General features: G+C 58.0%; 4 protein-coding genes across 10 annotated transcripts; 1 reads left to right on the forward strand and 3 right to left on the reverse strand.

The window, feature by feature from the left end:
* Positions 1 to 1,730: 1,730 nt before the first annotated feature.
* PCBP3 (poly(rC) binding protein 3) lies at positions 1,731 to 45,366 on the reverse strand. 7 transcript variants are annotated; one of them, XM_082284607.1, is made up of 14 exons: positions 45,281 to 45,366; positions 29,041 to 29,184; positions 28,758 to 28,781; positions 27,944 to 27,976; positions 27,277 to 27,393; positions 26,640 to 26,771; positions 26,277 to 26,405; positions 23,907 to 23,981; positions 21,382 to 21,423; positions 17,346 to 17,421; positions 16,640 to 16,699; positions 13,442 to 13,494; positions 10,577 to 10,746; positions 1,731 to 2,030 (listed from the first exon to the last, which is right to left on the reverse strand). In XM_082284607.1, exons 2-14 carry the CDS (start codon positions 29,107 to 29,109, stop codon positions 1,985 to 1,987), a joined length of 1,026 nt encoding a protein of 341 aa, XP_082140733.1. In that variant the 5' UTR covers positions 29,110 to 29,184; positions 45,281 to 45,366; the 3' UTR covers positions 1,731 to 1,984. The 7 variants fall into 7 exon arrangements, with proteins under 7 accessions (XP_082140733.1, XP_082140731.1, XP_082140732.1 ...); XM_082284605.1 differs by having other exon boundaries at positions 17,346 to 17,424; XM_082284606.1 differs by having other exon boundaries at positions 17,346 to 17,424; positions 45,286 to 45,302.
* Positions 45,367 to 57,056: 11,690 nt separating this feature from the next.
* Positions 57,057 to 62,630, forward strand: SLC19A1 (solute carrier family 19 member 1). The gene is made up of 6 exons (XM_082285426.1): positions 57,057 to 57,183; positions 59,442 to 59,743; positions 60,446 to 61,193; positions 61,514 to 61,706; positions 61,790 to 61,931; positions 62,030 to 62,630. The coding sequence occupies exons 2-6, from the start codon at positions 59,528 to 59,530 to the stop codon at positions 62,210 to 62,212; spliced, it is 1,482 nt and encodes a 493-aa protein (XP_082141552.1). The 5' UTR covers positions 57,057 to 57,183; positions 59,442 to 59,527; the 3' UTR covers positions 62,213 to 62,630.
* A 1,023-nt stretch (positions 62,631 to 63,653) lies between these two features.
* COL18A1 (collagen type XVIII alpha 1 chain) lies at positions 63,654 to 98,872 on the reverse strand (the record flags this gene model as incomplete). The annotated part of the gene is made up of 43 exons (XM_082285450.1): positions 98,798 to 98,872; positions 98,259 to 98,326; positions 75,457 to 76,001; positions 72,753 to 72,833; positions 72,603 to 72,662; positions 72,295 to 72,433; positions 72,094 to 72,197; positions 71,981 to 72,007; positions 71,714 to 71,884; positions 71,600 to 71,626; positions 71,449 to 71,511; positions 71,268 to 71,354; positions 71,074 to 71,127; positions 70,845 to 70,994; positions 70,679 to 70,741; positions 70,464 to 70,508; positions 69,423 to 69,563; positions 69,279 to 69,341; positions 69,149 to 69,175; positions 69,011 to 69,055; positions 68,828 to 68,890; positions 68,447 to 68,482; positions 68,287 to 68,376; positions 68,132 to 68,161; positions 67,995 to 68,021; positions 67,772 to 67,834; positions 67,554 to 67,628; positions 67,424 to 67,459; positions 67,255 to 67,308; positions 66,951 to 67,016; positions 66,724 to 66,795; positions 66,498 to 66,531; positions 66,306 to 66,368; positions 66,170 to 66,213; positions 65,953 to 66,075; positions 65,713 to 65,857; positions 65,509 to 65,582; positions 65,302 to 65,430; positions 65,087 to 65,122; positions 64,629 to 64,889; positions 64,348 to 64,545; positions 63,950 to 64,065; positions 63,654 to 63,867 (listed from the first exon to the last, which is right to left on the reverse strand). Exons 1-43 carry the CDS (start codon positions 98,806 to 98,808, stop codon positions 63,654 to 63,656), a joined length of 4,020 nt encoding a protein of 1,339 aa, XP_082141576.1. The 5' UTR covers positions 98,809 to 98,872.
* On the reverse strand, positions 77,965 to 81,512 carry LOC309574882 (uncharacterized protein; the record flags this gene model as incomplete). The annotated part of the gene is made up of 2 exons (XM_082284857.1): positions 79,385 to 81,512; positions 77,965 to 78,131 (listed from the first exon to the last, which is right to left on the reverse strand). The coding sequence occupies exons 1-2, from the start codon at positions 81,495 to 81,497 to the stop codon at positions 77,965 to 77,967; spliced, it is 2,280 nt and encodes a 759-aa protein (XP_082140983.1). The 5' UTR covers positions 81,498 to 81,512.
* Positions 98,873 to 120,741: the final 21,869 nt, after the last annotated feature.

Raw genomic sequence — 120,741 nt, forward strand, 5'->3', positions numbered from 1 at the left:
TTGTAGAGGCACAGCCAAAGGTAAACAGGCTGTTTCAATCTCCACGCACTCACCCTCTCAGCAGGAAGCCATGGAGCTGCAGCCAACACAAAGAGCTGGATGCAGTGGACTGGGGTGGGGGGCCTCTGCAGCCTTAAATGCCTTCAGTGGGGCACAGGAGCTTCCTCTTGCAGCTGATGAGTCCTGCAGAGGTTAAGCAGGTGGTTCACATCCCTCTGCATCACACCTCTCCAGCCTGGGCAGGGATTCAAGCCCTGTGCTGGGGTGGGTGGACACAACAACCTTTGGGGGTGTTTGCACACGCAGCCCCCCTGACTCCTTCCCTGGGGCTGCTCCCACCCGGGGCTGGCTCTGGGAAAGTCTCCCAGCTCAGCAAAGGCCATGGAAGGTGCTTCATGGACGGCCCCGGGCTTGCGAGGAGATGGGAAAGGAGCCCTGAGCTGTGTTTCCCAGAGCATTGCTCTCAGTCAGTGATGCCTCACTTTGGGAGGGTCCCCATGGCACTGCTGCTCTGGGAGCGGGATGGGAACAGCAACAGGGGCTTTTCTCCAAGTGAAAGTGTTCAGCCAATTCCTGGGCAGGAGAAACCCAGAAAACCTGGGTTTTAGTCAAAAGTGGGTGCCAGGCCTGGAGCTGTATGCTGTGGTTGGCTTTGTGGCTTGTCAGGGAGCAGGGCTGGGCACCGCAGCCAAGGGCATGACAGGGGTGGCACAAACAAGGGGAGGACGACTTCCAGGTTCCATAGAGATTTGGGGCTGCTGCTCCCTGGGGAGCAGGTTGAGCAAGGGTGAAGAGAAGGGTGAACTGCCCTGCCTGCCTGCCTTCGCAGGGCCAAACGGGAGCAGGGGTGATGTGCACTTGGCAAATATAATTCCAAATGGAGAAAAAGGTCAATACAGCATTTTTGCCTTTGTTTCCACATAGGGCAGAGGTCTGGGCAGGCAGTGCTGGCCTCTCCTGGATGTGTGTCAAGCCCAGGGCTGGATGGGCTGGAGATGGAGACCCTCACTGCGTGAGGGCAACGTGCAGAGCTGGGGCAGTGCTCTGGCTTCTCTTCTCAAGCAGAAAGGAAGCATCCCAGAGAAAAACCATGCCCCAGTGTGTCCAAAAATAGCACCAGGGCTGCTCCAAGGTCCAGCAGGGCTGGCACGTGATGGGCTGCTGAGAGCTGCCATTGCGTGGGGCTGGATGGGGAGCCTGTATCCCATCCGGATGGCTGGCAGCCCCTGGATTGCCGGGCTGCTCCCTGGGCCCGGCAGTGACTCAGACTTGCTATAAACACGTCTCCCAACGGATAATGAATCCCGGTCGTTGCCGCCTTTCGGGAACACTCTGGATTCTCTTTGCAGTGCTCCCCCTGTCCCGTTCCCCCTCCCTCCTGGCAGCCCCGCTCCCATGTGGGATCATTTCCTGACGCTGAGTGGAGCCAGGGCTTTGAGGCCCGTTTTCCAAGCCATGGATTGCTTCATGGGCTGAGTTTCCCCATTAACCATTCTGGGGGCACCGAGGCTTTTGTGTGACTGGGGCACCCCCAGCACCCCGCCCCTCTCCCTGTGGATGCCCCACTGCCCAAACCACGGCTCCCCAGCCTCATCCCGCTCACCACGGAGGGCACGTCAAGCAACAAAAGCTTTATTGCAATGACACAGATAAGCCACAAAACACATCGCAAAGCGGCAGGGGCGTGAGGGGCGATGAGGAAGCGCAGAGAGGGGCGGTGGGAAGCGCTGGCTCGTAGTGGGTACCGCCGCACGCTGGCTGCAAGCTGCTGTCCTCCTGAGAGCTGCTTCCCCAGCCCCCTGAGCCCGCTGCTGCCCTGTGCCCCGGCTGAGGAGCGGGGTCTGGGCAGCCATGGGCAGGGGGATTCGGGCAGTTGGCCCCAAGGGCGCCATGAAGGAGCGGGAGAAGCTTGTGGGAAGCCGGCAGCATCTTCGGAGGGGGCTCAAGCATCAGCCACTGGCACCACGTTGGCTGCAGCGTCTGGTCAGGCGGTGAAGGTGTTCCTCCCATGGGGGTCAGGGTCTGCAGAGCTGGGGGGCAAGCAAGGGAGATGGTCAGGGCCCAGCCAAGGCTCCAGCACTGGTGCCTCCTGGCCTCTTGGGCTATGCGAACGTGAGGCTGCCACAACATCCCGAGCAATCTCCAGCGCGATACTGAAATCACCCACACCCCAAAAGCCAAGCTGGAGGAGCCATGCCCCCATGCAACTCTGCTACACCACAACAAATCTCCCTTTTTTTCCATGGGAGCTCACACCAAAACACATCCAGCATGAGCTGGGCTGCCAGGTGAGCCTGGGTGGTTGCCCGGTGTGCTGTGTTTGCCTCATGGGCTCTCACCGAGGGCTGAGAGCAGCTTTTTGGCAGCTCCAGAGAAGCCATCTGAGCACACTGAGGCTGTTGCTGGGCTGAGGATCTGCCCTTTCTCTGCCCTACAAACCCATGGTTGCGGGGATGGTGACTGCAGAGAGCTGGTTCTGCTGGACCCCATCAGCAAGATTTGGGGGTGATGGGCAAGGGCACTGCTGTGCTGGGGGTGATGGGCAGCTGAGAGAGGAGCACTGGGGAAGGACACACATCCCCACACAACCGCTGCCCGGTGCTGCACTGCACCACCCTGTGCCTCTGGAAATCACCGCGTTTCAGCCTGAAATATGCAGAGTGGAGATCTACTTGCGGCAAGAATAAATTTTAGTCTGCAACTGAAAATTTGTTTTAAGCACAGAGATGGCGGTTTCTCTGGTGTGTTGGGTTTGCTTTTTCACTGGCTTTTTACTGACAGTGCCTCTGCAGTGCTCCTGTAAGAGATTCGGGAGCACGGCTGCGTGCTTGGTAGCACACAGCATCATCCCTTGGGAAAACCACAGCAGCAGCTGCAGCAGCAGCCTCAGGTTACATCACTGCAACGTCCTCCCACCAAAAAAACCCCCACACCACTAATTGACTGCTTTTGGGTGAGCACATCATGGCCTGCTGCCCTTTGCACTTGGGAAATCCTGTTGGATATCTGTGGTGGTTTGATCCCAAGCTGTGCACGCAGTCCTGAGTTCCGGAGTGATGCTGCCCCATCCCTCTGTGCTCTGTGTGCCTGGCCATGCTGGCTGCTGGCCCATCACCACCGTGCTCGCATTCCACAGAGCATCTCACACCCTGGCCGTGCCCACGCTCCCACGAGGCATCCTGTGCCACGCCGTCCCATCAGACACAACCAAACCCAGAGACACTCCAGAGCCAAGCGCTGCTCATCCCCTGTTTGATCCAGACACAAACGTTCTCAGAGAGGGACAAATAGTGACACTGCCTGCAGGGAACCAGGACACAGCGTTCCATGTGTGCTTCAAATATTCCAGTCCTCGTGCACATCCCGGCCTATCCTTTTGGGATCAAAGCAGTTCCTTCTGGGAACAGCACGTGTGTTTTCAATCAGCTAGAGGCTGCGGTTCAGCGTGGGGCTCAGACCCGAAACCTCCTCCCGCTGCTCCATCCTCGTCCCCATCTCCTGGCTGGTTTTGTTCCCCATGTGCAGGGCGGACTTGATCATCATTTCTGGGAAGAGACATCACTGCGGTTGAACATGAATGTGGGAATCCAGAGCCAGCCTGGCTTTGCACTTGGCTGGATTTGGTCTGTGGGATGCTTTCGGAGCGATCCGGAGTCTCATCTTCCTCTTTGCAGGACAAGGGCGCTGGGGCAGAGTGGGAGGAGGGCCGCACATCTGGAGGGGAGAGAGTTGCACATCTGGTACATTCAGTACTTCCTAAAAGTCACTGCCACGTTCCCCTTTGGCCGGGGGCCTGGGGCTCGCTGCACTGCACAGCGGATCAGGATCAGGATCCGCAGCTGCATTCTTTTTGAAGGGAGAGCAAAAATATCCCTCTCGGCAGAGCCCCGGCTCCCTGTAACATCCAGCATGGGAGCGGGGGCATTGCACGGAGGCCGTGACCTTTCTGCAGTCATTCCGCCAGCTGCAGAGGCTCCTGCTGCCAGCCAAGGCACAGAGCAGCCAGCTTGGGAATGCCTCCCTGGGGACCACAGGGATGGAGACCCCTGGGACCTCTCCAGCAAAACCTTGTCCTTTTGTCAGCCCGATTGGGCTTGGGCCAGCATAAGGGGGTGGCTTGTGTCACCCATGGCCAAGGAGATGCTCGCCACACATCCTTGCCCGTGTGGGCTGGGCTGGCTCCACGCAGGTCCCAGCACTGACGGGACCCTTCCTGCAGAGGGACGCGGTGCTGGATGTCACCCACTCGCTGGATGTCACCGCCCGCCACCAGTGTCAGAGACACGCACACAAAAGCCCAGTCCCTTTCCAGCAGCGCGGGATGTCCTCTGCACGCAGCTGGAGCAGCGGCTGGAACATCCCAGGGCTGCCCGCGTCCCGGCTGGAGCAGGATCCATGAAAAGTTGGGCAATGGGGACATCTAGTGACCAGCCGGAAGCGCCCAGGGCTGGCGAGCGGGTATCCCCCGGGGCTGGGGGCTGCAGGGCTGGGGAGATGCCGTCCATCCCTGTGGCCAAGGAGAAGAGGGGATTAAGCATTCATCCCTGCCACACCACGCCGAGATCCCCCAGAAACTCTACCTCGGCCGGCACCGGAGGCAGGAAATTACCCTTGCTAATGGAGGATAAGCTGGGAATTAGCATAATTAAAAGTGACTAGCGTGGATACATAACAAACCCCGGAACAACAGCTCAAAGAGAGTATGAAATCTAAAGAGCCTCCCCGGTGAAAGTCACTTTCCCTTAGGGGAAATGGTCTATTTTTTTCAGTCTTATTTTGTACTAGATTTGCAAATAGAGTCTAGGGGAAAAAAATACAGAACAATACTCCAAACAATTTTGGGAGCACGACAAGGATATGCAGGGGGAGTGGGGACCTCCAGCTGAGGCCAAGGGACTGAGCACAGACCTCAACTGGCTCCTCTCTGATGGAGACCCCCCACACTCCAGGGGCAGGGGGAGGCATTGGACCAATACTTTCCAGTCAAAGTCAAAATTTTCCCCTAAATAACTCATTCCAGAAATGTTGAATCATTCTGACTGGATAACATGCATTGTTTTGGGAGAGAAAAGCAATGTATTAAAGCTATTCTGTTGATTAACTGGGACGTTCACCTAGTATTGAATATTCACCCCAATATTAGAGATTTTTCCCAGTGGCGTGGCTGTGGATGCATCATCAGAGTATTTTAAGTTCACCCAAAATGGAAACCCAAGACCTATCACAAATCAAAGCAAAACACTGAAGCTCCTTCCAAAGAAAACAGCAAATCTCCTTTTGAGTCATCCCAAAGAAATCAAAGCTGAGTTTGAAACATTCCTTGCGATTTTGTTGTTACCCTTGTTGTCATCAACATGCTCCCAGGGGATGCTGCAATGGTTTCAACACCTCTGTCTCCAAACCTCGCTCAAGCCCAGATGATGGATAAGCTGATTCCCAAATAACACTGCAGTTTCATCCTTTTCTTTTTTTTTAAATTTGCAAAATAACCTTGGCAATGTGACCCCAAAGAAAAGTTGCAAAGTCAAAGGGAATGCCAGAAGGAGGGATGCTTTGGGTTGTCCTGTGCAGGATCAGGAGCTGGACTCGATGATCCTGGTGGATCCCTTCCAGCTGAGGATATTCTGTGATTCTGTGACTGTGCAGAGCTCCTGTGAGGTGACCCAGGTGACTGCTACTGCTTGGACAGTCCCTTGTCCCCCTGTGGCCACATCCAGCATTCCCTGGAGCACTCCCGTGAGCACGGACCCTTGTGGCAGCACAAGCCTTGACACGACGTCTCGGACACCCGCCTGATGCCAGAGCAACGCTCATATCCAGCCTCTTCTCCCTCACCACCGATTCCTGGGGTGCCTTTTCCACAGCCTGGCTGGGTGACGGATGCCTGGGAGCGGGCTGGGATGGGGATGGTAGCCAGAGGGGGGGTGTTACCCGTGGGCTTGCTGGCGTGGGGATGGGTGCAGAGGTATTGCTGCAGTCTGCTCCCCCTCTCCAGCAGCCTCTGAGCTTGGCTGCATCTGGCAGACCCAATCTGGCATTTGCTATTTTGGGCAGCGCTGTCTCAGTGGAGGTGGGGAACAGCACAGGGAGCACACGCAGAGAGCAGAGGAATTCAGGGCAGCCGTGATCTGCAGGCACCGTGCAAAGCCATTTCTGTGTCCCGGACGCCGTCACGCTCCCCGGCCTTCCCCAGGTGTCCGAACCCCACAGCCTTGTCGGCCTGGGATGGATTTCTCAGTCTTGGTCAATGTGATGCTGCTGCTGCTGTGCCTCCAGCACCTCATGAAGAAGGTCTCCTTGTGCTCCAGCTTGTCCGACAGCCCCGTGGAGGAGCTGAGAAGGGCAGGATGGGCTGGCTCCCTCCAGGCACCATCCCTCTCTGAGGGGGCAGCACCCCAGGCTGCCATGGAGGGTGCTGGCAGTGGGATGTGGAGCTTTTGCTGTGGCTCAGCCCCCAGGCCAGCGGGGTGGTTATTTTTGCTGGGTCTCACACTCGGATATTTCATTCTTCCAACAGGAAAAACTCTTGGTCTAAAGCAGAGTGAGGAACAGGAGAAGACGAGGGGTGCCCCTTGCCCACAGCTGACTCGCCACCCTGGCAGGTGGTTCCATGCTTTGCTGGCCAGCCGGTGACTTGGAGGGGGCACCGTTTGGTGCCCACCTCCCTCCATCCTCAGCATCAGCACAGATACATGGGGAGGTGCCAGCAGAGGCTACTGGCCGCACCTGAGCCCCTCAGCACTCCCCACAGCACCTGTGCTCCTCTGGATGGGGAATCAGGGGATGCTCTGGAGCCTGTGGGGCTGCTGGGCCACCCAAAAGGCACAGCTGAACCCAAAGTGCCAGGGAGAGCAGGGCAAGAGGTTGGAGACAGGCAGCAAAGCACCTTATGGAGGATCTGGGAGCACCTTTAACCACAGAGGCTTGGAATGCTCCAGAGAGCTGAGCATGCATAGGTTTTGGGACACCTGGGCAGAGCAAACCCTGACACTCAGCAGCACCACCTTCACCTTTCCAGGCTCCTGGGCTGTGCTCCCATCCCAGCTGGAGCCCATAACCCCCTGCCCATCATCCTTGGCTCCATGGATGCAGTGGCATCACCTGGGATCCCTGACACAGCCAGCCCCTGTGAGTGCTGAGCCAGCAGGGCTGGTGACACAAGGAGAAGTAGCCCAGCATCCCGGCAGGAGAGGGTGGGAAGCTGCCAGCGGTGCCTGCCAGTACCGAGGGTGGAAGAGAGGGAAAGGCCATGAAGTCTTGGGGCTCACCTGGAAAAACAGTGTATTTCCCCTGTGGGACAGAGCAAAAATGTACTGTGTGGCTGCTTCAGCTGTCTGGGGACATGGTGTATCATGGTCCCCTCATTTGCCATCTGGGACAAGGGACAGTCAGGAATTAACAGTCGGAAAACGTACGTTTCCCTGTTGGAGAGGTAGGAGAGAGAAGAAAAGCCTGGAAGGAAAAGGCAGGGCTGAGCAGAGAGGGTCTCGGGGAAGGGTGTGGGGCACAGACATGGCAGATCCGTCCAGACAAGGGGGCAGTGAGAGATGGTGGTTGTCACACCGTAACTTATAAATTAATCTAAGGGAAAACCAAAGGATTCTGCAAGCCAAATACTCTCTCTTCGGGAAAAAAAAAAACCAACCAAAAAAACAACCAAACAGAAAGGATGGAATCACTCACGAAGTGCATCGCTCGTGGGGACCTTCTCTAAAAAAAAAGAAATTAAAAAAAATTATGATGATGGTGATGAAAAATAATAATAGTAATGGTAGTAGTAAAAATAAAAATACAAATAAAAATAAAAAAGAAATAGTAATGAAGAACTCTTGCGTACAACCCCCACCTTCCCTCCAAGCAGCTAAAAAGGTGTGGAAGGATGCAGAGGGAAGGATGGGTCTGGAATTGTCAGGGCTACCCAGGAGAAGAACAGTCGGAGCCCATCGGTACCAGAGCTGCACAGACATTTATTGAACACAAACAACGACAAACACAGCCGGCTCACAGAGCTTCCTGAGCTATCGTCCAAAGGTTTTGCTCATGGGGGATTGCCAAAAGAGTGCTTTCAAAGGCCCCTGGGGGTGTGAATCCCATACAGCTGAGTTCTTCCCACTTCCAGGTGCTCGTTAGTTAAAAAAAATGAGCATTTGTGTGTATGTGTGTGTGTGTGTGAGATTCCCTTAGTTTAGCAGGAAAAAGGGCTTGTCTGGACCATGCCATGTTCCAAGAGAGAAGCCTGCGCTTGGTTTCCGCTTCCCAAATAACACGGGGTGAAAACTACGCCCTTACCCCAAGGGCAGGGGCGTGAGGTGGCAAAGGTGAGCCAGGACAAGCAAGAGGGAGCACCAGAGGAAGGAGGGTGAGAGAAATTAAGTCATCTGAAGCAAGCACAGCTCTGGGTGGCATCACATATGTCCATGGGCTACAGAAAGTACCGCCAATGTCAACTCAAACGTGTAGGTAGCTACGCTAGACTGACACTAGAGACCCCGTCAGCTCCTGGAGACTCGCCAGTGAGAGAAAAAAACCAACACCCCCCCTCCCCCCTCCCTCGTCCCCAAAAAGCAGATGAAGAATTTACACCGTAACGCTGAAAACAAGGACCATAACCAAAGAGTTTGGGAGCAGCCTCGGGAGCACAGAGTAAAGAGCTCATAAAGAATCGTTCCCGTGTGTGCATATGCGCGTGTGTGTTTTTATATATATATATATATATTCGTTAGTAAAGAAAAGAGTATCTGTGGAGGCAAAGGGAAGACGGTAAATGTACAGGCAGTACAGGCTGGGTGGAGTGCCGGTGGCTGGAGAGGGTCGGGTGGTGCGGAGTGGAGGATGGTGGGTGGAAATTAGAGTGCGCCCATTCCAGTGACCTCAGACGTCAGCCTAGAATAGACAGGGGCAGAGAGAGGGGTGGGGGGGAGACAAAAAACAAGCGCTTAATCACCGGAGCAGAAAAGAAAACGAAGACCCTGCGGGGCAGCGCTCCTCTTGCCCACGCCCCGCATAGTCGGGTGGGCAGAGCATCACTGGGTGGCCTGGGGGTCCCCCGTGGAGGGCACGGGGGGCTGCTGGAGCACAGAGCCAGCGTAGTGGCTGGCTGCCTTCCCCTCTCCTCGCTGCGGCCAGGTGCTGGGTGCCCTTTACTGTCACCGTGTCGAGGCAGGGGTGTCACCCACCAGAGGTGCTGGCAGGAGTCATCCCAGAGCACGGCTTCTCTTCCAGCAGCATCCCTCCCACGGGGGACAGGCAGCTGTGCCAGCTCCCCTGGCTGCTTCGTTTTGCTCTGGTTTCGAAACTGTGGGAGAGGCTGAGCCCCATCCTGCCGCCCCAGCAGGTCACCTCCGCACAGGGGCAGCTCAGCCAGCCCTTCCCAGCAACGAAGAGCCGCTTCTTTTTCTTTTCTTTCTCTCTCCTGTCTCAGGAAGTGGGGGGGGGGGGGGGGGGGGGGAGGATTGGCGAGGATCTGCGGGGAAGCGGCTCAGCCATGCCCGCGGGCGGGGGGCTGGCCCCGTCCCTCACCCGAGCGGGGGGAGAGGTGCCACGGGCATGGGCAGCGGGGGAGCGGGGCGGGATGGGATGGCGGGGGTCTACTGCGGGTCGGGGCTCAGGTGGGTTGGGTGCGGGGAGGAGAAAGCACATACAGACCTCACCGGTGCTGCCAGCCCACACCCCAACAAGCGTCAGAGCCGCCGCCAGCAGCCCCCCGTCCTCGGGGCCCTGCCAGCGGCCTCCGTCCTGCGCGCGTCCGGGGCACCAGTCCTGCCCGGGCGGATGGGCCGGTTCGCGTGGCTCTGCCAGGCAGGTGCAAAGCTACCAGAAAGGTCCTGTATCCCCTTAAACTCGCTGTCCACGAGTCCACAGACACAGGCAAACAGGCACGGCTCGCTGCCTGCACGGAGCGGGGGGTCCCCAGCTCAGCGCTCCAGCCTCCCCTGCCCGCTGCCCTCGCAGGCCGCTGCCGGCCCCCGGCCCCCACGGCACGGGCTGCGTCTCCCCCCAGCCGGCGGCAGCGCTGGGAACCCTTGGCCCCCGCGAGGTCCTGCAGTGCCAAGCTTTTCATGATGATAAGGAAGCAGTCAGGCCGTTCCCATGTCTTGCGTTTATTGGACCGATTGTTTTCACTGAATGGAGGAAAGCCTTTGGGAGGCCTGGAAGCGCGTGGAAGAGGCAGTGAGCGATGCTGGGATCCCAGCAAGCAGGTCCCAAGTGATGCCTCCCTGCCACCGGCTCAGCTCCGTTCCTGTCCCCGTCCCCTGCCTCGTCCACAGGCAAAGACGGCGGCCACTCTGCCCACCCGCGAGCAAAATCCTTGAGCGAGGGTGGCGGGAGGGCAGGGCCCGGCGCGACCCGCGGCCTCTCCGCCAGCAGCGCGGCGGCTCCCGCTCCCCAGCCAAAGCGCCAGCTGGGGGGACATGTCCTGCTGGCGACGTCTGGTCCCCGCTCAGAGGTCTCAGCAAGACACCGTCCATCCCAGCCGGCCTCGGGAAGCCCCTGCTGGCCCCCGGGAGCGCGGGCTGCTCCCAGCGCGCCGGCGGGACGCGATGGGCCGTGGCGGAGGTCGGCGGGGGGGTCTCACCTGGCGTTGATGAGGTACTGCGCAAGGCTGATGTTTGCAGGGGTTCCTGTGATGGTAATTTGGCGCTCCGATGACCCTTCCGTGGCGTTGGCGATTTTGATCTGCGCTCCCGACATCTGCCGAATTTCATTGATTTTGGTCCCTTGGCGTCCGATTATGCAGCCTATTAGCTAGGAAAGAAAGCACGGAGGGAACGTCTGAGAAGCGGCAGCTCTGGCAGTCACCGGCGGGACACGAGCACACCTGGGACAAGAGTGACCTTAATGCTCATGAAAATAGGAGAGGGACAGCCCGGGGTGAATCCCACCTGTGCGTGAGCACCGTCCTCCAAGGACACATCCAGAGACCTGCTCTGCTCTGCTCTGCTCCTTGGGGGGGAGAAGAATCTCCATTATCTGCACAGGGTGCCCAGCATCTCAGAGGGCTTCAAGGAGAGCTCGTTTCAGTAATAATAATTTTCATGATTTAATAAATGGTCAGTGCTTTGCAAGTACTCATCCCCTTGGCAGTCACAGCAAACCCAAAGGTGGTTTGGACACGTTACTAGAAGGAAACAAGCCCACTGCCTACCCTGGGGACAGGCCAGCCCCAGGAGCCCCCTCATCAGCTGCTGCAGTGACCCCATCCCATATTTCTTCTATCCCACTGGGACACCCTCAGTGCCTCTGCTACCCCCTCTAGCTCTTTGGTGCAATCCAGAGGCCTGCCCGCGGGCACAGGAGAGCCCCACGCGGCTGTGGCACCCGCAGGAAAGGTGCACCCTACCTAAAAGCACGTCTTTCACACTCTTGTGAAAAAATCAGAGCCAGCTGGAGGCTTGAATTTCCTCAGCTGTTCATCCCTTGAATTTCCTCGATAGTCCTCAGTGGCTTGAACTTCCTCAATGGTCTTTGCTCATTTGTGCATCTCCCTCAAAGCATCTCCAAAGCTTGGTAACACATACAGGGATATCCAGCTTGACCAACACAGGCATGAGGTGCTCTGCACGCCCTTCTTGGCCATCTGAGCTCTTTTCCAAGGGCATTTTACACATGGGATGTTCATCTTGGCAGCTGCTGGATTTCTGCCATGGTATAAGTGGAGACGATTACTCCTCCAAATATTCCCTGATCCTTTAGTCAGACCATGGGGCTGCCACAGTGGTTTATCCCACATGGCCCTGAATATACACTGGAAGGGTATCCATTGTCTCAGGTTCTGTAGGGGGATGTTCAGCCCATCCTGGTCTTCACAGCACAGAAACAACTCCGAGATGCTTCAGCAAATGAAAATCTGCTGGGGAGACCTGAGGAACCAAACTGTTTAGGCAGATGCTCAGCTACACCCAAGCTGAACAGAGTTCAAGTTTCTCCTGACAGTCAGAGGAGCAGCAAGATGGGTATCATCAGATTTCCTTCAGCTGCAGCACACCTGCAAGCTACACCACTAAAACATGCCTGGTGACTCTAAAAGGAACCCAAACCTGTCCTCTGCTTCCCGAGAAGGTGGCAGTGGGTGTTTAAAAGCCTTTGAAACAACAGTGGGGAGAGCTAAGGAGGAGTTTTTCAAGATGCAGGTGATGACCTCTAAAGCCTCCCAGGTCTGGTGAGAGCTGGGTCTCTGGCGAGTGAATGCTCTGAGTGCTCCTCAGTTCTCAGAGGTCTCCTGGCATCCTTTCCTCCCACGTGAGTCCTTTTGCAAGGGGTCTCTTTCTATTTCTGAAGATGCCTTCATTGCTACGGTCCTCCATGCTCAGCAGACGTGGCTGTTGGAACCTCAGGAGCTCCCTGCAGCCTCCTGGAGAGGGATCCTTGCTGGATGAACAGTTGGAGCAGATCTGGAATCAGTCCCCACTGGCTCCTCTGCAGATCCCTCCTGTAGCGATGTGGCCCAGGGCAAAGCATCTCCAAGGCTTTCAGCCAGCAGGTGCTCAGAGGCTCTTGCACTGCCACGTCTCTCGGGTGGAGAGAGGTCTCGGCAGAGGTGCCCGGCAGCTGCAGTTGGGATCGCTGCCCTTCCCTGGCACTGCCGGCTGCTGGTGAACAGCAGGAAGAGGTAGCAAGAGCTGCCAGACCCCATCCAGAGACTGCTGATGAGGATGGGCTGAAGGTGCTTGTCAGTGATGGAGATGGGAACAGAGACTGGATGTCATCCCCCCGCTTGCCCTCATCATGATTTGAGCGCAGAGTGGGTCTTAATCCATTAGAACCAGTCCAGAAGCAAGTGAGGCACGTGGATCCAGGTTCTGGCTGTGTCGTGCTCTCCATCCCACCTCTTCCCCGCTGAGCATCCCTGCCCAGCATGGCTCCAGCCTCCTCCCAGCAAATATTCCAGTCCAACACCCACTTTACCACAAGGCTTCCATCTACCAGACCTCAAAGCTGCCTACCAGCAGCACTGAGACGCACCCTCTTTCAGACGCTCGTGTGACACTTTGTGGCATCAGAAATGTTATTTACTTACCTCCTCTTCCCCACCACCCCCTGCCCAGCCACTGCCCTTGAGCTGGAACATCATCTCAGACCCACCACGGCCTGATTAAGCAGTTAAGAGTTTAATCAGGGCCGGCATGGGAGCTCTCTCCCTTTCCCAGTGCTGTCAGCTGGGCATGTTTCATGAGCACTGCGTTCACTTGGAAAGGGAAATGGAGCATTAAGGATTGTACCTAGGGAAGCCACCAACGGGGTAAAGTCCAACGGGCGCTTTGTGCTGCAGGTTGATCCCCAATGGGCTGCACATGGATGAGGAACACGGGGAAGGGGCATCTCTAAATATGTTTAACAGAGCCAAGTGGCTGCAGCTTATATATAGATATATGTATGTATATATATACATACATGTGTATACACACACGGGCATGCCAAGGAAGCACTTGGATTTACTTACATCATTGGGAATGGTGAGTTCATGAGTACTGGCCGGGGGACTGGCATCCAAACCTGGGCAGACGCAAGGGAACAAGGTTAGAGCTGGCACAGGTGACACGACGGAGCTCCGCTGCTTTCCCGCAACACTGCCAAGGCTGCGTCCTGCTCCGGGCTGGGAGGGGAAGGGGATCACACACTCCGGGACAAGGAGGAGGAAGACGGTCGCTACCTGACTCTGCTGGAGCTGGGTGTCACCTTCCCTGCATCCCACGGGTGCCTCGCTTCCCACCCTCCATCCTCCCACTGGGAATGGCTTCAGAAGAGGGTGCAAGGTTCCAGCATCGCCAAAGAGAGGTGGGTGAAACACCTTCCCACACAGCAGCAGAGAGCATGGGACACCCACCAGCCCTGCAGGAATGCTGTCCATGCACCCTCCAGCCCTCTCTGGATGCAGCAGCACTGAGCTTCTGGGGTGTGACAGCAGCTTGGTGCCCCAAAACCGGTGTCCCCACGGGATCCGGCGGCACAAGTCCTCTGCAAGTTAGAGCCCCACGGACTCTCATGCTGAATTTAAGCCAGACTGCTAAGACATGCAACCTAGCTGGACCCAGGACCAGCTGTCCCTCTTATTCCCAAGGGAAAGCAAGATGAACAGTATGGAGATCCAGATCCTGCTTCCCTCCAAAATTACACAGCGAGGAGCGAAGGCAGCGGCGTGCATCCTCCCAGCCTCTCCTGCATCAGGGAGAGCTCTCTCCTCCATGGTGGGAATGGCTGGAGCCAGCAGGATACCCTGTGTGTGCAGCTCCAGAGGTAAGAGGACACCATGCCGTAGTGCTCCTAGGTCAAAGCCTGCCTCTCCCACGGTTTTCCATATTAAATCACCTCAGTGCTGAAGCAGGGACGTCCTATGTCAAATCTGCAAGAAAGAAGCTGTCTGGTGGCTGACAGGAATTTGCAGTAACTGGAAAAAAAACCCCTTGTCCTTATGATATAAACCACTGATGAAGGCTTGTAGGAGCAGAAGAGACTGCCAGATCTGTGTCCATGGAAAGAGGGTGGTTAAGGAGGTGCGGAATGAAGAAGCACAAGGAGACTGGAAGTGCAGGGCTCCTGCAAAACAAGGCAGCAGCAGCACCCAATTCCTCATGTATTTCCATGGAGGGCCTCAGCACAGAGGGAGAGGAGCTCCGGGTATCTCTGATGTGCTCATGCATGATCTTAGGATGTTAGGAAATGAGGGTGGGGAGGCCCTGGTCCAGAGAAGCTGTGGCTGCCCCATCCCTGGAAATGCTCAGGGCCAGGATAGATGGGATTTAGAGCAACCTGGGATAGTGGAAGGTGGCCCTGCCCATGGCACAGGGTGGAACAAGAAGGGCTTTAAGGGCCCTTCCAAGGGAAACCATTCCATGATTCTGTGACTCTGTGATTCCTGTGCTTGCCTGAATGCAGCTTCCCAGACACACCTCTCTGACACCTGCCTGCAGGAGGTCTCCTCAGTAGATTTTTCACTTGGGAGCCCAGAGAGGAGAGGAAATGCAGCGAATGAGGATGCAGATCCTCCAGTAGGCAGCCCTCTGCTGTCCTTCACCCCTGCCAGGCGTACTAATGCCAAAACCTGCACAAAACAGGTACTACACCACAGGCAATGCTCAATGTTGGCTTTACAGCACACATGCACCTGCCCTGTCCTGTACACTGAGCCTCCTCACAGTCTGGGGCAAGGTGGACTGCACCTATCACAGACACGTCCCTCTGGTGAGGGTGGCCCTGTCCCTTGGCCATGTGTTACAAGGCCCAGCTCAGCAGCAGCCTGGGTATGGCAGAAAATGTCTTCTGAAGGGAGCAGAGCACCAGTGAGGGCTCTGAGCAGTGCTGAGGCATCCAGGGATCTTAGGGAATACAAGCTAAGCTCCTCAGACTCACAGGCAGCACCCTCCATCCCACATTCAGATGACATGGATGCTGCTGAAAGCCCTTGGGGCACCTGGTGCCATGGTACCGCACCATCCCTGCATCACACAGCCTTTGAGGAATGGCCTTCTCCATGACCCGGAGACTGTTTATTTCAGCACTCCGGATCCTCCCTCTCTGATATGCACAAGCAGTCCTTGAGGCTGTAACGAGGGTGTCAGGGAAGGATTAATGCCTTGGGTGACTGCAAAGGGCAAAGGGGGCATGCAGAAAACATGGCTGCACAGGTCGCTGTCATGAAATCTCTAATTCCGTTGTCCTGTGGGGTCTATTGACTTGGGCTATGCTTGCTTTCATAGTTAGGTGATGTCCCCAAACCTTTGAGGCATGCATGGGATGGCTGTGTGCCCCAGGTCTGGTTCATATTGCCTGTGAGCCTCCAGCTCTCGGGAGAACCCCTCTATGCAATGGTAGGAAACAAAAGACAAATCCGTTCCGCACGTACAGGTGAACGTGGGACATCTGACAGCAAAATGTCTCCAAGGCTGCAGCCACGCTTTGGCTCCTCAGGGTCCTGTCCCACTAAAATTGCAACTCACCCTGAAGGGCTCGGAGATGGCTAGAGCTGCATGTCATGGCTGCTCCCACTGGCACTGTTCTGTTGTTTCTGAGTAAAGTTTATGCAAAATTAAATGCAGGAATAAGGGTGATGACTCTGGTATCTTCCCCGTTACGCAGACGGCATTGGGAGACACCTCACCACACCTGGGGGGAAGCACCAATCTCTGCTCTCTGTGCCCAGGGACAGCACCCGAGGGAACAGCAGGAAGCTGTGCCAGGGCAGGGTCAGGCTGGAGATCAGGGAAAGGTTTTTCTCCCAGAGGGTGCTGGGCACTGCCCAGGCTCCCCAGGGAATGGGCACGGCCCCAGGCTGATGGAGCCCAAGGAGTGTTTTGACAACACGCTCAGGGATGCCCAGGGTGGGGTTGTTGGGGTGTCTGTGCAGGGCCAGGGGTTGGACTGGATGATCCTTGTGGGTCCCTTCCAGCTCAGGAGATTCTGTGGTTCTGTGGCAGTTAAACACAAACATCACAAACCCAGGCAATAAAGCCCAGGCACTTTTCCTTTGGCATGCTGCACCAAGGAGAACGGTGGTGCCCGATCTCTGCCTGCCCACCACGAAAACCTGCTGTCTTCTCCATGAATACCACGATTCCTCTTGGAGCACAACAACGGCACAGTCCTATTTACGGAATATATTTCCACCAAAGCCTGCTTACTTCCCTCTAGCTTTGTGTTTTACCTGATGACTGGCCCATCAGATTTTGAGCTTCTTCGGAGGAATGTAAGGGCAGCTTTTCTCCTGAAGAGCAAAGAAGAAACAGGTTTAATGCTTTTGCCTTCGAGGAGATAAGCAATGTCACTTCATCTAGGAAGCTCAAAATATGATGAACATACTGTCAGAAAAGTAACTTCCAAGCGGTACTTTAAGTATCTCCATCCCCTGTGCTCTTTCTGCTTCCCAGGTCACCGGGAACATGCCAGCCTTGAGGACAAGGCTCGGGCCACGCCGGGGCCTGCTGTCCTCCCGTCAGCGCGGCCCCCTCCGGCCACGACTCCTTCCCACTACTGCGGGGGTGCCGTCCTGCCTGCCCAGCACCGCTCCCCGAGGCAGCAGCCCCGGCCGGCCCGAGCCACTCCGGCCGGGAAAGCGCGGATGTCCCGCCGGAATCCGGAGCGGCGCAGGGCGGGGGATGCTGCCTCCTCCGTGGAGGGAGGGAGGGAGGGACTGTGCTCACGGCTTCTGCTGGGAAAGCCCAGGCTGAGAGCTCGCCCTTGAGCACCATGACCCCCAAAACATCTGCCAAGCCTCTCGTTCACCTCTCCCCATGGATACTGGCGACTTTTTACTTGCCCTGCTCATTTCCATTAAACAGCAAGAGTTTAGAAAGAGAGAGAAACTCTACAGGTAAGAGAAGGATATCTTGAAAGGGCATGTGGGTACGTACCAGGGAAAGCGGGGGTGGTCTGTCCAAGGGGAGTAAAGGGGGTTTGCTGCATAGCCAACTGGTGGAGCTTGGTCAACTGCTGAGGGGTAGGAGGGACATTAGAGCTAAGAAGGTTATTGTCATAGAGTACAACAAGTCACACCGAAAAGCAAGAACAAAATTGTAACGGAAGGGGGGGGGGGAAAAAAGGAAAACAAACCGAAAAATAAATTATAAAAAAAAAACCAAAAACAAACCCAAAAAAAACCAAACCAGGAAGCCATGGTGAGACATGGCAAAAAACATTAGCAGAAAGGACTTGGCCTGGGTATAGTGCAATAAAGCCCAAATCTTTGGCAGAAGTGCTTGGTCAGGGTCTGAAGTACAATACCAGCGAGAAGCCCATTCTTAGTGTCAGTTCAACTCCTCTGCCTCGGTGCAGGGCCAGCTGGTGGGTGTCACAACCAGCACCCAGAGACCCTCTTTGTGCCACCAGAGCCGCATTGTCACCGCTTGTCCCCCCAGCACACATTCTTGTGCTGTGCCTCTGACGGGAAGTGCCTCTGGGAGATGGCTAAACTGCGTTTCTAAATGCCAGCTCGTTAGGAATAGGGGGAATTATGGGCTTCAGCCATGACCAGTAGGTATTTCAGATCCTTGTATCCCTTGTTGTGCCAGGCAGGTTTTGCTGCCCGGTCAGGAAGTGGTTTTATAGCGAGGTGTTTGTTTGTTCGTTTGTTTGTTTGGAATACATTTTGTGCTCGGTTTTACTGCTCCAAATTAAAAAAAAAAAAAACAAAACAAACAAACCAAAAAACCAAAAAGACAGGAAAAGAAAAGAAAACAAACTAAACTGGGCTGAAGTCTGGCAGTGAGCAGGAGGGAGGCTCTTTATCACCTCCCACTTTCACAGGTGCTCAGAGAGCTGCCAGCATAGCATCACCCCCCAAACTCAAACTGCTTGTTTTGCCCATCATCCCTGGCAATGGGGAGGCAGGAGTTACAATTTCCATGTTTTGGGGGACAACAAGACTCAAACACCTCCTTGCTGCTGCAGCAGGGCTGGGGAGAGAGTGCAGGGAGGTTTGGCTGGCAGCGGTGAGGGGGAAATGCTGGGAAGAGCTGTCCTGCGGGGCTGTGCACACTGGGGGAGGCTGGAGGGAGGCAGCAGGAAGGGGTGGAACACCTGCAAACCCCTGGACAGGTACCCCTGGGATCCCTGTCCTGCCTGGAGAGGCATGAGGACATCCAGCCTCCGCTGGCTATGGGGAGAGGTCTCACCACTCCACAGAAAGAGGTGCCTGCAAACCTCTGTGCTTATTTTGGCTGCATTTGGCTTATTTTAGCCGAAGGTGTGATACAATGGGTGCCTGCCACAACACAGCTGTCTCCAGATAACACTGGACATGCCACTGCTCCTGCAGGGAGCAGGGATTTCAGCATCCACTGCTTTTTAACTTCAGAACTATCCCGTTTTCTAGAGCTGCACCCCGTTTCTGGAATTCCTCGTGACACCTGGTCCCACTGGCAGGACTCCAGATGAAACCTCTTTGCCCCGCGGGCTCTGACCGTGCCCTGGGACAGAGGTCCTGCTTTGCCAGGTGGGGGAGACACCAAGATCCTTTCTAATACTGATCCAGTGTGGATAGTGGTATTTAGGCAGCCCCTGCAGTTAGAGCAATAAACAAGCCTAGGAGAGGAGAAGATGGCTGCACCCAGGTGTCACAGAAAAAGCTGCTACGTCCATCTCTTCCTGCTCATCTTCCATGGTTGGGGGAGGGGATTGTCCCCCTCTGCTCTGGTGAGACTGTACCTGAGGTACTGCATCCAGCTCTGGGGTCTCCAGCACAGGAAGGACATGGATCTGTTGGAGCGAGTCCAGAGGAGGTCACGGAGATGCTCCAAGAGAGCTGGAGAGGGACTTGGGAAAAGGGCCCGGAGTGACAGGACAAGGGGGAATGGTTTCACAGTGACAGAGGGCAGGGATAGATGGGATTTTGGGGAGAAATTCTTCCCTCTGAGGCCCTGGCACAGGTTGCCCAGAGAATCTGTGGCCGTCCCATGCCTGGAAGTGTCCAAGGCCAGGCTGGACAGAGCTTGGAACAGCCTGGGAGTGAGAGGAGTTTTAAGGGCCCTTCCAACCCAACCCATTCCGTGATTCTATGGTCCCATGGCTTTCGGGAAGGCAGGCAGCTACATGTCACATCCCAAACAGCCTACAAACACCCAGGCACTGCTGAAGCCCCTCATGAGCCAAAGCTTCCCCGTCCTGGGGCATTTTTTCAGGGGAGTAAATCAAGGCAGAAGCACACGCTGGGCATTCTAAAGTCTGCCTGCTTTGCAAAAGGCAGCCACTAAACACAGACACCTAAAATGTGTTTTAAATGCCCCAAAACCACATTCTAGACTGGATTCTGCACTGAACACTGTTTAAAATGACCGGTCACTGAGAGAACACCCTGAGAGTAAGGATGAAGTGATTGGCCCCTGAACCAACAACTTTTCTCAGGAAATCTGCTGGGAGTGGGGCAGAGTGCAGCCAGCAAATATATTTTAATCCTGACAATCAGAGGATTACAGGAACAAGGAAAACACTAAGCTGTTGGCACCATTTGCAAAGAAAAACTGGGATAAAGGCTGCATTGATCTACCCTAAATACACAGGTTATTTAGTTATATTCTGCTTATGGAGCAAAAGCAAGGAGTACATAATTAGGACTATTTCTTATATCAACCATCACAGCAGGCTGTTCAGAGTACACACATACTGGTGTCACATGGGAAGACAAAGCCTGGATTCCTCTAATTCCAGTGAAACCCCTTCTCCTAGAAAATCCAGCCTACAGCTCCCAACTGTTCCCATGTGGAGCAGGCATTTGTGGTGTCAGCCTTGCCACCTTCTCAACCATGGAAAAAGTAATTCCATTCTTTAGTACCCAGTGCACCCACTGGGAAGGGGAATGCTGAGCTGCATCAACCCCTTCCCATGGCTGGGATGGCTGGAGAAGGCTTTCCACCCACTGCCACATCCTCAGCCCCACTGCAGACCCCTGACTCGCAGCAGGAGGGACCCTCCACAATGGGACTCGATGGGTATTTTGTCCCCCTGGAAACACATTTAGAAAGGCCCTGCTTTTTCCAAGAGCCGTGAGCACCTCAGAAGCTGAGCTGCTGGCATCGCAGTGCTTCTCTGCTTTCCGCACAGAAATCCTTTAAACAGGCTGATTTTCTACTTCCCTTGGTAATTTCAGGCGCACACATTCCTGCTGATGATCCCTACACGTCCCTCCTGATCCCCCACAGGCACGGGAGCCCAGGGGATCCCAGTGCCAGCCAACCCCAGCCAGAGCAGCTGAGAGCAGCTCAGAGCAGCTCCTGTCCGCACCAAGGAGCGCGAGGTGAAGTGGGGGCTGTCCCCACGTCCCCGCCATGGGTGACAGCCACCCGCAGCAGTGGGACAGCCACCAAAACCAGGGTGACCGTGTCGGTCAGGGAGCCCTCAGCACGGTGAGATCCAGCAGCACACACCTTCCCCATCCCTCTGGGAGACACGGGATGGGGGGGGTTTGCTCAATTTCCAAGTCACCCAAAAGAGCACCCCCTCAGAAAGGCACATCCCTGCCCAGGCTTCAAGCACAAAACCCCCGGAGCTCTGGCTTCTTCCCACCCCACCAAGGCACTCAGCAGCTAAATATACCCTTGGCTTACCAGCATTTTAAGGACAAGGGGAAAATAGAGGGGAAAGTATTATTTTTTCTTTTTTTTTTTCCTTGTTTTGATCATTTTGAGGCACAAAATGCATAGAGTATGGTTTCTCTCAGAAAAAAGGGATAGCACTGAACAATGCAAACAATTTAGCATCAGGCCAAGTCCTCAGAAGTAATAAAGTTTAGTGCTAACAGGTCAAAAGGCTACTCGAGGTATTACAGATACTACACACGGCCAGTTACTTTGAAAATATGCTATTAATATTATTGGCTAATATTAATATTATGTGAATTAACGGTAGCATGCAGGTGACAGAAAAGGGTATAAGAAAAATTAGGGTAAAACTCACATCCGGGTGTGGAATAGCGTATTGTCCCTGAATTGTATAGGCCTGTAAAGGAAAAACAAAGATGTCACCAGTGCTGGCTGGACATGGGGAGAGGACTCCATCCCTCTGCCAGAACCCCCCTGTGCCACACTAAATTCCCTGGGGCAGCAAATCCTTGGGGCAGGAGGGAGATGTTCCACCTCTCATCCAACCTAGAGCATGCTGAGCTACCTGACTTCAAGGGCTCAGGCTCAGTTTGGCTTTTTCAGAAGGAAAGAAAGAGCTCTTTATAGGTGCCAGCATTGCATGGAGCGGGAATATCAGGCTGTGGCTGGTCTTTCCTGTACAAAAAACAAGGATCAGTGGCAGAAGGGTTGGAAGTGGGTGATCTTTAGTGTCCCTTCCAACCCAAACCCTCCTGTGATCCTCTGATAGCCAGAACTGCCCGTGTGGCAGGTGCACAGTGACATCACCGCTGCCCTTCACACCCAAGCGTGATCCCAAAAAGCCAGCCAGCGCTGTGAGCTGAGGTGCACAACTCCCAGTGGATGCTTTACATCCACCCAGTATGTTCCAGTGCTCTGCTGGGGCATTGGAAAGGCATCGAGGCAAGGGCTGCCTGCACTGCGATGCCTTTCACCAGCTGTATTTGATAAATCCATGCAATATCTGCCAGGCAAATGGGTCTGTGTGTTTTTCCCATCCTTTGTAGCAATCCTTTCTCTTTTTGCTTGTAAATGACCCCAAAATAAGCACCAATGTGGGTGAAGAGCCAGACACTAGAGAGCCCAATATTTAGGACTTAACCAGCTAGCAAAATGTATCTCACTGGTTGACACAGTATTCAGATGATTCTGAAAGAAATGGCAAAAGAGATGGAGAACACTTTGAAAAGGGAGAGTAAAGAATGCCAAGAAAAACGAAAGGAAAAAACCTTGGAACCTCCTGCAAATTTGCCACGTCGTTTGCAAAGAGCAAAGCACTTCGTGTGAACGAAACCCCCGAAATCATGGAGGAGGAAAAGGGAAAATGGCTGTCCCAGTGCCCACCAGCATCCCAGCACAACGGGGACACGACAGAGGCTGAAGAGCTGCCCGTCCTGGTGGTTTAATTTGGCCATTGCTTTTTGATTAGAAAAACTGAATCGAAAAAGGTAATTAAGGGCAGGAAGGTGTCTTGGACAGATGCAACTCAACTCTGACCTTGCCCATGGAGGGCTGGTCCCTTTGGCAGCTGCCACTGGCCGCTACATCCCTCAGCCTGCTGAGCTCCTGGAGGCTCATCCCACCCCAAACACCTGTCACCACTGTCACCAGCTGTCCCCTGCCCACTCGCCCCATGCCACCCCTCGGGCAGAACCAAAGGGCTCCCAGCCTTGGGAAGAGCTCTCCCTTCAGAGACAGTTGCTTCTTCCCGTGACATTACTTCTGTCCAAGACACCAACCATTTGCCAGCAGGAGCATTGCTGCCTCCATCTCACTCTCCCTTTTGAAAAGATCAGTTCACCAGGCAGCTGGACTCAAAGCTCTTTTCCAGAACGGCTGCTCAGATGGAGTGATGGAGTGACACACTCCTGATCCTGGCAATGACTAATTCAGCCTGAAATAGCCTGTGCTCTGGGCTTTGCTCCTGTTCTTAGTTTGTCCTTCTATTTATTATGGTTGGAGAGAAATGAAATAACTCTGGGTGGCATAAGCTGTGGTTCTGTGGTGCTGGCCCTACCTAGCTGCTGGAGCTCCTGGGAAGGTACACCCCCCGTTGGATGTGATGGACATGGTGGCATCTACAGGCAGGTGAAGCCAGGAGATGAGGTGGAGAAACCAACGGTGCAAGTTCCCTCTTTAGAAGCAGCCATGTGTTCAGTTGCTCTTGTTCCTGCTGGTTTTCGTTTGCAGAATAACCTCCAGCTCATCCGTGTGATGGTTATCCCACAAAGGAAAAGCCACCCCAAGGCTCGCTGCTGGAAATAGCACGTGGTGTCTGCAAGGCTGCAGTGTCACTGGGGTGACACAACGCCGGCTCTGCCGCAGGGGCAAGCAGCACCCCAAACCAGCCGAGCACCAGGGATGGGGACACGGCTCTTCCTGGGGGATTCCCTGAGCAGAGGCTCAGCACAGCCCGGGATTAGCTGCGACAAACCCTTCCTACCTCGGATCAATTACAGCTACACAAAGGTACTTTTAATTGGGCTGGAGATGCCAGAGGGCAGTGACAGCCTCTTGTCCAACAGTGCTTTTCTAATCCTCTCCTTCTCACCCACTGACAAATACTGAACTCGGGTCTAATTCCAGCCTCTCCTTTGTGCAACACCCTGACACGGAGCTGACACCCTGTCTGGCCCTTCCCTTCCCCTTCTCCTCATCCTCCAGCATCCATCACAGGAGCTAAGCCAAGAGCTTTCAGCCCAGCTGCCGTGGCACACAGCGGATGGGATGACACCATGCAAGTCAGAAGGCAAGAAACCTGAGTGCACTAACGGGCAGCGGCTGGTGCTGCAGTAAAAGGCTGAGGTTGGCAGTGGAGGCTGCAAGCGGGTCGGCTCTTACCTGACCACCTGCAAAAATGACAGGGGTGGAGGCGGGCTTTGGGCGGTAGGGAATGGTGGCACCTTTTGGTGGGGACTAGGAAAAGGGATAAGGAGAGGGAGAGAGAACATTAGAACAGCTTTCCTGAAACGGCGGCAAAAAGAGCGTTAGAGAGCACCTAACGGAGCACGGCCCCCGGGGCCGCCACCAGCAACACCCGCACCAGGCAACACCGCGTTTCTGGACAGGAGCACACGGGGGAAAGAGGTGTTCCACGGGCAACAGGGTCAACCTGGGGCACGGGAGATCCCCTGCCACGGCACGGGCCCCTCAACGGCTTCCTGGAGCTTCGCTGCCTCCCTCAGCTTCGCTCTGCTCTGTGCAAACCGCATCACCTGGTCTAGGCTCCGGGAACCCTCCTCAGAGCGCCCCGAGGAGAGCCTCAAGCAGCAAGATGGGGGGTACAGCCCATCTGAGCGACCTGGCACCATGCTCAAGCTTTTTGGCTGCCCTCATCTTCCTCACTGCCGGAACAGGGCCACCTTCAGGCCTTGGTGTGGTCCATTGCCGTCCGAGCTGGGACGTGGGTGCTGCGAGGCACCTGTGGTCAGGTGAGAGGTGTCCCTGCACATGGCAGGGCGCTGGAACTAGATGGTCTTTAAGGTCCCTTCTAACCCACACCATTCCGTGGTTCTGTGGCCTCACTCCTCTCTGTCAGGTCCCTGGGAAGGTCTGAGCAGAGCTGCAGTGAGTCAGCCACTGGTGTGATGCACAGGAGCTGCTCACCCAGGTTCTCCCTCCTGGTTTTCTCCTGAACACAACTTGCAGCCCACAGGAAACCACATGGAGGTTTTTAGGGATCATGAGAGATTTCAGCTCTCCTCCTGCTTCTACCCAGAATTAAACAACTCAGTGATGGCTATATAAGGACAGGCAACAGAAATGACACTATCTCATGGAAAATTCTTCTTTTCTTTCCTGTATGTTCTTTAGATGTCTACTTGTAGGCCAGCAGCATTATCTAAATCCTCCTGCTAAGAACCTGTCTGTGGGAAAGCTGATCAAAGCACACCTCCAACATCCCAAATGTACTTGTTCTTTTTATTGCATTACAAATCTTGGAGGGGACGAGCCAGGATTATCTGTTTTAAGACTGAAAGGTGATATGGAACATCTCTGTGAGCCGTTAAAGTCAGGGAACATTCCAAATTTCAGACTGCAAGATGACTCGTGGGTTGGTCTCTTTCCCACTGCTGAGCTGTGCACAGGAGCAGCACATCTTGCTTTCTGAGAAAGACTTCTTAACACACCTGTCAAGCATCCCCTCAGGCTCATCTCTGCTGCAGTCCATGACCTGGGGTCATCGGGTGCCTAAAATTCCTCTGGCAGCAGCGCAGCTGCCTGAGCATCACAGCCAGCAGGGATGGCTAATGTGGCTCCCGGCTATCCCTCCTGAGATGTGCTGCTGCCAAGCTGAACACGCTTTCAATTTGGCTTTGCTTCACCTTCACCAAGCCTTGCCATACCCATCCGAAGCCTTTCCAGTGGGAAACGTGCTCCTCCCTGCCATGAAAGGGCCGTGCAGCCAGGAAGAGGAGCCTGACATCGGTCCCTGCTTTGTCTGTCTCTGGGATGCACCAGCAGTGGAACGTGTCACCATCCTGTGTCCCAGGGGCTTTCCTCCTGAAGCTTCTCCCATCTGAGGTGGCAGGTGTGGATGTGAGGCATGTGGCTGAGGTCATCTCCAGCCATTGGTACAGCAGATCTCTCCATGGTAGAGATCTTCAAGCTCTGCTTGTCAGCATTTGTCCCAGAAAATGGCACCTTGGACACGTATCCATGTGCCCTACAGTCCCTGCCCTCCACCAGCCTTCCTCACTACCATTCCCACTGTGCCTCACTGGAACACAGCTCTGTGCTCCCAGTTCCAGCTCCCCCAGTGCAGGGGATGCTCTGGCCTCCTCCTCCTCCTGGCTGGTGGTCCTCGTGGGGCACTGTGACCCCTCTGCAGAGGAGACCAGGTGCTTGGAGCAGCGGCTGCAGCCCCCATCTCCTTCCCACGGCACCCTGGGTGCTGCTGGGACACCAGGCCAGGCTGTCCCAGCCTGCTGGCACCCCTCTGTCCTGAAGCCACCCCCTGCTCTGACACAAACCACCTCCTTTGGGGCACCCGACCAGACAGGCTTCCAGTGTGGGATTCTAGGAACAACGGACAATGGCGGGGAAAAGACACGGGGTGCGTTTCCAACGGAGGTACCAGGAAATGAGAGTGGTCCGACAACGCGTGGTGAAGGGGACGAGAGAGACACGCTCCACAGCTCCCAGCGCTCTCGTGGGGCCAGCTGGGATTTTTTTCCGTATGTACTTTACCCCCTTTGTTACAGACTGTACCTCCAGCATCACCACACAGATCTGTTTGACACACTGGATAATTGCGTCGGGCGTCCCCGAGATTGTCACCGCCCGCTCCGTGGAGTTGGGCAGCATGTCCCCCGCCACTTGGACCTGAGCACCTGTGGACTGGAGACAGAAAGAGAGAGGAAGGAGAAATCCCACAGCTGAACGCCTTCACCCGGAGCCCGGCACGTGGCATTCCAAGGGATGCTGCTCCCGCGTCAGCCACACCATCCCGGGAAGCAGAGTGGTGCACGGTGCAGCACAGGGGTCCCCTTCTCCAAGGCAGCTCCCCCTTGGGCGCGGATCAGCTGCGAGCAGCTGCGCTGAAGTGCGGTGGTGAAATGAAAGCTGCCTCACCTCTCGGATCTCCTTGATCTTGGAGCCCCCCTTGCCGATCAGGGAGCCGCACTGACTCGCGGGCACCACCAGCCGCAGTGTCACCGGAGGTTTGCTCGTAGCGGTGCTGTTGCTCATGGAGTTGGTTATGTCCTTGGGAAGGGAAAGGGAAGCACATCAGCCCTGGGTGCCTACCCAGAGCCACCCCCAGTCCCCAGGCGCCACATCCACACATGCTGTGGCCAGGTGACTGAAGTGTTCCCTTTGGAACACTTCCAGGCATGCTGACCACCACTGCCCTGGGCAGCCTGTTCCAAGGCCTGACCAAGCTTTCAGTGAAGAAATTTTCCCTAATATCCAACCTAAACCTGAGGTCATTTCCTCTGGTCCTGTCACTTGTTACCTGGGAGAAGAGACTGACCCCTAACTGGCTACACCCTCCTTCCAAGTAGTTGCAGACAGTGAGAAGGTGCCCCCCGAGGCTCCTTTTCTCCAGGCTGAGCCCGCCAGCTCTCTCAGCCGCTCCCCGTCAGACTTGTGCCCCAGACCTGCCCTAGTTAGAGATGTCTGGAAGGTTCTGTGCTGAGGCCATGTCCCAGTTAAGGAAATCCAACCAGGCACTGCTGGCCCCAGCCGTGGGCTGGCTCACATTTCTCACCTCCTCAAATTTGTAGGCGATCATGGCAAAAGCCTTGAAGATGGCATCGGTGGGGCCAGTGATGGTCACAATCCGCTCAGGGCAGTTCCCCTCTGAGATGTTGATCCTTGCCCCACTCTGGAAAGAGAAGAGGAGTCCTGGAATAGCCACAGCCAAGCAACCAGGTCGGGTCCTCTCTCAGCCTGATACCTGTGCCAGCCTCACAGCATTCCATCTAACCTTCCAAACTCCCACCCCTCCTCTGGAGTGACTCCAGCCCTGCCTTATCCCAACCCTCAGAAAGGGTTTCCGATGTTGTACTTCAAAGGAAACCCATGGGATCATGGCAAGACCAGCTCATGGGGTCATTGCATGTGAAAAGAAGAGTTTTCCCCTGACTGCCCTGACAACTCCCTGGGAGCTGCAGGCACAAAGACCCTGGACAAACTGAAAGCATCTTACAGGTGACTTAATTTCAATGTTTCATTAAGAGCAAATGGTTGACTCTGGGAAACGTGACAGAAGTTTGAGTGTGAAGGGAGAAAACTGGTCCATGGAGCTCTGGGGACAGCTGGCTTGCTTGTCCTGACCCTGGGAATTACTGCACATATCACACAGGGCAATGTGCAACTCTGGCCACTCTGCACTCCCTCCCTCCTGCAAATCACCCACAGAGCAGGCTGCTCACCTCCTCACGCATCTTCTTCACCGTCTCTCCTTTCTGAAACAGGAGGGAAAACCAAGCCATTACTGAAAATTCAAGACTTCCACCTTTAAAACAACCCTACCGAACATGTATCTCCCTAATACATGGCAACGTGTAGCCAAAAACATGGGAGCTGTGATGCCTGGCCCTGCATCCCAGTTGAAGAGCTGAGCATGTAAATCATCAAATATTTACATACGAATTCACAACTGTGAATCTTCCCAGAGCTGGACAGGCTGATGGAAAAATAAGGCACAAGCCTACAGGGAAAATGTGTTCATGCTGCAAATCTTTTCCACCATAAACCTTTCTTTTAAAATCACCCACAAAACCCCTAATCCTGTATAGCCAGGACTTTCCAAATCACTGTGGAAACACCAGAGCCCCTCAGGAAGCTTTTCTGTACAAGGCAAATAAATGGAGCCCTCTGGCCTCAGAGACAGGGGCTACAGAATTACTTAAAACATCATTTAAATGGATCTGTGTGACATTTTTACTATCTTTTAATGAAGCTATTTGATTAAAACACCAGAGCAACATGACTGTACACTCCCAGCCATCACCCAGAGAAGCAGCTGGGAACAGTTTGGTGCTTGGTAGGGTTTTTAGGAGAATGGTCTTTGACCCCTTTGTGGGTCTCTCCTAATTTCTGGCTCACAAATGCAGCAATTAGCTCAGTGTCAACACTCAGGCACCCCAAACTTTTCAGGACATCACAGGGAAGAGGTGACTAAGGCATCTACCACACCACAGGTGCAGGCAACAGCATCGAAGGTACATTAAAAGGCATCCTTACCTTCCCAATGATGCTTCCAACTTCCTACACAGAGAAAAAGACAGAAACAGAGAAGCTGACATTAGAAAACATGATGAGAATCCAGCCCAACCGCATAATGAAGTAAAGACCTGATGGACACAGTCCCCAGCAGAAGGACAGAGCTGAGGGGCAGGAACGAGAGGGAGCAGGAGCACCGTGCCACCCTCCCCACGGGCTATTCCTGGGGCTGGGACGCTGTGTGTGGGGCTGGACAGGTCGGAGAGGGGTCTGTGAGGCCAGCCCCTCGGTGGGAGCCCCTTACCTTGCCGTGCATCAGCAGCCGGATGGTGAGGGTGACGTTCAGGCCGCCTTCGGAGACCTTGGACTCCATTTCCTACCGGGGGACGGGAGACGCGCGTTAGCTGGGAGAGCAGCCCCGGCACAGGCAGCACCACGGCCGGATCACCTGGGGACACAGCGGGGAACGTTGGCTCTCAGAACAGGTTCCTCGCGGTGGGACAGACCCTACAGAGCAGCAGGGCACGGCCAAAAAGCAGCTCTGGAGCAGGGCATCGCACGAGCAGCGGGGCCAAGGGCCAGCAGCTGCAGTGGGGCTTTAAAAGACCCACAGCACCTATCTAGCAAACCAAAGTTCACCATTTCCAGCATAAATGGGCACGCAGAAAACCACAAGGCACTTTTTCAGTGACCAGGAATTATCTGTCTGACCCCAGGAGCACTGAATGGGAAGAACACACACATCCTGGTTGCCACACATCCTGACCTGAGAACTCCCCAGCTGGGCAGAGTGAGGACCATGCCACTTCCAGCCATTCATGTCACACATATCTAACAAAACCACGTTGTTTTCTCTTCCCATTCTCTCTCTTTCCTCCTCTGCCCTCTAGAGGGGCCACCGATGTTTTGAAGGCAAGAGAGGGGAAAGAAATAAAAACCACAGAATGGCAACAAATCCTTCATTTTTCATTCCTGATGCCTCCTTAGGAAGGTCTCTGCCCGAGGACGGGGCATATGAAATGTCCCTGCAGCCCAGTGCTTGGGGAGAGCAGCCCCGTCCCAGAGGGAGGTGCCAGCATCCCTCTACGTGCAGCGCTGAGGGACACGCGGCGATCCTCCCGCACGTTATTTAATCCCTCAGCCTGTATCAGACAGGAGATTTTTCATCCTGCTCACAAGCATCTGGCACTTCCCTCTGCTCAGACAGGGACTTACGTGAGCAAAAAAAGCGGGAGATAAACAAGTTCTCAAGTGCTGCTTTAACGCAAGTCGGGATAAATAAACAGCAGCAACGCACAGACCGTGGCTGGGAGATGGGCTTGATGCAAAACCTCTTCCGAGAGGTTATTATGAAACCCAAAATGGATAAACCCACGTGGTTTGCAGGGAGATAGAATTCCCTGAAGGTAAAGGACACTGGCTCACTGGGAATGAGGTTGCTTATGACCGACGTGCAAACGCGGGGCTTGAGGCTGCTGGATGTCACGCATGGAAAAAAAGGATGGAGTCCTCACAAGAAGGATAAGAAATGGAATGTGTTGAACACCAGAACAGGTTCACTGGCACAGGCTGCCCAGAGAGGTTGTGGACTCCCCATCCCTGGCAGTGTCCAAGGCCAGGTTGGACGGGGCTTGGAACAATCTGGGACAGTGGAAGGTGTCCCTGCCCAGGGCAGGGGGTGGAATGGGGTGGGCTTTGCGGTCCCTTCCAGCCAAACCATGCTGTTATTCTCTGGTTCTATGTCAAGCCAAAAGGTGCTTTTAAGGGTGGAGAGGAGGAGAATATTTCTGAGGAAGAAGGCGATGGCATTGGAGACCAAAGTAACAGGAATGAGCTGAGAGACTGTAACAGAACAGGCAAGATCAGGAATTTTCAAGACTGAGCCCACTGTGAACAGTGAAGGAAAAGAGTAACTGGCTGTGCTGGTTAAGCCCAGGCTGACTCCTGTGCATGGAAGGCAATGCCAAAAAAGTTCAACAAGCTGATGGGTGGAGGTCAGCATTTCCAGTGCTCACGATATGCCAGGAGACAAACTGCTGCACCGGAGACATTACAGGATCACGGAATGGTTTGGGTGGGAAGGGAACCTAAGATATCTCATTCCCACCCCTGCCATGGGCGGGGACACCTCCCACTGTCCCAGGCTGCTCCAAGCCTCAATGTCCAACCTGGCCTGGGACACTTCCAGGGATCCAGGCGCAGCCACAGCTGCTCTGGGCACCCTGTGCCAGGGCCTGCCCACCCTCACAGGGGAGAATTTCTTCCTAAAATCTCACCTAATCCTCCCCTCTTTCAGTCTAAAGCCATTCCCCCATGTCCTGTGGCAGGAGCCATCCCCAGCTCCACGTCCCTCGCAGGAGGAACCCTGCATCAGGCCGTTACGTAAATGCTTCCAATTGATTGAAAAAGTGGGTCATGTGTTAGCCAAATGCTCCTGGCTTTAAGATTTATCAGCATTATTAAATTAAACACGCTTCATGCTCCAGTGAGCAGGAAAGCTACATTGGCCTTTTCTTAATCATACTAGTGAAAGGTAAGTGTTTTGTGGGGGCTCAAGAGCTCAGTGGAAGGGATGGCAACAATAGAGCTGAAGCATTTACTCTGGGCACAGGCCTCCTCCCACAGCCCTCATTCTTCATGGACAAAGGGCTGGGAAAAATTATCCCCCAAAACGCCATGTTGAGCATTTCAGAGCATTCCCTGCCTGGAGAGAAGGACCCATCTCGGACCCTTCCTCTCCACCATCGTGTTCTGCCTTGTTCACCGCAGCTTTGAAATGGCCCCTTTGTCCACCCACTCGAAAGCCCTGAGGACACCATTACATCCAGCCCAACAGACAGCGTAGATCCAGAGCCCAGCTCCAGCCCAGTGCGAAGCAGGTGCAGCCCTGGAGAGGTCAAAACACGGAATTAGGAGACAGAAGTGTCAAGCCTGGCCCCAAAAGGGAAGCTGCACACCGAGCCAAGCCAGGCTCTGCCAAGCATCACACCTGGGCAACCACAGGTGGAGGACTGGAGCACCCTCCTTTCACACATGGGGAGCAGCCAGAAGTATTTGCACCACAGTGAGGGGAGATCTGCCCCAAAACTGGACAATGCTTCCACGATAATTAGGCCTTATAACTGCAAGGGTGCCTGGGGGAGACATCACCAGTTCTCAGCGCAATCTGGGAAATTTCCTTGATCTATCACGAATCCCGTGTCTGAAAAAGCAGCTCAGGCACCAGTGACCACGGAATAGGAAGGCAAATGAAAACCCAGAACAGGAGGAAGACAAACGTACACACTCCAATTTTTCTCCTTTCCCATTTTTTAGAGGTTGGAGCAACTGCCTCAGCTGGCGCTCTTGTGTTTATGCTTGCTGATACCTCACAAATACTGACACATCCCTAAAATTCGAGCCATTCCCTTCCAATTAGGGGAAACCTGAACACTGTATATTAAATTAATTTAATAACACGACTGTCTCCCACACAGAAGATGGCACATGAAACAGAACAGGAGGAGGGAACTGGAGCTCTGGGCTGGATGTTGGTCTCCAGCCTAGCTTCCGTGCGGGAGCTGGAAAAGCGGATGCTGGGATCCATGGAATCATGCCTCTGATACCCTATCAAGGATGCTATCCCTGATGGCAGGGGGCTCAGCTGAGCTCAAGCAGAGCCCAAATCCCTGCAGGGGCTGGGGGACATGGCTGGCTCTGTGCTTGGTGAAGCCAGCCCTTGTCCTCCTCCTGCTCCTCCTGCCGTGCACTCCTGGGGCTCACTGGGTGCACGAGCTCCATGTGAGCAAAGCCTTTGCTTCCTAGAGTTATATTTTGGGGGGTGTTGCAATGTTTTGTTCAAGCTGTCCAAAAACAAGCAGAGGGGACAACTCTGTGCAAAAAAGATGCCCCAGCAGCACAACTCACCCCCTCCCTGAAAGGTTTGGGTGGGAAGTTCACAGGCACCACCGAGCAAACGCAAAGGAGAAAGTCTCCATCTCCCCCCTCACCCATCACAGGGCCTCCAGAAAACCCCACTTTCTTGCAGGCGTATCACAGAATCACAAAATTATTTGGGTGGGAAGGGACCTCAAAGCCCATCCAGTGCCACCCCTGCCATGGGCAGGAACACCTCCCACTATCTCAGGCTGCTCCAAGCCCCAATGTCCAACCTGGCCTAGGACACTTCCAGGGATCCAGGAGCAGCCACAGCTTCTCCTGGTCAGTGCAGGCTGATAAAACTCAACACCTCAGAGCCCTGCTGGCCAAGAGCCCTTGATGACCTGTGCAGGTAAAGAGCAGGGTGGGCAGGGCCCTGATCTGTGCAGTCCCTGCTGTGCCACCTTCCCCACGGACCACCCCCAAGACCCCACCCTGGAGCATCTCTGTTGCTCACTGGTAATGCCACCCTGGAAAACACCCACCACACTTCCCAGGCTCCCTGGTGTTCCAGGAACCCCACCACCACAGGTGTTAAAGACAGCCACGAACCCTCAGCATCCTCCAGCACACTGCGACATCCCACAGCCAGGATGTCCAGTGGTGGTGGCAGAATTCAGTGCTGGGAATTAACATCTGGGACAGAACGTCCACCACCCAAGACAGCATTTTCCCCTGAGAGGGAGGAAATGTTTAAACACCTCTGACCTCTCAGTGTCGTCTTCACAAAACTCAAGACCACGGATTTCTGACCCTTGGAAAATGATGAATGTGTTAAAAGAAGAGAAAAGCCAGAGAGGCCAGGAAAGAGGATGTTTTTCTGACATTTTAGGCTTTCTAGCCCGTCTTCTCGAGGAGGGCTGCCCGTCCACCTGCGTAAGCAGGAGCTTTCTCCCCACTCATCTCCTGCTGACTTGATCCTGCCATTAAGACCTAATCCGGCGATTTCCAGTGCGGTGTTTTAGCGGCTGGGAAGCTCGGCAATGCAGCCAGCTCGGGATTAGGACAACGGCACAGTCTGGCCAGGCCAGGACGGGGGTGGAAGGAGGAAAAAACAGGCAGAGCCCCAGAGCCAAGCATTCCCTTAAACAACATGGAAGTGCATGTCTTCGGCTGTTGGGAGATGAAGCTGTGGGAGGGCAGAAGCAGCATCTGCACGAGTGACACCAAATGCCATTTGGGAACAAAGCTGCAATTCCAGCTGCTGCCATTTTCCACAGCTGTAATAATTTTGGTTGACCTTTCCTCCTCTCTACTCTCCAGCTTCAGTGGGAATATTTTAGATATCTCTAACCAAAAATGATGCCCCGTGCCCTCCTGGTATGTCAGGCAGCAGGATATTCCTGCCTCTCCCCTGCCTGTGATCTTTCCAAGTATCACAGGACACAAATGTCCTGCTCTGGTCCTCACAGCAGGCATCTCTGGAGGCTTCTTTCTCAGTCACCTGCTCCCCTTTCCCTGCTCCCCTCCAGCTGAGATCACAGCCTCACAGAATCACTTAGGTTGGAAAAGACCTCTGATATGATCGAGTCCAACTGTTTCCCCAGCACTGTCAAGTCCACCACTAAACCCTGTCCCCAAGTGCCACATCCACGTGCCTTTTGAGCACTTCCAGGGATGGTGACTCCACCACTGCCCTGGGCAGCCTGTGCCAGTGCCTGACCACCCTTTCCATTAAGAAATTTTTCCTAATATCCAATCTGAGCCTCCCCGGCACAACCTGAGGCCATTTCCTCTTGTTCTGAACATCTGCGCTGATACGATGACGCAGAGCTCCAGCACTGTCACACTGCAGTGAGCTCAGCTACATCCCAGCCAAACACCTGCCCTCCCCTCCAGGAAATTCCCAGCTGATTTCCTGGCTTTCTCCTTGATCTGGTGCACCCCACTGATGGGATCAGGCATTATGCTCCACCAAGGCAAGCCCAGCGCGGGGAAAGTGACTCGTTCTGTCACGATGGCAGTGCCACTATCGCAATCTTTTGTGTGAAGATCGGTGGATGAAACTGCAGCTTTTCCCTGCCAGCCTCCCCAGGATGATGGTCTGGAACATCATTTTCCCCCCTGCAACAGGACAGCAGGATGACAGAACCTATCTCTGTGCCCTGATACATTTGTGGGAGACACAGCCTTGAGGTTTGTGTTAATTTCCAGGTTTAGAGGAAATTCAGGTACCTGAGAGATGTATCTGCAGAGATCTACAGGATGCAGAATTCCCATTCATTCACACGAGCTGCTGCAGTGCTGCAAGCAGAGGTCAGACACAGACCAGTGAGGAAAATGCAACATGCTAGCAGCAGGACACAGATGTCCTTAGGAAAGCCAGGAAACCTTGTTTGGGCTGGTTTCAGGGCTCTTTTGATTGTGAGACCCTGAGCAAAAGCAGTGGCTTGAACCTGTTTGACCACCACCTCAACAAGGTTATCAGAATTATTAAGAGTAATTAGAAGAATAATGGGTCCTCATTTAATTTGTTTAATTACAGCTGATTTTGGAAGGTTGGGGTGAACAGGGAGGGGATGGGAACATCGTGCTTTAATTCAACCACTTCCAAATCACCCTGTTAGTTCCTTCTGGAACAACTTGCCAGTGAGAACAGTCTTTTCAGTGAATGTCACACCACGTAAGTGCATCAGAAATTTCCCCCTATGAGGTGACGAAAGCCAAAGCTCTTTGCAGCTGGGTCCACCACGACTCAGCGACCAAGAGCACCCTCAGATGTCCATGAGCCTTTAGCAAGACCCTGAGTGCCAAGGAAACAACATTTCCTGGGACAAGAAACATCACTCTTTCTCCTTTGGTCTGCCAGCAGATAAAAGGATAGATAAAAACAATCCATTACAGATTTTCCTGAAATACTGGCTGTCCCTCCACGCCCAAGCCATTATTTTGGAGAGGTTGGGAGCACCGATGGGAGCTGCTGATGGTCCAGTGAGAACCAAGCACTGGCTGGGTCTTGGCAGATGCCAGGTGCCCCAGGGGGCTGAGGGAGGCAGAGCCAGCAGCACCGCATCGCCCCCCCAGCCCGGACCCGCCGCGGGGCTCGGCACTGCAGAGCGGGGCGGGCTCTGCTGCAGCAGCTGAGCCAGGGGAAAGAATCCCAAACCTCAAACGTCATCGCCTGGCACTGCAGAGAGCAGGAGAGCGAGTGCTTCAGTGCCACACTCCGTGTCCACATCCCTGAACGCGCCGCTGGGACTCGGGAAGCACCACAAGCAGTGTTGCAGAGGGCGGCCGGACCGAGCCCGCCGGAGAGGGGAGTCACTGTGGGGTGTGAAGGGAGCTGGGGTGGGTGAAACCACTGGAAAATGGCTGGGAAATGCTCTAAAACCCCCCAAAACATTGATCAGGGACATTCCTGTTAAAATGCCAGGTGACAACCCACGTGGGAGAAGCTCTTGGAGAGCAGAGCAAGAAGCCAAAATGAGCTTGGCAATGTGACGAAAATAAGATGGAATTCTGCAAGGCAAAGTACTGAACTTAACTGTGTGCAATTAAGTGCACAGGAACAGAGGAAATGCTCCCCATCCACCTCAAAGTGGCTGGGAGTGACAAGCTGAGCTGCAGGATCAGCAGAAGGAAACCAGGAATGGTGAAGTGGCTCTTCACAGGAGATCCAGCCAGCAGAGAGCAACCCCAGAGCCCCGGGGCCAGCAAACATGGCCCCATGGGGAAGGGCTGGAAGAACCAGGGCTCTGCAGCACAGGGGGCAGAGGGACACAGGCTCTGGAGTGAGGGGCTTAAGCTGCACTGAAGAAGATCCAGGAAAAGAGCTTCTCCACAGCCATGCCATGCTGCCAGTTATCCTTGTTCGAATCTTCCAAACGTTCACGTACTGGCAAATAAAGCTCATCTCCGTTCGACAACCACACTTACAGCCTTGACACTGAGCCCAATGCCCCCAGTTCAGGCATTTTCCCCCCAGCCAAAGGCCAAGGAATGGAAGCCAGGAGGTGCCACCTCACAGCAGGAGATGCCTCCACAGATGCCACAGGGATGCTTTGCCCGGGTCCTGCATTAGCCCCAAAGGATCCATATCCTGCCCCAAAGGAGCCAGCACAGTTGGAAACACAACCCAAGGCATGAGACAATCAAATATCAGACCCCTAAGTGCCAGATTTTAGATGCCATTTCTCAGGGGAAGCCAAAGGGCTCCCCAAAAAGATGCTCAGGGCCACAGACCCATGCTGGATGCTCACAGAGAAGGAGAGACCACAGGGAGGTGTGTGGGCCTCCAGGGACAAGCAGCCTGTCCTCCAGCATTCTGGAAATGAGAGGCACAGCACTGAAAAGAGCTCCAGGCACATTCCCAACATCCTTGGCAGCTGGGGGGACAGCTGAGAGGAGAACCCCTCCAGGGACTTGAGAAAGCAGAAAGCGCCCACCTTCCAGTGCATCCTCTGAAACAGATGAGATGCAACCAGGAGCATCCCTCCACAGTGCCCAGCAGCAGTCATCCCACGCCCCTCCCCTCCTCCTCCAGAGCCTGCTGGCTGCCCTGGCTTTAATCCCACAAGCAGCATCATCCCAATAATTTCCCTCCATTTTCAATCTACTTCCCTCCATTTTCAATCCACTGATCTGGGGGCAGTCCACAAATCCCTTCATCCTGAGAGGGAAGCAATCTACTGCTTCATCTCATCCCCATCTCCATTTCTCTAATCCCTGGAAACAGGGATGAGGTTTGGAGCACATGGGCTGCCCTGGAGGGGTCTGTCCAGAAGGATGGGGGGCTGGGGCTGCTCTCATGAATGCCACCCAACTTCTCAAAGCACCTGGGGCAGGTCCTAGCCCCTCCTGATCCAGGGATGGAGGAACAGGTCTTCCCACTTCCCCACAGCTGCCATGCTGGGGACGGAAGGGACAGATTAGGTACAGCACAGAAAACACGTGGGGACCAAGCAAGGGTGACTGGGGGAGTCACAACAACCCTGGTCCCACCAATCCCAGTTGGATCCAGCGCTCTTTGTCCACCAGCCCAAACCCATGGCTTTCACCCTGGTCATAGATGCTCTTTGATGATCAGAGGCATGGGAAAGGAGACTCTAGTCTCTGCCTTCCCTGGAGAAGCATCCTGGCACCCCAAGGGGATCGGTGGGGATGCAGACTGACCCATCCCTCCCTTGCCAAGCACCCCCTGGTGCGGGGCCGGAGGAGGGGGGGGGGGGGATCCCCTGCCGATAGCCACCACGGGGCCGTGTCCCGCCTGGCACCGTCCCCAGCCCAGGAGGATGCCGGGGGTGTGCGGCACGGCTGTGTGGTGGCCGTGCCGGGCTGCACTGTCCCCATCCCGCGCGGTGCTGGCTCTCCCGGCTCCGGTGGCGAGGAGCAGGACGGGGGCCCTGGGCAGCCGGGGGTGGATCGCCGGCACGCTGCGCTCAGACCCTGACAGCAGGCTCCAAAACTGTCACTCCCGATCTGTTTTCACTTCAGCTAAACCTCAGCCCCGATTAGAATCAAGGAGAGCCGCCTCTCCTCTCCCCTTCTCCCCGTGGTAGGTCCTCTGTAACCTCGGGTCTCAACGCTGCGCCAAACCCCAGCCCGGGAATGGGTGAACTGGCTCCCCTGGGAACTGGGGCTGCCGGAGACGGGGTCACAGCTGCCCCTGTCCCCAAACCTGGCCCTGGCAGCGAGGGCACAGCCACCACACTGGTTGCATCCCTGCGGGTCTCTGTCAAAATCCGTGGGGGATGCGCCACCGATATCACAACCTGCCTCTGCCATGGGTGGTATCCAGCTCCAAAGCTGCATCCACGGAGTGGAGGGGGTTTGGTGGCACCCACTGCCCGCTGCCAGCTCACTTAGCAAACCCCAAATTAAATGTATAAATTAAACCAGATCCGTGGGGGTGTGTGCGTGCGATCACAGCACCGGGATGGATGTGTTCAGCGGGAAGCTGGGAAAAAGCTCAGTGGCTGGAGCCAGCCCTCACCGACTGGGGAAGCCTTCAAATTCCCTTCCCAACTCAGCTGGCCAAAAAGCAGCTGCAGAGAACCGGCAGACTCCCGTCACGGGGGCTGTTACCCATCCTCACGCTGCAGGGCTGGAGGGCAGAGGTGTCACCCTGCGGGTTTGGGGACCATCCCCTGCTCTCCAAAGGCACACACAGGCTGGAGCCGGGGCTCCCAGTGCTCCGCCACCACTGGGATCGAGCTCATCCCAGCGTGCCAGGCGTGTGCCCCCCCCGGCATGGGCAGCCACGCCGCCGGCAAGGTGCCCCCTCTGCCTGCTCCACAGCAAACACCCATTTTCCAAGAGGGTGCCTGGAAAAAACAATTGATCCCCTGAGAAAAGCAATCCTGGGACCACCAAAGCAGCATCGCTGGCCGGTACCCAGGGGAGCATCCCTCGAGGTGGGGGGTGAGCAGCTCCCTGTGCCCCCTGGCCCACCCCCAAAAGGGAGATGGCCACCACCGAGGGGGTTTGGTCCATCCACACCGATCCTGACAGCATTCCTCTTCTCTACTGCCATTTTGAAGGCATTAAAATAATGTTGGAAGCACTTATAAAGAGATTTTTCCCTCTGCCTTGAGCCTTTTGTCCCCACCTCAAAATGACCATTTTTCTTTGGAGGAATAAATGTCCTCTTAATTCAGCAAGATTAAAAGAACATTTCCTACAGTTATTTCCCAAGAAGAAAAATTTGCTTTTGTGTCTGAGAACGCTGAAAATATTTATATATAAATGAATCCCTAAAAGAAAGGGGGAAGTCTGAGATTAAGAGCTTTGCAAATATTACTGAGTTATCCTGGAATTCTGTATTAAGAGCAAAACCCCAGCTATTAGGAAAGAATGCCGGGGTTTTTTCTTTAATTCAGGGTTGGGTTTCTGTATCAAAATGCAGCCCAGCATCTGTCCTTGCAGCTGTCAAAACAAAGGTCAATCATTTTACAGAACCTTAAACACAACGTCCTTGAGCCACTGTTTCTGGTTTATTTTTAAGCCAGACATGACTTCCAATTAATAAAATCAGATTGTCTAAGATGGTTCACATTCAAATTACATTATCCCAGAAAACTCAGATTTCGAGAAAAACATATCCAAGAATATTTTCCCTTTATAGGACGGAGATGATATTTTGAGATTCGTTTCAACAGCTTTTAGGTCCTCTACAACCTTGGCCACTAATATTTCACTTCTCTACTTATAAAGTGATGATGAAACCAAGGAAAATGCAACAGAAACATGATGGCATCAGGAAGAATTCCGACACCCTGAAGAAAATGGGTATCTGAGGGCAAGCAGAAAACAAAGCGAGCATCATAATAGAAGGGATTCCTCTCTCCAAATCAAATTTCCCCGGCAAAAGGAAAAAAAATGAAGGCAAATAGGATGGAATTAAATAATAAAAATATTTACAACATTAAAAATTAATGGACGTGGAATGGAATTAGAAATATTTTTTTTTAAGCTACTGGAAATAGAATGGAATTTGAAATAAAAATATTACAAATCTGGAAATACAGTGGAACTAAAAAATACTTAAAAAAACCCAAAACAAAATAACAGAAGGTAAAAATCAGATGAATCAGGGCTGGGGGCTTTATTATGCTGCCACACTAAGACATGACTAACATCCCCGTTATTTTAGTATCCGTTTCTTGAAGGCAATTCCATGTGTGCCATTCCCACCCAAGCGCGCACGCAGCTGACACTGTCCAAAGCCTGAGCTGTAAATCATGGAATTTAGGAATAGCTGCATATTCTGGTTAAGGAAGAGATGGATGCTTCCCTACCCAGGGAGACAATCTTTGGCACTGGCTGGCGGGCAGGGGTAAAATGGAATTTAACTGAAACAAAGCACGCGCTTCGAGAACGCCGATTTTGCAGAACGAATTCGCAGCAAGATTTGTCAAATTTTAACTCGCAAAAAATATTTCGCAAAAAATTAATTTTTTTTTTTTTTTTTGCAAAAACGAACAAACAAAAATTCGGCAAAATAACTTGCCAACAATATTTTGGAAATATCTCCCAGCAGGTACTCGGGGAGCAGCCGCTAACTTAAGGGAATCCCGTTGCTCGCACGCCGATGTCTCCCATAATCCCGCCTCACGCTGCCACAGACTTAAATTTCCTCCACAAGAGATTCCTTTAAAACTGCTCCTAAACATTCAAAGCTCCTCCAACCCACACCGGAGCCCGGGACCTGGCTCAGTGCAGGACTCTTCCCTGACTTACACTGGTGGGAAAAGTTGCCCGCGGCGGGTGGTCTTCCACCAAGACAATCTTTTAAATCTCCTTACCTTTCCCAAAGAGCCGCTTTCGTGCCGCTTTGGCGGGAGGGGGATCCAGACAGATGGCCAGTCTTTTCACGTTTGGAAAGGATGAAAAATGCTACAGGAGGGGAAAAAAAATCCCAGTGATTTTTTTTTCTTATTCCGCCGTTCGGCACAGAAGGGCTCCCAACCTCATTGGCCCTGGGAGATCCACCACGTGGCACGGGATGAAGGGCACGTGACCTATTTCCTCCCAAATCCCTGGGTTTGCTGGAAAGGGGGATGCACCCACTGCTGATGTTCTTGTCATTTCATGGGCTTTGATTTATTTATTTATTTTTATTATTTTTTTTTAAAGGCCACTGAGCAAATCTGGATGCCTCGAGGCGATGAGGGCGAACCAGCCAACGCTTCCAACATGAAGGAGAAAGGATCTCTGCACGAGATGAGCTCCGGTGCGCTGCCCGCGTGCAGGGGGAAATTTGGGCCCGTTTTATAGGGTGCCTGCCCACCCAGTGCAGGGCCAGAGCCTCCAGGAGGGACAGGAGGGCTGTGCTAAACCCTCCATCTCAGAGGCAGCACACGGTGGGAAGGACTAGGCTGAAGCCCTGCCTGCACGTCCCAGAGCTCAGCTGGCTCCCTGGGGAAAGGGGATGTGTTACAAGTGCTCCATCACCCAAACCAGATGATCTTGTGCCCCCATGTTGCTCCTGACCCCTCCTCAGCTGTTTCCATCCTCTGCTGCCCTCCTGGCTGACACACCAAACAACTGCTCCAAGAGATGACGAGTCTCCTCCTTTGGAGGATGCTGCAACAGCTTTCTGGGAAGCTGCACCAAGCGCAGTGCAGGGAGCGTGGCACACTCCGGGTGGGCACCACCTGCTCCCACCAGCCCACGGCCATGCCAGGTGTGGCCCAAAGGGTGTTTCAGTGTCCCCCCACAGACATTCACCCAGCCCAAAATGCAGCACAATTCTGGGGATCCCAAAATGGTCCTTGAGGCCCTGTGGAGCAAGGAAAGCCAAGCCACTGCTCCCAGTATCTGATTTTGACAAGGGGTGTCCCCTTGTCCCAGCTCCGAGCCACCACATCCCAGCTGGCCATGGTCCACAGGACAAGCATCTCCTGTCCTTCCCTCAGCCAGGGCAGGTACCAGCCCATTGGTGTCCAGACATTCAGTTTGGGGAAGGGAAAAGGAATTTTTGGAGCCCCAGACATCCTCACATTTTGTCCATCAAAGCTCAAGCCCCACGGTTGTGCCAGTCGGAAGCTGCATTTTTCTGGCAACCCAAGTCTCCACCTGGCTGTGCCAACCCTTGGCTGTGCCATCTTTCCATGCCGGGGATACACCTGTTCACCTGAAAGCTCCAGCCAAATCTGCCTCAGGCATCTGCCCCTGGATGTCACTTCTGCAGAGCAGCTGTCCCCAGCCACCCCATCGCCCAAGGGCTCAAGCCCTTCTTATCCAGGGGTGGCACCTAAGGCTCCTTGGAGAACCAGCTGAGCTTGATGAAACAGCTGTGGCCACCTCCAGCCCTTCCTGGCATCACCACCATGTCCCAACTGCTGGTTCTTCCCCCTCCATGGCTCTGCATGGGGACTGGAAGCATCAGGAGCACAGCCCCTAATTCCAGGTTCTTCCCGAGGCCAGACTGTCTCACCACACTGTTCCCAAAACCACAAGTAAAGCCATAAAAGGCCCCAAACAGCGTAGAAAAGTGCAGGGCTTCACCCAAATCCTCTCCGGATCAGAGGGTCGTGCTCCTCCAGCTACCAGCCAGACCAGGGGTCACTCAATTCCAACAAATTCACATTGAGGGAGAAACCTTCCACACTCCAATGCAAACTACAGACACAGCCCAAAGCACCCAGCTCGCCGCTTCCCCCTCCCACGTCTTCTGATGGCCACAAGAGAAGAAACCTGAGCACACTGGGATAGTGGAAGGTGTCCCTGCCCGTGGCAGGGGGTTGGGACGAGATGATCTTTAAGGTCCTTTCCAACCCAAGGCATCCCATGATTCTGTGGTTCCACGAACCCCCGCCCCACGTTCCAGCCCCCTCCTCCTTCCCCAGCGAGGCTAAAGCTGGCTCCCCAGTAATCTTCCCAATAATTATATAATAGAGAGGCAGGCGGATAAATCATTTCAGGCTGCTGTGCCAATAGAAAGCAAGCTGGATTAAAAGATCAGAACAAGCAATACTAAGATTAAAATGGTTTGTTATTTTCAGCTGCAGGGAAAAATCTCTGGCTAAAGCACGGAAGACGTGAAGCGAAGGCGCATCATCATCTTTCACCCCAAACCCCGACCTTTTTACTTATTAGCCAAGACAAGTTCTAAGTTTCCAACCTCAGTCCAGGTTTTGCTTCCCAACAGGTAAAAAAATGCACTTTGCCAGGTCATATGACATTTTAGCTAAAGATTAAGAGATGCTTCAAGTTGTATTTTGCCCATGTGAAGACAGCAGAACCCTTAAACCAGGGAAACCAGCGCATGGCTCAGCAGATAACGTCACTGCCTGTGACAAATGTGGCTCCTGGCACGATGGGCACCAACCCCTTTGCCTTGTCCCGTGCCTCCCCGCCCCCCCAAGCCGCTGGCAGGCGGATGCCAGGCTTACCGGCAGCACAGAGGTGGCAGTGGCAGCTGGGAGAAGCCCATCAGACAGCGGGACAGCTCTCTGCAGGGACCTATATGTTGTCCCCCTGGCCCCCAGCAAGGTCGGCGGCTCGGGGTGCTACGCTCTGACTGATGGCTTTGGAAGGGCGTGAAGGGGAGGCAGGAAAAAAAGGGGGAGAGAGGGAGCTGGCACTGGGGGCCGAGCTCTCCGCAGGGCATGGCGCTCATCAGCCCAGCCCGGATCGATGGGCGAGCTCTGCTCGTTCACCTTCAAGTTCAGATTGAGCAGAAGGGTCAAACTGGGAAATGGTTTGGCACTGGCGGGCGCGTCCCCATCCCCACCCTCCAGCCTCATGTCACAGCTGTTTCCCTTGCTGGAATGGAAAATCCCCACCCCACAGCATCTCCAGAACCAGCATTCCCACCTGAGCACATTGCTAACCCCGTAGAATCTCCATCCGTCTTCCAGCATCAGCAGTGACCACGCATCCCATCACCTGGACGGGATTTGGAGCAGCAGCAGTTTTTCCAGTGTAAAGCCCCTCAGAACATCCTGAGTTGGAAGGGATCCACCAGGATCATCGAGTCCAACTCCTGGCCCTACCGCCAGCATCCCACCTTGTGCTCTTCCAGGTGTCTCGCAGTTTTTCTATTAAAAAGTCACAGTGCCACACAACCGGGATCAGCCTTGAGCTCCAAGACACAGCCTTGAGGAGGGCTTGGACAGAGACAGGCACCAGGCTCCTCTCCCTCCTGTGGATGTGGGAGAGGGGCTGGGACACACAGCTGGGAGAAGGGATGGGGTGGTGGACAGGGAGCATGAGAAGGCAGAAAAATTATGTCAGAGACCTTCCTGAAGGGAGGAAGGTGGGACCTGTGGGATGTCATGATGTTCACCCAAATGATGCCTTAACAACCCATTATTGCAGAAAAGCGTCTTCACTAAAGCCAGAGAATAAAACGCCCTTGCTGGACAGGTGATGGCAGAAACCTCGGACCAGACACAACCAGGACCCACCACATCACCAGAGGCCATGGATAAACCTCCTCACAGGTTTTTTTTGCAAGTTCTCCCCTCGCTGCACCTGACTGGGTCACGTGCAGCTCCCCTGGGAAACCTCCATCCCCCTATCCAAAGCACACCCTCATGTCGCGGGCGCAGGCCGTTTGCTCTGGCCGGTGTCTCCCAGCATTTTCCGTGCAGAAAACGGGGATAAGTGACACTTCTAAAAGGAATGGGAGAAAAGAGAAATGGGTTTGTCTGTCGCTACAACATTTCTGCTTTATGGAGCTGTCTTCTCCCTCGGAGACACGTGTCCTCCTCTCCACTAATGGAAAACGTTGCCCCGCCATCCATTCGTGCCAGTCAATGCCTGGGACAACACGATGGCCTGGGGCCACTGTGGATCTATTTTAGTCACAAAAGCAGAGTGGCTGATGAAAATCACCCCGTCTCTGCACTTCCCAGCTCAGCTCTTCCGCTGGTTTTAATGGAATGGCCAGCGTGGCAGAAAGCAGGCGGCGAGGGCAGAGACGGCGGAACAGGGGACCTGCACGGATGCAGGAGAGAGGCCCCAGCACCCTCCCTGCAGGTGTTTTACAGCCTAAGGCACCTGCAAAGACCCCTCCTCCCAGGATTTGCCCAGAGGAGCTCTGGCTGCCCCACCCCTGGAAGTGTTCGAGGCCAGGTTGGATGGGGCCTGTGGAAGGTGTGCCTGTGGAACAAGGTGAGCTTTAAGGTCCCTTCCAATGTGAACCATTATGGGATTGTATGACCTGGAAAGGACCTTACCTTACCCTGCAGGATGGCCTCGAGCTCCAGAGTGATTCCTGGGAGGGTCTGGCTGCACCAGAAAAGGGCATGCTGAGCGTGGCGGGGAACCCAGCAGTCCACGGCACGAGCCTGCAGAGCAGGACATGGCAGAGGTTAAGGCAAGGCACAGAGGAAAGACCAAAGCTGCTGCTTAATGTGAAGCTCAGAGAGAAATAAAACACAGACTGAGGTGGGGGTCAGGGGAAAATGATCAGGAGCATCACCTCCTGGTTGTGTTTGGGGTAGGCAAGCATTACTTATATTTTTTCTCTACGTTGCAAACAGGTTTGGGCAGATCCTCAGCATCCACCAACCACGGGAAATCACCCTGTGGGGAGGGGATCCCTGGGATGGCAGAGAGACCCCCCAGGTGACCACGGCCCAGCAGCCCTCCTCTGTGGTCACCTGCCTGTGGTCCTGCCCAGCTGTGGAGCCAGGGGTTTGCTTCCTGCAGAAATCCAGGGGTGATGGAAAGCACCCAGCACGTTTCAGCGCCATGGGTGCCGGCTGCACTTCTGCTGCTGCTCCCAATCAGTTAACTGGGGCATGCACTACCCGTCAATACAATCAATGGAGCAGCCTCAGCTGCTAATAAACCGAGTGCCAGGGGGCAGGAGAGCCTCTCCACCGCCCAAAACGTTCCCTGGGCAGCAGGGGGGGTGAGTTGCAGACCCCTTGCTTGGAGCTGGTGCTGCTCTTCATGTGCTGGGGCACCTTGTGTGTTAACAGGGAAAACCTTCCTCTTCCCAGTGACTCAGCAGCCTCCATGCTCATCCCCAGTGATCTGGGCACTTCCCTGCTGTGGGAAGGAGCCTGTCAGTGGGAAGGGAGCCCGTGGGACCTCCTGAGGTCAGTCTTCAGTCCTGCTGATGCTCACAGCAGCGTCAGCACTAAGATCAGAGGGGGTTGCCCAGGGCTTTATCCCTTTGGGGGTTGAAAACCTCCAAGGATGGAGCATACACAGCCTCTCTCAGCAACCAGCTGTCCTCAGAATTTAGGTTTCTTCCCTCAATAGGTCTCTCCATGTCCGCCAAGGTAGCGGCTGCAGCCCCAGCTGCTGTCACCTGCAAGTAGCACAGGTCCTGGGATGGACCCTGAGGGACTTCCCTCCTCTCCACTGAGCCTACACAAGCCAGATGAATTTTAGATCCCAGCAACTGCTGCAATGGTGACATCCTGTCCCGTGGGCGCTGGCCAAAACTAAAAAGTTGGAAAGGATGGAAGCCCCAAACTGTGACTCACCGTTGGAGGACCCGCAGGGACAGGTCGGGGATCCTGTGGAGCTGGGGGTCAGCAGTGCAGGAGGCAGGGAAGGATCTGGAATACAGCACATCTCAGCGCCCTGAGGAGCCCAGGCAGCCCCCCCACCCAGAACCCACAAGAGCATCCTCCCACCACTGCTGCCATGGTAAAGGGCAGCACAGGGAACAGGGAAGCACAGGGGCAAATTGGAGGAGTCCTGGGTAATTGCTTTGCTCCAATCAGTACAAACTGCTGGTCACTGATTCCAGGACTGATAAAAAGAAGGGAAAATCCTCATCATGGCACCAGTTTCATCAACATACCCATGAAAAGGGAGCTCAGGCAAGGATTTAGGATACTGGAAGGACAAGGGGTTGCAAAGAAACCCCAATCCTTCTTCCCAGAGCCAGTGTGGGCACAAATCAACAACCCACACCCCACAAATTCACGGGCGAAGAGATTTGTACTCGTCTTCCAGGTCCTAAGTTTGAGTTTATCCCAAGGCAAGGCTTAGCATCCAGCGAATGCAGCATTAAGGAATTTGTTAGCAGTTTTCTTAATCAAAAATGGGTCCATCTCTCAGCAGCTCTGCTCCCTGTTGTGTCCCACCCTTTCCCCCACCAAGCTGCAGGTGAGGTCCCAGCCATGACCCCTGTAACAGGCACCAGTGCACACCCACGAGGTGCTCTCTGCCATCAGGTCACCTCCAGTGAAGTGTCTTAAAGGCATCATGAGATGCACAAGCAACATTTGGGCTGCAGGGGGACTATCACCCTTGCCATCATCTCCCAAATCCTCTCTCCAGCACAGCCAAAGCCCCTGCACCTCGTGGCTGCCCTGACAGTACAAGCAAAAGAGTCAATTACACTTTTTTCCTGCTTGTTCTCTCCAGTGAAGCATGCACTGGTGCCAGGAGAGGCACCAGTAAGCTTCTCCCACCAAAAGCTTTCCACCTCCTGATCCGTGGCAGGGGAGAGCACGGCTCCATCCCTGCGTGGCCAGCTCACCTGCCAGCTCTCACGGACTACGTCCCATCTGGAAATTTGGTCAGGAATGTTCACAAGGATCGGGATGCTGAAGGAGTCATTTCTGAACAGCAGAGTACCCAGATCCCAGCAAAATCCCGCCTACTGCTCCCACATAAAAGCACCTGAGGATGCAAGGAATTCCAACGCACCGATGTGGCCAATCCCAAAAATCAGCCTCTGGAGACTACAGCACTTCACTGCCCTTAACTCAGCCTCTGGAGACTACGGCACTTCACTGCCCTTAACTCATCCCAGTGAGGCCACAGGGATCCAGGGGCTCGGCAGCACCCGCAGCTCGATGGCCACCTGGCGCTGGAGCCCTCGGCCACCTCGTTCCAGGGACTCAGAATTTAGTCTGGGATGGGAATGGAGGAAACACAAAGATATGGACAAAGCTGGTCCAAAGAGGGGCCATCAGCAGGATGCCAAGGGGAAGGAGCTGAGTGTGGCTCCCTGCTCAGGCCCAGCCTCCAAGGGGAGCTGACGGTACTTCCATGTGGGAGCAGGTCCTGTGCCTGGTCCCACAGGGCTGTGAAAACTCCCTGCTTTTGCTCAGGCAGTGTAGGATGCCCTATCCTACCATCCCAAATACCATATCCCCCACTCCATACCACTCCCCTTTCCTGAAAAAAACAAAGCCTGCTTCAATACCCATCCTGCCTCTCCTGCAAACTCAGGACTTCAGCTTCCCCTCACCGGAGAGTCCTTGGCTGTTTGTGCCCATCAGGAACTTTCCTTGGGATGTTTGGGACCGTGGGGAACCTGTGTGAGGTCCAAGCTCTGCAGAGAGCATGGAGAGCTTGGAGAGGTCCTCTGGCTTTGCTGTGACCCTCCAGGGAAAATTCAAGGTCTTTTGGAAGACAGGCTGTGCAGTGGTGAGGAATGGATGGGATGGGAACAGCTGGGATGAGATGGGATGGAATGAGGTGAGGTGAGATGGGAACGGCTGGGATGGGATGAGACAGGATATGATAGGATGGGGCAGGATAGGATGGGATGGAACAAGATGAGATGGGGATGGGGATGGGATGAGGATGTTCTCCCACCACACCACCAAGCCCTGATCCACAGTACACCCCACAGACGGGAGTATCAGTGACATGGCTCCATCTGCATTGTCCCCCCAGGCTGCCAGCCCCCTCTGTGTGGGAGGGAACTCCCCTTCCCCCCAGTGGGGATGCAGCAGCCCCTCCATCTCCATGTTCCGGGGATCTCGGTGCCGCCGCTCCCCGTGCGGGGAGAGAGGGATCCTCCCCTGACCTGTGTTCCCATCATCCGCCTGCCCGGGTGTTCTCTGCAGACAAGGCAACGATTTTAATGTCCCAGTGAACAAGCTGTCGGGATGCATCAGCCTCAAAGGGCAGCCTTCAGAGCTGCCTTCTCCTCCCGGGCGCTGCCTGGGCAAGGAAAACCAATTCCAGCTCCGCGCGCACACGCGCGCCTCACCGGTGCCTGTGATTTTCCAGCCTTTTCACGAAAAATCCTCGCAAACCCCGCTGGTGAGGAGGGGGAGGCAGCGGGCCCGGGCTGGGGGTCGCAGGGGAGGCGCCGTGGGCCGGCAGAGGGGCAGCCCCGCGGGCAGAGCCCGGTGATGTGATGGGACCTGAGCGCTGCGGAGCCGTCAGGAGCCCGGGCAGAGATGAGCTGAGAAAAGCCGTGAGCAGAGCTGACATCTGCCCCCTGGGCGGGTACCTAATGAGCGGAGACATTGTCCATTTGCAGAGACGAGGGAAAGTTAAAAGATTTCCGAGCTGACACCTGGCAACCTCCACCGGCGTTCCCGGGCAAACAGCAAGGGAAGGAGAACGGGAATGGGGGACTGGAACCGGTCGCCCCCGGGCTCGGCAGGGGTGGGTGAGCTGGAGGGTCGCGGCGTTGGCATCTCAGCAGCTCATCCACGCTGCCCGAATCCCCCCTGCTTGTGATTTCCTGCCACGTTAGAAGAGAAGCTGGTGCTTTCTGGGAGCTGGGGGGCCCTGGCAGGGTCCCATGCGGCCCCATACCCTACGAGAAGGCAGCGGCATGGCGAGGAGCACATCCCTGGCTCCAGCAGCACACCAGACCTGCCCTAGGCTGGGATCTGGGCACGGGTAAAGGCTCCTGTGCCCCGTGGCCTCCACATCCCAGGAGCATCCCAGGATGGCACTCAGCCCCCAGCACCACCCAGCAGGCCCCCCCACGCTTCCACAAACCTAGTTCAGTCAGTCCCTATAAATCCAGCCTCCCTAAGCCCACTTGTCACAAGCTCTTCCCCAGCTCACCTCCAGCCTCCTCGCTACCCACCACCTTCCACTGGTGACAAGACAGGAGCGATGGAGCGGCAGAAGGGAGAGCCCTGTGTCACCCCTATCTATCGCCTCCCCGTTTTCCCCTCGGGAAAACCTGGCTCTAAAAGTACCTGTGAGCCAGCAAACACCCCCACTGCCCGCCCCAAATCCCTGGCAGCGTGATGCTCTTCTCCCCACCTGCCTGTCTGCTTTCCCAAAGGCTGAGTGGATTTATGGGGAAATCATCTCCCTGCAACTATCCTGGCTGAAAGGGGAGATCCTGGAGCATCCTCCAGGCTTTCCACCAGCATAAAAAGCAGCTTAAAAGCACTGACGTTACTCCACACGGTTTTCACCAGCTCCACCAACAAACAATCTTGGGTCTAAACCCCATTACAAGCACGACTTTCACCTGCCTAGCTCCAGGGATTTTTGCTCCTTTCCAACAGATATAGCCAGAAACGCCCAAAAGAAGGGTGCAAGCTCTTTCCTGGGATGCCTGGGAGTGCAAACAGCAGCTGGGCTCAGGCTGCTCCTCCCTGGCACCCGCTGACCTGCTGGGCTCGAGCAGATGGAGCAGCCACAAATCCCCCCGTAAGCCAGGGAAGGGACTAATCTCCTAGAGGACAAATCGGTTGGCAAGGGGGGGAAGCTCAACATTCCACCTTTTCCTCCCTCCTCCGACAAACCCAGCAGCATCCAGCATACCCAGAGGGATCCCAGCATCCCCGAGGGTGGAGGAGACACCAGGAGTTCAGGTACCTGGTGGAGACCTGGTCTGGGGACAAGCAGACATTTAGGTCATGGCAAGCTAAGCCTTACATGCCCTGTGCAAGGAGACATAGCAGCTGGTGTCTCTGTGGGGAAAAGCACATCTGGTGAGCCCTTAAAACTTCCAAAGTACTCCCCAGCCATGAAGGGCTGAGGCTTGTTCAAGACTGAGAGGTCCTTGGTGGGCGTAGGAAGCTGGAGGAGCAGCCACTGGGATGAGGTGGAGCACCCACAGTGGAGTCCCTGGTCCTTCCTCACTGTTGGAGGAGGATTAGGTCCACTGGAGTGGGTTAGTCCAGGTCCCAGGATGGGATCTGGAGAGCCAAACACTCTCTCCAAAACACAGACATCCCCAGAAGAATTTGGGAATGACAACGTGCTGATGTCAAAGCACTCATGGGGCTGGCGCCGAGCCCCACAGCAGATCCCACCAGGGACATCACCCCCGGCCACGCTCACCCCGTGTCCCTCAGAAAGGTGTTTCTGCCCAAAGGACCCCAAACCAGAGCCCAAGGACACAGCCTGGTCCTGCTCCCAGGGCCATCCACAAGCAGCCAACCCTCTCCAACTCATTCTCCTCCTGCTCCAGAGCCCACAGAGAGCAAGGAGGTCACCAAATTTTGTGCCACCCTTCATTCTTCTGGGTTGTGTTTCTTTATCCTCTCCTCCTTTCTTTCTTGTGTCCCCTCTTCCCTCACTTCAGGGCTGGAAAACTCCTCCTGTGTGCTCACAAGGGACAAATGTCTCGCCAGATATCGTCAGCCCTGCTCAGAAAACTCCGAGGTGGGTGAGCTGACGAGGACAGGCACGAGAGCACTCAGAAACGCTTGGGAGGAGGAGGCTGCAGCCCAGGGAGAGGATGGGAAGGGCACAGGCTGGGATGCATGGCATCTGGGTTTGGATTGCACCCTGCACCTCGGATGGAGGAGCGTGGATGGCCAGCAGAGCCTGGGGAAGCCCTGACGAGGTGTAACACCCACCAGCGTGGCACAGCATCAGTGCCACCTCTCTGGGGAACCATATCCCACTGCACATCCCAGGGAATGGCCTGGGACAGAGGGTGAGACACTGTGTGTCCCTGGGGACCGTGGCCACTCAAGCTATGCAGTCAGAACAGACAACTTCAGGTCCCTCACTCATCCATCCCCATGCCCCAGAGGGGAGATCTGGGGAAAATCCCAAAATTTTCCAGAGGGAACCCCAGAAAAACCTGTTTTCCAGGCGGGAAAACTGAGTCACAAAGGAAATCACCACAGACAGGCTTGCCTGCCCCATGGAGCCACACTGTCCCAGGGAAGGGCTTCATTTCCCAGATACCCTGGGCTCATGTTATCATGCCCTGCCTTCCTGTTATGAGACCAATAAAAGCCTTTAAATAGGGAATAGTGTCCATATTTTAAGGAAAGCTTAGAGGCACACAGCGAGTGAGCATCTCTGGAGGTCTCTGGTCCAGCTCCCACCCTGAGCAGGGTCACTCCAGAGATGGATTAGGCTGCCTGGCATGAAATAATTCCACCCTGGAACCTCAAAACTCTTTCCAAGCTCTCCATTTTCTGCCTGCACACAAGGAGATGTTCCCTGGATGCCAGCACCAAAAAGCCTCATTTTTAGCCTTTCCAGAGCACAACGGGCAGCAGGGACCTCATCACAGATCAGCACCTGGATAGAAGGGGACAGCTCCATGGTGGTGCCCACAGTGATGATGTCCCCATGCCCATGGTTGTGACCCCATGCCCACAGCAGTGTCCAGCCCAGAATGACCACCAGTCTGTGTGACCTGTGCCAGGGGGGGACATGCCACCATCAGGCCAAGGGTCCCCTGGACAGCCCCAGGCCTGTGGTGGGGCCATTCCCACCTCCTCACCTCTGGAGTGGGTTCCGGGCGCAGCACAACGTGCAGGCACATCTGGCAGCGTGGGGAGGGTGGAGCTGCAGCTGGATGGGCGGCTCTTTCCCTGCAGAATAAAGGGATCAGGGTCAGTTACGGGGCAAAAGCACCTTCCAAGCAAGGTGTCCCCCACAGCAGGTCCCTGTCCTGGGGACACCTGCACACGCGTTTGAAGCCAGGCCAAAGATGCCACCACCCCAATTCCCTCAGGACAAGCAAGTCCCAGAGGAAGCTTGTCCCAACCCAGCTGACCAGAGTCCTCTAAGGCACAACCAGAGCCCTCCAGGGCGCTTGGATTTTCAGGAAATCATCACCTTGTGCTGGGAAAGTAGGGACAAGGGGGTTTGCTCCTTGGTGGCGGGGATGCATGAGTCATCCTCCAGCCTGATGCCCTTGAAACAGAGCCAAAAAAGCTTTTACCCAAAGTAGCCAGCAATAGGATACGGGAGCTGGAGCTCCAGGATTAACCCTTTCCCGGCAGAAGCTGGCTGGCTGCCCTCCCATGCAGATCCTTTCTCCTCCTCTGCTCACTGCTGGGTTTTCCCACTGTGTGCACCCACCAGCTTGGTGGGCACGATGCCAACACTGCCCTGGCAAGGGCAGGGAGAGGGACATGCCATGAGACCCCAGTGATGGGCTGCTGCCGGACCAAATGGGGTTGGAAACGCAGGCCCCCCACGTGGAGAACAGCATTTCTCTCCCACATGTCCCACCACAAAGCCTGCCCAGAAAACAGGACAATGTTTGGGGTCTACCAAAGGGAAAACACAACTCAAAAAGATAAGGTGGGAAATGTAAAGCTCTTTGTTTCGCTCTTTTGGGGGGAAAGCTCTTGATTCCTACTCTCCTGAGTCCTTGTTTCATTTAGGAACCCACCATCCATCCATAGCTCCCATGGGATCCCCACTGATCGGTGTGCCAAGACTTGATGGACTTTCCCCAAAACAGGGGGAACCAGCCTGCTGGAAAATCCCATATTCCCTCCTTGACAGAAAACAGCCCCTTGGGGACAGGTGGGAATTCCTGTGTTAGAAGGAGGTTTTCCTCCCTGCAGGCAGGCAGAGAGGTGCCAGCACCCAGCTTTCCTGCCAACTTGGTGACAACAGCCCCGTTTCTGCAGTGTGGAAAGGCGGGAGCTTCAACCCATGGCCGTGGCAGTGGGGACGAGCATCACTGAGCTGGGACAGGGCAGGAGGATGGAGGATGATGCTCCTTGCCCAGGGCTGGGAGTGAAGCGCCCACCCAGGGGTGGCTGCAGCACCACAGCCTCACTGTGCAAGGCCCCAAAACAAGCCCAGACTCTCCTGGGGCCATCAAAAAGAGAAGGGAAAGGTGCTGGGGGTTATATTGGTGCCCACCAACACCACGGCCCCATGGATCCAAGCATCGCTCAACCCACCCCAGCAGTCTGGCAGCAGTTTTGGCACCGGCACGGACCTGCCCTGCGCATTTGAAGTGAGCTCAGACAGGGATTTCCCTCTCACATCCTCCCACAGGCCGCTATGGAGATGCTCCTTGAAAGCATGGGTTAGGTCACGGAGATTCTGAGTGGCTTCCTCACCTCCCGCAGGGCTCTCCATCCCCAGCTGGCTTCCTTACAGTCAGCACTGGGGGCTGCTAAGCGTCCCCTCCACCCTGGGGGATCCCTGTGCCCCTGCCAGCCCACCCAAGGGTGGGTGCAGTGTCCTGGATCTCCCAGCAGGACCACCCACTCCCTTGTGCTGCATCCCTCAGGATGCACCGGCGCGCTCGGCTCTCCCAAGGATGGGCAGCACGAACTGCCCAGGCCTGGAAAGGCTGGAAATCCCCCACACCCCCAGCACCAGGGGCACCACGGCCCCGAGCTGCCCCCTCTGCCCTTGCTGCCTGCAGGACTGGGGGCAGCTCCTGCAGCAATTCCCGGGGGCCTTGCAGCAGCCTCGTGCGGTGGGGATGCTCTGCGGCGCAGCGCGTGCCGAGGATGCTGCACAGGGCTGGGCTGCTGCACGGAGCCCTCCCCAGGACGGGTCTCACCCACACCCCGGCAGGACTTGCTGAAAGGAGGTGGGCAATAAAACACTGCCCCAGGAGCGAGAGCTGAATAAACTGACCCCTCCTGAGCCCAGGTGATGAGGGGTGCAACCTCAGTAGGGAGCAATCCCAGCGCCGGGCACCCTCTGCTCCCTCGAGGAACTGGAGAACCAGCCCAGTGATCAGGTGGGTGCCAGGGGGTTAAAATTAGATGATCTTTAAGGACCCTTCCAACCCAAATCATTCTGTGATGATTCAGGAAGGACAGAAAAGTCCTGCCTGGGGAAACAGGCTCCCAGGAGACGATTTACCCAGCTACAGGGGAAGTTTGGAGGCCTGGGACCTCTTTTCTCCTCCCCCCAGCACTGATGCTGGGGCTGCATTTGCACTGCTTGGTGACCACCACACCTGGAGCAGGGGCTCATCATGACCACCAGTCTGACACTCGTGGGACCCCATGGGTGCTGGCACCCAAAAACCAGCAGCCAGGGCTCAGAAACACACACTAGACTGACACCGTGGGACCTCTCGGGATGTTCCTACCCAAAGCCATGCAGCATCCCCGCTGTCACCCATCCCCGTGCACGCTTCTCCCTGCAGTGACGAGTGGGGGGGTCGGAAAGCCGCTCCCCTTGGAGACCCCCCCCCTTGTCCCCAGGTGGGGACAGCACTTTGGGCTTGTTTCAGCACAGCCCGGGAGCCTCCCAAGGCTGGGAGCCGGGGACCGAAAACTCCCAGCAGCCTCGCAGAGCCGCCCAGCCGGGAAGGTGGCAGCGCACGGGGACGGGGGGGACACGGGGCCAGGGTCGGTGGGTGCACGCCCTCCGCTCCCTGGAGTGATGCCGCACCGGGAGCCGCCTCGCCCCGACGCTGCCCCACCGCACCCACCCGCGGCCCCGCTCCAGGTGCCGGGGTGCCCCTGCGGGACCGGGAGCTTCGTCCCGGGCCCCCCCCACGCCCAGAACACACTCCCCAGAGAAGGCAAAGCCCTACCTGTGTCCGGACGGACGGCCGGCCGGGCGAGGGAGGGCCGGGGCAGGGCTGACTCAGGGGCGGCGGCAGCCGGAGCCGAGCGGGAGCGCCCAGCCCTGCCCGCCGCCCCCCCGGCTCTGCCCGGCCCCCCGACTTCCTGCCCCGGCCCTTCCCGTCCCAGACACAGTCCCTGCCTCTAAACCCGCTCCTCCCCTGCCTCAACTCCTTCTCTAGCTCCTGCTCCTGCCCCAGCCCCTCCACTGCCCTCTCCCTAAATACAGCCCCTGCCGCAGCCCCTGGACCCGCTCCTCCCCCGCCCCAGCTCCTGCTCACCACCCTACTCAGTCCCTACTCCTGCCCCCGCCCCTTCACTGCCCTCCCCCTGCTCCTGCCCCCAAACCAGCTCTGCCCCTGCCCTGTGGCGGCTGGGGGGAGTCCGCGGTGACACTGCCCAGGGTGACACTGCCCCAAGGTGGTGGCACTGCCCCAGGGTGCTGCCATTGCCCGGGCACCCAGCCTCACCCCGGACCCACACCCTGCGGAGCTCCTGCACCCAGAGCCGGCCGCATTTAAGGAGGGACCTAACCCTGCCACCATCCTGGCCAGCAGGGATGGGCGGACAGGTCCGGTCCCACCTGCCCGCGGGAGGGACAGGGTGGGGACAGGGAGCTGGCGGACACGTCTGCTGTGGTCTGGCCACCCTCCCCAGGACCACCTGGGGGGCTCAGTGGGGCTGGAAGTCTGTATGGGAATACCCAGGCGGTGCCTAGACCCCTTACAGGCTGGCTTGGGGTGACGGTCCCCGGACGTCTGGGATCCTGCTGCCTCGCTTCCAGGCGGGAACATATAAATATTTCAGCGGAATAGCCGAGCCCTGTCAGCTTGCATCTGCTTCTGGCAGGGTGAGCGCTGGGAAAGGGGGAGGAAAAGCGGGGAGAGAAGATGCCCTCGGAAGATGCGTCATCTCCCGGCAGATGGGGCGCCAGCTCCGGGCCCCGATTCTCGGGGGGCTCCACCTCCTCTACGGATGCTCTTCCACCCGGGAGAAGTGCAGGGCTGCGCTTCAGCCCCTCCTGGTCCTGATGGCCGGACTCGCCCCATGAGCAGCTCCCGGGGGCTGCTGCCAGGCTGGGCGGCGGGATGAGGAGACTCGGGAACTCCGCTTGGAGCACAGCGGGCAACTGTTCGGGACCCTCTGCGATGCGGCACAGGCCGGACTGGAACAAATCCGCCCCCAGGAAACAAACGGGCGCAGAAATAAACCCAAGCAGCCATGGGTATGATAAATCGGCGGAGGGAGCCAAGGCGGGGGGCAGCGTCGCCCAGGCCCCGCAGCCCAGAGGCCACGGCAGATGGGCGAGGGACTGACCCCGGCTGAGGGGGGTGGGAAAGGGGGTCCTTGACCCCCGCCGCTGCCTCCGGAGGGGATTTGTCCCCGAACGGGACACACGAGTCCCGGGCAGCTCCTCCCCTTCCTGCCGCCCGCTGCACTCTGGGACTTGTAGTCCCCGCGCCGCCCCACACGTGGGGCGCGACTACATTTCCCGAGGTACTCCCATACCCTCCTCCTCCTCCTGCTCCTGCTCCTCCTGCTCCTCCTGCTGCCGTGCCGCTGTCCGGGATCACCGCGGATCGGGCGAGGCGGCAGCGGGCAGCCCCGGATCCCCGCCTCGCCCTGGCCCATCCATGCCCTCCGCCCACCAGGTACGGGGTGCTGGGTGCGGGTGTCGCCGGGGCCGTGGCGTGCCCGGCGGGGTCCCTGGGATGCCGCCGGTGTTGTTTCCCCCGGGTGCTGGGGATGTGGGGTACCCCCAAACCCCTCCTCTGCCAGGTGCACCCCAAACCGCCCGCAGCGCCCATCCCTTGGTGCCGGGCGGCGGGAGGCAGAGCGGGGCCCGCACGCTGGGCGAGGGTGTGTTTTCAGGAGCTTCCCACCCCTTGTTTTAGGGAAGGTGCCCCGGGGACTCGCGCACTCCCATTCGGCGTGGCAGCTCGCCACAGAACACGTCGTGCCTTGGCAGTGTCCCTTGTGTGTCACCGACACGCGGCTGGGGGTGTCCAGGGCTGTCCCCTCTGGACCGCGGTGGCCGTGGCTCTGCGGGGAGCTGAGCCTGAGCTCGGCCGCCCGTGTCACCTGTGACCCCGGGCTGACAGCGGTGTGTGGCGTGACAGGGATCCATGTCAAGGGCACACCCCGATAACCCGGTGACAAACAGGTTCACGCGGTGATAACGGGCTGGCTCTGCTGCCTCTCCCTCCCTCTCTCTTCTGCCTCTCCCTCGTCCCTCCGCTCCCTGGCTTGTGCTAGGGATGAAGGATGGAGCATTCCCTGGGACTCATGGCCACTCACCTCCAGCAGAGGAGCTCCAGGGATGTTCTGGAGAAGGAGAATTGGGTGCGACCAGATGCGTTCTGGTCTGGAGTCTCTTTGTGGGGGGGGGGGACACATGCTGGGAGTTGGTGCTCCTGGGAATGGAGCAGCTTCGTGGAGCTGCATCCTCCTTTTAGTGTGGGTGGTTTCCTGTGGGCCGGGGATGCATGTGTGTGTCCCTCCCGGATGGAGACGGCAGGAGATGGGGTGCAGAGAGTGGCAAACATCCCATAGGGGTCATGGCGCACATGGCGGCGAGTGGCTGCCGCAGGTGACATCCACAGCCCGCCTTGGGGACAAGAAGGCGATGGGGCAGAGTCCAGGCACTCGCGGCGGCAGTGGCCCTGGCACGGTGCTGGGGTGGGCGCTTGGCGGGGGTTAGCCCTTGCTCCTTGCCCCTTGCCCTTCCTGCCACAGCGGTGGGGCAGTGCTCCGGCCAGTGCCGGACGGGCTCGCTGGCCGGTGAGTGCCCGAGTGCCTGCCTTGGTCCCCAGGGATCTCTTTAGGAGGTGGGGGCTGTTTGCCCAGCCATGAGCTGTGGGACATCGGTGTTTTGGTGATACTCAGGCACCACGGGAATGCTGCTGGAGCAGTGAGTCCTCTCTGGGGCAAATGGGCACTCAGCTTTCTGTAGGTTTTGGTCACCACCAGCTTTCCCCTGCTGGCACTGGTGCTGGCTCATGTCCCCGTTAGCCCTGTGTTATCTGGCAGCAAGGAGGGATTATCCCACAGTTTCACCATGCATGATCCAGTGGGACACAGACTGGAACCATGAACTTACTTGTTAATGACCGTGATTAGCTGTTCTGCAGTTATCAGGGTAATCAGGTTTCTAGACCTTGCTCCCGTGGTGTGGATTGGCATACGTGGAATTTTATGGCATGAAAAGTCACCTCGGTGACTTCTTGTGGGAGTGGGGAGCACTGGGAGGACTCCCAGTCCAGGCCTTCTCCTGTCCCTGCCCTCATCCCATGACTGCTAATCAGGTCTCCTGGCACTGCCAGCTTCCCTGCAGCCAAACCTCAGGATCTGAGCTTTTAATCCCCCTCTGGACCGTGAATCTCGTGGCATTTTGCATTCTCCCCAGGCTGAGCATTGTGTCCCACCAGGAAGAGCCAAGGGGCAGCCGCTTGCCTGCGGCTCAGCTGCAGCCCTGCCAGCTACTGAGTAACACGGGTGGCCCCGTGCCCTGTGTGCACATTAACTCACTTCCACAGCCAGCACATTCCCAGTGCCATCCCTTCCGGAGCATCCCCGGCGCAGGGTGTCTGCATCCCTCTGCCTCTGTAGCTCAGAGGGAAGCGTTGCTCCAGGAAGCGGCAAAACCCCACTGAGTCTCAAAGGGGAGGAAAAGGAGGTGATGGGAGCTGAGGATGCCCCACCGTGGATCCAGATGCTCCGTGCATCCAGGCTCCGGATGCACGTGATGTACGAGTGCAGCCCGAAATGACCCCCCCTGCTTCTGCACAGCGAGACGCACGGCCGCTTTTCTTCTTCCCAGAACACCTCCTGGGGAGAAGGTAGTGGTATTTATTTGCCTTGCGATTCTGGAGGAATTTTGAGCCTCTGCCAAATGCTGCTTTTTCCACAGAAACCGCAGCGCCCTGGTTTTCCATGCGTCCGAGAGTGCCTGTGGACAGAGAGGGGCTGCGTGGTCCGGCAGAGCCTGTGTAGCTGATGGCTCCTGGGATAATGCCGCTGCCCTGTTGCAAAGCCGTGCCCAGGAACAGTGATGGTGCCAAAAAGCTGGCGTCAGACACGGTGCCAGACCAGCGCTGGAAGCTACAAGTCTTCTACCTCTGCTTCTATGGCTTCATGACACAGATCCGGCCCGGGGAGAGCTTCATCACCCCTTATCTGCTGGGGCCCGACAGGAACTTCACAAAGGCAGAGGTGAGCTGTGGGCGCCCGGTCCCCCACCCTGGTGTCCCCCTTTATGGCCATGATCACCATCCTGGTGCTGCCCAGAGCATCCCCCCGTGGCTCTGGGGTGCACAGGGGTGTCATGTCCTGGGCATGGTGGTGTGTGCTGGCTCGTGGTGGTGCTTTCTGGGAGGGGAGGTGGTATGGTGTGCTGTGGGGCCCTGTCTCACTTGGCTGTGAGGTCACCCTGTCCCTGAGTGCCTGACTCAACTTGCCCTGGCATGAAACCTCATGCCCAGGCTGGCAACTCATTTTGGGGGGCACTGTGTGACCCCTGCCCACCTGAGCAGCCTGTGGGATGGTGGGAGGGTGCCGGGCTGGGAGAAGCCACACCCCACCCCACTGGGGAGACCTTTCCATGATGGCACGGTGCACTGCCGGGCCGCTGGCAAGTATGGGGTTAGGCAAGGAGGGGCCACAATGTCATCGTCTCCCCACCAAGGGATGCTGGCCCCGATCCCAGCCGACTGCTGCGTCTGTGGGAACGCTGCGTTCCCGGCACGGGAAGGGGCCGAGGCTCAGCCAGACCCCCAGCCGGGCGCGCTGCTGGTCACATTCCTCCCCAGGAGGTGCTGCCGTGGGGGTCAGCAGGTGGTGCCCACAGAGCCCACAGGTTGGGGGGCGTCCCCAGGGATGTACCCAGCGCTCAGCCCCTCCTTGCCCTCACGGCAGGTGACCAACGTGATCACGCCGGTGCTGTCCTACTCCTACATGGCCGTGCTGGTGCCCATCTTCCTGCTGACAGACTACCTGCGCTACAAGCCCGTGCTGGTGCTGCAGAGCCTGAGCCACATCTCCATCTGGCTGCTGCTGGTGCTGGGCACCTCCGTCCTGGCCATGCAGCTGATGGAGTTCTTCTATGGCATCACCATGGCCGCCCGCATCGCCTACTCCTCCTACATCTTCTCCCTGGTCGCCCCGTCCCGCTACCAGCGCATGGCCAGCTATTCCCGCTCTGCCGTGCTCCTGGGGGTCTTCACCAGCTCCGTGTTGGGACAGCTCTGCGTCACCCTGGGCGGCGTCTCCTTCCTCACCCTCAACTACGTCTCCTTGGGCTTTGTCAGCTTCGGCCTCCTTCTCACCCTCTTCCTCGAGCGGCCCCGGCGCAGCCTCTTCTTCAACCGGCCCGGGAGGGCCGGCGACGCGGCTGCGCCCACTGAGCTGGACAGGATGGCGGGGGGGGACGGCGGCAGGGGCACGCGGGGCTGGCGGGACATGGTGCTCTGCCGTATGCTGCGGGAGCTGGGAGCGCTGGCCAGGCAGCCCCAGCTCCGCCTCTGGTCCCTGTGGTGGGTCCTCAACTCGGCCGGGTACTACCTGATGCTGTACTATGCACACATCCTCTGGAACGAGATCTCTCCCACCGCGGACAACCGCCGGGCGTACAACGGAGGTGTGGATGCTGCCTCCACGCTGCTGGGTAACTCGCCTGGGATGGGGACACTGGGGCTGTGGGGGGACACTCACATCCTGCTGCATCCCCTGGGAATGGCTGGGGTCAGCAAGGAGGTAGCGGGGTGGGGGGGTCACTGCCATCCTGCTGCATCCCCTGGGAATGGCTGGGGTCAGCAGGAACGTGGCAGGATGCTCCATCCCCCTGCAGCCCTTGGGAATGGTGGTCCTTACAGAATTTTTGGTGGTTTGGCATTGGGGACAATGTGATGATCACTGGGCTGGGTGCCAGCCCAGGTAGGGCAGGGGATCCTCGAGGAGCTCACAGCATCCTTCATCCCTCCCCAGGAGCTGTCACCTCCTTCGCTGCTGGCTACGTGAAGATCCGCTGGACACTGTGGTCAGAGCTGGTGATTGGAGTGGTGACAGCATTCCAGGCGGGATTGCTCCTGCTCATGAACTCCACCACCAACATCTGGCTGTGCTACGCTGCCTACATCCTGTTCCGTGGCTCCCACCAGTTCCTGGTGCCCATTGCCATGTGCGTGGTGCTCCTGGGGACCCGCTCCCACCCTGGTGGCCAGATTGATGCCAGGGGTTCACCAGTGCTCCTGTTTTTCCCAGCTTCCAGATTGCTACCTCCCTCTCCAAAGAGCTCTGCGCTCTGGTCTTCGGGGTCAACACCTTCTTTGCCACCGTGCTGAAGACCATCATCACCATCATCGTGGCCGACAAGAGGGGCCTGGGCTTATCCGTGCATCCCCAGGTAGGGGTGGGGGGCACCCGGGATGGAGGTGGTTCCTGAATGGTGCGGGATGAAGGGAGGGGGCTCCAAGTGCTGTTCTCCCCTCTCCTCTCGTGCAGTTCTATGTCTATTTTGGCTTCTTCACGCTGCTGGCTGTGGCCTACCTGCTGGCGGCCATCGGCGTGGGCATCCGGCACAGCCGCCGCAAGCAGCCGGTGGAGCTGGCCCTGGCCAAGGAGCTGTGCCAGCTGCCCGTGGAGATTCCAGCGCAGGAGAAAAGCCCGGGTGCGGGCACTGTGTGAGCCTGAGCGCCGGCACCGCGACGCCATGGCCGGCTCTTGGCTCCCGAGGTCAGCATTGTCATCGTCACCGCGTGCTTGGCATCCCGTGCCACTGCTGGTCCTTGGTGCTGCTCTGCCGAGGATGGAACCCTTGGGACACGTTTTCTGCTCCGTGAGGACAGGGCTGCGCCCCTTCCCCGTCCCCACACGCGGAGCGGGGGCAGGATTCCCATGGTGCCACCGCAGGAGTGTGGATGGGGACCCCATCCCGCTGCGCCCCCATCATGGCACAGAGCCGGGCTACAAGAGGATGTTTCTTTATTCAGTGCCTTTAGAAAATGGTTTATAGGACACAACGGATGACCAAAAAAAAAAAATATAAAGATCCACAGGCTTTAAATTGCATTAATTACACAAAGTACAGTAGACTGTAAGAAATAGAGGCCGTGTGACTCGCACAGCTTTTATGGTAATCATTTCCATACAATAACAAAAAAAGCTAGTTACAAATTTCTCCTTTTTCTCTTCTTTTTTTTTGTTTTGTTTTTTTTTCTTTTAGCACCTTGGATTTGCCCACACCAATTCCAACCAGCTTTGCTGCGCCTTCGCCATTCGAGCCCAGCAAAGGTGGCACGGCGAGGGGGGGTGGCAGTGCCACACGTGCTCAACACGCACACACACACAGAAACACATGCCAAGGGCACAACTGCCCACGCCTCAGGGCAACCCTGTCACCCCAGTACCTGTGCTGGGCTGGCTGTGGCTGTACCTGGGCTGTGGGGGCACAGCCGGCGGTCCCCAGGGTGCATGGAAGGGATGGGGGAGACCGGACCCCCACCAGAGCTCTGCTGGCTGAGGGGTGGAGGTGAGGATGATGATGGGATGAGCCTTACCTGGGGAGGATGGAGACCATCTGGGGGAGCCCCAGCACTGCCAAGAGAAAGTCCCATGGGTGCGGTGCTGGGGTTTTGGCTGGAGAAGACCCCATGGCCTCAGCAGCAGGGATTTGGGTCCAACCCCAAGCTCCTGGTGAGGACAGCGCGGGGCTGGGAGGCTGGCGAGAGAGCCCCCACAGGCTTCTGAGGGGGACAGCCCGCACTGAACTCTCCCTGCCAAGCATCCTCCCACCCAGCCACCCCAAAAAGAGCATCCGAGCAGGGAGGGGAACAAGCCGAAGTGGTTAAATATTAGGAGTTAGAAGAGGAGTGAGAGGAGGAGGAGGAGGAGGAGGAGGAAGGCCGCCAGCCCATGGCTGCCCTGCCCCAGGTGGGACCTGAGCCCCTGCCAACCCAGGGCAGGGGCCATGAAAATACTCTTTGGCTTCAGGTCTGCGGGAGAAGGAAACCCTGCGGGGCGAGAGCAGGCGCGTGGAGGGGGCTGAGGGGCCCAGGGGTGCCGGGGCGCAGGCTGGCCCCACCCTCCCTGGGGACACGGGGGGACTCAGGGGGCGCCAGGGCGCGTGTCACTTTTTGGCGGCGGTCATGAAGCTGTTCTCGATGCAGAGGACAATGAAGGCGTGCTGGCAGCTGCTGGCCGCCTGCTCCAGCAGTTTTCCAGCGGCCAGGGAGGAAGCCTGGCCGGTGACCGCACGCTCCTCAGTCCGCCACGTCTCGCAGTAGCTCTCGGGTAAGCGCCGGCCCTTCGTATCCGAGCCGTGCCAGACGCTCTTCTGCGGCCTGGAAGGGTGAAAGGTGGGTGGCTGCTGCTGCCCTGCCCTGCTCCAAACCCCATTTCCCCCTCGCTCAATCCTGCACTCACCATCCCGCATCCCGCAGGACATCCCGGCCATCGAAGGAGAGGATGCGGGCGCCGGCTCGCAGCGGAGCCCCGCTGCCCGTGAAAAGGGCTTCCCAGTTATTGAAGAGCACTTCATCCTGGTGGGGAGGGTGGGGAAATGGAGGAGGAGGGTGTTTAGCCCTGCCTGCGCTCCAAGGGCATCCCAGAAGCTCCAAGTCCCAGCAGCCTCTGGGAAGGAGATGCTTCATCATGGATGGAGGCTTTGATATGCTCTGCATCCCAGACCTTGGCAGTGCTGGGTTAATGGTTGGACTCTATGATCTTAAAGAGATCTTCTGCAACCACAACGACTCTGTGATCCTATTCTATAATCCCTCTGAGTTTGGAGAGCATCGGGAAGGGGATGGGGACGCACTTACCCGGAGGTTGACGATGGGGACGGCGGCGCGGTCGGCCCTGCGCACGATGCTGTAGAGATCCTGCAGGCGCGAGGAGAGGAAGGCACGGAAGGTGCCGGCCAGCCCCACCTGCCGGGCCTGCTGGAAGCACTGGAAATCGGCGCCCCGGATGCCGCGCATGCCGCCGCTCAGCGGGGTGTTCAGGGCCACCAGGTGAAGCTGCCAAGAGGGGACGACGGGGCTTGAGGGACACGGCTTTGGGCACCACCGTCAGCTCCCCTCGGCCGGCACACGGCACTCACGGCGGGCTGGAAGTCCTGGTGCACGTGGGCGGCCACGGGGGCGGGATCTGGCCGGCGGTGGATGTAGTAACCGTTGATGAGCTCGTGCTGGTGGTGGAGCAGGGGCTGCTCGGGCAGGCGGTGCTGGTTAGCCACCACCTCGTCCCCACGCCAGGGACGGGCGGTGGCCGGAGGGACGTGGTTGCGGAGGGGGTGCAGGGGCCCGCGGGGCTGGGGGCCAGCGTAGTGGAGGGTTGGCGGCTTGTCGTACACCTCATTGTCCTGGGGAGTGGGACATGGGATGAGGGGGGAGCGGTGCCCCAGGTGGGGACGGGGATGGAGAATGTTGGGGATGGATGGAGATGGTTGTGGGTGGATGGAGATGGTTGGGGATGGGATGAAGATGGTTGGGGGTGGGATGAAGATGGATGAGGATGGAAGATAGGGATGAGGATGTGCATGGGGAACAGAGGACTCACCAGAGCTGAGCTGGGGATCACGTTGTGCTCCTCCAGCTGCAAGGGCATGGCACATCAGATCCCAGCTGCCCCCCTCTCCTCTTCCTCGCGCCCGGGTGGGGGGACCCCGAGCAGCACCGGGAGTCACCACCGAGCCCCCGGGGTGGTGCTGTCCGCGCTCCCCTCGAGCCGGGCAGTGCAGCCCTGGCCAGGTGCCCCCCAGCCCCCCCACTCACCAGCACCCTGCGGAAGCCCCCACGCAGGCGGACGTAGAGCTCCTGCCGGTCGGTCAGGAAGACGAGGCTGCCCTCAGGCAGCTCGAGCGCGGCGCTCAGCATCGCCTGGTACGTGGGCACGGCCCGGAGCTGCGGGCACAGCCCGAGCGGGGCTCAGGGATCGGCTGCCTGCGGCACAGGCAGCCCCTGCCCAGAGCCCCGACTCACCCCCAAGGACATCCCGCTGCTGCCTGGAGGTCCGGGGGGTCCTGGTGGTCCCGGGGGTCCAGGGATGCTGACAGCTGTGGGGGAAGGAGGGTGAGATGGAGAGGGCTGCAGCACGGGGAAGAATGCAGAGGTGCAGGGAGGGATACATGGGATGCAAGCAGGAATACAGGGGATGCAGGGAGGGGTGAGACAGCAGGTACTCACCTTGTCTGTGGGGACCTGGGAAGGAGGGTGGCCCAGGGGGGCCAGGGGGGCCAGGAGGGCCCTGACGCCCCTCGTATCCGATACCAGGGGGACCCTGAGGTCCTGGAGGCCCTGGTGGCCCAACGATACTGTCCCCCTTGGGACCCTAGGCAGTGTGAGAGAACATCTGTTGGAGCAAAGCCCGCAGGAATGCCACCCCCACTGTGCCCCCCTTCACTTCCCTCCCCATGGGGTACTCACCGGCAGCCCGGGGTATCCCTGGGGCCCTGGAGGCCCTGGAAGTCCAGAGACTCCAGGACCATAGAGTGGGGTGCTGCCCGGCTCGCCCTTCTCACCCTTGGGACCTGCATCCCCCTTGTCACCCTGCGGGATGGCACAGCCTTAGGGTGAGCAGCTGGGGCACACTGGGTACCCCAAATCATGCTGGGTTCCAGCCACTAGTGTGCAAAGGGCTTACCCGCAGGCTGGCACCGAAGTGACTCGGGTCATAGGGAAAGTGGCCTGTGGAGAGAGAGAGAGGAGGGGAGAGGAGCCGGGATAGGCACGAGCCACCCCCTGCCTGCCACCTCTGCCATCAGGGACCAGTCACCTACCTGGAGGTCCTGGGGGTCCGGTGTCACCTTTCTCTCCCTTTTGTCCTGGGAACTGGTGGAAACCTGTGGGGAGTGGCACAGATGCCATCTCAGAGCTGCAGCTCTAAGGGGAGGAGGGGGTTTCCCCCCAGGCCTGCCTTGCTGAGGTTCCCCAAACTGTCCAGAGGGGCTGGGAGAGGGACACCCCCTTACCGGGGAACGCCGGGTGGCCGGAGTCGCTGAAGGCCTGTGGAGATGCAAAGGAAGTGGCTGCAGAGACCGCAGCATCCTCGGGGACCCCCCCTCATGCTGGTGGCAGTCCCACGTGCCAGCCCCAGCCAGGATGTCACCAGAGCATCCTCAGTGCCCTCCAGGCAGGCAGGGGACACTGGGGGCCCAGTCCCAGCATGTCCAGCATGGTGACTGTGTAGATACTCACATTGCCATTGTTGTAGACTATGCTGCCAGGTGGCCCAGGGGGCCCAGGGGGTCCTGGGGGGCCTGGGGGACCCTGTGGGGGGCAAAAAGGTTTGTCAAGGTCCTGCAAAGTGGACAGTCCCCACCATGGAGGGGGACACTGGCACCAGCCCCTGAGCGAGGGAGACGTGCCCTTTGCCTAAGGGATTGGGGTCCTCGGGCCGGCAGCTGGGGGGTCTCAGTGCTCACCCGCAAGCCCAGCACGTCCACGGGGTCGCCCTTCTCGCCCTTCAGCCCGTTCATGCCGGGACGTCCCTGCGGATGAGCAGCGCAATCAGCCCCGTCCCCGTCCCCCTGCCAGCCCCTGGTGTCACATCCGGTGCTCCGGAGTCAGCTCTGACACCCCGGCATCACCTCCGACACCCCGGCACCGCCCCATCCCTCAGGGACACAGCAGGGTTTGGGGCTCAGCGGGTGCAGGACGTGCAAACGGGGAGGGGGATGCGGTGGAGGCGATGGCCGGGGACGCAAACAAACCGGGAGCAGGTCTTACGGGTCTGCCCGGAAAGCCGATCTCCCCTTTCATCCCTGCTCGTCCCGGGGGACCCTGGAAGGGAGAGAAGACAAGGATGAGGGTGCTCAGTGAGGGGCATGCCCTCTGCCTAGGGACATTCCCATCCCTGCCCTGGGACACTAGGAGGAGGATGGTGACGGTGACTTACCGATGGTCCCATCGGGCCCCGCAGCCCCGGCTCCCCCTGCAAACAGTGGAGAGGGAAAGGGCATCACCACCGGGACCCCCTCGGCACCTGCCCCGTGGGGACGTGCCCCCCACTCCTGCCAGGCACCCACCTTCTCTCCTTTCACCTTGGCGGTGACCACGGTCCCATCAGGGCTGATGGTGACACCGGGCTCCCCCTTCTCCCCCTGGAAGAGAAGAGGTGGTGGGAGGGGACACGGAGGGACCAGGCTCCCTCCTGTGATAGGGCTGGTGACACCTGGTGGCCTGGTAGAATGGGGGACCAGGAGTGTGACCACCCCACGGGCTGCAGGTGGCCTGGAGCAGTTACCTTCAACCCCGGGGCGCCCTGGGGACCAGCTGATCCCTGGTCTCCTTTTGGTCCCACCGGACCCTGCAGGAAGGACACAGAGCCCACGTCATTCCCAACCCACCAAAGGCAGGCCCCACACCCCTCCTCCACCACCACCACTCTACAGCAAAGCACAGCAGGAGCAGCCCCCACAGCTGTCACCAGGGCCACCCCGTGGTCCCCAGATGTGTCACCGACTCACCGGGAAGCCAGCGTGGCCTGGTCTGCCCTGCAGAGAGAAGCAGAGATGCTCCTAAGAGCAAACCCCCTCTTTCCAAAAAACGGGGTGCCCTCCTGGCACTGCTGAGGAGTGGGCACAGGTGGCAGGAGGGCACCTACCACTGGACCAGGAACAGCCACCAAGGATTTCTGCAAAAAGAGACAAAATGAGGTTTTTCCCTCAGTCTTGGCTCTGAAGCTCAGAGCTGCTGGCGAGGTGTCCCTCATGATGGCCGCTGGGAAGATCCCTTCCCCTGCCCTGTGCCACCACTTACATCTTCACTGGACACAGTGATGACCTGTCCAGGGGGACCAGGTGGGCCGGGGGGGCCAGGCAGTCCCACACCATCTTGGCCTCGCTCTCCCTGGAAGACAAAAGCCATCAGCCCAGGGCCACCACTGGCTGGTCCCTGTCCCCAGCCTGGTGGCACCTACCTTCTCACCAGTGCTGCCTTTGTCACCTTTGGGTCCCTGGAAGGAGGAGCAGGAAGGTGTGAGCACCACGTGGAGCTGGGCTCTGGCTCACAGGTGGAGACCCCCTCCCACCTCCAGCTCCAAAAAATCCTTCAGGCAGCCCCACCTCTGCCTCCAGCTCCAGGCAACGAGCCGGGCTGTGATGATTTTGGATGGAGGTGGTTGCCGGTGGGGCAGCAAGGTGGTGGGGACAGGATCCTAAGGAGTGTGGGCACTCCTGGCATGCAGTGAGCCCACAGCCAGGAGGGGGAATTGCGGCTGCTGGGGATGGAGCTGCTGCAACCAGAGGTGCCCTGCCTGGAGTGCAGGGGTTATTCTGGAACTGGGGGCTGAGGCTCCTACCTGTGGCCCAGGGAAGCCCTCCAGGCCAGGGCGGCCGTCCACTCCAGGCATGCCGGCATCTCCCTGCAGTGGGAAGGGGAAAGGGCAGGATGCAGCCCCAGGTCGGGGAGCACAGCGGTCCTGCCCAGTGCCCTGCACTCCCAGGTGCTGGCACAAAGCCATCCCAACATCCCAAGCTCCTACCTTTGGTCCTGGCAAGCCAGGCTGTCCGGGGCTGCCGACCTCTCCCTGCAAGGAAAGAGGTGTCAGAGGCATCCCTACAGGCTACCTGCAGGCTTCCTACATGGATGGAGCCAGGAGGGTGTTGGAAGGGGTCCTCACCTTCATCCCCGGCAGTCCTGGCACACCCTGCAAGCAACAAGGGGACCGTGGGCATCGGGGGATGGCAGGTGACACGGTAGTAGGGAATATCCCAGGATGGGGAGGAGGGAAGGGGCAGGAACGGCCCTACCTGTGGTCCTTCAGGTCCAGGTGGTCCCGGGGCGAATGACAGCCCTGAGCCCTCCATGTCACCCTAAATGCAGGGAGAAGGGGCTGAGCCATGTCTGTCCCCAGCTCCAGCCCAGCCCACCCCATCCCCACAGTGACCACTCACAAATCCAGCCTCGTAGCCTGGCCCCGGTGGGCCCGGGGGGCCGGGGGGCCCAGGCTGCCCTCGGGGTCCGATGGGCCCGGGAAGGCCAGCTAAGCCCATTTCTCCTGGGGGTCCTGCTGGTCCCATCTCCCCTTTGTTGCCCTGTAAAGGGGACAAAGAGGGGACAGATGGAAGGGGGCAGTGGTCGCTGCCTGGAGCCTGCAGGCAGGAGGCAGAGCATCCCCTCCCAAATCCCTCTGGGACAGGACATGGATGCTCTCCCTGCTGCTCCCGTCTTGGGCTCTGTGGGAGGGGGCACTCGGGCACCCTTCATCCCACCAGCTGCCCATGTAATGTCCACACTGGCCACCAGAGGCTCGTCTAAAATCATAAATGGGAATGTTTTTGCACGTGAGGCTGGCTCCGAAGCAGAGCTCAGCGCCAAGAAGGGATGCTGCTGGCAGGCACTCCTGGGATTGCAGTGGGTCTGGAAGAAACAGGGTTGGACCTCACACCCTCTGCCACCCCATCTGCCCTCCGGGTGCTGCAGAAGTGCAGAAGCTTAGAATTAAGGTGAAGAAACCTTAATTTTTGAGGTTTTTGCCCCCAGCTCAGGCTGCAGCAGATGGTCATCCTGAGGGGCAGCATCCCAGCTCTAAGGAGCTCCCAGCAAGCCTTCACTTCCCCCCTTGCAGATGCAGGGTGGAAGGAAGCTGGAGCAAGCAGGCAGGAGAGGGTGATGCAGAGAAGATGGGGTGTTTTCCAGTGGAGTGTGGGCACCTCTCAAGCAAACTCTCTTCTGTGTCTCAGAACATCCCCTTCAGCTTTCCTGCCCACTTCCTGATGTGGCAGTGCCTGGAGCAAAGCCAAGGTAGGGAGGCAGGAGCATCCTTTGTGGGGTAGCAGCTCCATGCACCCTCGAGCTGTGGCACTGATCTGGGAGAAACCCAAACAGCAGCACCCCCCTCCCCCATTCCTGTGCAAGATGCCCTCCCCCCTGGCAACATCCCTGCCTCCAGTCTGCAACGGAGAACCCAAAAAACCCCACCCCAGGCACTGTACCTTGGGTCCAGGCAGGCCAGGGAGGCCAAGGTCACCCACGTCGCCCTGGGAAGGAGAAGGAGGGAGAAGAGGGTGTGAAGAAGCTGCCCAGCCCCAGGCAGGAGCAGAGTGGTGCTCCCCAGCACAGGAACTGGGGCCTCCCAGAGATGTGCCAGGGGTGCCAGCCGCCCCACGGGACAGCGGTGACGCGCTCCTGGGGCACGTGGGACACTCACCCGCTCTCCTTTGGGCCCCGGCTGCCCGGCCTCCCCGTCTCTTCCTGGAGGACCCTGAGGACCCTGTAAGATGCCAGGAGCTGGTTCCAGCACAGGAAAACCCTGAGCCCCCCACCACCACAGGGTGGACCTGGGATAGGTCCCCTTGGCCACCCCATGGACCTACCGCTGGCCCCGGGGTCCCGGGGATCCCGTCCCTGCCCGGCAGCCCCGGTGGTCCCGGCAGGTCTGTGCGGTTCATCCCAAACCGTCCTGGCTCCCCTGGCAAACCGGGCACGCCAGGCGGCCCTGGGGGACCAGGTGGCCCTCGTGGACCCTAGAAGAGACGTGGGGGACCATGGCTGAGGGTGTCCCCCCACTCCCAGCTGGCAGGACAGGCACTCATCCCCACTCACCCGCAGGCTCTCCAGGTCACCGCCGAAGCCAGAGCCCTCCATGTCGATGAAGGTCTGGGGGAGAAGCACGAGGGTGATGTCAGGGCACCCAGTGGCACCGGGGCTGGCCCAGGGGCTGGTGGCAGCACTCTGCACCTCTATGGCTTGATGTACCCTCCCATCCCTCAAACCCCTGTGTTCCAGGGGGCACCCACCAGCTTGTCACTCTTGGAGGAGGGTCCTGGTGGTCCCGGAGGGCCGGGCGGTCCAGGGGGTCCCCTCGGCCCCACGCCTGGGTCACCCTGGCACAGAGGACAGAGTGCGGTTTGGGGGTGCAGCCAAGCTGGGGCTGAGAGGAAGGGGGGGCACGTTCTGCCCCCCAACACCGGCACTCACCTTCTCCCCCTTCTGGCCCGGCTCCCCCGGCATCCCGGGGAACCCTGAGGGCCCCATTTCACCCTGCAGAGGGGAGCAGTGGGGGGTCAGCGGGAGGCAAGGCAAGGGGGTGGCCGTCCCCCCTCACCCCGCCACCCCCCGCCCCACTTACGGGTTTGCCATCCTCGCCAGGATCTCCCTAGGGATGGCAGAGAGGGGACACGTCAGTGTGCGGGTGGGTTGGGTGGGGGGACAGGGGACACCCCCTGGGGAGGAATTGACTCACAGGCTCGCCGTCCCTGCCAGGGGCTCCATCCTTCCCTGGTGGCCCGGGGGGGCCGGTGACCTGCTCCACCACCGAGCCATCAGCGTGCTGAGAGTGGGTCCCAGGTGGTCCAGGGTCACCTGGCTCTCCTTTTTGTCCCTTGGAGCCAGGGTAGCCAAATCCAGCACTGCCCTGCAGAGGGGAGGGAGGCAGGGGTGGCTGGCAGGTCCCTGAGGTGGCAGCCCGGGTAGAGCATGGCTCTGTGCCAGCTCCCTCAGCCATGCTCACCTTGACGCCCAGGTCTCCCTTCTCCCCCTGAGGAGCAGAAACAGAGAGGAGCAGGTATCAAACACAGACGTGTCACTGGCACCCTTGAGCCCCAGGGACTGGCTCTCACCCACCTTTTGACCCTTGACACTGCCTGGCCCCACGATGCCACCGGTCCCTGAGTCCCCCTTCAAGCCGCGTTCACCCTTCTCCCCCTTTTCACCTTTCCGGCCGGTGCCTGTGGGAAAGGAAAGGACCCAGACATGCTTGGGGACGGCCACACCACCACGTCCCCACTTGTGCGCCCCGGGGAAGGGGAAAGCTGCCGGAATTACCTCCCGTGGAGACCCGCAGCGTCTCCTCCGCCCCGGTCCTCTCGGCCTGCTGCAGGGACCCCCCGCCACTCCTCGGGCCGCTGGCCCCCGCCACGGGGGGGGAGGTGACGGGGACAGCGTCCACCAGCCCTGGGACACCCTGCGCCAACAACGAGGGGACACCGTGGCACCGTTCACCTCCCGGCGCCTCCCCGTAAGGGACAGGTGCTGGCACCCCGTAACCTCGGCCGTGCAGGGCACTCAGCTCTCCTCAGCACTAGAATTTCAGGGTGCCACCCTGAGTGCAACACCCGCGGGCAGCAACTCACCTCCACCTTGCCCGAGGGTTGCTGTCCACCTTCCATCCCGCTGCCAAAATCCCCAGAGACCTGTGTGTGCCATGCAGAAGGGGTGAGGGCTGAGCTGGGAGCACGGTGGGGACACCCCCGAGCTGCCCCAGCTGTGCTGCCAGCGCTCACCTCTGTGTCATCCTCCTCTTCCTCGCACTGGCGCTCGGCTGCCCGTGGGTCCCCTCGGAGCTTCAAATCCGCAATCACTCCCTGGAAGGAGACCACAGATGGGTGGGGGACACGAGCAGGCCACCGTGCCACTCGGCCACCACGTCCTCAAGTGGGAGAACAAGGATGAGTGAGATCTGCTGTCAGCACTGCGAGCAGCTGGAAGAGGTCACCGCCCAGCCGGGGGCATTTGCTTGTGAGAGGAGTTGATGTAATTTTTTATAATATATAAACAATATATTTATAATATATTTATTATATAATTTAATCTACTTATAATTCATTTGTGTTATGTCAAAGCCAGCCTGGCTGAACTGCAGCTGCCCCTGATCCTTGTTTTCCTAAGCCCACCACGTTTCCTTGCCCGGATGTGGCGCGCCGCGCTTTCAGGCCAGCCCAAATATTATTCTGGGTGTCTCGCCCAAAGAAGAGACACCAAGGGGGAGGTATCTCCTCTCTCTGAGCTCGCTTCCCAGCGTGGTCCCCTGCTCCTCCCCACTGGGATCAGACAGATGGGCAGCATCCCAGCTCGGCAGACTCCCACCCCAACAGCATCCCTGTGTCCCACCCTGCAGCGGGACCCAGCCTGGGCCCTGGGATGTGCTGGGTGAGCCTGCTTGCAGTGGGAGCCGTGGGGTTCAGGCTGGTACCCACACGCCCTCTCCTGTTGAGGCCGGGATGCTACCGGGGTTTGCCTGGAGGCAGCACCCTTAAGAAGGGATTTGTGGTGGTTTCTTGTATAAACAAGTGGCCTGGATGCACACAGTGCTTGCAAAACACAAATAAATAGTAGGGAAGTGCAGATTATCCCAGGAAATACAACATGTGGGCTGCAGGACCTGCCAGCTGTCCTTGTGTGGGGCAGGGCAGCCAGCTGTGGCCAGGGAGCCCTGGGGAGAGGGGAAACAAGGAGCACAGCCAAAAGATCCCTGTAAAAGCTCTGCTGGGTGTCTGGCCGGGTCCTGGCCGCTACCTCTGCTCAGCCCACATGGTGCCAGCTCTGGCACATGGCTTGTCCGGCTGTGCTGGTGGTGCTGGGCAGAGGCTGCAAGGTTGAAACCTGGGGCTTTCCAGAGGCATTGGGGAACCATGGAGAGCCAGTCCCAAGGCCCGAAGCAAGGCAGTGCCACAAGGGATGGTTATGGGCCCCTCTGCAGCCTCTTTGTGCCGATAAAGAGGGCAGCAGCACCACAGATCTGACAGTGAATCCATAGAATCATGGAATCACTGAGGCTGGAAAAGCCCTTTAGGACCATCGAGTCCAACCATTAACCCAGCACTGCCAGGTCCCCCACCAAGCCAGGTGGTCCCCAGGTGCCACACCCAGCTGCAAACAAACCCTCCTGCCAGGCCCCAGCTGACACCCACTTGCCCCCTTGAGTTGTCCCAGGGGCTCCTGCATCACCCACAGGCTTTGCCCCTCCAGGTGTCCTGCCACGGCCACGGAGGTGACTCAGGAAGGAGCAGAGGTGCCAGGACACCCCTCCAGCTGCCTCCCAGCAAGTTCATCCTGGGGCTTGACCCAGGGCCAGGTTTTAATCCGCTTGCTGCCCCGTTAGTTCCAGATAACGCGAGGCAGGGCTGGACAGTGATGGAAACACCACGAGGCGGTCAGATGCCGCTCCCCTCTCACCCAGCCAAGGCCTCCTTCCCTCCACGGCCACTACTCCCCACGGGAAAACCGGGGGCGGGCAGTGGGATCGCGGCTTGGCAAGCTGGGGAGCATCACCTGCTAGAAGGGTCTGCTCTGCTCCAGGCAGTTGCCGTGCCCTCCATGTGGTGCCAAACCCCTCCAGCTGGGGACAGGAGCTCCTCCACAGCTGTGACCTGGCCCTCCCAGCATGTTCAAGAGCAAAGAAATTGCTCTTCAAGAGCAAAGAGTTTTTCTTCAAGGGACCAAGGCGAATCCCAGTGCAAAGCAGTTTGTAGCCCAGCAATGATTAACCCCTTCCTGGGAGAGCTTTCCCTGCCCAAAGCCATTCCAGTGGGAATGTGGCAGCATGGTCAGGATGATGTTTAAGCTCAGAAACGTGCTCTGCAGAACTCCACGGGAAAAACATCGCTCCCCTCAGCAGAGCCTCTGTTGCTGGGCAAATCCTGCTCAGCCCAGGATAAACCTGAACATTCCTTTCCTCAAGTCCTGCAGGGGATTTCCATGTCAGCTGGGCATTTTCCCCACACTTTCCACAAACCTTATCTGGAACACGAGTCCTGCTCAAAGCACGGGCTGAGCTATCACATCCTTCCTCACCCTCCAAAGTCTTCCTGGAGATAGCGCCCAACATCAGCCAGCAAAGATATGCTCCAGCCCAAGCATTTTTTCCATCTAAGAGAGACATTTTGCCAGCCAAACCAGCTCCTCCACCAAAGGAGCTGGGTATTTTAAGCAATGGGGAGATCTGAAGAGGCTCCGCGTGTTCGCTGGGAAAAGGCAATGGTGGGAGCTGTAGGGCAACCCCACGTTCTCCTGCCAGCCCAGCTTGAGAGCTTTGCCTTGGTGAGCCCCAAGACAATAAATCGGTGGCATCTCAAGCCACCTTCCCCTCCACCTCTGGTGTCCCCTTCCCCAGGGACACACATGGAGCTGGTTGTCTTCTGGGCATGGGCGGTGTGACATCTCTCCAGGCTTCGGGGAGACACTCCTCGGGGTGACCCAAGCTCTTACCTGGTATTTATCTGGGTCAGCCCCTCCAGCCTGAGCGACAAAGAGCCCGGAGCCCTCTTCCAGCTCCATCTCATCCGGGGAGCGCTCGAAGTGGACGTGCTCGTGCTCCTCGCAGTCCAGGTACAGGACGACCTCCTCCTCCTCCACGCTGATGGCGAAGCGCGTCCACTGGTTGAGCAGGGTGGGCACGGTGAAGGTGGCGGCCGGGTAGGAGCTGGGCGAGCCCGGCTCTGTGTAGTAGAAGATGATCTGCTGCTGGCCCGCCCGCAGCTCCGAGAGCTTGACGCCCACGTAGATGATGCTCTGCGAGGAGTCCGTGACGGCAAAGAGCACGCCGGCCCGGGGCGTGGTGGGCTGGATGTGGAACAGCAGCGAGAAGTCCCGGTAGAAAGGGCTCGGCAGGTGGTACCGGGCCACCTGGCCCGTGTTGGCGTTGGGACCGAAGACGTAGCCAGGGTTGTTGTCGGGGCCGTAAATTCTGTGGATCTCCTCCGTCGGCGGGTCCCCGATCAGCTCCAGCAGGCTGACCTCGGCATTCAGGCTCTCTGCAGGGACGAAGGACAGGGGATGGTCTCAGCCAGCCAGGCAAGGATGGTCACTCAGCAAGGACACCCCTGCCCGTGCCTCCCAAACACCCCACCCTTCAGTGGCTCCCTTTGCTCACCCTCCCCAGCGTTTGTGCATTGGCCAAGGCAGAAACCTTGAGCTGCTCCCAGCACACCTTTCGGATGAGTCTCCCAAAATGCCCCCCATTCCCAGCTGCTGGGCCTCCATCACAGAATCACAGCATGACTTGGGTGGGAAGGGACCTTAGAGATCATCTCATTCCAATCCCCCTGCCATGGGCAAGGACACAATGCACTAGACCAGGCTGCTCAGATTCCCTGGGATGGGAGAACACCAAAGGGGTCTTGTCCTTGGTAGGGGGATGCTGCTGGAACACCAGGATGCTGAACCACCATGGAGCCCCAGGGAAGCGTGTTGCATCCACACTCATTCTGGGATCACGGTGACCCCTCGCGTCATCCCAGGACAAGATCCTACGGTCACCCCAGCTGGGAATAAATCAGAGCCATCCCCTCGCAACACCCTGGGAACGCGGCTCAAGCCAGCTCAGCTTCCCAGATGCTCTCAATTTGGAGGTCGCCTCCTTTCCCAACTCCTGTTGAGAATTAGGGAATTAGGGAAGTTCTGCTGGAGACCGTCCCTCTACCCGGCGCAGCTGAACATCTGGTCGGGGTGAGCCGGCGCTGTGTCCGCCAGCTCCCGTTGTTCTGGCAGCCAGCACATCCTCATCGCCCACACACCGGGCGCTGGATTCCTCCTCTCCTATGTCAACCGCGCGGGGCCGGTGCCAGCTCCATGGGAGTGAGCACGCCCGGTGCTTTTTAACCTCTCCTTTCCTGGGAGGGAGGAAACCCAACCACCCTGGCTCCGAAACTGCTGAGGGATCTGCACTGGGAACACATGCTCAGTGCTAATTTTTGTCCCAATCCCGAGTCAGGAGCAGCAGCTGACACAATTCAGTGTCCCCAGTTCCATCCCTGGTTTTCATGTGAGCAATGGGGAGTGGGGGGAATCAGAGGTGTATCCTGAGGTATCCTGGGCTGATCCTGGAGGAGGATCAGCCAGGAACCTCCACCCAGCTCTGCAGCCCGGCATTGTCCTCCAGAGCTCTTAAAAAAAAAAACGGAAAAGAGAAAGAAGGAATGGGCCCAGCCTTGCCCAGCCCGAAAGGAAAACACGTCTCTTGGGATGGTGATGAAAACCTGGGTGCTTCTTCCAAAGCCTGGGGGACATGGAGCATTCCCAGGCTGCCTCCGCTGCCAAGCCCCAGTGCCAGCGCCAGCCCCATGACAGGGACCCAGCAGTGGGGACATTAGAAGTGCCACCAACTAAAGGTGGGGGCAAATTTTCACTCTGCCAGAGCCAGACCCACTGATCCTCTGAAACTCTGGCTCTGAAACTGCTCTGTGTCCACCCTGCTCCCCAAGCCCTCAGTCCCCCCCAAGTTTGGCACCCCAAAATTGAGCACCTGGCTGGAAGAAAATCTCCCTCCGGGTCTTCCACCAGTTCTAGCCCCTTCATCTGCCCTGCACTGGGGTCAGGCTTCCCCACAGGGCATCCCCAGTCTGCTCAGAGGAGAACTTGTGGACCCTGGAGCCCAGCACCCTTTCACTCCCAGTTGTGCACAGTCCTACACCAAAAAGGATGGGGTGAGCGAGCAGGGCTTCCCCAGACTCTCAGCCTGTCACCCACCCTTGAGTCACACCACACTCAGCACCTCATGAGCTCGCTCCAACTGCAAATGCCAGGATGCAGGCATTGCACTTATCTGCGCTTGGAGGAAGCCAAATTCGCAGCAGCTTTAAGGGAAAAGGAAACCAGAGCTTCCTCCCGGGGGTCTACAGGGGTGTAATAGCCAGTGCTGCAATTCCTGCAGCCAGACTAGTCATTGTGTCCCCCCCGGGGCTCAGGGTGATGGGGACACACTGAAAGAGGCTTTTGTTAGCAGGGCAATTTCCAACCATTCTCCCCTTGGAGCTGCAGCCGGCTCTGGGAGTCGCCCTCCTCCTCAAACACGCCACTCGCCCCCAGTCTGGGGTGGGAGCTGGGTACCAGCACTTCCCAAAGCAAATGGACTTTTCTCCTGCGTGACAGAGGCTGGATGGGGACTGGGGAGCAGAGCGATAAGGGGAGACCCCTTCAAGTGCCTGCTCCCCTACAAAAGCCAAGTGCCCCTTCTCATCCCCAAACCTTTCAGGCCACGCCTGCCTTTTCCAAAGGGCATCCAGAGCCCGAATATCGCAGCCCATCATCCGCGTGGCAAACTGGCAGCACCCATCGTGGAGCACGGAGGGATGAGGGGGCCCGCAGTGGGCTTGGTGCTGGCACGGGACGGCTGTGGGGATGTCTCTGGACGCAGCGATTCCACCGTCTGAAACGTCCCCAGGACGCCCCAAGCCACCTTCCCGCTCTGCCATGCCCTTCCTGGCTGACCTGAGCCCAGTGTGGGGTTCAGGGGACCCCCAGCACTCCCCACCCATTCCCGACCCCGCCCATGCGAGCAGTCCCAGATGGGATCGCGCCTCCTCTCCGAGCACTGCCGTGATGCCAGTGCATCCCCCCGCGAACAGAGCCTCTTTGACACCGAGGGGACCCTGTAGGCGACCTCGGATTGCCAGCCCCCAGTCTCGGCATTCCTCCTTGGCATCTCCCGGCCACCCCCCGAGGGCACAGGGGTCGGCACGGGAACACAGCCTCATTCAGAGGCTTTGGCGGGCGGGGTGGGGGGAGCTCCAGCTTTCATCCCAACTGCATTTCTCCAAGCATCAGTCACCCCCCGCTCCCGTCCTTCACCCCCCTGCCCTGTCTGGCTCCCTGGCTGACACACAGGAAGGTCACAGCTACCGAAGGAAGAAGCTGCAGGCGAAGTAACTCTCCCCCTTTTCCAAGCAGCGGGATCAAACATTAGCCGCCATCGGGTGAATCATTAACCCCAAAGGGCTGCTCCGGGGGAGGGAAGCATGTGGGCACGGCCAGGGGTCACCTTGAAACCTCCTCACCACCACGGTGCTGTGGCTGGGTGCTCACGGGGTCCGGGTCCTTGCCCTGTTCCTGCTCCAAGTGTCCCAACCCCAAGATGGACACCCCAAAGCCCCGTGGCACAGGGAAGCCAGCCCTGAATGCCAGCACGATGTGCTGGGGGAGCATCCCCTGTGCTGGCCACTGTGATTCACCAGGAGTGATGCTCAGCCTCGCGGAGGGAGCCCAAACCCGCTGGTTCTGTTTGGAAAAGCCAGGGCTGGATGGAAAGTGATTTTGGACTCAGCACCTTCCCATGGGCACCAGGCAGAAGCATCCCCCAGCACCTGGGGGAGCTGGGGGAGGGGACACACAACACAGGGACGTCCCTCAGCCACGTTACCTGCAGAAGCATTAATAAAGACACAAGAAAACCCTTCATCCTCCTCAGGGAGAGCATTGCAAGGCAGAGGCAGGCGCCCACCGGCCAAGTGAGTCCAACACAGGTCTCTGACGGCCTCGCAGAAGCCCTGGCATGGCGGGGGGGTTACGGGGACCGAGGGGCTACAGCCGGGGAGCAGCAGCAAGCAGAGGAACCACTCCAGGTAGCGATGGCACCGCGACTCAAGCAGCCCCTCCCACTCATGCAAAGCCGCCCGAATTTCCTCCTCGCTGCCGTGACGGAGGTAATTTGGCAATCGGACATGGCTGGTGCCCAGCACGCTGCAGAAGGGCAGGTGGGTCGGGACGGGCTGGCAGCGGCCGGCCACTGGCATCAGTCCTGGAAAGAAGGATGCGAGCCCCGCGCCGCCGCTCCCGTAGAGCTGCATGGTGGCCGTTAGTAAATCGAACTCCAGAGGGACGGAGTTATCAGCCACAGGAGGATCCACACCCTTATCCACCCTCTGGTCAGGCCAAGGGGGGCTCTGGCTCCCGTTCCTGCTGGCCAGAGCCAGCCCCCGGTGGCCGGTGCCGTGCCACAGGTTCGGTGATGCTCCGTGGAGGTGATGGGGAGGTTGTGCTGAGGGGTCCTGGAACGGCACCGCCCGCTCACGGGGACTGTCACCTGGTGAGAAAGGAAAGGGGGCACTACCTGGCTGGGGACCCGCTGGTCTCTGCAAGGACACCTGTGTCTCCACTGCTGCGGGAGTCCCTGTCCCCAGGAGCTCTGGGTTCTCGGTGGTCACTGTCCTCAGGAGCTGCGGGTCCTTGGTGCTCCTCATCGCCAGGAGCCGCAGATTCTCACTGGTCAGCATCCCCAGGAGCTGTGGGTCCTCAGTGGTCATTGTCCTCAGGAGCTGTGGGTCCTCAGTGTTCCCTGGGAGCTGTGGGTTGTCAGTGGTCACTGTCCTCAGGAGCTGTGGGTCCTCAGTGGTCAGCGTCCTCAGGAGCTGTGGGTCCTCAGTGTTCCCTGGGAGCTGTGGGTCCTCAGTGGTCAGCGTCCTCAGGAGCTCTGGGTCCTCAGTGTTCCCTGGGAGCTGTGGGTTGTCAGTGGTCAGCATCTTCAGGAGCTGTGAGTTCTCAGTGGTCAGCACCCTCAGGAGCTCTGGGTCCTCAGTGGTCACTGTCCCCAGGAGCTCTGAGCTCTCAGTGGTCAGCACCTGCAGGAGCTGTGGGTCCTCAGTGGCCACTGTCCTCAGGAGCTCTGGGTCCTCCGTGTTCCTCATTGCCAGGAGCTGCAGATTCTCAGTGGTTCCTGTCCCCAGGAGCTGCAGGTCCTCAGTGGTCCATGCCCCCAAGAGCTGTGAGTCCTTGGTGCTCCCCGTCACCAGGAGCTGCAGGTCCGTGGTACTCGTCCCCAGGAGCTGTGGGTCCTCAGTGGTGCCCAGCCCCAGCAGCTGCAGGTCCTCAGTGGCCCCTGACCCCAGGAGCTGGGGGTCCTCGGTGGTCCCCATCCTCAGGACCTGCAGATCCTCAGTGGTCCCTGAGCGCAGGAGCTGTGGATCCTTGGGGGTTGCTGACCCCAGGAACTGGGAGTCTTTGGTGGTCCTCATCCTCAGGAGCTGCAGGTGCTCAGTGATCCCTGTCCCCAGGAGCTGCGGGTCCTCGCTGGTCCCTGACCCCAGGAGCTGCAGCTCCTCAGTGGCCCCTGTCCCCTGAAGCTGGGGGTCCTCGGTGGGGCTGCTGGCCGCCTGCTGTCCCGGGGCAGGTGACGTGCTGTGGGGAGGAGCAATGCTTGGCTGTGCCGTGCTCTCCAGCAGCCCTGTGGCATTCCTGTCCCACTGTCCCGTGCCTTTGGCTGCGGTTCCCTCACCCACAGGCGCTGCTGGACCTGCCTCCTGCCGCTGTGGGGTGGTGACACTCCCCACCACCTCGCCACCCCACGTCCCTGGGGACGGGCTGGGAGCCGGAGCTGCCGCTGAGGTTGGCGGCTCTGACGCCAGGATTCCCTCGCCGGCAGCTGCTGGGCTTCCCGTGGTCTTCGTGCTGTCCCAAACCCAGTCCAGGAGCTGTGCTTCGGAGCAGGAGAAGCAGCCAGCCAGGAGGAGCAGAAACCCCAGGCGAGGTGGGGCCATGGGGAAGGGGAAACGGGCTCCGTTGCTCCCGAGAGCGGAGCGGAGAGGCTGGAGGAAGGAAAGGAGGGAAGAGGCAGGAGCTTTGCCCTGGCCAGGCTCTCGGAGCAGTCACATCGCTCTCTCCTCCCCGGCTCCGGCGCTCGACCCTTCAAACCGGAGCGGAGCAGGGGGCGGGGTGGCCAAGCCCTCCTCTCCCCAGCGCCAGCCTCCCGCTGCCGGCACGGCCCCTCGGGGACCCCGCCGCCCGCCCGGGGACCCACCTGAGCCCCCCAAAACCTCCGCGAGCCCAGCCAGCCTTCAGACGCACCCTACTGCCTGTCCCAGCAGCTGCTGCCAGATGTTTAACTCCTTCCTGCCCAGAAAAAATCCTACGTCGTCTCTCCCTGCTCGGCGGCTCCGGTTAAATCACCGGCCTCGAGAGCTGTACGTGGTGGGGTCGTGCATGGACGTGGTCCTCAAGGATAGCCAGCTTTGGTGGGACACCCCACTGCAGGCCGCAGGAAAAGGTTATCATCTCAGAGCAAAACCAAACGAGGAGGGAAACAAATCCCAGAAAACATTTCCAATATTTCCACCGGCCGGAAACCCAACAAGTCCCCAAAGCCAAGTCTTTAAAGCCGCTTTCCCGGCTCGGTTACAGGGCCAGGACCCCCCAGGTGCTGTCACAGGACGGCCAGGGGGGCACTTGCAGCTTCGCCGCCCCCCCCCAAGCATCACGCGCCAGCAACGCCTCGAAGCCAGGTCTGAGCAATCACAAGTTTCCCAATCACAAGTTTTCCTGGAGCCCGGGTTGAAAATCTCCCCTGGGCAGTGCTGGCGTTCTCCCACACCCCAAGCTGAGGTGGTGCTCACCTCAGCTTAAAAAAGCTGCCCCCAAATCCACTTATCCAGCCTGTTTTTCCCACATCTGCTCCGGTGATGATGCCCCCTGCTCCTGAGGATCTCGGAGCCCCTGTCCCCTGCAGGGATGGAGCACTCCCAGGGCCTGCACTGCCATGGTGACACCAGGCAAGTCACCTCCATGGCTCAAGAAGTGTCCCTGAGACAGGGTTTTGATGGGGAGGTGACAATTTGGGCTCCCCTTGGCTGTGTGACCAGGAAAGTCACAGTGTGCCGTAACACGGTCCTACGGAGTGGAGCTCTCCGCACGCTGGAGCTGGTGCTCCAGTTTAAAAATATTCAGGAAAATCACCGAGACAAACGCTCAGATGTCCATTTTGCTTTATGCAACACTTCCCACGCTACTTTTGAAGCGAAACGGGCGCATTTTCCCCTGAAAATGGGAGCAGGCTGCTGCTGCCAGCAGCTCTCCCCATGACCGATGCTGTTAGGGGCGCCTGCTGCGGAACAGCCACCGCCAGTGCACACGGGACACGGCTTTGTGCGGATGGCAGAGGTTCCATATGGCCCCTCCCGGAGCTCCCGTACTCCCATCAGCCCGGGGAAGGAGCCAGGTGCCTGCCAACCCTCTCTGGCGTGCCCTGACGGGACCCACACGCCCGGCTCGGCTGCCCTGGGGCCAGGGTGCGGTGGCACCGTGCAGTGCGGGACCCCTCCCCACCCCCGCTGTGTCCTTGGCACATCCGAGACGGGAAGGAGTGACTGCTGCTTCCATTCCCATCGGAGGGATGGAAAACCTTGGTGTTCCTGCAGCCTCCCCGCCCAGAGCGGAGTGGGGAGCATCACATGCCCCCATGAGCTGCCTCGTCTCTGCCAGGAGGATTTGGGCAGCAGCACCCTGCTGGGGTACCCCGAGCGTGTGCAGACAGGATGCCCAGCCAGAGAAATTCCCGCCTCTCCCTTCTGCTGGGATTAGGCAGCTCATGACAGCGGAGTGGAGCAGCAGTCCCGAGGGATGCCCGCGTTAAGTCGATGACCTTCGTTTCACTGCACACCTCCCCGGGAAGGAGCCAGGGCTGAGGCATCCCCCAAAAAAGGGATCTCCAAAATTGGTGCCCTGAGGGTGGGCTGGTGGCACAGGTGGCACTAGAGCATCTTGGCCCAGTGCAACCAGCTCTGCCACTGAGCAAGCAGCTGGGCAGGGACCGGGAATGCACCAGCTGGTGAAATATTTTGGAGAAGTATTCCCCCAGGAAGAAGCCATGGCAGCTGGCTTGCTGGCAGAGCAGGGAAAACCCCTTGTTTTAGCCTCCTCCGGGCTAAAGGCTCCCAAAGAGGACTTTGCACACTCCATGAGATCCTGCTGCCAGCTCGTCGTAACCTTGGGCTTCTTGAAAAGCAAATGTGGACCCTCACACTGGTCCCAGTTCCCTCCCAAACAGGCTGGCTGCATCTTCCCAAAACTGTCCAGCATCTGGTGCTGCAGCATGGTTCCTCAGGAAAAGGGGGATTAGGCTGCCCTAAGAAGCCACTGAGGGCTCAGTCCTGGGCCAGAAGAATAGAGAGGAGGAAAAAGAGGGGAAAAAGGGAAAAGAGAGGGAAAACTAGAGGTGGGGGAGAAGAGTGGAGATGGGAAGAAAAAGATTGGGGGAAGAGGGTGGGGGCAAAGAGAGTGGGGAGAAGAGAAGGGGAAAATGAGAGGGGAGGAAGAGAGTTGGGGGAAAGGAGAAAAGAGAAGAAAAGAGATTGGGGAAGTCAAGGAAAGAGTGGGAAGTGGAGGAAAGTGTGGGGGGGAAAAGAAGTGGAAAATGAGAGTAGGAAAGGAGAGAGAGGAGAAAGAAAAGAGGGGAGAAAGGATAAAAGAGAGGAAAAAAGAGGAGGGGGGAAAAGGGGCAAAAAGGGGGGAAAGAGGAGAAAACAGAAAGAGGAGGGGGAAGAGAAGGAGGAAAAGAGAGGGGGACAAGGCAAGAAGGGGGAAGGGGGGGGAAGAGAAAGGGAAAAGAGATGGAAGAAAAAAGACAAAAGAGAGGAAAAAGGAAGAGAAGAAAGGAAACTGAAAAGAGAAAATGGGGGTAACAAAATAGATAAAAAGTAGGAAAAAAAAGCCTGTCACTCAGACCTGCAGCCTTTCATCCGTGGTCAAAGCACACCGATGTTTCTCTCTGGGGTTGCTCTCCCTGCAGAATTTTGGGAGAGGACAGGGAGCCTGCTCCAGCCCAGCTCAGCAATTCCTCCTGCACAGCCCAAGGACTCCCCAGCGAGAGCCGGGCAGATGGACGGACAGGCGGAGGGACGGACGGACAGCAGAGGGAGCCTCAGGCTGAGCAGAGCGCGGACGCTTCCTCGGGAGACCCCACTTTGCCGGCCCCATCCCGGCGGCCATCCCAGAGCTCCGGGCAGGGACTGGGAGGGAGCACGGGCGGGCTGCAGCCTCCTTCCTCCTGCGGCTCACACCTCCAGGGATGGGGATCACAAACCGCTGGAATGCCAGGAGATCGAGCCAGCGAGGCAAGCACCCCCACAGGGCACAGCCCTCCTGGAACCAGGGGGGAGGAAAGGAGGAAGGGGGAAAGGGGGAAAGCGGAAAAAGAGGAAAGAAAAGAAAGAAAGGGGGAAGGGGGGAAGGGGGAAGGGGGGAAAGGGAGAAAGGGGGAGGGGAGGAAAGGGAGAAAGGGGAAAGGGAGAAAGGGGGAAGGGAGGAAAGGGAGAAAGGGAAAAGGAACCCTAACAGCAGCACACACAAGAAAGCTGGAGGCGGGAGCACTCTCGCACTGAGCAGACAAATTCAGGGACTGTCAGCAGCCAATGGTATCTGTAAATCCTATTGACATTTGGGATTCTAATCCCATCTAGAAGCCCAAACAGCAGTCAAAAAGGCCCTCACGCACGCCGAGGATGGTGCCACATCCCCACATCCCGAGCTGCTGACCTCCCGTGCCGGGACAGCCCCTGGAGAGAGGCAGCGGCACCCAGCCCGTGGGTGGGCACTCAGCTGGGGATGGGGATGGGGATGGGCAGGCAGGAGACAAGGATGCACAGGGGCCGAGCTGGCAGGAGTGACAGCAGCCAGCACAGCCCCAGAAATGACACAGGTGCCACCCTGCCAGGCTCTGCCTCCGGGACAGTGTTTCCTCCCTGCCTCTGGCTGTGCAACACCACAGAGCCCCCGGGACTACAGCGTTCCTAAACATTTACTCGTGGAGAGCCAGAAACATCCTCCCGCCAAATTCCTCGATAAGATAAACCGTGAAAATGTCATGACTGCCTGGGGGAGCCATCAAAGAGCCCCGGGAAGGGAGGGAGGGCAGCTGCGTCCAGACCCCTGTCACTACCTGCATCCTCCTCCTGCTCCTGAACTGAGCAGGGCTGGACAGGGCACAGCCAAGAGGTGCTGGTGTCCCACTCTGCCCTATCCACGTGGACAAGGCAGCAGAGAATTGGGGCTGGAGTGACTTTGGCCGCCCTGTGAGGTTTCCTGGGCAGAATGGATGGTGGAGAGGGACCATCAATGTGTGGGGGCACGGCCAAACCCAAGGGAGGTCTTTGGAACACAAGGTGAGCTTGGGGTGAGCTGTAGCCCCCAGTCCTCCCCATCCTGCCTCCTCTGGGGCCATGCCTCTGCTTCCCATCACTCACCTCCCTCCGGGGCCAACCGACAGGCCGGAGATAAGGCAGGGAAGGCGAGGGAAGGAATGCGACCCCCTGGATCATCCTCCTCCGCGTTAATAAATCACCTTGCAGACGAATTGCTCGCTGGGCAGCGGAAGACTCGCCCCACTCCTCACCCCCCACCAAGGTCCTGGCTCAGCCGGGGAGCCCCAAATTTCAATCGAGTTCCTGGCATTCCTGCCTCTGCACGAAGCCGAGGGGGCTCTGGCAGCACCGTGACCACCCTAGGGACAGGCAGCTGGTGGGGGGGAGGGTTGGCTGCTGTCTCCCTGAGGGACAGGGAGGAAGTGCATTCCCATTCCCAGGCACTTATTTGCCCGGGGATACGGGAGATCAATGCGGCCGGCATCCCGGCTCTGGGCAGATGCTGTGTAGCAGGATGAGGGGAGATAAGGGATGGGATGGGAGGTTTATGACCCAATTCAATGCCATCCCAACCTGAAAATCGGACGAGGACAAGGCACCCAGGTGGGGTACATGTCCCCAGAGCTCAAACAAATCTTTCCAAGCCAGTGATGCCCCTCAGCCATGCCAGGATTTTAACCCAGCACCAGCTTCGAAGCCTACACAACAAAAACTGTGAGTTGCCCATTCCCAGCTGCTTTCCAGGACTTCAGAAGCACAGAAAATACCAACACAGCTTAAAAAGCCCAATTCACCGAACAAAACACAGAAGAGCTGCCGAGCGATGCCGTACCTGGAGCTACGACGGAGCATCACAGCCTCCATCCCGTGGAACAGCGTCCGTCCTGCGCCTGCCCCAGCCAGGGATGCTGCAGTGGTGGCCCGTGCTGCTGCAGGAGGCAACTGCCCCAGCTCGGGGATGCTTTGCAGAGCCTCGCCATGGATTTTCAGGGAGGAGAACCACCCGGCAGGTCATTAACCTCACCCTCAGCGCAGCGTGCGGCAAACAGGATCCAAGCTCGCGCGCTTGCTGCGGGGCCAGGTGGCGAGGAACGCTATTTTCTTAGGGAATGGACAGGGAAAGGGGGATCCGGGAGGGGGGTTTGTTTTGGGATTTCAGCTGCAATCTCCAGCTCATCCAACCAGCCTGGGTCTTGTCAGCGCTGCTCTCCTGCAGCGCTGGGGACTTTGTTTGGCTTGGAAGCCCCCGGCTGTGCTCGTAATAAGACTCCGTGTCCGCTCCGTGGTCCTTCCACCTCTTTGCACTCCTCAGACAATAGTTTGCCTGTGCTGCTGACTTTGGCAGCATTTCCAAAGTTTTGGCTCCTTCCAAAGTTTCCTCTGCACCAGGCAGCCGACCTTGGCCATCCTGCTTGGTTGTCACATCCCATCGCGTCCCATCCCGGGCTGTCCGCGGGGCACCGCTCCATGCCGGACCTTTTGGGCCCCTGAACTGGGGACGTGGTGGGGAGAGGTGCCCGGCAGGCCCTTTGGGGGTGGATGCTGGGGTCATGAACAGCCTGGATGAGGGGCCACTGGAACAGGGAAAGCGTCACCCAGGCCCTGAACCCGCCCGGCTGCGCACGTCCCAACGCCACAGTGAGAGATAAATTAATCGAACGCCTTGAAATTAAGGTGAGCGATGACAACCTGACGTCAGCCAAGGCTGAAATCCCCCTCTCCCTACCATGTCTCCACAAGCACTGAAGCAGGAAAGCTTAGATCTTTTGAGGAAGTCCCAACACCCTTGGAGATGGATAGTAAAGGGGTCAAACAGGCCGGTGATCCTTTGCTGCTCCACGCAAGCACTGGGGAAAGCCAGCAGGAGCTGGATGAGGCCAGAACACAGCCAGAACACACATCATCCCTTTCCAACCAACAACCAGAGCCAGCATTTGACCAACCATTACCTTTCTCTACAAGTCACTCGGTTTTAAAGCAAGATATGTCAACAAATAGCTTTAGCCCACTCAAGTTCAGCACCTGTAACAGGATGCCAAGAACAAGGAGGGGTGTAAATTGTGCTCCAGCTTGCATGAAGATGGAGATTCCAGATCAGGTTTGCCCCCTCCTGAGTGCAGGGATGAAGCCACAGCCGGGCACCACCCCAGGCATCGGCATCCCAAAGCAAAGCTGCCCAGCCCACGGGCACAATGCCACAGGCCAAGGACATCCCCTCAGCCCAGTGCCTCAGACATGGGTACCCACAAGCTGTTCCCCGGGATGACAAGGGGTTAAAAAAAAAACCCCAAACCACACAAAAAAGCCCAGCAGGCATGCCTGAAGGGGAGGATTAGAGAGAATAGGGCCATTTCTCAGCAAAGACTATGGCAACGTAAATAGAAAAGTAACATTACGCTCAAGACAGGGGCCCTTTCCCTTTGCTCCTGCCCTACAATGCCACTATTGTTTTGCTGACAACTGGTAATTATCCCAAGCTGCACACACTGGTATTCCCACCCTTTAACCGGGAGGGATTTTGCAGCCGCCGACCCTCTGACACCAGCAAAAATTCACATACCAGAGGGTTCAAAGGGGGGGGCGGGCTGGGAAGGCTGGGCGAGCCTCGCGGGGGACGTCACTCACAGCATCCCGGAGCGCTGGGGCTGCGAAGGGACCTCTGGAGATCAGCAAATCCAACCCCTGCTGAAGCAGGTTCACTACAGCAGGACCGTGCCCGGGTGGGGTTTGAGTCCTGTCAGAGGAGGAGAGCTCAGAGCCCCTTGCAGGGCCTAAAGGGGCTCCAGGAGAGCTGCAGAGGGACTGGGGACAAGGCATGGAGGGACAGGACACAGGGAATGGCTTCCCAGTGCCAGAGGGCAGGGATGGATGGGAGATTGGGAAGGAATTGTTCCCTGTGAGGGTGGGCAGGCCCTGGCACAGGGTGCCCAGAGCAGCTGGGGCTGCCCCTGGATCCCTGGCAGTGTCCAAGGCCAGGCTGGACATTGGGGCTTGGAGCAGCCTGGGACAGTGGGAGGTGTCCCTGCCTGTGGCAGGGCTGGCACTGGATGGGATTTAAGGTCCCTCCCAAACCAAACCATCCTGGGATTCTGTGATTTGGGATGGTTTTGTTCCTGATGGCCACGCTTGGGGTTCAAGGTGCCCCAAAAAGCAGGGGATTTTTCCCCCACCGCCATCCCAGATTAAAAAATATTCCAAATATCCAAGTCTAAGCAGTGAATCCTTTCTGGAAACAAAGAAAGAAACAAACAAACAAAAAAAAACAACAACAAAAAATAATCCTATGGAGGCAGAGTTTCCCTTCCTGCCTTAAAAGTTCTGGGGAGCCGGGCCCCCAGGACGAGACCCTGCAGGCTGCTGTTGTCCCACTGCAAGAGGATGGGAATGAGTCAAATCCATAATTTTTCATTTATGGGATGGAGGAGTCACAGTCCCAACATTCCCTGCCTAACAGGAGTTCAGCCTGGTGCCAGCCCCAGCCCAGATAAGGTGATAAAAAACTCTGGAAACTGCCTCAAGATGGATTAAAACATTCCCATGGTCAAAATGTAGATATTTTTTTTTTTTTTTTTCTGCTTTCGCAGGCTGGTGCAGGAGCCAGAAAGCCTAGAAAAAGGAAAAAAAAAAACCTTTTTTTCCCCCTGCCACAGGCTGCAAGCAGCACAGCCAAGGTCAGAGCAAGGCAGAGGACACACACAGCCTCCAAAGGACCCAGCTAAGAGCACCACAACCAGCTCCTCTGGCATCTACTCACATATTGCTATTTTATTTTCTTCTGCATTTTAATTACATGATCACAGAAGTTTCTTCCTAATGGGAAGGCTGGAAACCAGTTTTTCCTGCAGCAAAGCCAATTCCACAAATGCTAGCAGTGACCTGTAAAGTTGGGGGGAAAAAAAGAAGCAAAAAAAAAATCCCCATAAATCAGCAGAGCAAACTCTCCTCTTCCTCTCAGCAGCAGCGTCACTCGCCGGGCTGGGATTTTATTTATTGTTGTTTTAAGCACCCAGGAGAAAAGAAAACGCTTCTAAAACCCCACTTAACCCGCTCCAGCTGCAGGAAAAAAAAAAAAAAAAAAAACCCCACGTAGGCAGGAGCTGCGCTCCGGGACTCCGGGCAGGCTGCAGCCTGTCTGCGGAGCGCCCAGCTGGGGTTTGAGGCAGCCAACCCCCCTGTCCCGGGCCTGCAGCCCCAGCAGAGCGTGCAGCCGCTTGCACGGAGCGAAGCCGGAGCGCCGAGGCTCCGGCAGCTCCGGGGAGAGCCCTGCCCTGAGCCCAGCACCCCGCTTGGAAGGATGCTGGAGCCTGCAGGAGCTCCTGGGGTTGCCCTGGGAGCCAGCTCCCGGCTCCTCTCCATCGCAGCAGCAAAGATTTAACTCAGGCTTTGCTCTTCGAACCCCTTTCGGCTCCTTTGCGCCCCGCACTTGGGGATATCAGAGCCCAGCGGGATGGGAGGAATAGCAAGGACGGGATGAAAGCTTGCACAGCTCGTGGGAGAAACGCTGGATGGCCACTCTGCAAGGAAAAGAAGGCAGGAGAAAGCCCGGAAAGGGGCCGCTGGGAAGGCAGAGGAAAGGCTTACAAAGATTAAAACGGGACAATGTTATCAGGCAGCTGTGCCATGGGTGCGGGGGGCTCCGGATGCACGGCACCCGCTGGGAACTGCCCGTCGGATGTTTGGGTGTTGAGCTCTGGCACCAGCTGCAGCCCTGAGCCCAGACACGGGCAGGGAGGCTCCGCCAGCAACACCTGGAGGCAAACTGGGCCATCAGGTGACTGAGCAGCAGCAGCGAGATAAAAAGATTAAGCAGCTGAATGAAGGAAATTGGAAATATTTTTGCTCCCGACCCAAACAGACACATTTTTACCGGCGTTGCTGCCACCGTGGCCGACCCCGAGGCCACAGGGATGTCAGGGGTTAACAGTTACCTCTGCACAGCTGGAACGGGAGGGAGGGACGTCCTGGGAGACCCAGGTGGTGGGATACAGGGGATGTACTGGGAGACCAAAGCACTGGGAGGCAAGGGATGTTCTGGGAGGGAGACCAGAGCATTGGGATGCAGGGGATGCACTGGGAGACCCATTTCCACTGCGGGAGTCAGATTTACAGAGACACAGCCTGTCCCAAGGTGCTGGTGTGGCGCATCCCACCCCAGCGCCGTCCCCAAAACCAGGCCGGGTGTCCTTCTCGGGGCAGAAGCGCTTCCCCGGCGGCTCGCCCGCCCCTGGGGTGGATAAAACATCCACGAGCGTGTTCCACCAGCAGTATCCTCAATTCCCCGGGCGCGGGGCTGCTGCTCGGCACCAGGAGCGGCGAGCAGAGGCGAGGCAGAGCCGGGGCAGAGCCGGCGAGCGGGGCCGGAGCCCAGCCCAGCCCCGGGGCTGCCCGGCCGTGCGGAGCGGCGCGTCCGGACCACCGGCCTGGCCCGGAGCGGGACCGCGCCCGCACCGCGGCTTCAGTCCCGTTGCTAGGACACCCGCGGGCCAAGAAACACAACACTAGTCGGATTAGAGTCTAGACGGGCTGACCTTTCCCTCCGCTGCCGAGGTGGAGCCGAGCGAAAATCGGGCCCCGTTGGCTGAAAGGAGGGGTTTTGTCGCTGTTGAGGTGTTTGGTTCTGTTTCAGACGGGAGCCGAGGAGGGCGGGACACGGCTGTCACTGGAAGAGGCATTTCACTACCTGCCGCCGCAGAGGGATGTGCAGGAGCCGGCCCGGGGCTTGCAACCTGCTGCCAGGGCCGGGCTTCGCCCAGCAACGCGGCTGACAAAAGAGCCTTTCATGAGAGGGGACGATGTCAACTCCGCAATTAGCAGGGGAAAAGAAAAAAGAGCCCAGGGAAGATTATTACCTCCAGCAGTTGCCTCTGGGGGCCCCTCTGCAGTGGCTCCCTTAACTCTTTCGGCTGAGCCCGAGGAGAAGGTGGCAAAGGAGCCACCAGTGGCTGGCTGGAGCCAGGCTGGCACCCCGGCCTCGCAGGATGCCATGAGGATTCCCATCCCTGATGGGGGATGCCGGGACCCCCACACACGCTCCACCTTCATGGCCTGACAGAGCCATCTCCCCAGCAGAAAGATGTGCCCCAGAGCAGCTGTGGAACTAACAACTGGTTAATCAAAGCCTGAAGTCTGAGCTACCCGGGAGAGTGGAAGGTGCCCCTGCCCGTGGCAGGGAGTGGAACGAGATGGGCTTTGAAGCCCCTTCCAAGCCAAACCATTTGAAGAATCTACAGTAAAAGCCAAAAATCACTGTCGTGCTGCTGCCACACGCCTCCCTGCACCCACAGTGCCAGGGGCTGGGGCTTCCTCCCACTCCCTGGTATCCGAGGGGACTTAGTGCCACCTGAAATCATCGCAGGTTTGTACGCCACCCCCTGCCACCCATCAGTGCCCTCCTGAGCCCCAGCTCTCAGCAGGACAGGGCACTGTCTGGAATCCGGGTGGGGAGATGCTGGCATCGCTGAGGTGTCCTGGGGCTCTGTGTCACCCACACGTCCTGGGTCCCCTGGATAAGGGTCCTGGCCCCTCCGGAAAGCATTTTGGGACCCCAGGGGAAGGACTAAGCTGTACAGATGCCTTCCCATCACGCCTCAAAGTGAACACCACCAGCTTATCTGAGGGGTCATCAAAAAGTTGCTGTTTATCCGAAAGTCAACAATCTCCAACTCAATTAAGTTACAGACTAACAAGGAGGGTGGAAAAGAATAAATTGGTTTGATTACTGTGTTTCCCAGAGGGAAGGCAGGTGGCTAACTTAGGGATTATAAACTCAGATAGCTTCAAGGACCCCTGGGCTGTGGGAGATTTCTGCCCGTGGTGACAGTGGGAGGAGCACGGGGATGGTGATGCTGGATTCCAGGTGCCCTGGCTCCTATCCCCACCCCGGGCTGTTTGAGCAGCCTCCCACAACCTGGGGAAGGGGTCAGAGGAACAGCCAGATCTTGCAGTCCCTAGGGGAGGAGGAAACCAGCAGACTGAGCTTGGGAATAAAATAAAAACACAATAAACCCCACTAATGACCAATTTCCATCTCAGAAAAGGGCTGGGAGGCGATGCCAAAAAAAAGGCAATAAAAATTCCACAAAAGCCACCTTTTTAAGACACGGGATGTTCCGGACCAGATGTTGCTCGCTGAGAAAGCCCCAGTGCCGGGGCTGCTGCTGCCAAACGGCACTGCCGGTCAGAGCCAGGAGCACAGCACGCCTCTGGAGCCCTGACCCTGGAGCAGCCCAGCCCACAGCCCTGGGGGTGTCGGTGTCCTGCTCCATCCCAGCACTCCTTAGGAGGCAAAAGCCACTCACCTTTGGCCGGTGGGAACCACCCCTTCATGATTAACCACGCTCATGCCTCGAGGGTGTGGAGGTTTTTGCCCTCGAGCCTGCTCCAGCTCTCCCTCTGTCTCTCCCAGTGGCTCCAAATCCATTTTAAGGCAATGCCAGACCCCTGTTAGCTGTACAAATTTCCAAACCGTTTTCTAACCCTGTTTAGCTCCTTGTGCTTCAATGATCTTTGGCAACGAGCTCCCTGGGCTAACCAAGCCCGGCACTAAAGCCACAGCTACCACGCACCTTCCTCCGCCCAGCAAGTCAGGGACTTGTTCCCAATCCCCAGGATTTAAGGGGATTTAGCACCAGCTGAAATCATTGCAGGTTTCCCCTGTACCACCTCCCACCCACCGGCAGGACAGGGCACATCCTCCCGAGGGCACTCCCCAGACATCGGTACCCAAGGGATGAGGAATGTGGCTGGAGGACGGGGGAGCCAGGGACAGCACCCCACAGCTGGCAGAGGGGAAACAGAGATATGGGGTGAGCTCATCCCTCCTGGAGCTTCACAGAACGGTGTGGGTGGGAAGGGACCTTAAAGCCATCCAGTGCCACCCCTGCCGTGGGCAGGGACACCTTCCACTGTCCCAAGCTGCTCCACGCCCCAATGTCCAACCCAGCCTTGAACACTGCCAGGGATGAGGCAGCCACAGCTTCTCTCATCAACCTGTACCTGTGCCACGACACCTTCGGAGGGAAGAATTTCTTTCTAATATCCAAGACACTGCCTCCAGGCTGCACGCTAAGTCAGAGAGATGCAGCACGCTCTTGGAAAGGATTCCTCTCCAGTGCTTTCCCAAATGTCAGCAGATACACCAGAAGAATCGTTAGAATGTTTTATTAATCCCATACCTCTGGGCTGCTGATACACATCAATACTTAATCCCAGATGTCCTCTTCAGCACTTTGAACTCTCTACTGAAATGCCAGAATTAATTCTTTTCTTGGTAAACTATCAAGAGCTTGGGAAAAAAGGCAGCACACTTGCTGGGATTGTTATTCCAGGGCTTAGAGCATCATCCCTCACAGTCACGACAGGCCAGAGTGGTGCAGGAGAGACGCAGTGTCCCTGCCACAGAATGTGAGTTGGGCTGGAAGGGACCCTAAACCTCACCTTGTTCCACCCCCTGCCATGGGCAGGGACACCTTCCACTATCCCAGGCTGCTCCCAGCCCCAGTGTCCAACCTGGCCTTGGACACTGCCAGGGATCCAGGGGCAGCCACAGCTGCTCTGGGCACCCTGTGCCAAGGCCTCACTGGGAAGAATTCCTTCCCAATATCCCATCCAACCTTCTCCCCTATCAGTGTGAAGCCATTTCCCCTTGTCCTGTCATTCCAGGCCCATGTAAAAAGTCCCTCTCCCTCTTTTTAATCAGAGGACACAGCCTTGGATGAGTCCTCGCCCCCTGCTCCACATGCTCCCGCCTCCTTATAAAGCGGTGGTGACATCCCCCCCCAAGAGCAAAGCCAGTTTCCCAGCAGCACAGATTTTTCTGCTCAGGGATTTTTTAAGCCAGGCGATGACGCTTGAGGCAAGATTGCAAAATGTTTTCTGCGAGGGCTCGGATTTGCTGTTTAACAGCACCCAAGTCTTGTCGCCATAAACACTGGAAGAAGAGGTTAGTCCAGCTGCAGGCCAAAATAAATAGGGAGCAGTGTCACCAAGAGGCTGCTCTTCAGAGCAAGAAAACCCTGCTTCTCCAGAATATGGGAGTGTATGGGCAGGGTTTTCTAGTGGCCACAGGGAAGAGCAGCTCAGCTCTCCACCCCTCCAGGGACGTGCAGCAATGGGGAGGGAGCTCCCAGCCACTCATGGCCATGCTGGGCCAGCAGACACCACATGGAAACCTAAAACCAAGGCAAGAGCTCTGGGAGAATGGGTGCTGTGGATGGACCAAGTTCAGGTATGGATCAAGAGAAGTAATGGAAAAATTAGGATTCGGGCTCGAAAAGGTTGTGTGCTGCAATGGAAGCAGAGAAAACTGCCTGGGAGCACAGCCACTCTGCAGGAATACTCAGTCTCTTTTTAAACCTAATTTCCAGCCCCAAAGCACCACCCAAGCATGGCCACTTCCTCTCTGCTGCCACCTCCTCGGGACGGGCAGGAGGGATGGGATCCACCTGCCAGGGGTGACGGACCAGGAGCCCAGAGGTGCTGCAGGGAGATGCCGCAGCCTCGGCTCCTTCCAGCTGCCGGCAGCCCTGGCCAGCTCCCCCTCCCCAGTGGCTCCCACGGCACAGATAAGGTTTTGTAAACAGCAGTCCTGCCAGCTGATAAGGAGGCAAAGAGCCTGAGGAGCTTCTGGAGCACAGCATCCTCTCCAGTTCCTCCAGCCCCTGCTGGGAACCTCGGCAGCTGACAGGTGCCAGCCCTGCCCGAGCCAAACCCCTGATGCCGAGTGCTGCCCACAGCCAATTCCCCCTAGCCTTTGGAAGAAATTCCTAAAATAATGCTAGGAAAGCTCTGATCCACCTGTCAAACCCCCCCAGGTGCTGATGCCAGAGCAGTTGTGTCACAGGCTGTAAATCGCTTTGCACAGCACCAGGTTCTTGTGAGGAATCCCAGCCACAACCCACTGGGGATGGAAATTAGCAGGAATGAGCCTCTCCACCTGCAGCTCCAGCACCTGCTGTCCACAACAGCGGGAGGAGGCAGCTTGAATTTCCAGGTGCTGCCTGCACCCTCAGCAGCAGCAGCACAGCAGAGAGCTGGGGCTGCTTTTGGGGCTCATCCCAGCCCCAAACTGATGCACAGAAATTCAGTGTGAGAGAAGATCACAGAATCACGGAATCATTACAGCTGGAAAAGACCTCCAAGATCACCAACTCCAACCACTAACCCAGCACACCCGGTTCCAGCACTAAACCACGTCCCCAAGAGCCACATCTACACATTTTTCGAACACTTCCAGGGATGATGATTCCATCACTTCCCTGGGCAGTCTGTTCCAATGCTTGGTCGCCTCTACCGCCAGATTGGGGTGGCCTGGGCAGCTGATCCCCCCTATCCAGGCATAGGTTTGGCCCCTGGGAATGGAGATTTCCCCAGTGTCTGACCCAGCCCGTGCTTGGGGGACACTCATAGCCCTACCTGTGATTCCCCCACGCTCCCCAGACCAGACCCATGGCAGCATCCCCATGTGATTCCTCATGGCTACGTGCCCCTCCCGAGGAATCCCAGCGGTCCAGTGATAAGAGGCCAGCCCAGCTTGGGGCAGCTAAGCCCCCAAATTTGCAAGGCAGGCAGATAAACAGAAAGGTTATCTCCGTGCCAGGACAGCCTTCGGAGCAAACATTCCCCAGAAGCCATCACAAAGGCGGGCTGGCAGAACAGGCCCTGCAGTCCTTGGACATTGAACCAAGGGAAGGGGGGGAGAAGGAAAAAAGAAAAGAAGGGAAAAAAAGCCACACCAACCCGCTGAATTCCTTTAAAACCCGATCTGCAGCCTGCCTTTGGGAGACGGCCAAGTCAGCTGGGTGAGACGGGCACCTCCCTGCCAGCGGTGACCGGCGCCGGCCGTGCTCCCCCGGCACTCATCCCCTCTGCACGCCCTGGGAAACCTCCTGGGCCCCCCAGCGTGGCTGCTCAGAGCTGGGGGATGCACCTGCAGCTCAGCAAAGGGTCCTGGCCAGCCCTGAGGGCCCAAGGATGCTGATGGAGAGAGGGTGGGAAGGGCGTGGATAACTCTGAGTACCCACTATTAAAGCAGCACCCGGCCCACCCTCCAGCTCGGCTCGGCTGCACTGGACAGTCTCCAGGGACCTAAAATAGCCAATTCAGGATTTCACATGGGAACCATGTTCCCATCTCTGCAGATCTCCAAGGGGAGCTTTGTTCCCATGGTCCCTGGGGAGGCACCCACGCCATGGAAAGCAGTGTCATGAGTGCAGCCCGGGGCACTTGGAGAGCTTCTCCCAGTGTTCCCAAACGTGCTCTGGGAGTGCTGGGCATTCCCGCTGCCCCAGCCAGCCTCCTTCCCTCCACAGCTGACCCAGCTGCCCACGGAGCGGTGCCAGAGCTGTTCCTAGATGACACAGAGCCTTGTTCCAGTAAATAATCCACCTATTTCACGGCCGACTTCCAGCTCGCCTGTACCTGGGGATGCCACAAACAGAAACGCCGTGCCCAGCCTGTGACTGTGACGGCAGAGAGGGACACGAGTGATGCTTCACACCATGCTGGCACAAGCCAAAGACAGCCTGACCACTACCCCAGAGAAAATCCACCCTGTCCTGGTTTTTGGATCGTCACTTGCAGCTCAGCTGCTTTGGCAGTTGGGGTTCCTGGGATCTGAGTCGGGGCTCCCTGTGTCAGCCGTGGCTGTTCCCTCCTCCGGGGGCTGGGCACGCATCCAGAGACCGGCTGCAAGGGGAGGAGGGCTTTCAGGGAGCAGGAAGCTTCCCTGTCGGGGAGGTAAAGTTCACCAGAAAAGCAGGCAGTGGGAGAACCGGCTCGTGTGCCTCGTGGGGAAAGAAGGGCTGGAAAGCTGAGTCAGCACTGAATTCCCCTCTCCCGGAGCACCAGCAGCTTGAGAAGTGGGATGTGACAGGGAGCCCCGAAGGCAGGGAAAAGCTCAGAAGGGTGAGGGAGGTGTTGCATCCCCAGGGCACCGGCTCGAGGCTCCCGACCACTCACAACACTTCCCAGGACACGGAGCCGCAGGAGGGCTTGTGGAGAAACCGCTAACGCCTGGAGCACGGCCACTTTGGGGCAGCGCCATCCCGCCTGTCCCACAGCCAGCACGGACCTGACAAACCCCTCTCCTCCCAGGGAACTGCAGCCAGGGATTTCCCCTGCATCCCCGGCCGCTGATGGGATGGAGCACACGGGAGCCCCCCGCGCTCGGCAGCCACGAGGGATGCGGCCTTTGAAGGGATCACCCCCAGCTTCGGGAACCACGGCTGGGCGCAGCACTTGGCCCGAGGGGAGACTCCAGCCCTCATTCCTGCTGAGGAGAGCCTCCCAGGCGATGGGGGACTTCAGGACAGGGAAGAGGCATGGGACCCCGGGCACGGCGACAGAGACCCCCCTCCCCAGCATCCCGCAGCATCCCGCGCACGTTACCCGGCTCCTGGGAAGCGGCGGGGACCAGCAGGACAAAGAGCCCGAGCAGCAGCCGCGGCGGGGGGCACCTGCGGGAAGGGAAGGGGAGAGAGAGGTCACCCCCCCTCCTGCCGAACGCGGGGCGGCCCCCGGCCCCCGGCCCCACCCCGAGGTCCTCCCGCGGTCACAGCGGGGACCCCCAGCCCCGGCGGCTCCAGGGTCCCGGTACCCCCGGCCCCGGCGGCTCCGGCGTCCCGGTGCCCTCGTGTCCCGGGGCACCGGGCTTCCCGCGCTGCCCGTGCCCCCACACCGGCGGCTTCTCGGTGCCGGTGCCCACCTTCCCCGGTGTCCCCGCGGTGCCGGTGCCCCTGGGGTCCCGCCACGGTTACACCGAGGACCCGCCGCCCCCGCGGCTCCAGGGTCCCGGTGCCTCCCCTCCACGGCGGCTCCAGAGTCCCGGCGCCGCCTCTCCACGGCAGCTCCGTGCTTCCCGCACTACCTGTGCCCCCCCATCCCCGGCGGCTCCAGCGGCCCGGTCCCCCCACGGCCCCGGCGCTCACCCCGTGCGCATGGTGCCCGCTCGGTGCCCGCAGCGCAGAGCGGCTCAGCTCGGCTCGGCTCGGCTCGGAGCGGCGGGATCGGCACGGCCCGGGGGGCGGGGAGGGGAGGGGAGGGGCGGCAGGGCCGGCCCGCCCCGGGCGCGTGAGCCGGGGCCGGGGCTCAGCCCGCCCCCAGCCCCCGTGGCCGGGGCTCTCACGGCCGTCGGTGTCCTGCAGCCAGGAGGGGGTCAGGGACACCTCTCGGGGACGGGCGAGCGGGAGGGGCACAGCTCTGCTCCCCGAGGAGCATCCCTCCCGAGAAGCATCCCTCCCGAGGAGCATCCCGCCTCTGCCCGGGGCGCCGGGGAGCACCCTCACCCCCAAAGGGCACCCCCAGGACCTGCCCTGGCACCTCCTGCTCGACCGAGCCCGTGGGCTTCGGCTCGCAGGCCAGGTCTGGTCTTGAAGGAGGGAGTGAATCAGCGAGCTGAGCTCATTGCCTCTCCAAGCACTTATCCGAGCCCCGGGGGCACGGAGCAGGGCTGGGCGCTCCCAGCACGGCACCTGATGCTCTCCTTTTCTGGCCCTTCGCTCGCCCTCACTGTGTGCGTGGGGCTCGGGACGCCCACGACCCCGCCTCCCTCATCGTGCCACGAACCCAGCCCAGCCCGGCAGGGTGGGGAGCAGGGGGGCTCCTGGGCACCCTCCCGGGGCAGCCCTTGCTGCGGGCTGCAGCGCCAGAGCCAGGGCAGCAGTGCCCCTCACCTCACCCTGCCCGTGCAGCGAAAGGGGTTAAAAAGTGCTGCCCACTTTCACTCCTACCCGTACCCCAGCTTTCATCTTCCTCCAGCCCCAGGATTATCCCAGCAGGATAATCCCCAGAAACCTGCTGCCACACCTTGCTTTGTCTTCCGCAGCATTTTAGTGCCCCGCGGCAGCAAAGAGCTTCTGAAATCCAAGCCCTGGAAACTTCGAGGGGATGTAGAAGTGATTCACTAATGATGGCAGAGGCGTGTTTAGTCTGAGGCAGGGTTTGGATCTAGCAGGATAAACCGCAACATCCAGCTGCTCGGCTCCGCGCTCGCACACGGGCACGCTATCGCTCTCCGAATTTTGGCTGTAAATCTTTCACCGGCGCCGAAGGCAGGCAGCCCCTCAGCACAACGCCGGTCTGGGGGCCATGAATACACACCGAAGCCGCCTCTTGTTTGGCTGCAGAATGATTTCACGTGGTCAGGACTCTTAAATTAATGCTTTCCCAGCTGGATGCTGAGTGATTTACCGCCCCTTTCTTCTCCCGCAGCTGGATTCCTTCTCTCCAGGTAGAGGCTGGAGTACCTGAGCTGCACAAAAGGCAACACGTGGCAGCCTTGAGTCACCGGGCTGCCCTTCTGCGCAGGGATTTTGGAGCGGTGGATGGGGCTGCAGGGCCTGGACTGCGTGGAGCAAGGGGGAGGAGAGTCCTGGGGCAAGGATGGTGCTTGGAAAAAAAACTCCTCGGAAATGGAGAAGGATCCTGCCTGATAGCAGAGGCCTGTTCAAAGTGACCTGGCTTTATATGGGCCGGATCAGAGCGGGTGGATAAGTGCTCCAGTGGGGCGGGAGAGCCTGTGGGCAGCTCTGGGAAGGCTCCACGGGGGAATTCTGGCCCTTCCAATGTTATCAGCGCTGCAGGAGCCGGGAGGCGCAAACACTCAGGGCGACACCGACCGCCCGGCTGGACCTTCCCACACACGGAGCACAGCGATGTTATCGCTGCTGCAGGTGAATGTGGAGCAGGATTACATCCCACACTTCCTCCTCGCTGCACCTCCGGACTCTGCCTGGCCCGGCTGCGCCTGTTCAAGCGCATCACCCTCTGCCACCCTCCTGTCTCGCCTGTGTCTCAGCCCCGGTGCTGTCCCCACTGCCACAGCAGGGCCATGGTGTCCCCCAGTGGACCTCCATGCAAAGCCTGACACCAGGGCAGTTTCCCATCGTAAAATCTCCTCCTGCTGAGCTTTAAAGTCCGAGAGCCACGCAGGACAGATAATGAGGCTCATCTTTTCCCAAGCAAACAAACACTGCCCGCCGCGGGAGGGGGGACACCCACGCTGCCAATGGAGGCAGCTCTTTCGAAAGCCGACCAAATGGAAACCAGCGGTGCTCCCATGGTGGCTCTGCAGCTCGCAGCCCAGACTTCCCAAGCCCCAGCCAAAAAGGCTCTCCTACCCCGCAGGCTCCCAGCTCCAGCAAAGCTCTGGCATTTTTCATCTCTGCGTGGCTCCTCCAGCGTCCCGCTGTCCCCCCACCCCTGCGCCTGGCTCCCACCTGCATCCCGCGGCTGGTGGTCCCACGCTGCTGGGTGGCCCCGGACAGGGGCACCCCGGTGCAGGGACAGAGGGGCTGCCCCAGCACGCAGCCCCTGCCAGCTCAGCGGCCGCCAAAAATGTCACCCTGGCAACCCTGCGGGACACTGGCCTGGTTTTCCCTCTTTCGGGCAGAGAGGAGGGGTTGGAAACTCCGTCTGCTGCGGCCCAGGCGCGTCCCCGGCAGTGGCTGCGGGGCTGGCATGCATGGCCGGGGCCCAGGTGCCCCCCCGGCCCCGGCGGGACGGCTGGCCCGGCGCTGGGAGGGCGGCGTGTCCCCAGGCGCCGGCGGCCCCAGGAGCCGTGACCCGGGAGCCGTGGGAGCGGCGGGGGTGCCAGCGGGCACGGCGGGCTGCCACCAGGGCCCAGAAACGCGGCTTGTGCGCGGCTGCCTCCGGAGCCTCCGGTGACCCGCTTAGTCCCGCTGCCACCACGCCGAGCCAGGAGCCTGGGGAGCAGTGCGGGACAGAGGAACTGGGTCAGGGGGGCAGTAAAAGACAAGAAGGCGGAGGACAGTATTTGGCGGAGGACAGTATTTGGCGGGTGTCCCTGCAGAAAAACAAAGGCCGAAGCAGGCAGAGGGAGCAGAAAACCACCGACAGGCAGGGCTGTCCCATCTGGGCCAATCCCCAAGGGGAGGCTGTGGCTGGTGCTGCCACTTTGATGTGCCATTTGTCCGTGCTAAAGCCACTTCCTCCTGGGGCAGCCTCCGGCTGGGAGTGCTTGGGACCACTGGGAGCAGCTGGTTTTGCATCTTGCTGCCACATCTGTTGCTCTGGCTCAGAAGTCTGTGTCTGCTGATGGCCCAGGACCTGCCAGGATGTCCTCAGGAAAGGGCAGCACCATGCCCTGCCTTCAGCTGACACGTCTGGCGAGGATGTGGCAAGGGATGACGTGAAAGCCGTCCCTCCTTTCCAGAGGTGAAGCACGCACGGCCACAAAGGTGGGCGTTTGGGAAGGACTCAGCGAGAACAGGCGGGGAGTGGGAACAATTGGAAATCCAGATAATCCCCCAGTGAAGAAAGTTGGCAGGCACAAGGGCTTGGCTGAGTCGGGAGCACGTTACCTGCCCGTGTAGGCGGGGGATGAGCTCAGCCTGGGGTGCCGGGGGCTGGGAGCAGGGCAGCACCACGCCTGGCCCCGGCAGCCAGAGCTGCTGGATGTGTTAGCGGGGGGCTGTAGAGAGCACGAGGTGTTCCAGGGGCGGCTGGAGACCTGGCTGGCAGCAGAAACACTCCGGGATCTGGAGCCCACCCGCACCCCACCCACGGACGCGAGGAGGATGGGATGGGGCAGCACGGATTGCTGAGGCCCAGCAGGGAGGTGAGCGGGGCCAGGGAAGCACCACACCGTCACCTCCTGGCGCAGCAGGGGCAGCACAGGTTCCAGGTGGCACAGCCCACAGCCCTGAGCCCTTCACACAGAGCTGCTGGGCCGGGGACCCCAGCCCTGGCCACATCCCGGAGCCGCTCCCGTGGAGAGCTCCCATCTGGCAGATCATGAGGGGACAGAGCTGGCCCGGCGCGCTCCCAAGCTGGACATTGTCACTGTAATAGCCGAGAGAGAAGGGCAAGTGAGAGCTCTGCGCAGCCAGCAGAGACACGGCCCCTCACGCAGCAGAGGCACAGCTGGGAGCTCACCCCTACACACAGTGACCTCCTGCCCGGCGAAGGGTGAGGGGGACCAAAGGAGGGACCCCCCTTCCTTTCCCAGAACTGCGGTGCCGGCAGGGACAGAGCCAGTCCCAGCTCCCCGGTTCACACGCATCTTCCCTGCCCTCTGCCCGCACCCCTGGGCAGTGCCTGTTCCCTCCCACGCAGCCCTCCCAGCGCACAGGGCACCTGGGATGTCCGGGCAGCCCCCTCCCTCCCGACTTTCTCCGTGACTCATCCACTCCAGAGGAAAACCAATACTTCAGCACACACCAGAGAAAGGACCGGGAGAAGCATTCCATGGGAAAGGGGACGCGGCGGATGCTTCTCGCATGCCTCATCCCAGCGGCTCGCCCTCGGGTCCCTGCCTCTCGGCTGGCTGTGGGAAATGGCACTTGTTTCCCTTCCCGCTCGGCAGTCACGGGCCAGCACTGCAGCAGGAGGAGGGCAGAGCTCTGCAGCCACCTCAGACCTCGGGGCATCCACACCCCAGGTGCGGGGTGCAGGTTTGGTTCCCCCAAAGCTTCCGAGGGATCCGTTGGAGCTGGGGTGGGGAGCACCTGCAGCAATGGAGAGGATGGAGATGCCCCATCCCACTTCTCATCCTGCCCCAAACCCCCGTCCCTATACAGGGCTGGGGCTCGCTGGGAACGAGAGCTGCTCCAAACTCAGGAAGGTTGGGAGAGCTCCCGAAGCCTTCTGTGATGCCTGAATTGCTCATGCAAGGGAGGAGTCCTTCTCTTCCCACACTAGAACACCCCGGCTGCCAGCTCCAGCCCCTCCACATCCTTCCTGTGGCCAGTGGGGGCTACCCACAGCCTCCAGCTCCTGGCTGGGATGGGTTTCTCAGGATCACCCTCCTTTCCATGGACGGTGCCCCTGCCACCTTCCTGTTTTCCCCCCAAAGTGCAGTTCAATTCAATTAAAATCAAATCATCACCGACTGCCTTCCCTGCTGGGTGTGAGCCGGGGCCAGCAGCCACAAAGCAGGGAAACGCATCTGGATTCCTGCTTCCCCTCACCAGCCCTTTCAGGGGGACCACTTGAAAAGCAGTTTACTCTTAACTGGAAAGAACATGCTCCTCCTCCTCCCTGCATTGGCAGACAGGTGCTTGCTCAAGGGAGAGCACTGAAATCCAGCCAGGCATGACAAGGGGTCCAGGAGGGAGTAACGGGGCTGAGCCCAGGCTGTCACCTGGGGGACAGCCCTGAAAGCATCCCTGTCACCTTGGCAGGCACAGTGCTGATGTGGCTGTCTCTGGCCTTACAGGGAGCTGGATGTGGACAGGACACAGGCTGCAGTGCAGGTGGTGGCTGCACGAGGATGAGGGAGCAGCAGTGCCCCGGGGATGCTGTGCGTGGTGGAACATACCTGTGCTTTCCCCGTGTGCAGGTAACACAGAGGAAACAGCCCCGAGGCTGTCACCTCTTCTCTCCCAGGCTGCACTCGGCACCTCCTCTGCAGAGGAATGGTCAAGTTTGACTCATCTGGGGAAAAAAAAAAAAAAGAGAAAAAGAGAAATCAATGTCCTTTGCTCCAGCAAGACTCAAAATAGGAGTTGGTTCCTCCCTGGGAAAAGGAAATTCCCAGCTCCCCACTGAGGACTGGACTGCCCAGACTGCTCAGCAGCTGGATGAGGTTCTGGCCCTGTTCCCCGTGCCAGGACGCACAGGCTCCCTTCTGGGGAGGGGGAATGGCCCCAAGGAAGGTTTGCTCCTCTGAGGATCCCCACACTCGAGGGGGATCACCTAGGACAGGACCTGACCATGTTCCTGCTGACCATCAGCATCCCCATCCTGGTGTTGGCCACTTCCAAGCTGTCCAGGACATTTAGCTTGTCTATCCAGGATAACCCCACCAGGATTTCTGTTCCAATTTAAGAGCCCTTCCCACCCTGAGGGAAAAGAATGGGTGGCAGTGGGGATGCCCCCAGGGAAAGCCCTGTCACTGTGTCCATCCCACCGCTGTGCACCCATCCCACCTCCCAGTCCCTGCAGAAGACTGGCCAAGCTGGTCACCACCGGTTTGAGCACGTTTGGTAGGACAAGCCTCCAGCTTGCTCCTAGTCCTCTTGCTTCTCTATTTTTATCTGACTTGATGTGTTTTTTCAGCTTTCCTGTTCTTCTGGGAGATCTTCAACTCCTCAGCATCACTTTTCCCTGTACTCCCCCTTCTTTCCCATCAGCTGTGTGGGCGCTTTACAGGACTGCCCTATTTGCTCTTTACTCCGTGTTTTACTCAGACTCTTAAATTTTTTTTTTTTTTTTCTGGGATTGGCCTGGTTTGTTGCTTTGTGGGTTTTTTTTTAAGCATTTCGTCATTTTCAGAGCAGATCCAGAACAGCACCTTTTCCTGGTGGTTCTCAGACTCTTTCTGGGGGAATGGCACCATGTACTGCATTCAGTTTTATCCTTATGTCTTATTCCCCGACATTTCAGTCTGCAAGTTGACATGTCCTCTTATTACAGCCTCCTCTAAAATCCCTGAGTAGCTGGTTTAGGTGTCTGGTGTTAGTGTGGGAGCACATTTAGGTTTGCCCTTGCTCTGTTGTCCAGGCAAAGAATCATGGAATCCTAGAATTCCAGCGTGGTTTGGGTTGAAAGGGGCATTTAAACACCATCTCATGGCCAGGGACACCTTCCACTAGACCAGGTTGCTCAGAGGCCCGTCCACCCTGACCTTGAATGTTCCCAGGGTCGGAGCATCCACCACCTCCCCGGGCAAGCTGTGCCAGGGTTCCACCAGCCTCATCCTAAAAAAATGCTGCCTTCTATCTGACCTAGATGGACGCTGCTTTAGTCACGCACCGGCTGCTCTGCTGGCACTGCAGGAGGTCGGATTTGCCTCCCATATTTACTGCAGTTGTGCTGTTTGTTTTCCTGCCGGCACGTTCCGAGGTGAACGTGAGGTGCATTTCCCACCTCAGTCCCACCATGGCCTCTCCCCCAGCCGCCTGCTGCTGCTTGAAATCCCCTTTGTCACCGCAGTGGTCAGTGCCCTGTGCGAGTCCCTTGCATCCCAAGACGTGCTACAAGTCCAGCCACAGCTAAACACCCCCTCCCTGACCCACTGTCTCATCCCCACCCCAAAATTCCAGCTCTCCAGGTGTTCCCTGGCTCTCACCCCTGGGAACGGTGGGGTTTTCCTGGGCACCAGGGTCGGGATGTAGCTGCTGGGTCACCTCTGATGCTCACACGGTGTGGCACCAGCAGCCTCTGTGCTGTAGTCGGATCATCTCTCTGGAGGTGCGTGAAGCCAGGGAGCATCAGGACACCCTCGTGTGCTTGCCTGTGGCACACAAAGCCCCTGTCCCCAGGCACCGCTTCCCCCGAGAGCCTGACCTGCTGCCTAACCCTGCTGATGAGCAAACCGGGCCATTTTCTCCCAGCACTTGCAAGCTGCCTTTGGCTCGCCTTCACTTGCTCAGCAAACGCCCCCGAACAGGTCAGCACTTTCTTCACAGCAAAGCTATGCGAAGAATTTCTCTCCTAAGGCAGCTGGACCCTTTCCAAAGAAGGAGAGCTGCCAAATTCCCACCCCCCAGCCCCCAGCAGCGAAACAAGGTGCAAATTTGGCCCCCGGAGGCTTTCTGCTTGCTTCCACTTCTGCCCTTGCTGTCTGCTGGAGGTGGGGAGGAAGGGGCCCTCTCCACTCCCCTCCCGTGCCTGGGTTGTGTCCCAGGGAAAGGGCTGGTTCTGTCCCAGAGGGAACTTGAGGTGTCAGAGCTCTCCCCAAATGCGGCAGGTAGAAGGCCCGGGTGTGGGTTTGCAGCTCCCTGTGCTCCCCTCGTGGTGCCTGCTGGGCAGTGGCCACCTCTCTGCCCCCGCCGTGCTCCAGAGGGCTGCGGACTCTTGGGTAGTTGCCTCCCGTGGTTTATTTATTATTTCATCTCCAATTGCTTCTCCATACTTCCTGCTATTTACGAGCATGGCTGTTGCTACAGGAAGGAGGCTGCCGGTCTGGGCAGTGGGTTCACAGTTTTTCTGCCTTCCACTCCCCCTCCCCAAGGCCTCTGCAGAAGGTGCAGCTCCCCCACCCCTGCCTGGCCCCCAGCCCCTGGCAGAAATTGGCTTTCTAGCACATCACCCCAGCAGCACAGCTGGACACTCATCTGCTTCATTTCTCTGGCTACAATCCATGGGTGGGAAAGTTGGAGCTTTTCTCTGCTGCCCATCTGCTGGGAAGGGGAAAGAGCATCTCTGGGGGATGAGACCCCTCTGTGCACATCCACATTCCAAGTGCCAAGGACCCCAGGAGAGCACACGAGCAAGTCAGCCTCGGGCAGCCAGTGACCCTTTCCGAAGCTCAGTGACCCACACGCTCCTGGATTTCACAGGAGCAAAGGCACCGAGTGTTAGGGGTACTCTGAGCTCTGTCAGAACCTCTTTACAAACACGGTGCCTGGCTCTTCCCCTTTCCTGAACCAGCAGGTCACCCCCAAAAAAGTCCATAAACTCCTGTGCACACAGGAAAAGGTTACAGGGAGCCATGGGGATGGGCACCACCACCCCCATGCAGCTCCCCTCAGCCCCCATCCCGAGGAGCAGCCCCAAGCAGAGCTGTGCCCTCGAGGCACTCCTTGCTCCCCTCTCACACCCTGGGCTGCCCCGAGTGCATCAGGGCACTGCTGGCCTCACTCGGGGTCCCCACCCACGCATCCTTCAGTCACAGCCCCAGGCATCTCAGCTCGGCACTGGCTGCGCTCAGGCAGGGTGTGTTTACTGATGCCTCTGTCCCCAGGCGGACCTTGCACCTGTGCAACAGGTAGCTTATCTCAGCTGCTGCTTCCTGCATGGCAGCTTGCTCCCTGTCTCCCAAAGGATGCCAAGAGAAGGAACTCTGGCACCTCCAAGAGCACCTTCACTGGCACCCTGTCTATTTTCTGCCAGGGACCCTGCCCAGCTAGCTGCACCCCCCTTGGGGAGGTCAACTGGGCACCCTGGCCTCCTCTTCCTCGTATCCGCCACCCACGGCACCGCAATGGGATACCAGCTCCTGGGAATTGTCCTCGCTCATCCTTTGGTGGGATTGCCCTGCCCTCTGCCGATCTTCCCACACATGGGCAGGACACAGGCGGCGTTTCCTGGCTGGGAGAGTTTGTGGCCATCTCCAAGGACGAGTTTCTCAGGGATCCCCGCACAGACAAGCACGTTCGCACAATCTGGAGTCAGGACTGGATACGGAGGACGCCCCGCTGGTTTGAAAGCCAGCCCAAGGTGTAAAATAGTTCTTCCCAGCGGAACACACGGCGGGATCACTGCCCTGCCGCCCTGCACTAACAAGCTGCACCTGCAGTGCCCTCGGTGCTCACCTGGAGCCAGCACTGAGGCACACCGGGAAGCGCCCGTTCGCGGCTCAAAAGGAGGGGAAAACATATTCTTAGCAAAGCTTTCTGTGAATTATTGATACGACTGAAATGCCAGGGTCTGTTCCTGGAGAGGCAGTGGTCGTGAACATGAGTTCATTGACGGAGAGATCATGTTCATCCAGAGGAATCTGCACTGTGGGGATGCGTGGTTTTGAGGATGGCCCTGCACAGACACCCCACCAATCCTACCCTGGGCGTCCCTGGCAGCGCTGTCCAAACGCTCCTGGAGCTCTGGCAGCCTTGGGGCTGTGCCCATGGGGAGCCTGGGCAGTGCCCAGCAGCCTCTGGGGGAAGAACCTTTCCCTGATATCCAGTCAAAACCTCCCATGGCACAGCTCCATGTGACCCATTCACCTGGGTGCTGTCACTGGTCACAGAGAGCAGGGATTGGAGCTGTCCCTCCACTGCCCCTCATGAGGAAGCTGCAGACCCTGATGAGGTCTTCCCTCAGTCTCCTCCTTCAGGGTTTTCTTTTTGTCCCAAAGGGTCAGACTGCAACCTCCACACAGGCCTCTTGTCCTACAGGACAAAGACAAAAAACAGCACAGGAAAGTCACCTCATTTGTAGCACAACCACGACCCAGAAGGTCTGAACTTTCTTAGCAAAAGCTGGGGACGCTGGGTGCTCCTGCCACACTCCACCCTGTGATCCCAATCCCAATCCAAGCAGTTTCTTTGGGGTGGTAGTGCAGGCACCTGCTGCCTTCAGAGTTAAAAGGGGGCACAGTGTGGGTGAGTTGCAACGCCTGCTGTGGGTCACCACGTCCATGTATCACCAGCAACTGATCAATTAACCATCCATCAACAATAAGGGCAAACAAGCAAGCAGTAATAACCAGCTCCAGATCTTCCTAGGTCATAGGCACAACACCGAGATGGGTTGGCAGTGGATCCCTTCCATTGCTTGGTACAGGATCATCACCCTTTGGAATCCATTAGGGCAGAACACTCCGATTTTGGGGCTCCCGTATGTCCCTCAGTGGTTATGGAGGGTAAGAGCTATCTGTGCCAGCCGTGTGTCCCAGTAGGGTCAGAGACATCAGCATGTCTTTTATTCCTCCAGAGCTGCCCCACTGCAGGGCAGCTGTCTGGGCAAGGGCCCTTTGTGACGGTGGGCACTGTGGGAATGACGTGGCCGTGTGTCACAGGGCCCTCAGCAACACACCAGGCCACAGCAGGCTGGGTGCTGGTGGCCACAGTGTCCAGAGGGGGGATAGGGTGGTGCTGCAAGGAGGCCCTGTGCAGCCACCTTGTTCCTTGCTGTCCCCAGGCCTTAACCATTTTTATTCCATGTGCCCTTAGGGACAGACCTTGGTGGGACAGGGGAGAGACCCTCCAGCACGGCCTGGAGAAGAAGGAGGATGCAGAACCTGACACCACACTGACCACACGACCAACGCTGACATCACACCCACTCCGAGCATGGCAAACGTGAAGGCTTCTGCTCCCAACCTGGATTCTTTCGGGGAGAGAGTTGTCTCCCACCCAAATAAAGTAAGCAGCCTGGGGCCAGGGCTGGATCCCCCCAGGAACTGTGTGGCTCCTCAAGTCTGCTGGGCCCCCTCAGCCTTTGAGGCCATCGCAGGGTGGTGGGAAGGGAAGCACTTCTCCGAGGAAGCCGGGGAAGTTGCTGCTCTGGCAGCTCTCCAGCTCTCCCTGTGCCTCCTCCAGGTGCCAGACTTTGTGAGGAACATGCACCACAGGCTTGTGTCCAGTGCACCTCCAGATGACAGGACGTTCATGGACATCCTGAGGCTGACGGAGGCACACCCCACTGATGTTGCAGTGACCCTCCTGCGCTGTGCCCCATTGTGTGACAGGTACGGGGGCCACCTGCCTTGAGGCCTCAGGGCTTGCCCTGTACAGCCAGTCCAGTGGGGTCTGACAGACAGGTGGAGAGTTCCAGGGCCCACTAGGCCCTCTGTGTCCCAGCCATGGCATGTCAGCCCCCCAGCCTGTTGCCATGCTCCCTCCCTGCCCTTCAGGGCACTGTGGCTCTGTCACCTGGGCCCCCACAGCTGCCCAGGCCACGGCGCCATGGCTGAGATCCTCCTGACACAGAGCTCTGGTCCCACAGAGCTGCTGCAAGCATGTGGAGGACCATAGCCTCGTCAGCAACAGTAGTGGAGAAGGTGCTGCCAACGCTGCTCTGTGTGCTGGAGGACTGGCCTCTGCACAGCACACGCACCTCTGATGGGGACAAAACGGGAGTCTTTGCCCTGGCTGTGAGTTTCTGGAACCGGCCTTTGCTCGCCCCCAGGTCGCTGCTCCAGCAGCTCCCCATCCTCCTTCGCCCACTGCATCTCCCTGCCTCAGGCGCTGGGCTGAAACCTGGGCTAGGGGCAGGTTCAGGGGCACCAGGCCCGGTGCTCCCCCTGCCTCTCCCCTGGCCTCCCCTTCCACGCTCGGGCCCTGCCACATGGACGCCTCAGCAGTGAGCGCTGTCTCGAGGTGGTTTGTCCTTTGCAGGCAACCAGGGTGGTCTGGGAGATTCTCCGCCTGCCCTGGTGCCCAGCGCCATTTATGGAATATTCCCCCCGCCTCCTCGTGGCTCTGCTCTTCCAAGTTTTTGTCAGCACATTGGATATGCCAGAGGAGGTCAATACACTCTGGAAGGGATGCCAGGAGCAACTCAGCCTTCCCACCAGCATCAACAGGTGCTCCATCCCATTTCTCCCAAGTCCCCAGGGCAGGAGCCAGCCCTCCCAGCGTGACCTGGCTTTGCTCTGCACACAGGTTTGCAGTGCAGACCCTGAAGGCCCTGCTCCGCCATCTGCGGTGTCTGGATTTACTGGTGGCTATGGAGCGCAAGCGTGGCTGGGAAACGCTGCTCTGTGCTGACACCCACCCCTATGCCATGGCTCTGCTGGCCAGGTGAGAGCCCCTACTCCCCGCTGCCCCCAACATTTGTGCCCTGTGCCTGGGGTGCCCCCCACGGTCCCCGTGGTCGTGGGCCAGAGGGTCTCGTCACCGAGGGACGGCTGAGCTGACCAGGAAAGGCTGGGTGAGGAGGGTGCCCAGGAGCAGCCGCCTTCCAGAGGGCCCAAGTGCCCTGGCAGGGTGGTGGGGAAAGAAAGACGAGACCTCTCTGAGTCAGTCCTGGGAGAGGTTTCCCCCCCGGCTCAGGCTCTTAGTGCCTTTTTCTGCCTGCCAGAGAGATGCGCCGTGCCTCGAACCCCTTGTGTTCCTGCATTGCACTCCGCCTGCTGGGGCTGCTCAGCACAGAGGAGCCACGCTGGGATCTGCCTGCCCTGGTGTTCCTTGTGGAGGTGAGCCTGACGGCCAGCGCTGCCTCGCTGAGCTGCCTCCCAGCTCTCTGCCCTCTCGCAGCCACAGCTGCCTGGGACGGTGCCCGCGCCCTGCGCTGCCGCCTGGGCCCAGCCCGGGGCGGTTCCGGGCTCCTGCCGGCCGGCTCCCCTGTCACTGCCCTGTGCCTTTCAGGTGCTCGAGTGCCATGACATGAGGGAATGGAGTGACAGTGTCCTGGAGATCATTTCAAGGTGCCTGCAAAGTGAATCCAGGGAAAAGCGTCGCCTGGCACTCAGAGGCCTCGTGGCACTCAGCAAAGATCCCTCAGTGGTGAGAAGGGGGCAGCGGCTGAAGCTGCGCTGGCAGCGTGGGGCTGGGCAATGCAGTCCCTTGGGCCTGGCTGGGCTTTGGGCGCTGAGGCAGCTGCTCCCAGCTCTCCTGCCTCCCGGCTCAGCTGCCCGAGTGCTTCAGGACAGCCCTTTGGCCACTGGGCCCTGCGGCAGCAGGGTGGGGCTGTAGCACCAGAGTGGCGCTGGTGGTGCAGCCAGACATAAATGACTTGGACACAGGACTTGAAGAAATACTAAATAAGTTTGCTGACAATACTAAATTGGGAGGAGCTGTTGACTCCCTCGAGGGCAGAGGCCCTGTAGAGACAAATTTGAGGGCTGGGCAATCACCAACCATATGAAGTTTAACAAGGGTAGGTGCCAGATTCTGCACCTGGCACGGGCAGCCCGGCTGTGTGTCTAGAGAAGAGAACGAGAGATGGGAGAGCTGTGCTGTGGAATCGCCTGTGATGGCAAGTAGGAGTCAGCAGTGCCCTGGCAGCCAGGAGGGACATCTAGGGTGCATCAGGCACAGCATCGTCAGCCAGGCGAGGGATGGGATTGTCCTGCTCTGCTCTGGGCTGCCATGGCCTCACCTCAAGTGCTGTGCGCAATTTTGGGCACCATAATGTAAAAAAGACATGAAGCTATTAGAGATTGTCCAGAGGAGGACATGAAAATAGTGCAGGGTCTAGAGGGGAAGCCATAGGAGGAGTGGCTGAGGGCACTTGGCTTGTCCCAGCTGGAGAAGACTGAGGGGCAATCTGCAGCTTCCTTGCAAGGGAAGGGGAAGGGCAGCACCAATCCCTGCTCTCTGGTGACCAGTGACAGCACTCAAGGGAACAGCTAGAGCTGTGGCACGAGAGGTTTAGGTTGGATCTCAGGGAAAGGTTCTTCCCCCAGAGGGTGCTGGGCACTGCCCAGGCTCCCCAGGGAACGGGCACAGCCCCAGGAAATGTTTGGACACCGCTCTCAGGGATGCACAGAGTGGGATTGTTGGGGTGTCTGTGCAGGACCAGGAGTTGGAGTCGATTATCCTTGTGGGTCCCTCCCAACTCAGGACATGCTATGATTCTACAGTTCATGGCTTCACTGTGCAGCACTATGTTCCGCACAGGCCGAAGGCATCCGGAGTCTGACACAAAACCTCATGGACCTACTGCAGGATGCAGATGGAGAGGTGGTTGCACTGATCCTCTCTGTATTCCTGAATGAACTCCAGGACAGAGCCACCCTAATATCCAGTCCCACTGCCCTGCAGCTGGCTGAAGTGCTCCAGTCACTCTTTGCCAATGTAAGGCTCGGTGCCCCCAGCCACGACCACTGTCTGCCTCCCGGACACTTTGTGCCCTGGGGATTTTCAGGCCTGCACCCAGATGGGCCTGGAGAAACCTTTGCTGGTTCTTTTCCTCTTCCTTTCCAACAGGACAACAGCCACGTGCAGCTGCTCTCCATTCGCCTCTTCCGAGAGGTGATGGAGCTGGTAATGGACAAGGGAAAAAAGGCCCTGAAGGTGCACGTGTGCCAGAGCCTGCTCCCACTCTTCTTCCACTGCCATGACGAGAACTGGCGCGTGGCAGAGGTGAGGACTCACGGGCTGCTGGGGTTCCCCTGGGAGGGGGCTCCCGGACAGCAGCCTCCTCCTGGCCTTGGCACAGGGACGCAGGTCCTGTGTCCTGGGCTGTGGTGCCATCTCCAGGTCTCTGCTGCTCTCCAGGCCTCCCAGGCAACACTGCTTTCTGCGCTAAGGTTCCTGAAGAGGAGGCATCTGAAGCAGGTGGTGAAGAAGGAGCAGCCGTGGAAGTTCAGTGAGCGCCTGGTAAGGATGGTCTGGAAGCCCCAGCCGCAGCCTGGAGAAGCCCCCTGCTCGTCGTGCCCAGTGCATGGGGCTGGCAGCTGTGCCCCTGCCCACTGCTGCACCCAGGGGCCACACAGGCTCTTCTCCAGGCTCCTCTGGCCCCGAGCCGGGTGCCCATGGAGCCCTGGCCCCGCTGGGCCGTGGCGCGGGGCGGCACCGCGGCTCCCCGGGCAGCAGCCGGCCCTCGGCCCCCTCCAGAGCCCGGCGCCAGCGGCTGCTGGCCGGGCCTCGGGGCTGTGCGGGCAGGAGAGGCCAGGGCTGGGCGCAGAGAGCCCGGCCAAGGGGCTGAGCCCGCGCCAACCCTTCCCTCCTGGCGCTCTCTGCAGCTGGAGGATGACAGGAGCCGAGCGACTGAGCACCTGCGCCAGGCCCTGCTGTACCTGGACAGCCCACAGGAGCCCCTGCGAGAGGTGGCCATAAGGTTCCTCGGTGAGCCACGAGATCAGGATCCTTCCCTGTCCTGCCACAGCAGGATCCAGGCCACGGTCCATGACAGGTTCTACATTCCCAGGGATCGCAGGGCGGTACGTGAGGAAGCAGCAGGAAGAGCTCTGGCTCGTCTACAAGGGTGAGTGAGGGCAGCGGGCTGTCAGCGGGGGCTGGCGGGAGGAGCCGCAATCCCTGCCCCGGCTGCGGAGGGCTCTGCTCCCTGTGCGGACGAGGGGCGGCGTGCACAGAGCTCAGAGAGCTTTCAGGGGCACGTGGGGGATTTGTGGCCAGCACCTTCAGGCTGATCCCTGCTCCCTCCTGGCTGTGCCAAGAGCAGGCTGCAATGGCCCTGGCAGGAGGCTCTCCTCAGCTGCTGGTCCCTGCAGCTCTGGGCTCCAACCATGGCTCTGTTCCTCTCTGTTTCAGCCCTTCAAGACCTGACTGATGACATCAGCCCTGCCATCTCAAGCTTGGCACTTCAAACCCTGCAACTTTTAAGAGCTGCACAGAGAGCTCCATACTCTCCAGGTTTCAGAAGGTGCAAGACCACTTGCAGAAGGGTGGGGAGTAGGAAGCCTCCTCTATGTGGCAGCTTGTGTAAGTCTCTGAAGAACTAATCCCAGGAGCTCTGGGCTCCTGGGATTAGTTCCCAGGTCACCTAAACCTGCAGGGAAGACCTCATGTCAGTATGGAAATATGAAATCACTGCTGTCATGCACAGAGGTCCAGGAGCTTTCTTTTGGTGCCCAGTGTCTGCAGGGCACAGGGGAAGAGGGGAAAAAGGGTGCTTGTGCTCAGCAAGTCCCCCGGGGAGTGCAGCGCGGAAGGGAAAATGGCCATAAGCCCTTTGGCCTTTGGTGGCTGTGCTGAAGCCTTAGCGCTGCCGACAGGGCGGGTGGGCAGGGGCCGGAGCTGCGGGGATCCCTGCGAGGCTGGTGCCTGGAGATGGCCCCAAGCCCTGTCCTGGGCAGGAGCCGCCATCTGTGTCCTCCTGCCCATGGGTTGCTGTCTGGATTTCTGAGGGCTCCGAGGTGCCTCTTGATCCGGCTCCTCTGGAGCTCCCTCGGGGCTGCGCCGCTGCCGGGCAGCTTGGCCGGGCTGGGGGAGAGCCTGAGGGGCCAGGGCGGTGGAAGGCCGTGAAGGGATGAGGTGCTGCAGAGTCCCTGACAGGACAAGGCAGTGGGAAGGCACGAGGGGGATGTGTGAGGGGGTGGGTGGCAGGAGGCTCCGAGGGGACAGGAGGCCGGGGTGGTGGGAAGGCCTGAGGAATTGGGTGTCAGAGGCCCCCTCGTTCCTGCCGCCCGGCTGCTCTGGCGCTTTCCCAAAGCGTCTCCCAGGCCTGCGGCAGAAGCCCTGGAGGCCGGGCCTCGGCAGGAGGGTGGGGGCAGCCCCGAGGTGCTGAGGCTGGGCTGGCTGGGGACAAGGAGGGCAGGGGGGCCCTGCTGGGGCACGGCCCCTGGCTGCTGCCAAGAAGGGGCAGTGGGCAGAGGCAGGGCTGGCGGCCAGCCCGGGCCCCCGCGGCTGCCCAGGCCACGGAGCTGTGACCGAGGCCCCTCGACACAGAGCTCTGGGCCCGCACAGCTGCTGCCACCATGGGGAGGGCGGCGATGTCTCCTCGAGCAGGGCTGCCGAGTCAGTGCTGCCAGAGTGGCTCTGGACAGCACAGAAACAGCAGCAGAGTGTGCACAGGAACAGCAGGAGCCCCAATGCCGGCAGCAGCTCAACGAGGCATCCGCGCCAGCCGGGACGCCAGACGGGGGGAGACTGTGGGCACAGCTGCACGTGGCTGGGCAAAAGGCTCCAGCAGAATTGGCCACAATGGCTTCCTCTTGAAATGAATGAGCAGTCAGAAGAGCTGAGTTTTCACTCCCTTTTTGAGCTGTTACTGAAGTTCATTTCCAGCTGTCTTAGATGCTTTTGAGAACAGACCCTTCTGCCAGACACAACACAGTTGGTGAATTGCAGGCGTATCTTAGCTGGAGGGGACGGGCTGGGGGAGATGGAAGCAGACATTTTGCCTATACTCAGTTTCCTGAGACAGTGCTTAGAGTGCTCTGCTGTCACATCAAATCAGAGGGAGACGCCATGAATGGTTCGTGTCATTCTCCCCTTTCCAAGAGGGCCACGCGCTGTCTTCTCTTACAGTCACCTTTTAAGGTTCTCCTCAGCCACAGATGTAAGGAAGACACAGAAGCTTGGGAAAGACCACCTAAGTCTTTACAGTCTGCCTTCAAGAGAAGGGGGAAGGGCTTTGTGCAGCTTGGAGCTTCTCTTTACCCTCTCTGTTTTCCCTCTGGTGCTGCTCTGGGAAGCAGCAGAAGAGCCTTTATAGAGGCTGTTCCAGAGCACCATCAGGGAGCATTTGGCTGTTTCCAAACAGATAACCCCAGAGAGTAGGTGCTATCAAATCAATTAACAACCCCCCACGGTGAAAGTGATGCCTTCGGTGAGCTTTTCAGGCCAAGCCATATGTGTGGCATTTAACGCTAGCTGACTGCATTCCCAGGGAAAGGGCAGGTCTTAGGGAACTTTGCCTCAGGGCAAAAGCTCATGGGGAAAACCCAATCAATTAGTACCAAACTCTCGTGCCACTCTCTTAGGCCCCTGCACACGTTTCACAGAGTATGAGAGATTATGTGGGTACACCACAGGCATCCCGTGGCTCCTGCCTCCACTGGAAAACTGAAGGGTGACCTTCCTGCAGGGAGCAGCCTGCTGCCACCCCAGCTCCGGAAAGCCGGAGAGCTCTGCCAGTCTTTGCTACAAACCCCTGGGGCTCAGTTCTGCCTCCCAGCGTGGAAGGATGTGTTTCCCAGGGATTTGAAACACATCTAGTACAACATGAACTCTAGGAAACAGTACAGGGGAATCACAGGAAGGGCTTTGGGACCCTATATGAGGTGGGAGAAAAAAATAGCATTTCTGCGGAAACAAAGGATTAAAAACCCATAAAGGTCTTCAGCTGCAGCTTGGGAAAATACCATGCTTAGGACACAGGATCTCAAAGACATCATAAATAGATACCTAATTCTTCATAGAAACCCAAACCAGCTTCCTTTGCAACACAAAGCACATTTTAAATGGCTATTTTGACATTTTTCCATGGCATTTTTCCTGGAAACAACAAACACTCTAACATTCATTGCATTTGAAACCCAGTTTCCTCTCTGCTTTTGTTTTTTAAAGGAAAATGTTGGCTAGCCCTGTCAGGCCTGTGTATAGTATATACATCTTCCAAGCATAGAGAGCAAAGTGTTGGCTGCAAATCAGAATTCTCCCTGTTAAAGGGACCTCAGAATCATGGAATGGTTAGGGTTGGAACAGACCTTAGGCAAAGGCAAAGGCAGAGACAGAATGCACCTGCCACCCCCAGAAATGCTTTCCCCCCAGGCTGTGGTTCCAAAGCACCAAAACTCTTCATTCCCATGAAATCCAAGCAGCTGTCCAGAGTGACAGAGGGCAGGTTTGGATCAGGTATTCGGAAGAGATTCTTGGCTGCCTGGGTGGTGAGGCACATCCATCTCTTCCCCAGCCACCATGCAGGGAAATGTCTGGTGTCGCTGCTGTCAGTGTCACCGTGTGTCAGGACAGTGACAAAACCCAAACAAGCAGAACAACCGGCCTGCTGACAAGGTTATCCACAAACCCCAGAGTCTGGAATTGCCTCGGGCAGCGGCTTGCCCAGGGTCTAGTGCAGAGGAGAGACCTGCCCGTGTCACAGCTCGTTAGCACGGGGCTCAAGAAGTGACAGCCGGCTGGCTCACAGAGGGAAGGCTGCCCCAAGCTGCCGTGCTGCTCTCTGCGATTCCAGCTGAAGCCTGTGGGTCGCTGCTTCCAACCACACAGGGATCAGGATGGAGGGGAAGGGAAGCTCGTGGGACAGTTACTGGGGCTCGGCAGGCTCAGCCACTGCGGGAGACAGCAGGAGTTTTAGGGACTGAAATCCCAGCAAATGTAGAACAAAGCAAAATATGATGGTTGTTCTCATCGATGGAAGAATCTACACGGGGACCTGCACTCCCAGGGAGTGGGAAGAGCTGTCCTTTTACAAAAATCCCACTGTCTTGCCCAGAACTATGAGCAGGTTCTTGCTAGGGGCTGGTGCCACAGGGGGAAACTGAGGGCCCTTCGTGTTGAATGAAACCCTCAGTTCCCTCTGGACAGGTCCTTAATGGTAAGGAGCAGCAGAATGGCTGTGCTTGTTACAGGGACTGCACCAAGTGACACAGGATGGCAGTAGAATGACAGAATCAGGGAATCACTGAGGCTGGAAAAGCCCTCTAAGATCCTTGAGCACAACCAGTCCCCCAGCACTGCCAAGCCCACCACTAAACTGTGTCCACCAAGAGCCCCGTGGCCATTCTGGCTTGCCCCACTAGACAGTGAAATGACGTTCTCTTCTCATACTCCAAGTAAGTTATGAGCACCCAGCTGGATTCACGGTTTCTCAGAATTCAGAAGGATGCTTTTGGTCATTAAGGATGTGCTGCTTTGAGGTAATGAAATTTGAAGTTCAGAAGGACATAAATGGTCCTCACGGCTGTCATGTTAACTCATGCACATCCCATGGAGCACAAGAACACGCACACCCAAGGAGTTTTAAAGTCTTCTATCTTGCTGTTTTTCCCCAGCCACTTTCAGAGAGGCTCTAGGGGAAAACCCAAAAAACTCCGTTTTTTTTTTTTTTCCTTTTCCCATTGAAAAAATTTGGCTTTGTCATCCAGTAAGATTTTGTAGTTCTGAGCACTTTACCTTCTACCTAAGCAAAGTCCTTGCCCTTCAAAAAGAAGATAAATTCAATTCCAAAGTAGTCAGCTCTCCCCTTCAACCCAAAAACCACAAAGGGACTTGTCACCATTCCTTTTTCTGTCTCCAAAAGTGCTCAGGGTTTGGTGTCCCTGTATTTCCATGCAGCCAAGTGAGCTGTTAGCACCTGGAGAGCCAGTCCTGGAGCGGCTGAGTCCCAGCACTGTCCAAACACACCAGGAAACGCCCCCAGCCCCAGTGATCAGGATAACCAGGAGGAAGAGCAGAGCCAAGGGGATACCCATTGGCTCTGGAAGAGTGCCCAGGATGCACCACACTGAACCTCCTCCTCAGGGCAGGCAGGTCTCCTCCTCCAGGGATGCACTCGGGATCCTGAAGCCTGGCTCCCCAACTCCACCCCTGTGGAGAGAACACCCTGGAAGCCAGACAGGACGTAGCCACCTCCTCTGTGCTTTGCCCTTTTGCAAATTGACTTACTCTGAGCCCTCTGCTCTGCTTAATTGATCCTCTGCCCATCTCCAGCAAACAAATTGTTCCCCTGTCTCATTCATAATGTGCTCCAAATAAAGTGTGTTTCTGCCTGAGCGAACGCCCTTCGGGGGTACTTTAAATTGTCACAGTGCATAAGGCTTTCCCTGAAATCTGCATTTTTACAGTGCTGCCTCTCTCCACAATGGCCCCTGGAGCCACACTTAATCCATGTCAAGGGATGTGGAGACTTCCTTAAACAAGCTGGCTAGGAAAGCAAAGCTTGCTTTAAACCAAGGCTTTTCCATCCTCCCTCTTCCCCCAAACCAGCTGGGTTTTCCTTTTCCATCCTGAAAACAGTGATGCAAACCAAACTCCAAAGAGCATCTGTTGATCTAGCTCCGAGAACCCACCAAACCAAAGCCCTGTCCCATTGAAACTGGGCAAGGATTCGAATCCTTGTGGAATCTGAGGACCAGCAGCAGTTGCAGCCAATTCAACCCAGCCTTTGCTGCTCAAGGAGCATTGCTGAGGTTATCAGGGAGCCACCCAAAGCAAGCAGCCAGTGTGTCCAGGAAATATGATCCTTGTAACTTATTCCAGACCTAAGGATGGCACAGAGATACTGCTGGAGGAACAGCCAGCCCTGCTGATCAACATGGAGGAGCTCAAGTTTGAGCTTCTCTGCAGCCTTCTCATGTATTTCCAGGACACAGACCCAAACCAAGCATCTCCCAGGAGAGAGAGCTCCCATGTTTGTATGGGATGGTTTCAGGGAGCAAAGAACTCCTCAGCATTGGGAGGCATGGATTCAAATGTTCCAGTTTTGTCTTTAAATCTGCATATTATGGGGGGGGGGGGGGGGGGGAACCCCAAACCAAACAACCAAGCCCAAGGCCCAGAGCCCCTTCCCAGGAGCCCTGAAATGGGAAGCAAGGCACAAAAAGGGAGCAGTGTAAAGGTCTTTCCCCTCAATTGATGCTGGCAGGTTCTCACCACGTGGTCCCGCCTTGCTCAGAGCCAGCAATGGCAGATTTGGAGCCTGGGCTTGGCAGGATATTGCAAAAGCTGGGATCAGAACTGCATCCCAGCTGGAGACTAAAATAACTACGAGATTACCTCCACGGGAGCGCAGCCAGCCTGGATAATGCTCGGCCTGTTCCTCTCCCAGCTTGCCACAGCCTCGCCTGGCCTCCCTTCCATGTTTCTTCCAAGCCTCTTTCGCTGCAGGACCTTCAGTCCTGCTGAGGGGAAAGAGAAGGCTGAGCTTGCCCTGTCTCTCACAGGGTGCTTGGCAGGGCCCCCATCCATGCCAGGCTGCCCAGTCCCTCTGCACCACCCATACACCACCATGCTCCCAGGAGTGCTCCCTTCCTGCCTGCACTGGGAAAAGATCCCTGAGCCAGCTGCTGACAGGCACACGGACACCTTGGGAAAACAACTCCAAAACAAGCTGCAGGCAAGTACTTCAGGGCAGGCTCAAATCCATAAACCCT

This window comes from Coloeus monedula (assembly GCF_965178545.1).
Source record: "Coloeus monedula genome assembly, chromosome: 7".
NCBI lineage: Eukaryota > Metazoa > Chordata > Aves > Passeriformes > Corvidae > Coloeus > Coloeus monedula.

Coding starts and splice junctions, on each gene's coding strand:
- PCBP3 (XM_082284605.1), bottom strand. CDS start 29,109: ATGGAGTCCAAGGTCTCCGAAGGCGGCCTGAACGTCACCCTCACCATC. Junction 26,406..26,639: donor AGATCAAGGAGATCCGAGAG/GTGAGGCAGCTT, acceptor TTCTGTCTCCAG/TCCACAGGTGCTCAGGTCCA. Junction 23,982..26,276: donor TCTGTGTGGTGATGCTGGAG/GTACAGTCTGTA, acceptor CCCTTTTCCTAG/TCCCCACCAAAAGGTGCCAC.
- SLC19A1 (XM_082285426.1), top strand. CDS start 59,528: ATGGCTCCTGGGATAATGCCGCTGCCCTGTTGCAAAGCCGTGCCCAGG. Junction 61,707..61,789: donor TTCCTGGTGCCCATTGCCAT/GTGCGTGGTGCT, acceptor TGTTTTTCCCAG/CTTCCAGATTGCTACCTCCC. Junction 61,932..62,029: donor GCTTATCCGTGCATCCCCAG/GTAGGGGTGGGG, acceptor CCTCTCGTGCAG/TTCTATGTCTATTTTGGCTT.